Source organism: Cyrtonyx montezumae, unplaced genomic scaffold, assembly GCF_038088225.1.
Source record: "Cyrtonyx montezumae isolate F1298 unplaced genomic scaffold, pur_monq_1.0 scaffold_3, whole genome shotgun sequence".
Taxonomy (NCBI): Eukaryota; Metazoa; Chordata; class Aves; order Galliformes; family Odontophoridae; genus Cyrtonyx; species Cyrtonyx montezumae.
This window is the reverse complement of record NW_027072034.1, coordinates 65945134-66089312: the sequence shown is the minus strand read 5'-3', so window position 1 is coordinate 66089312 and position 144179 is coordinate 65945134. Positions and strand designations below refer to the sequence as shown.

Genomic DNA, 144179 nt, shown 5'->3' with positions numbered 1-144179 from the left:
TTAAAAAATACCAATGAATCCTACCTGCAGAAAAAAAAGAAGAGGAAGAGGAAGAGGAAGAGGAAGAGGAAGAGGAAGAAGGGAAGGGAAGGGAAGGGAAGGGAAGGGAAGGGAAGGGAAGGGAAGGGAAGGGAAGGGAAGGGAAGGGAAGGGAAGGGAAGGGAAGGGAAGGGAAGGGAAGGGAAGGGAAGGGAAGGGAAGGGAAGGGAAGGGAAGGGAAGGGAAGGGAAGGGAAGGGAAGGGAAGGGAAGGGAAGGGAAGGGAAGGGAAGGGAAGGGAAGGGAAGGGAAGGGAAGGGAAGGGAAGGGAAGGGAAGGGAAGGGAAGGGAAGGGAAGGGAAGGGAAGGGAAGGGAAGGGAAGGGAAGGGAAGGGAAGGGAAGGGAAGGGAAGAAGGAAGGGAAGGGAAGGGAAGGGAAGGGAAGGGAAGGGAAGGGAAGGGAAGGGAAGGGAAGGGAAGGGAAGGGAAGGGAAGGGAAGGGAAGGGAAGGGAAGGGAAGGGAAGGGAAGGGAAGGGAAGGGAAGGGAAGGGAAGGGAAGGGAAGGGAAGGGAAGGGAAGGGAAGGGAAGGGAAGGGAAGGGAAGGGAAGGGAAGGGAAGGGAAGGGAAGGGAAGGGAAGGGAAGGGAAGGGAAGGGAAGGGAAGGGAAGGGAAGGGAAGGGAAGGGAAGGGAAGGGAAGGGAAGGGAAGGGAAGGGAAGGGAAGGGAAGGGAAGAAGGGAAGGGAAGGGAAGGGAAGAAGGGAAGGGAAGGGAAGGGAAGGGAAGGGAAGGGAAGGGAAGGGAAGGGAAGGGAAGGGAAGGGAAGGGAAGGGAAGGGAAGGGAAGGGAAGGGAAGGGAAGGGAAGGGAAGGGAAGGGAAGGGAAGGGAAGGGAAGGGAAGGGAAGGGAAGGGAAGGGAAGGGAAGGGAAGGGAAGGGAAGGGAAGGGAAGGGAAGGGGAAGGGAAAGGAAAAGAAAAGGGAAGGGAAAGGAAAAGAAAAGGGAAGGGAAGGGAAGGGAAGGGAAGGGAAGGGAAGGGAAGGGAAGGGAAGGGAAGGGAAGGGAAGGGAAGGGAAGGGAAGGGAAGGGAAGGGAAGGGAAGGGAAGGGAAGGGAAGGGAAGGGAAGGGAAGGGAAGGGAAGGGAAGGGAAGGGAAGGGAAGGGAAGGGAAGGGAAGGGAAGGGAAGGGAAGGGAAGGGAAGGGAAGGGAAGGGAAGGGAAGGGAAAAGAAAAGAAAAGAAAAGAAAAGAAAAGAAAAGAAAAGAAAAGAAAAGAAAAGAAAAGAAAAGAAAAGAAAAGAAAAGAAAAGAAAAGAAAAGAAAAGAAAAGAAAAGAAAAGAAAAGAAAAGAAAAGAAAAGAAAAGAAAAAGGAAAAAGAAAAAACGACAAAAAGGAAAACAGCCATTATGGCACAGCAGAGCAAGCCAGGAAGCCTGTGGACCATCCTGAACATCACCTCCTTGCAGACAGAGCCAGGCTCACTGTAGGCTGAGTGATGTCTGCAAGGAGATAATTTCTACCTCTCCATTTTTGCGTGCCAGGTATTCACCCTTCTCCACACCTCAGTAACTATGTTGCTTTCCATCCACCCTAGTTATCCCAAGACAGTTTGCCACAAATAAATTCAGAAATTGACTGTCAGGTTGCTCTTTATAACATAGTTTATTCCCATACATGAAAACTGAATTGACTTTCTCCAAATAGGAGCAAAGAGCTGCACTGCACTTGATGTTCCCTGCAGTGAAATCGAATATTAAACCCACAACAAAGGGAAGAATTGACTATTACATCTCCAAGCTCAGCTCAGTGTCTTCTGCTGGTCTGGAAAGGACTACTGGTCTAGGGAGCTGCTTTGGCAGGGGGTTGGACTAGAAGACCTCTAGAGGTCCCTTCCAACCCCTACAATTCTGTGATTCTGTGACCAGGATAATGGAAAGTTTTGGTCTGGGTTGAACAAGACCTCAGAGGAACACTTTTTGATGTCAGAAACTTGGCTTCTTTTCCCTCCCTTAGAGCAAGTCGACACATAATTACCTTTGCCAGGTACTTTCTGACCAGGAAAAAAAATAGTAAAGCCTATTTTAATCCTTTCCCTCGTTGACACCTCATTGTTTTATACTTGTAATGATAAATGTGATAATGAGTAATGACATCTATTCATGGAATGTGTGAAAGCAGGTCTGAAATGTCAGGATTTTGCATGAGGAAAATGTGTCTCCAACAAGGTCAACTGCACTGACTTACTTTAACCCATCCCTCATTAAAACACGTGCTGAATTTCTCATAAGTCTGGTCAGGGTACATTCTCTATCTCTGTCCCTCTTTGCCTGTATTTTTTTTTTCAGATGGTGCTCAAAGGCCAAATTATGAGAATTTTCACACTCATTGTTCCCCATTAAAATGCTAATTCTGTCTCTGATTCTTATTGTTTAATCCCTTGAGTGCTTTAGGGAATGGAAGACAGAGTATACATTCTCTGAAAGAGCACTCACCCTGTATGTTTCTCTGTCCTGTTGTCAACAGTGGGACAGAAGAAACAGAGTGGCTTGGCCAGCAGACAGGGCTCCTTAGCAAGGTGCAGAAAGCAAGCTATATGAAATCGTGCCTCTGATGTTACATGTGATGTGCTCATTCTGTTCTCTCCCACATGGACTTTTATAATGCCCTCATCACCATAGTGTCTGAGTGCTAATAGTGCATTAACCAAAACAGCTAACATCTGTCACTTGTTTCTCCTTTCATCCTGTCCCCAGGGAGAAGAGCCTGTGTAGACAGAAACCTTCGTAGTGGGGTACTTTATGAGAACAAGATAGGGAATGAAGATTGTTTTTTAAGTGTTTATTAGCGTACACGTTGTAAATTTATACCAAGGTGGGAAAAGGTCAAAGGAATGCACTTGGAGCAGAAGGTGATGAAGGGATATGGTGGTTCACAAACTCTGAGGAATGTTGCCCCATGGTATTGGTGTGCCTTTCAGGACTGCTCTGCTCTGCTCTGCTCACCGTTGTTCTAGAGACTGGAAGCTGTCAACCTCTAGTCCTGGTAAACTGTATTATTACGATCACAAGTGGAGGCTTGGGATGGCTATCAGTGAAAGGCTGAGATTCTGAATTTGACAATAAAATTCTAAGAGGTTGACATTTACAGCACCACATTGTCTGGTTAGTGGTGGGTGACATAGTTGATCTTTTCATTGATCTTTTTTTTAGTTTTCTAGACCTTAAGAGCCTAGACACAGATTTTCGCTTCCAAAGCAAACTGAAGATTTGAAAACTGATGGCTCTTCCTGCTTCTTTCCTTTATACTAGCTGAACTATTGGATTTTATTCCATTACAAAACTATTATGAAAACCTGGAAAGCGTCTCCTTAGAAAATTCTGCACTGCTGACTGTATGCTATCAAACTAGTTTTAAATAGTATTTTGATAGTACTGAATGGCTTGTTATGCCTTGATAATCTGCTTCATATTAATTCATTCTGGCTCTTGCTACCTTAATTTAACACTCAGGAGCTTTGGTTATTTCTACCAGCAGTCCAGCTAAAATTTCCACCTTTTTCTTTTCCTTAATTTTTCAGCATGGATTGAACAGACACTACCCATGATTGCCATGGCTAGGTATGAAGCTTCAGAACTAGACAAAGGACACCAAATGAAGAATTATTAATTACAGTTTGCCTTGAATCATGGGAAGAATTGATTCAGGCTTACTCGACTGTGGGCCTGTATCAGCAGTACACCATGATTCCTTCTCTCCTGGTACTAGCTGTGCTTGCCAACAAATGGAATTTTACAGCCCAGATTTCCTGCTCTTCTTTTCTTCCTTATGCAGCAGACAAATAAATAAACAGTGCGGCTCAAAGATCGTGAGATTTGTCCTGAGTGCAGCTACCTTGCATGGGAACACAGGCCACATCATAGTTTACGTCTTTGATGTCTGTCTTGAAATTAAACTGTGAATTTTAAGTTTAGGTAGCACAACTAACTATTCACATGAAAATATGTAGATAAAAGAGTCGTGTTTTCTCATCTGTCATTCTCAGCTTTTAGCCTCAGAATCTTGCGATTGGATTGTGTTTTCTGTGAAATTATGCACCCTTTTATTCTCTGACTTCACTTCTATGCAGGCATCCCTTTCTAAGATATAGGCTGTTGCATATTTAAGCTGTATGTGTCATCCAGTATTGAGTAACTAACATTGAGGTAAATAGTCTAGCTATCGACAATGGAAGATGTCCAGTTCCTAAGTCCATCAGGAAGGAAAGCAAGATGTTCAACTAGCATAGTAGTGTCTAGGTACCAGTTTGCTATGTCCAGGTACATTTCTGACTACCACAAGTCTGTTTACTCTTTATTTGTAAGTTTCCAAAGGAAAAAAAGTGAAAAAATTACGTTTAGCAATAAATATTTTATTATGCTATCAAAGGCATAAACACCTATAAAGTACACTAGTGTAAATAACACACCAAATGACAGAAAACAATGACATAAAACACACATAATGCTAAACCGTCAGTGTGTTTGGTTGGTGGTTTTATTTAGCTGTATTTTAATAATTATAATTCCTCTCTTATTCATTTTTTTATACCAAAACTGTTAGACCAGGAAAAACATCAAATCACCATACACAAGAATTTGTGTTTTCAACACATATGGTTAGTGAGAGAAGACCTGGCTTTTAATATACGTGTACCACGTACACTTGAATACATGTGGTAGCTGTTGTCCAAGTAAGTCTACTCTATTCAATAGGCACTACAGATCTATAGAGGTCATTTTTTATAAACTCACGGATTCACAGTGTATTGTCTTAATTATTTTCAATGATGGCTTCTCCTGAGTAATACACTTACAGTGTTACAGAGAACAGCCACGTGATTATAATGTTGTGAGGGGGCAATAACAATAAAATAAAAAGTAAATAAACCCAAGTCTACTTACACTTCTTTTATTGGTCTAATTCTCTCAGGCCACCTGTTTTGTAGCAGCTGTGAACTCTGTGAACTCCAGGAGATTACATGATTCTAACATTACAGATCAGAAGCCAGGATGTGACCTAACTTCAGTTTCAGAAACAAAACAAATGAAAACCGAAGTGGTGTTTGCATGACATTTTTAGTGGCCTGAAAATGTGTGATATCATGTTGCAGCTAGTCTGGTGCGAAGGCAAAGTGCCGCTGCAGGAAAGCCCTGCTGCCACCTTTCTATCCCAGCTGTGTGCCTCCAGCTCCCTTGCGGAGGACCCAGTGCTTTGACTCAAAATAGCCCATCTGACTGTTTTGCTGGTTTTGCTCTCTGTTGAGCCACCTGATTAGTCCAGCACACCTTTCAACTGGGCAATTAGTAGGTCTGCAAGAGAAAAGGCAAAGGGAAGACAAAGCAGGGTACAAGCAGGGAATTAGCTCTGTCATTTACATTTTCCCATTAAACTGGGGCATAAAAATGGACCCCAAGAAAAAGCAACACGTCATTTCCCTGATTTTTCAATAGCTTATACTAAGCATTAATGTTCCCGCATTCAGTGAAGTAAAAATAAAACTGTGCATCTCCGCCATGGGTGAGAATCATGCTTGATAATTTTTTTAGTGTAAATGACAAAATGAGGTGAAGATATTTTTGATATTTTGATGTGCATAAAATACTATGTGACAAAACAGTGAGATTTTCCATATGCTTTGGTTCAGACTTGTAGTTTAGCTAACCGATGTTGCTTTAAAAATGTGTTTTCATTCTGAGCTCTGAACTTTGAGATTTAACACAAGTCCCTCAGCACTGACCTCATTCGTGCATTTTTATAAACTCAGGGAGGTAGGACCGAAGGAGGTGGGTCTCACAGCTGAGATCTCGAAGTTCTCATAGCTGCAACTGAACATGTCATTTAAAAGAAGAGAGTGTCCTCTAGCGGAGAATTCTGAGACTTACTCATAATGCAACATTTAAAGGAATTTCCTGGCTTTTGTAACGCCAGAAAAACCCCAGCCAACACTAAAAGAAACCAAACCAGTCACCACTGAAAATCCTTGAAATTCATGTTCATTGTCAGTTGTAATACACAGGCTTGTTTGACTATTTTTACTCTTTTAACCCATACTTTTTTAGAGAAGGTGAGTAAGGTCATTTAGAACTGAAAAACGCACGCTATGCTAATCCTCTTTTTCCTCTTATTCTTCTGCTGTGGTCATCTGATCAAAAAAGAGAAGGAGTCATGTGTTTTGCATGACTGCCCTAACAACAGGAACAATCAAAGCGAGTATCTGCAAGTCATACAAACACCTGCAAATAACAAATGCGCTTCCTGGAACAAGAATAATTTCACAAATAATGTACCAGTAAGAGAAAGTTAAATTAGCAATGAATATCAGTCACAATGAAGCACTCAACCAGCTCTTGATGTGACACAACTTGAAGGGACACAATGTACTTTCAAAGGGCACTGATGTAATAGGATGAGACACAGTGACCTTTGTATGGTTGCCTTATTTGCTACACAGACAGCAATCAAGCAACTTTAAACAGCCCTGAGATTTTGTTCCTGACCTCTTCTGAACATTTTTCATTTAATAACGTGTCAGTGGCTTTTACATTCTCCTTTCCTGTTTGGGTTGCACGAAGAAGAGAGATCAAGATAGATAGCAAAACCCTGAACTGCTGGAGAAATTTTCTCCCTCTATGAACCTCCTGTGAGTTATAGGGTTCAGGAGGCAGAACACACACTCTTGTCAATAAAAAGAGTGAAACCAGTCCAGTTCATCCACACTCTCATTTTTCTCTGGCGTATTTAATCTCAGTCTGACATTCCTGTTAACATTCTTCTATCTTATACATGATAGGGGTTTCCCTGTGCCAGATACAGCCTTTATTGTGCCAGTTATGTCCAACTCTTGAAACTCTGTGCCAAGCCTTGCAATTTCTACTTGGGTTCATGGAGAACAGCTGCTGGACCATAAGATGTCAAAAGAATATCAGCTCTCATTTAAGAAAATAAAAACTTGCAGAAGGAAGCTTGAAAGTGATGAAGTCTCCAAATCTGAAATGTAAATACAAGACCACAAAAAAAATTTTTCCAAATATGTGTCATCTTTTTAAAGCCCAATGGCAGTCTTCTGAGGCATGAACTGTGATTTCCAAATGTCTGAAGCTGGCAGTTCTTTGCCAGTGAAAATTTCTCATGTGGAGAGTTTATTCTCCCTCGCACAGTTCTGGCCACTTCTGAGTTACAGGGCACCAAAGTGAATTTGGCAGACAGCAAGATCTGTCTGTGTGCGTCAATCACGCTTACTAAAATGTCTCTCCTTATTCATTACATTCAAATGCTCTGTGAGTAAACTAAGACTGAACTGCAGCGTGGAGGATGTTTTAGTGGCTGGAGGGTGCACTTTGGGTACGAAAGTGGAATAGGAAGATGAAATCTTCACCATACTCTCTTTTTCTTCACAAATGCTGAAGTACATAATCTTCAACAGCATCTGTAAGTGTTCACTTTCTAGCATTATACCTGTGTTATCTCCTTTTCATTTCCTTCCAAGGTAGCTACTTTTAATTGCTCATCTAGGCTGAAGCATCTGAAAACTTGAAAATACAGAGGCAAAATAAAACCAAAGTGCATTTTTTTTTCTACCAAAGATTACAATGATTAAATAATGCCTAAGATAAATCCATTGAGTTATAAATACATTCTTCACATGATTTTCATTTAACTACATTGCTAATATTTTGAATTCTTTTTTTTCACACATTCTAGCAGATGGCATCTCTGAGTGGATGTGCAAAAACATAGGACTCAGGCAGTAATAAAATAACATGTGTTTAACTTTGTTTGTGTCATGAAGATTCTCATTCAGGTTAAATTCATCCCATGAGAAAACAAGAGTCTACCTTAAATTACATGAGTATTCTCAAATTAATTTTATTTGGCAATAAAATACAGCGCTATCTCCATGAGACCTCATTGGGTTTTCAACTCATGAGTTTTCTGCCATTCAGTCATTTCTAAAAATACTATCTTTACTCAAGCAGGCCTCATCTCCCCTTTCAAAGTACAAATAACAAAAATTCTTCTTCGGCCTGTCATTTGTTTGATATGCTAAGCTGATGCCCATCTTAATACATCATTATGAATGGAAGGAATACCTAACTCACGGAGGCAGAGAGGGGAAAAAAACCACACAACTGAGAATCTTTGAATAAATTACAGAAAATGCATGTTGAATTTTTTGAAGCCTAGTGAAGAAAGAACGTGTTTTTTTTTCTAAGAGACTTTATGCTTTTAAAGCAGATTCTCTGAAGATCTGACCACTAAAAAGATCTTAAATTAGATTAGAGTCTAAAGTGAAGTCTGCATGTGGTGCTTTGGTACTGCTTATTATATTATGCCAGAGGTCTAGACAAGAAGGAGCCGGCTGTGATTCCAGCCTGCATTGTGAGAGAGAGTATTGGAAAGAGAGAACAGCATTATCCAGAGACAGCAAAGCTGATTCTTTGTCTCTTTTTCAGTACTTTAGGAAGGTTTTCCCCAGGATGACCCATATCCTAGCTTTGACTGCTGATGGCTTAGAAGCACAGGGACAGTGAGCTCAGAAATGTTACTCTGCACTCTCACCATTCATCCCCTAGAATGACAGTTTTTCTGCATACACTCCAAGAAGCCCAGAAAGGGAAAACCAATTTTCAGCAGCTTGGAGAACTGGTTCTAGAACATTCCTCTTTTCTCTCCTGCTGCAGCTCATCTCCTCCTCAGAAATAGACAGGTTTATGTTAACATTTCCTTATTTCAGGAGTCCCAGTACAAATGAGCAAGCACTGAATTCAGAGAAGAGTGGCCCACGGTAGAGACATCAGGCCATGTAGTTTGAATTTCAGAGCAATTTGGATCGGGTCTTTCAAGAGACACTGCATGTTACAAGTCAGCCATGGGGTATGTAGGACTAGAACATCCTTCAGCTTGTAGTCATGCTCTAGAAAGTCTTCTCAGTTTACGTGCAATGAATCCTGGCTTTTCTGCCGAGCATAGTTTTGTCTGCTACACAGATGTTAATTTCATTCTCCCACAGATTGAGGTTGTTATGGTGGTGCTGAATAATTTTTAACACACCAATTGATAGCTCAGCTGGAAAACTGAACTATTTCCAAGCTTAGATTTGGGATGCGTGAGAAAAAAACAGTTTAGAAATTGATGTTGTTAAATCTTTGCAACGCTTTGATGTAAACATATATTTAAGATGGTTTCATAATGGCTTTGCCTCAAGAGGTAAGGAATCAGCTTAAGCTAATTGTACCCAATGTAACTTTACACAAAACACCAACTGATGGTATGATGAAACTAATAGTTCTAAAGGCACTTGTGATTAGGACTGAGAAAGGAAGGATTCACTCTTTTTCTTTGGAGCTTCACTAGTTACGAAAATTTGATAGGGCAAATGCTCAATCACAAAGATCTATTTTTCAACATAATTACCATCATTAACTATTCATTTTTGCCAGCAATGAACAGGAGTCTGCATGCTGCACTCTGAAAAATCTGCACCAGCAGAGGTGACCCACTGTCAATGTCACCACTGCTGAAACACACCACCCTCTGCCTCACTGTGCTCAAAGCTACTGTTTGGTCTCCATAAACATTCAGCAAGTGTCGATGAATATCAACAAGTACAATTTTTTCTGCACAGAGGAATTCAGTGACTCACCTTCACTTCATACACACTTCCATGCCAGACATTATTTTGTCAGACTGCCCCTCTGCTGCCATCTGTCACACAACAACAAAATGTAATAGAGTATTATCAGGCAAGCTCAGCTTCTACTGACATGCCATCAACATCTTCCTCTGCTTTTACAAGCTTGCATAATAAATTAGGAGGCATTACTTTCAGAGCAGCTCTTGTATCATAGTTGCAAACATTCCACCCAATTATGTTCTTCTCTAAATACTAGGCCCTCAGCTTATTAGTTCTGAAAATACCAGAAAGCCTGAAGAGGTTCTTAAAAATGGTGCAGGTACTCAGTGTTTAAGATATCACGGTAGTGCCTTTCTAAGAGTGAAATAATCTGCATGAAGTTAACCTGTTCAGAACAGCCTAACATAGATCTTTTTCTATAGTCTCTCTTATTTTGAGTATTTGGTCTAGTATCCAAGATTTAATAAAACATGATTTACACAAATAGATTTACAAACTAACAAAAAATATATGAAGAACATAAAACATCACACATTATTTCAATTGCAAAGGCTATGTAGTATTCCATATCACAACCTCTACAAAAATTATACAGTGCTTAAGGTTAATTAGTAGTACTGAATTCCAAAGTAACATGCATCACCTTTTTTGTTGTTGTTCATGTTGTCCCTTTTACAACGCTAAATGCTGCCTTTCCTTGATGCTTGCAGTCTGTAATTGTATCTATACATAAGTTATTTTCTGTAAGTTATGTATGATGTGTTGAGGATTTTCTAGTTTTTTGTTTTGTTTTTTTTCTCATGCTGCTGCTGCTGTTTCGTTTTTAAATCTCTCCTCACAAGGCAGTTGTAGTTCAGTTGCTCAGAGTAAATGTAAATAAAATGAATGGGTTGAATATGTGCTTTCATATTTTGCATGAAAGGCAGGACTAGATATCCCCATCCACTAATTTATGCACTCTCTAAAGCGAAGCTGGATTATTCCAAATGATCATAGATTGAACTGGGAGAAATATGGAGGATTCTTTTATGATGGGTCTTATGCTCTTAACTTCCAACCTTGTAAGGCAGTATGATTCATAATAAGCACAAAGATGAAGTGCCTAAAATTAGAGAAAAACATGCATCAGGTGAACCTGAGAGACTATCAGATCCTAACATACACCAACCATTTTCAATAGATAAACAAAATACAAGAATTGTGAATGGGATTCTGAACATACATCATCAATAGTTTGATTATTTGATTATTTTGTAAAGAAAACAGATTCAGAATGCTCAAAGATGATTTGCAAGCAAATGAAGAAAACCCAAGGTTCAATATCTGTCAACAAGTAATGAAATGTGTCCTGTCCTATTTGTTCATCTGTCCTCCCAATGACCTCAGTTGATGAAAGTCAAAATTCTGTATTAGTTAAGATGAATGTGGTCATCCTCTTTCCCATCTAGATAGTCTTATTTAGCTATAGTGACATGGAAAGCTTCCAGATGCATGATCTGGGCAAAATATAAATGCTCTAAAGAAATGATCTAAAGAAATGCTCTAAATGAATAAATAAATAAATAAAGTTGTAAGTTAAATAAGAAATCTAGGCTTGTAAAGTGTCACTGCAAAATGTCATCGGTCTTAAAGCTAATGATATAGGAACTACAGAGGGAAGGGGTTTACAAAGCAAATAATCTCAGATGATCCCTTATGTAGTCACAGCACAGGGGTGCTTTTTCTCAGTTCAAAGATGGCTCAGTATTTTTATACTAATAACTCATGTTCTTTTCCAGCTTGCTGAGTGTTCTTGCTGCTGGACACTGGAGGAATCTCAGTGTAGGCACAGTTTTTGACAGCTGTGATAAGGTAACTGCAAATGATTTAATGCCCACACTGTAAGAGAAGTTAATTTATCATATTTAATTTATTGTATGAGAATGAATTCAGAAAATAACTTAATAACTTATCTTCTTGCAAGAAACTTAGTTTAGTTTTTCCACGCAGGCAACAATCTTTATTAATCTCTGTCATTTGACTGCCACACATTCCAATTTTTAGATAATTTTTCTCCAGTACTTGAAGAGTATATCAGCTAAAAAATACAATGTGAAATATAAGCGTAAAGTATGCATACATTATGCGGTAACATCAAGGCAGAATTAGACTGTACTTTGAAACAAGATATAGTATCTGACCCTCCTGTGAATCAGATTTGATTAAATTCCCTACAGAGACAAAGGTTCAAAAGACCCTAGTTTATTAAAACATGGCAAAAAATGTGGGAAATAAATGAGGACGTAAAGCTTTTGCCCTGTGAATGGATCTATTTCTGAAATATATGCATTTTCTCTGTACATCGCTTTATCCATAAAAATACTTCTTTCTTAAATAACTCAGTGTTTGCCCTGATCATGCAATGTGTGTGAAGTACTTCACCCTCCCCTACGTATAGCTCCGTGTACTCTTTGAAACAGGAATAGAAATTCCAATAAATATGTTGCAAACTGGAAATTCTGAGGTCTTCCATTTAATTAAAATCTACTGTTTTCAAGTCTGACCAATCTTCTCTTAAACGTTTCACAGATTAAGTTTGGAAAAAGATCTGAACAAATGGTAGCTCAGATAAAGAATGGGAGACAATTATCAGATTTCAGCCTACTCCTTTTTTTTTTTGAGCATTCAGTAGTGCTCATAGCAAATAAAAAGCAGCTGGCTCCAGCATAAATGAAAACTATGGAGGACAACATACTGCTCAGAGGCAGTACTGACAATGCTCATGCTACAAGAGCTGGATGCATAAGCTGAGGAAAATGACAAGAGATTCAGGTTTTCAGCTATCATAACGGGAACTGCAGCCAATTGTAGGCCATGTTCTTGCTCATTACCTGATTTTCCCATACTGTAGGCTCAAATTGTCATTGATAATGACTTCTGGGAAAAAAAGTCATCTCAACACAATTGTTTTGATAAAAAAAAAGTAGCACTGCAAGGTATGAGTGTGTGTGCAGTTCTTATGACTGCTTTTTGGATGTGCTCATATATCAGAATTGAGGGTAAATTGATTGAAGGGAAAATATATATATGTATGTATTTCCTTCCCAGGAAAGTATGAGTGCAACTTCAAACAAAAGATAAAAACAGCAGATGTGCCTCCCACAGAAAAGAACATGACTGAGTACCACGTCCACTGTGAATGCTGTCAGGCCCCTGCCAGCACCAGCCACTCCTCTCCACCCTGGGCTACAATCCTCAGCCCAGATCCTGACCCAGCCCCTCTGGTTCTCCTGTAGAGTTTCCTTGATGGGCCACATGTTTGTGTTGTCCTCTTGTCTCCAGTCCTTCTCCTGTCCCATTTTCTGCTGCCTCTGGAGGAAGCTATCTCTGGTTCATCCCCTTGCTTGTGCTGGGGGCTGCTAATGGACCCTGTTGCCAGCCCCTGGCCCTGCTTGCATGCTGTGTGGCTGCACCCTGGCTGGTGAAGGCATCTCCCATGCTGCAGTAGTCACCCTTGGCTCATCCTCCCATGGAGAGCAGCCCCATTGTTGCTATTCCTTCACAAACAAAGTGAGTTTATGGAAATGGCAGCAAGATAAATTTCAGTGAGCCATTAAGAAAGCTTCCCAAGTGTAACCTATTCTTAAGGACCCTTCCAGCCTTAATTTCACAAACCTGGAAGTTGCCTGCGATAGACAATAGATGAAGTTAAATTCAGTGATGTTAAAACTACAGTCTTCTGTGGCTAGAGGGTGCGTTTGCAAAGTTCTTCACAATTACAGCTGACTCTTCCTCTTCAAAAAGTGTTGAACTGCTGCTCTGTGACAGACCTGTAATGTGATTCTCTAATAAAATTGCAGTTAGGAGTCAACTTTAGCATTGTCCTTCTAAACCAGCAGTTTCCATTCAGCTTTTTTTTTTTTTTTTTTTTTTTTTTTTTGTACAGAAGAACAAATGGACCTGCAGACAATCTGCTTTTTATCATAAGTGCTTCTTAAATTTTTTCTCTCTCCCACTAAGGTATATTCTGACTGCCTTCAGAAATAGTAGATGATATACGCCCATATGGGATTCTTAAAATATCTGTACCATTCCAGAGTAACAGATTTTGCCATTTTCTTAAACACCACTGCAAGTTTTCCTGTACAATTTATTTTGTACAAGGCACGAATAAATTCTCCTGATACTGAGATGCCCAGCTGGAGTGTCTCAGGCCGCAGCTTGTGTGACACCGCATCGTGGCATCAACATGACGGCTGCCTCCGGACAAACGCGACAAATTAAAATAATCACGAGCACAAACTGGAAAATAAATGAGGTAGCTTTGTATTTGCAATGGAAATCAACTAGGGTACACATGGAGCTTTTGCTTTGATGTTCTAACATATTTGTATATTAGCTGTTTTGATGGTTGCCTGAGATGTGCCTCCAGATCCTTCCAGTCAAGTATTACAGAGCTGAATGCAAAGTGTAACAGCTTCATCTTTCTTTATCCTGCCTCACTTGACTGCTAGTTTTTCATCATCTGTTATCAAATGGAAAGTTACCCCAGAAATATCATGTTTCAGTTAAAGAAGTCGTGTATAGGCAATGTGGTGCTGTAGGAGATAAGGACTACGGGGATAGTCAGAGGATCTACGGTGGTTACAGCCAAGTTAAACTGATACTTTATTGACACCTCATCCCCAACACTCACATATGACTTCCTGTTCTCATCTTTATCTGCTGACACTGATAGAGACTCCTGTCATTGGGTTTGGACTGTTGTTATTTTCATTTTGAATAGGTTTGGCTCTACATCAGTTCTGAGAAATGACACACCAGAAAAAAAAAAAAAAAAAAAAAAACTGTAAAGAAGAGTCTGTTTCAAGCTGACTTGTCTGTAGGTTAGGGATCAATGAGGAAAAAAAAAAAGAATATTACCAAAAGAAGAAATATCTACTGGAGTTGTGATATGGGTGGAGGAAGAGGACAAACTGGCACAGGCTGCCCAGAGAAGCTGTGGTGCTCCATCCCCGAAGGCACTTAAGGCCAGGTTGCATGGGGTCCTGGGCAGCCTGAGCTGGTGAGGGGCAGCTCTGCCCATGGCAGGGGCTGGGACTCAATTATTTTTATGGTCCTTTCCAACCCAACTAGTTCTACAGTTCTATGATTTTATGACATCTTGCCTTGGATCTGCCACAGGCATCATAACTCACGTCACCACTCCAAATGATAGAAAACATTAACTAAAATACAGACACGTGAAGGAGATTATATTTACTGCACACTGATTAAGTCTCATTCTTGAATGTCTAGAAAAGGTACTTAAATCAGCTTTAGGTCATCAGAAAAAAATGTGAGACATATTTTCTGATATTTTTTTTCCAACTATGAAGTTGAATCTGGTAATTGTTAAATGAAGATTTTCATGACATTGCTTAAGATAATGCTTATTATCGAGAGTTTGAAAGAGCCTAATTTAGCCTCTCTGCTGTGTAGTGATCTGCTTTTATACTTGTCAAGAAAATTATCATTTAAAAAAAAAAAAGAGTTTGAAGAGCTAACCCATCTCTATCAATTAGAGAGCTATGCCTTGTGTTGCGTGCCTTATTTGATCTGTTATTCAGCATTCATAAATAATTGAATCTGTTGATGATGTTTCTTTAAGAACGATAAAGTAGTAGTTTCTTTTCCAGAGGAGTAATAAAGATGTTCCAATTCCTGAAGACGAATGAATTCTAGTGTGGATTTTTCATTACAGTTACTTTTTTTGGTTTGGTTTGGTTCGGGTTTTTTTGGGGGGAGTCTGTCTTCCTTTCTGTGTTTCTGGTTATCATTGAACTCAGGCCAGACCATTCCTGTTTATAAGCAAGAGAATGCTTGGATTCTCTGCCATGTTTTCATTTAGTATTTTGGCAGCTGTAGAAACATAAAGTGCTGGAAGAGCTTCTTGATAAATTTTTGCCATTAAACTGAAGTGATGAAAGAGATGATCTTCCTATTTTCCTGTCAAAGCAGTAAATGTACCCCTTTATTGTATGACTCTGGGCTCCGCAAAAGTCACAGTGATTCTATTAAAAGCTCCTCAAAGAGGATGCATTCTTACCATCAGTCTGCTATGTACAAATGTGCATGCACAGATACAGAGACTCACTTCTCATTTCAGCAGGTGAACATGCTTCAATTCCCCACTAGCTCTGCTGTTTTTTGTTGGATTTTGTTTGTTTGTATTTTTTGGATTTTGTATTTCAAGGCAACTAAGACAGGGCAGATGTAGGTTAGAAACTAAGACAGAAGAGATTTAGATTAGATATTAGGAAGAAGTTTTTCACTTAGAGGGTGGTGATACATTGGAACAGGCTGCCCAGAGAGATTGTAGATGACCCATTCCTGGAGGCATTCAAGGCAAGGCTGGATGTGGCTCTGGGCAGCCTGGTCTAGTGGTTGGCAGCCCTACTCACAGCAGGGGGGTTGAAACTTGATGATCTTTGAGGTTCTTTTCAACCCAGGCCATTCTATGACCCTCTGATTCTATTTATATTTCTTATTTGGCCTCTGAAAAACAGTCTTACTAAATGGTGCTGCTTCTTTCCTTTGTTATGATGGCACTGTATTAGATTTATTTCTTGCGAGGGACTGGATGTCTGAAAATCTGTGTTACTCCCAATACAATTCCAGACACCATGCTCTAAGGAAGGGGCATGAGTTATGAATTAGTACACTGAGCAAGCTAGCTCACTGTGATCTTAGATGTCACAAGAAAAAGAATTGCCATTTGTCTCATTGTAGATGGACACAGCTCATAAGGCACAAAGTTCTGAAGAAAACAGATATGTCTTTACACAGTGTCCACACATCTGAGTGCACACCTTGGAAAGATTTGGACACCCTGTGGCATCCAGTGCAGCCTCTGCTCTCACTCCGGTTTCCCAGCTACTGACCATATGTAGATGTCATGGCGAAGCTAAAGATACTCTATATGTCTACATTTGTGGTGTTTCTAGTATCTCTTACAGCAATGCATAAAGAAAGGTGAGATGTTCGTGCAGCAGTATCAGTCCTCTCTTAGATTAATGTAATTAATCTACTGTAATTTCCAGTAATGGGAAAGGAAAGCTATTATCCCAAAATAGCTAACGAGGACAAGGGGGCTAATCTCAGTAACAAAACAGTAATCACCATAACTCCTGATCATAACTTGAGGAAACAAGGAATTTGAGGATATTTTTCTTGGTGGTTGCAATGATAAGAAAGCAAGAATGAAATCTTCATAAAAATTCATTCTGCAGGATGTTCACCACATGCTTGCAGTAAGGTTTAACGTTGTTAGAACCAGCGCAACCGCTGGTGTACGCTGTCATCTCGGAGGAGAAAAGGGTTAAGGAGCTATTGCAGAAAGGCAGGCACACCAGCAACACGGTAAGGTAGGGACAGAAATCTGAATTCAGATGGAGGGCAGCACGAGCAACGTCCTCGTAAAGAAGAACGCGGGCTTTCTGCGGGTAAGGGTTGAGAAGAACGCTGCCCAGCAGGTGGCGACGCCGGGCCGCGGCCGACGGCGGTTGTATGGCGGCCTCAAGGCCGCGGGCGGGCGGGGGGAACCAAGTGAGGGCAAAACTCAGCCCGAGGCATGGAGTTTGTAATGTCACGGGAAAGTTGAGTAAAGGCTCAGCAAGTGCAGTGGGACGTAGAGAGGAGCAAAGGCGGCTGCGTGAACAGATGACGTGAGGCACAGCTGCTCGCTTCCTTTTCAGGAGAAGCTGTGATGTTTCCTCAGTGATTTGCCTCTAGTCAGATAAACACAGCTGGTGGTAAGGGGCATAGCTACACATCTGCCAGAAAGAGGTAAAGACGCCAGATTTAGCTCATCCGCTTTACAGCAGATAGGTTAAGGTTAGGAGTATTTTCACTCCCTGTGGGTAGAGAACCAGCCTTCTTGACCTGCTAGGAAAAGAACTGGAGTGAGGATCTGACTCTAAAGAGACAACAAAAAGAGATGGGCTTTCTGGCATCTGGGTAGTCAGCGATCATAGCAGAGTGCTGTTCTGGCCAGATTGTAATCTATTTAATCTTTTGGCTAAGTTTTAGAGATAAAAACGAGTAAAATTTAGGTGAAGACTGTTGTTTCAAGTTAAGCATTAGTCAGATGGTGTTTAACCTGCAATTGAACACCTATTTTAAACAAACCTGAGGACTGAATGCATTTTGTGAGGCAGAGCTAATACCATGTGGACTTACATTGTGGTGCCATTAAGAATACCTTGTGAGAGGTAAATTGATAGGGATAGATTCATAGAAACACTAGGTTGGAAAGGACCTGCAACATCATCTAGCCCAACCAGAGTTTGTGTAAGTTCTTCACTGTGGTTTATTTAGCTAGAATATCTTCTTCAAACAAACCTCTGGTTTCAGTTTTTCAAAAAGATACTGAGTATACTACTAAACTTTGAGAAACTGAAAATGTATCATTCAAATGAGGTCTTTATTCTATCAGGACTAGCCTGATCCAGCCTTTTTGGAGCGTTTGCTCTTTTGTACATGGGTGGAAAATATCCATACTTATTTGACCTTGTTCAGGTTTTCTCATTATGGCTACAACTATACAACATAAACAGTCAGCCTGCCAAAATTCATGAAGAAAATCCAAAAGCTTCCACAAAGACAGGCGGTGCTCCTCCAGCTTGAGCTTATGCACCTGTTGGCTTTAGCCTAGCTCTTCTCAGTATAATTGGAGGTCTTAAAGGATTGGAAATACTATTAATGTCATTAATCTCTTATTGTTAGGAAGGCAAGCGCTCTACAGATGAAGACAAGTCACGATGCTCATCTCAAGGATATTATTTCTCAATCTGAGAGAGCTTCAAAGCACAATGAAGATAAATTATGGACCATATAACAAGAACAGGTGAGATGTAGTAATGATATAATCACTGTGAATGTTTCACTGATTTATGCTTTCTAAGGTGTATGTTTAAGAGATAGAGGGAGATACTACAGAACTTAGAAGGGAGAAGGTATGAAGACAAATGAAAAGAGCAGTTGGAAGTGAGTCCTGAATCAGTGAAGTGCCACCATTCTGCTTGTCTAGCACAGGATGTTTCATTTTAGCATCTAATGGAACTCCGGTGTCAGAATAGATTTTCAAACTACGAGTTAAACAACTAAACCAAAGCAATCACATTTTCTATTGTTAGAGCATGCATGCTGATTTTTAGTGACAATTAAATTACCATACGATTTTGATGGCTTACAAACAATTCAGGCCACTTATTGTTGACCGCAGATGTGAATTCAGAAGATAATTTTAAAGTCAGTTTTGCTATGATGAGGGAAGTCTTGTCAGATGCTAGATAGAGCCTGACTAATTAATAAAGTGCTTTTATGCTCTGCTAGAAGATCAGAGATTATTCTTGATTTGCATCTTAATAAGAAGTCGTTGACAGACTAAAGAGTTTCTTTGATTATTAAAATATGACATGAATATTGAAACCTTTTCCAGGTAAAGACATGCTATATGAAAATGGCATAGAATATAAGAAATCATTTTGCTTTTCCTTTTTCAGTGTTTCTATTTCATACCTTCTCAGCAAATCAATCAGCATGTCTCCAATGTTCTTATGAAACGCAGTTGTAGGGAGCTGAGAAATATGATGAGGACGTGCATTTGCTTCTTAAAGTGGAGATGTCTGAGACACTAGTGAAGTTTTAAATTGTGGTATGTTCAAGCTCTCCTTTTTGTGTTTTCCTATATATTATGTGTTCTTACTGTCGGCTGCGGAAGAGAACGAAGGCAAAAAGGTACAGCACAGGCAAAGCAGAAAATAACAAATGGAACAAAGCTCAAATGTACGGAAAGAACAGTAGCAGTGAGACTTTGTTTTCTATCTGGAGTATGTCATAAACTGAAATTAGTAGTAACTATAAACTGGCTGATATTTCCTTCACTAGGTTGGAAAGCAGTGAGTGGTAGTACTATAAAACCATTAGTAAGTTGTGATCCAGAGTAGGACATAAAAAATGTAATCTGTCACTAAGGTCCTATGCATGTTTTATGTACCACAGTAACGTTAGTAAGAGGCTAGTCATGCCATACTCTCACATGATGTAATTAATACACAGTGAATGACTCTGAAATTTAACACCGGTCTGAGTATAGTAATTGTGGAATTGCCCCAAATCTCAAAGAATATGCAAGTGATTTGTGTTAATAGCCTGATTATGTAGCAGAAAGAGTTTCAGTACAGGTTTTGAGGCATCTAATTTGATTCCTCAAGAGGCAACTAATTTGACAGCAAGCACCTTGTAGTGGAAGCTGAGTTTGTGGAAGAGCTGTACAACCAGCCAGGTTTTATTTTGGGGAGCATTTGAGACCTGTTGGATGCTTCAAGTGTTTACGTCTCATCTGCAGTACTTCAAGAGACATTTCCAGACGTTCTGATTCACTGGCATCTGAACTGTGTGCAGTTCTGGGTTCTACGATGTATGAGAGATTTTAAACTACTGAAGAGCATCCCAAGAAGGGCAACAAAGGCGGTGAAGGATCTAGAGGGCAACGCATATGAAGAGCAGCTGATGCCTCTGGTTTGTTCAGCCCAGAGGAGAGGGGGCTGACCTCAAATGTCCTGTGATAACGTAGCATTATTATCAGGTTCAGAGCATAATATGTGATACTACTGAGTGCCACTGGCTGACTCTGTTCGTGAGAAAGCTGAAGGAAGTAATTTGCCTGTCCAGCCCCATTCTTCCCTGTTTCATTTACAAATATTTTCTCTACAGTGTTGTTTTGTAACCTTGAAATTTGCAGTAATCTTTCAGAAAGCCTTAACACATACTGCATGTTTCATATGGAATTTGTCTATCTTCTAGTTACAATAGTTGCTTGTTCTGTTGCCAGGAAAATAGCATCATCAGCTACTTGGACTATACAAAATATTACAGAATGAAATCAGCAACAGAAGTACACTGTTATTTTTTTTCTCCTCATATCCTGCCTTGTGACAGGAATCCTTCACTCTTCTAAGTTCATTGGTTAACAATAGACAAAGTTGCTTTCAACAATTATCTTATTATAGCCTCAGTGTAGCATAGTGCAGTGATCATAATAGCATTAAAGAACTGGATGGACATTATTTATTTGACTTGCGACATACACTAAATAGAAATGATACCCTTTTCTTGCTTCTATATACAATGCAGTTTCTTCAATTCCAGTGATAATCTAATAGCATAAATAATTTTTCAGTGTTTTATTTATATCAGCAGAGAAAAACGTTCACTGCAAGAGATAGGAAGTCAAGGCAGAGATTTCAGAAGTGACTACAGATTTTATTTTACTGGGGATTGTGGGTTGCTTGTATCTTTCAGTGCTATTAACAGAAGTTTTTGACATTCAGTCTTTAGGGAAATTATATAAGGATATTTGGCTGAATCTCAAACACTGATTCATCAAAAACACCTTTTAAAACATGAAAAAAAGTTGTTCATATTGTCCAAGGGAAATGCCTTGAGGCATTAGGATAAGGACTTTACAATCCTCAGCTACAGGGGACTAATTTTGGTCGACAAGATCATTATTTTAATTTCTGAGAAATCCCTTTGTAGTCAACAGGAGGATCTCCTAGGGGTTTCTTGACCAGAGTTAGACTTCTGATCAGGATCTAATTCTCTTCTGCCCTTCAGAGGAGGGTAGTGAGATGAGAAAACCATCTTAGACCCTCTTGGCAATATAGGAGGGACTTGCATTGGTGGTCTCAGTGTTCCTGTGCTGGCTGCCAGGTCTGGGGTTCTCCTTACAGGGTGAGGAGGGCATGAGCACAGAGCAGGGTATCCATTTCTAGCCAATGTGTCTTTGCTTTGTCTCCTTTAGCACTGCTTCAAAACAGCTAGTGAGCTAGAATCACCTACCACATCAAGTACCTGATTTTCAGGCCACTGAGATAGTCACCTCTTTCTTAGGGGTGTTGATCTGTCTTTTACTTTGCAGGTTCTCTGTCAGACCTTCAGTTTGTTTTTCTAGTATGTTGTTATACATGATGTTTCTGACATTTGTGGTTAAGATCTTCCTGCTTGTGCCAGGCAAATTTTATGATGCTAAATTCTGACTAATTCTTTGTTCCGTTTGTGGTTTCAGCTGTGGAAGATAATATCTATATTCAGAAAGCACTGACTGTGCCTTTATGCTTGAAGAGCTGTCTCAGGATCAGGTCCAGGTTCCCCAGTCCCTCTAAACCCTCATCGCTGTCTCACAGGCTGACCACATGGAGCTCACTTGGCCATGCTTGTTGTTTCTAAGACACTGGTTGTGCTCTGGCGTTTGAAGTTGTGGGTGCACCTTCACCCATACCTGGGATCTTTTTTTCCAAGTTCACAGTTTTGGGTGAAAAACTTCACCAAAACTGAAGTTTGTAGAAGTAACCAATAGCCTCCAAAGGTAATCTGAGTATTGACTGTGATTTGCCTTAGGTAATCCTTCAGGTGGGCACTGACCTCCTGTATCTTTCTGCCAAGAGTCTCTGTTAAGGAGTCCTGTAACTTGCTGTCCTTTATCACTCTGTACTGCTGTGTCATCTGATTTATTTAATATTGTAATTTTATCAAACAACATTACAGATATCTGGATATTGAAATTTGTTGCCAGTATTCATCTTTCCCATCTTTCCCATGCTTATGTGTTTATGTTATTTCTCAGTTAACCTGGCAGCCTGGCATCTAGGTAGACGAGAATCTGCTTTTACTTAGCAGGCATTTTGTACATTTGAGGCTATTCTAAATGACTTGTTTAATGGATTTATCACAACTTAACTGATATCCTCATCCTCCTGTGCAAATGCAGTTCTGCATAGCGAAGAGATGGCCATATGTATCCAGGAGAAACAGAATTATATAAGCAGAAAATTAAGTCTGTCAAAATACTATGTAAATGATATATATACCCCACCCCCCCCTTTTTTTTTCCCCCTAACTAAGCTTGGTAAGTAGAGAGATGAGAAATTTCCAGCGTTTTCTGAAAGTCTGGTCCCTGGACCAAGGCAAAAAATTATTACCTCAAGGTAAAATACAAGTTTCAAGTCAAATGACCAGTCCTTTAAAAGAATAGTAAATATATATACATGGGTGATCACGTTAGAACTGCTTGTTTTGACAGATCTTGTGAAGTGAATTTATCAAATGAGAAATATGCTACATCAGGATTTTTGCAATGACCCCCCCACCCCAATCCTCTCAGAGTCTAATGTGCTCCAAAACGATTTGTAGTGAGAGTTTCACAAAACTCCTCTTGTAAAGAAGACTTCGAGGGAGGGGGAGAGGCTTGTTTGCTTAATTCCTTTCAGTGGTTCAGTACTCTGCAGAAGCTTTCTAAAATGCCATGGATTTTAACATTTACTCAAGCACAGCTGGGATGTCATTTTTTTCCTGGCATCTTTCATTCAGATATGAACAGATACTAGGGCAATATTAACAAGCATCCTTTTAAAGAAATAACTACTGAAGAAATAAAGTATTGAAGTAAGGCCTTCTCGAATGACTGCCAATGTTTTTATTCTACTCAAGCTGTGCCAGGGGAGATTCAGACTGGATGTTAAGAAGTACTACTTTTCCAAAAGAGTATCAGGTGCTGGAATGGGCCGCCCAGGAAGGTGGTGGAGTCACCAGTCCTGGAGGTGTTCAAGGAATGTTGAGATGTTGTGTTGAGGGACATGGTTTAGTGAGACCTACTGGTGATAGGTGGATGGTTGGACTGGGTGATCCTGTAGGTCTTTTCCAACCTTGGTGATTCTATGGTTTTAATCTGGTTATGCATGAGGCTAATTAGGAGCTCTAAATGTACTAAGATGTATGCCAAGTGCAGTAGATCTTTAGTATAACTTGTTCAGATATTCTTTTTATTAAAGCAGCATTGTTTCTGTCCAAATTGAAATGCTTTGAAAAATATGCAGAATTGATCTCTTCAAAGAAAAATTAATAAACCATTAAAAAAGAAATAACATACACACAAAAGCCAGCAATGACTGCACAACAAATTTTATTACATGCAACTAGGAAGGAATGTTTGGGAAATTTAAAAATTAATAAAATGTGACTTGCTATACTTAACACAAAGAAATTTGAATTCTGTATGAAATTTGCTACAAGCTCAGCAAAACAGAATTTAAGCTGAAATTGGAAAAAAACTGACAACTTGAAATGTCCTTTGAAATAGGGAATCCAATTCCAGGACAGGTCTGCTTAATGAGGATTTCCTACAACTAAATTAGTTTGATTATTTTAAAGAGAGACAGAAAAGTTCAGCTCACAAATGCAAATTAGAATCAGACAGACAGTCCCAAGCCACCTGCTTACTCTGCTGGCTTTGGTTGAACCAGGTATGGAAATTCTGTTCCACATGTTCTTCAGAAAAATGCTATAATACTCAAGCTGGTTGTATTCGTCTATAAAAGTAGGTGGAAGGTAGCTCCTCAAGCTGTTTTATTAATAACTTTAGATTAATTATTCTTTTGCAAAGCACAGAACTCTCCATTACCTGAAGTATAGGTTGCTCTTCTTTTGCTGACTCCTGAGAACTTTTTAGTTCCAGTTGACCTCTGTATGTTTTAAATGTGGTATTACAAAGAAATTGTGTCACACAAACTGTTAGGATGTCTCATACACCACCACAACATGTTGTGCCATAGGTCTCACTGGGAGCTGGACAGTGATAGAAAGCTGAGAAATTATGTTATGAGAAAGAGCACCTTTGTAAATGGAAGAAGTGTTGGTGGAGGCAGAAGTCATTAATTTGGAGGAAGCCAAGCCCATTCATTAGCTCTTTTTATTATGTGGGAAACTACCACATACAATAGAGAAAACTAGTTATGCACTGCAAGTACTTGCTGTGCAATGAGCATTGATTGCACTGTTCTTTCAATATAACAACTATCTAGTGGCTGGTTTTCTTTTTTCTTCTCCAGGGTTTTTGATCTATTTCCTGTAGAAGCAGATTCCTTGTGCCACATTCATGCGTTTCCCATCACTTTGTAGGTTGAAGAAGAAATCTAGTTTGCCAAATTAATTAGCTAGAATTCTCCTACGTAGGCGACTTCGTAGGAGTGTGTAGACCTTAGAGGACTGTTTGTCACCAAATGAACATGTCTGTGCTAGTTCAGAATCCCCTTCAAGCTATGTCTGAAATATTTTTCTGTTCAAATGAGTTACTCCTTCTTGTGGGTGTAATGAAGAATCTTGTCCTACATCTTCATTTGTATATACCAGGTTCATGACAGTGCAACTTAGTCATACGAAAGAATGCAGATATCACCTCCCTTCTATACCATGTAAACCTGCTGTGAGCAATGGAGCTGTGCAGCTAACAGACTAGAAGAACCAGGCCTGTGAGGTCTACCAAAACAACCAGATTGCAAAGTCTGCATAGTCGAGTTAAAAATCTAATCTGTCTGTTTGTATGGATACTTAATCATAGACGTACAAGTTTACAATCAAGTTAGCCTTAATTACACCTCTCAGCTCTTCCATCTAAATGAACAATACTTTGATGAATTTTGCTTTTTTTTTTATAATTACCCTTCCATTATATAGCAACTGAATATTCCTATTCTACCTATTGGCTTTTGTGCATAGGAGAGGTACGCTGAAAACGAAATGTATCCAATATTAATTAAAATATATATCTAAGAAGAACAGCAGGACAATTCTTCTTTACAGCTTTATGATAAGGTTTGTCTGTGCGTGAAAAAATCTCAGCCAGTCAACGTTTTTACTTCAATTTCAGATTTACACCTCCTGCATTTTACAAGTTGGTATGAGCAAAAAAAAAAACAAGCTTTGGTGAAACTGAGTTTTTAAAATACTCAGAAAATGGGAAGAAATGATGCAAGGGGCAAAAGAAAATGAAAGATAAAAACAGGGACAAAGTGTTTGGCATCTAATAGAAAGGGGGGAGTAATACCTACAAAATACAAACCTGGACACCAAAGTATTTTGGTGAATCCTGAAAATGGTGTGCAGTATATTGCATTAGAATTTTCTGTTATCTCTCTCACCATTAATCGCCCACATATATATCACATACAATTTGTGCTCTTTGTGCTTTCCTTCCTTCATAACGAATGTCTTACCTGAATGAACAGAATGCTCACCGTGCTTCCCCTGCTGCCCACCAGGCTGAGGTATCTGTGCTTCATCTTCACACAGCGTTGCCAGCAGTCCAGCTGCACTAATGTGAGTGACTCTGAAAGTGTGCACACTAGCTAGAGTGCTTATTGTCACTGTGCTGTGCTGAGACCGTGATGCTGCCTGCAGTTCCAGTGCTTCTCTGTGTTACGTAAACTTGCACACTGTCTTTAATCATCTCAGCTGGTGGCTCTGATGCATAACCACAAAACTCAGAGGTCTTTTGCTTTCAGCTGTCTGCAGTATCTGTGGAAAGGCTTCAGCAGAGTTCTACCTTGGGTTCAGCAGTTCACCAAACCTGAGATGTTGGAGACTTGGTGCATTGAGTTCAAAGAATCAGAATTCTCCTGAATTCTTTCGGTTGGAGGTGGAGCTGTCATAGGTTTACTTCATCTGTAGCACAAGTACGCTGTTATACATAACACTTGTGTATTCTTTGACCAAAGCAGTTTACCATCCAGGAGCACGGACAGAGACAGTCTGGCAAACTGAGCAGAAATTGTTTGAGACACAGCCCCTCCAGCTGTCTCTTCTGTCCCTTTTGTATTGGCTTCCCCTCCCACAGCTGGTTTGGCAGGATGTAACACCTGCAAATGTCTCAGCACAAAGTCTGCTGTCTTTGCACAAGCAGTCTTTCATCAGCACTTTATAGAAAACTGCTGGACTTTGCATCTGAGGTGTGCATACACAGCCCCAGCCTACTGCTTTTCTGTGGGGGTGCTTTCCCCTGGCAAACAAGTGCTAGCAAATTGTGGAGGGCTTAGGAGTTGAGAAAAGGAATAGTACCTTAAATCATCACTCATTTCTGTCATGGGTATATTCCTGTGGTCTCAATCTCCAAAGATCTTTACATTTTCTTCTCATAGTGTTGGAGAAATTGATATTTAGCCCCATTTACACAGCTATAACAGAAGGCTATCACAAACACTCTCACATGAAAAACTGTGTGGTATGTAGGCACCAAAGAATGCAAATAAATATTTGGCAAAGCTGTCTGTAATTATGCAAAGTAAGTTTTATGCAAGGAGTGGCACCACTTAAGATGGCAACATAACATATGCACACATTCAGAAAACACCGTTTTTTTTTTCAAACAGGCTATTGCCACCATCCTGGAGCACTGGAAAGTTGTCTCCAATTACAAGTTAATCCATCTTACAGTATGTCTTTAATGTTGGGAGTGGGCCATTTTTCTGTAGTAACCATATTCTTTTTATTTGTTGTAACAGTCAAGTGGAATTACAGGAGAAGGTAGAATTTCTGCCTGTATGAACACTGTATGCAGCAACATGAGAGCAGTTCTGCTAAAGCTTTCCTCATGAAAAGATAAGAGATCTGAAGTTAGGAGGCTCAGATGTTACCTCAGCTGGTTTATAGCTCAAGTTTGTTAATTTCTCATTTTAAACTCAGACCCAGGTGGTAAGTTTTGCACTAGCAACAGTTCTGGTATTTATGGTCCTCCCCCAGTTCACCAAATTTCTGTTTCCTACAGCTCTATAGGTTGCAAATACAAAGCCTCCTTAATGATTGGTGTGGAGAACCCAATTCTAACTGCCTGCATTTTGTAAGTTTCCAGAAAGCTCACGAGACCATTATCTGTTGTGATGAGGCTGCTGAAGTAATGGCTGTGTCAGAATCAGAAAGTGTTGCAACTTCCTAAGAAGTAATAATAGATGAGTTGATAAAATCTACTTCCCTAGTTTGTCTTTTCCTGCTTTGTCATAGGGATGTCTGTCTGGTAGGGCTAGAAAAGGGAAGACACATTTTGAAAGATTTGCAAATGTAAACAGCTGGAGTACTAATTTTCTTCAGTCAGATTATTACCCTGCAGTCTGCGCTGCGCAGTGGAGCAGGCTCAATCACAAGCTGTGGGTCCAGGCTTCATTAGAGAGGAGTGGTGAGCTGGAAAGGTAGGATTCTTGGTTGTTCCCACTAATTCTGGTTAACTGTGAAAGTCTTAGGGATGTGCCTATCAGCAGAGCCATATCATACATTAGCTCAGATGTAGGTCACCCCAAAAAGAATGGGTGGCTTTAAGTAAAAAAATCAAATGGATGAAAAAAAGCAGCACCAATTCTGATAACACAGATGCCTTCGTCCATTACCTTACCAGATGACTCCTCAAATCCATGACTGCTTACATCAAAATTGACCTTACAGTTTATACAACTTGGTCATTGCGTATCTGAAGTTTTCCTTCTACCATATTCCCCTAATGAAGACCCAACCATCTGTCATTGCTTGAATCAGTAGGTACTGCATTTGAATCTTAGAAGTTTATGCTGAGATGTTTCATTTGTGTATTACAATCCACGTCTTTTCTGTGGAGACCCGAATACCCTAGAATAGGAAAAAAAAAGGTCTACATTCTCTTTTACCACGTAAAACAAGCAAAATAAGAAAAACAAATCTCCATACTATGTAAGATATGCTTACCTGAACTTGTCACCTTATTGCATATGTTTGTGTTGCTCTGTCACTGTGTGCATAGAATTCATGTTTCTAGTACATCACCACTTCTCCAGCACCACATGGAAGTGTCCATTTGGGAAGGCTCACAGAGCGGGGGAAGCTGTGATGTCATGGCTAAGGCCACCCAACCTAGGGCACACAAAGTGCTATCCTCTACAGCAGAGATTTTTCCCACAGTCCCTCCTTGACATTGTGTAAGTCCTCCTACAGTTTACATATTGCCACCCTTTGTGCTATTTAGCCATGATTTCTCAGCCTTGGCTAATACAAATAAACAGAACCCTCAGAACTGATAGCTCTACTTCTGTTTTCTAGATTCACTACTAAGATAAATGTATGAGACTTCATCTGCCTGTAATGCTGACCTGCTGCAGTTAGAAAGCATTGTTGTAATTATTTTTCCCTGCCTCCATGCTTAGATAATCAACGCTATTCATGTGATGGATGACTTCACTGTCTTCATTTTGTCTATTTTCACATTAGATACATAGTTTTTTGCCTTTGGAGGTTTTATTTTTGTTTTGCTCTGTTGATTCTCTGGAATACAATATTGAGCATACACATGTATAGCACGCTTGAGCAGTGCTACACATTGTCCTGGGTGCTATAATACTTCCCCCTTGCCCTTTCTCTACAAACTTTGGGATTCATGCCACCAAGGCTGGTCCCCAGAATGGTTATCCTTGGAAATGTGTAACAAACATGTAAATGTATAACAAGTTGAATAAAGTTTTAGCAGGTTTTGTATTAAATATTCTTCCAAATGCTGCGCAAAGGATCATCAATGAAAGCCCCCACTGAGAAGCCAGTGTCACTGGAGATCATGTGTCACGCAGTATGACTAACACAATTTATGACCCCATCTCATCTCATCAGGCTCCAGTTTTTCAAATGTGTCACCCTTTCAGTCTTATGTTTCACCCCAGCTGTTCGTGTTTTAACATTTAAAGCCTTAGTGTGTGCTGTCTGATGCGGTAGTATCAGTGAAGGTCACTAAGCTGAGTGTACTATTAGATGGCTTTCCTTTCTGCTACCAGACGTGATGAGGAAGAGTCATAGTCAACTGCTCACAAGATAAGCTTTAAGTGTTCACGTGTTAAATGATTGATTTCAGTTGGTCTGTTCACTTAAGTGAGACTAGAAATCTCATTAGAGTATATAAAGTGACAGATCTTGTGGTGCCAGCTTACTCTTAGCGACCAATATTGCCTTTCATGTGAATACAAAGAGAAAATCATTGCATATTTGTTTAAAGGCTGTCATCTGTCATACAGCTATGTCCAGAGTGCCCAATGGCATCAGCAGCAGTTCTGCCTCTAAAGAAGCTTTTTAAGAGTAGCTTTATATTGGCTAAAAACCTTTTCTTTCCTTTTGGTAGTAACCTTCCCAATATAGACTATTAAAATCCTAACTATAGAATCAGCAAAATGGACACTGTGCCCAGGTAAAACAAATCAGATCACAGAATCACAGACTTGTAGATGTTGGAAGGGACCTCTGGAGATCATCTTTGTCCAACCCACTTTTAAAGCACTTCCCTACAGTAAGGTGTACAGGAAAGTGTCCAGGCGGGTTTTAAATATCTCCGGAGAAGGAGACTCCACAGCCCCTCTGGGCAGCCTGTGCCAGTGCTCTGTCACCTTCTCTGTAATGAGATTTTTCCTTATATTCAGATGGAACTTTCAGTGTTCCAGTTTGTGCCCATTGTCTCTTGTTCTGTTGCCTAGCCCTATCCACTTGACATGCCCACCCGCACTTTGGGTATTTATAAACGTTGATAAGGCACAAAAATGGCAGAGAAAATGGTCTGTAACCGTCAGCACTGCTCTGTAAAAGTTAACTGAACCAAGCTTCTTGATTGAAACCATGAGAAGAAATAACCCAAATATTTTGTCAGTTTCTCAGATGCTCACTGCCTTACAGAACTGCTTGTTGGGGCAGTCAGAAAATACATTTGGATACCATGTGTCATTGAAATAACATAAAGAATATATTATTTCCTGCCAAAACAAAAGAAAACAAAAACAATTTGAAAAAAAATAATGACTGAATCTAGACTGGACAGTGAGAAGTTCTGTGTGATGCAGGCTGAGAACTATTAATTTTAAAACACCTTTTAACCTGAGGGCATGGGAATCTTATGCAACAAAAATTCTTTAAGATCCTAGAATGTTATACATCCTAAAAGCCTGTTTAAATCTTTATTTATTTATTTATTTATTTATTTCCACATAGAAAAATAACTGAGGTCATTTATGAGAACTGTCCCAATTGTTGTTGGTGTCCTTAGTGGCTGAACCTTCTGCTCCATCACCATGTTCTCTATCAAGTTATCTGTCTACAGTTTGGTTGACTGAAAATGTGTATCTAAAAGCTAAGTATTCAAGCATCCCACCTAAATTTTAACAATAAGGTCTCCTAAGTGCTGGTGAAGGTCTGTTCCTGTGATGTGCTTCCATCCTGCCAGGGCAGGCTGCAGCTTTTCTAAGTGGGAAGACGTTCCCCAGTTCAGCTTTCCTGAGGATGCTGATAGGTGTACTTTGAGCCTGCTGGCAGGAACGAATGAATGAATCAACATGATAACCAGCAGCCTTGGGTGCTTATGAAAGATGTGCTACCTTCAGTGTCTACGAGCTAGCTGAAGATTTTTGGTTATCCTAAGAACATAGGCTTTCATCTCTGCACACCAATAAAATCATACACTTCTGTGCTCTGGATCCTTTCATCTGTCTACCCTTAAGTAGCAGCGTATGGGTGATAAGACAAACCAGCACCAAAAAAGTGAATTCTGGTTCCATTCTGGTTTTAGCTGCCAGTTACAGGATCCTAATGGAGAGCAACTGTGTTTGTCCACATAGGCCATCAAACATAAGGTCATTGGCCAATGAACCAATTATCTTTCATTATTTAATTAAGGAACAGTGCATGTATGTACATGACTGTGTGCATGAGAAACTCGTCCAGGAGGTACAAGAGAGTGCCATTATGTTCAGTGAGTATTTGCTTGAATAGAAAGCAAAGAAATAACTGAGAATATAAGAATGTGACATTTTATTCTATTGAAAATTCTGCTATAAAAAAAATACAAGGTACAAATAAATAATAATAAACAGTAATTTTCTGCATAACTGATTTAATTATTTTACAATCCACTATAACTTGTTTAGACTTGGAATGTTTGAATGTTACACACTCATGACGCTAAAAATTACAAATCTTTGAGCAGATATGCTTTCAAACTAAACACTGGAAAGAATCATCAGCTGAAGTTTCAGAAAGATATTTTTTTACAAGCGTCTTATTTTAGTATTATTTGTATTATTTATTCATTATTTATTGTTACTGAATTTCTGATTCAATTGAGATAATAATATGCTGTGAAGTGCCTTCCATTAAATAAGTTACCTTTTCAGTGAAAGAAGCATTTCAGGGAGAGGTTCTGAAACTTCATATTGCTTGATAAATAACGGGTAATGCCTGGTGGAAGGACTAGCTTTCATTGTTGAGCTCTAAATTACCTTTAGCCACATTGGAAAAAAACTTACTGCCTCTCAGGAAGGCTGCATGAAATATATGATCAATGCCCAAGAGTGGTCAAGAAAATAAATGTGAAGATGGCTAAGGTTAAATGTAAGGCACCTGAAGCAGCTTTTCGGGCTCTCTGGGAATCCAGAGGTAGATTCTGTGGAATTCAGCTGTAGTTGTTTTTTTTTTGTTTGCTTGTTTTCAATACAGAATTTGCCTTTTAGGAGGTATATGATTAAACAGCTGCTGTCAAGAAGCAACTGGAAGGTGAGGGACCTTCAGATTTAAAATACATACATTGTGGAATATGTGGCTTTGATCTGTACAGTAACAAAGCCTACATTCATATCATTTTTATTTTAATTTTTGTTTTCAAAGGGCTTTCGTGTGGTGATTGCTCTCTTCCCTGAGTCACAGCTCTCGTTATCTTTTGGTTTAACTCCTGCAGGGAGTAACCAACAAGCCATGTTGCAGGCACAGAAGCAACATGTGAACACTCACCAGTGATAGAGAGTAATTGTTACAGATTGGTTTAAAAGGTGTCGCGCTTAAAAAGCTCCTGGAGCACTACTGTTTTTGTTTCGTGTGACAGAACTATTTACTGCAAAGATAGATCTAAGTAAAAAGTGTTCCAAAATGAGCTTTATAAATGCAGACCTATAGAAGCTTTTCTCCAGGGTTAATGCTGTGTGTTCATAGCATTTACTGTTTCATAGCAGTGCTTTCTCAAGGCCAGTATAACAGGTCACACAGGTGGGCGGTGTGCAGACAGGCTCAGTCACTGCCTGGTTTAAGAAATGGGTGAAGCAAAGCTCAGTGTGTGCTATTGCTGAGCCTGTGTCACCCTCTCTTTTGGGCTGGCACAGCCTTTCAGCTGCCAGCCAGCGAACCATTTTGGGGAAGTGATCTAGCAGAAAAACAACCAGTGTGGGGTGGTGGAGCTGCAGCTGTCCTTCAGGTGGACCTGCTCTCTAGGGAGCTGGTGGCCAGGGTGAGCACACAGGACAGCCTCCTTGAGGGCAGCAAGCAGCTGGAGGTGAGGGCTGCACCCAGACACTGCAGTGCAGTTCCCAAATGCTTCCCTACTCTGTGTTGCCTTTAAAATGTGAGAAGAAACTAAGTGGAGATAGGATGAACTTCCAGGACAGTAATATTTAGCTACAGCCCGTACTACTTATTAAAGGTACAGTAAAGTACATTGCCCAACTTGTAGCCAACACTACATGGAACTAGAAAGGGATTAATAGAAAGGAAATAACTTTCAGCTCCTGAGACTCATAAGCAAACATAATCACACAGCCTTCATTTTCCTGTGGACCAAAAGCTCCCTTTATGATCACTTCTCTTTTCTATGAACTGTCATCAGTATGACTAGCAGCAAAACGCTCCCAGCTCTGGACTCGTGATAGCAAAATGATCGCTGCAGCCTAGCAGGGGGAGCACGGGACGTTAAGGCTGTGGGCTCCTTGTTAAGTTGGCATGCCTCAGAAACAGTACTTCCTGGGTACGGTTCTGCAGGAAGTTACATGAAATTACATAATTTAAAAAAGCAACCACCTGTATGGCTGTTTTCATGAAGTACCTGCAGGAATGCCAGCTTGTGGACCTGGAGTTACTGTGCTGAATTCTCTGTTGCACACGCAAAATGAATCTGGGTTCCAGTCAGTGGGATTTGGAAGCAGGAAAGGAATTAAGGGTCCCTAGAAATCAAGCAGGCTTGATTGTTTAATTTCTTCTGAAGCAATAGTTCTTTACACATACTAAGGAATACTATCACTGAGTCAAGAGCCCTTTTTAAACACAGCCCTGACAAAATCATCAACGTTTTCTGACAAAATATGAACTCTAGTGCTAAATGTACCTCACATAGAACTTATGCCACAAATGCAACACGAAACTCAGTTCCACTAGTATTCCTGGACTAAGGCCCAGGTTCTGTTTCAGTTGTAAATCCCTGTCTCAGGAGTGAATTCATCAGACTTATTTATTTTTTTTCTTAAAGGAAGTGGGGCAGCAGTGAGCAACCCAAAAAGTGATTTTTTTTGTTTTGTATGTGTGTTTTTCTTTTTGGGGAGGGGGGAAGAGGGGCAAGGTGAAGAAGAGAGAGAAGTGAAAGAATTTACTTTATCATCCTACTCTGATTTGAGTTAAATCGAGTAAAAAATAGAAATTAAACTTTTCAACACCTTTTTGGATCCATTCTGCCTACCAGGGAAACAGACTTGAACAAATAATTGCAAAACAAATCCTATTATTCTTTTTAGTGCTACACTGAAGCAAACACTTTCAAAGAGTGTAAGCAATTAATACTTTTAATGGAGGTTATCTGATTGTGAGTAGTGCAGCAAACATAAAAGTAGTGTACAAGCAGTGTAGAAGCTGAAAAAAAAAGAAAGAAAAGAAAGAAAAGAAAGAAAAGAAAGAAAAGAAAGAAAAGAAAGAAAAGAAAGAAAAGAAAGAAAAGAAAGAAAAAAAAGAAAGGAAAAGAAAGGAAAAGAAAGAAAAGAAAGAAAAGAAAGAAAAGAAAGAAAAGAAAGGAAAAGAAAGGAAAAGAAAGGAAAAGAAAGGAAAAGAAAGAAAAGAAAGAAAAGAAAGAAAAGAAAGAAAAGAAAGAAAAGAAAGAAAGAAAAGAAAGAAAAGAAAGAAAAGAAAGAAAAGAAAGAAAAGAAAGAAAAGAAAGAAAAGAAAGAAAAGAAAGAAAAGAAAGAAAAGAAAGAAAAGAAAAGAAAATCTATATTCTGAAAGGAGAGAGGAACTGGTCCAGCACTCTAGCCCAGTGGGGCAAAAGGAAACTTCTCTTAAAACAGGTCAAAGTCCTGATGTTGGCAGTCTTTCACAAAGACATTGGCCTAAAAAGAGATCATTTCTGCTCAGAAAAGTAATTTGCAAGCCGTTTTTAATCTCATTATATATCTTCATTGTTTCTTGCCTTTTGTGCAATAAACTCTTTCAGAACATCAATTTTATAAACTGCTTTGTGTTTTGCAACATAAAAAACCAGAAATTAAAACAGATACAACCCACGAGCACCAAACCTTAGGAGAGGAACTATTGATCAGATTGATCAGATCGCAACACCTCCTGCTCAGAAACCGCAGCGAATTAAAGCAATATTTAGAGCTTGTCGTGAGCTGTGCAAAATCTGGCGCTTTTCTTAAAGCCCAAGAGCTTGCAGAGATGTCATTACCTGATAAGCTCACCTTTCATGGGGGACGGAATTGAATTACCGGGTCATAAAGGGCGCTGGGAGCAGGTGGGTGCCGCTGCCGCCAGGCCCCGTACGGAGCTCGCTCTCCCGCCGCCGGGCTGAGGGCGGGGCTGGCGGCGAGGCCGCGCTGGGAGTGACGGAGGGTCCGGAGCGGAGGCTCTGCCCCATGGCGGCCGCCCGGCTCGGCGGCCCGCCCGCTTGGCGGTGACTCGGGCTCCCCCTCCCGCCCCTCCTCCTCCGCTGCCGCCTCCTCCTCCTCCTCCCGCTCCGCTCGCCCTTCCCGGGCCCGGCCCAGCCGCCGCCGCCCGCCCGCCGATCCCGGGGCGCAGCCGGGAGCCGCGCGGGGGCCATGACGGTGGAGCAGAACGTGCTGCAGCCCGGCGGTGCCGCCAAGGTGAGAGCACGGCCCCGCCGCTTCGGGCCCGGCCGCGAGCGCTCAAAGCGCCCCTGCCCCCGGCCGAGCGCGGGCCTGAGCGGGGCCGCCCCGCTCCTTCCAGGGCTACGGCCGCCGCCGCCGCCTTCCCCGCCCAGGCCTGGCGCCGGCTGCGGGCAGAGCCCCGGACCGTCCGGGCGCTGCCCCGGGGTGGGCGTGCGGCCCTGTTGCGCTCGTGGCTCCGGGCGGAGAGGGGAAAGGCGCGGTGCCGAGGTTGCGGGAGGGCCTGCCCGCGGCTCCGTGAGCGTGGAGGGATGCTCCCACCGAGGCCGAGCCGTGTGTGCGAAAGGTGACAGCTATTTCGGGGCTGTGACACATAACGCGGCCGTGACGCTCTCTTGCTGAAGTGGAAGAGCAGTGTGTTTAGGGGCTGTGTTAACGCACGTTATGAAATAGAGCTGAGCGAATTAGCAGCGTTGCACATCCCTTAATGTGGACCGGGAGATGCTGAAAAATCTATTCGGAAATGGACACCCCCTGTAGCTCTTTGCTTGTACCAAATGGGACTGCCGAGGGGAAGAGGAACCTGCAATCTAACTACGGGGCTCTTTATTCCCCCCTGAAGGTAACTGTTGCTGGGTTGTGTACCTGCCCTGCTTACAGGACAGACCCGCCTCCTCCCCCTTGTTCTATTTCTTTTTCTCTGGCATGTGATGCTTTTATGAGATCGTGGAGGTAGATTTGCATTGGCATAGTCAGAGTGGAAGCTTAATGGCAACGGTCATGCTTCATAAGCAGTGATGAAGGTGTAAGTGGTCCAGGTGGTGCAACTTGCACTCACAAAGCACTCCTGGAGGGTGAGGCAGGTATCTCTGAGCTGCTCTCAGCTGGGAGCATGTATTTTGGCAGCCTTGGTAGACAGGAGAGGTCTGAATGGACATTTTTGTCCCTTCCTTTGTTGATATGGATTTCAGTTGAGGATTGCTAGCAGACTGCGTGCCAGGCTTCTGCTGGTTGGGCTCGTGCTGTGCCTTCTCTGTTTAAACACTTCTTCGTTGCTGCTATTTATCTGACAGCTTTCCTGAGAAGGAGGTCTTCTGCAGAATGCACTGTTGATGCTTTACTTAAATATCCCTTAATTATCGTATTGGGCATTCTGTTATGTAATCCTTGCTGGGCCCTTCTAGGGCTGGATGGCCTATCAGCAGTGCTACAGAAGAAGCGTTATGGGTAAACTATTGCTTCCAGGTCAGGAGTTCAGGAGGATTACAGTTTGAGGAATTTCTTTACTGTGAGGATGACAGAGCACTGGAACAGGCTGTCCAGAGAGGTGCTGGAGTTACCCTCTCTGTAGATGTTCAGAACCTGCCTGGATGTTCCCCTATGCAACCTACTACAGGGAACTACTTTAGCAGTGGGTTGGACAAATGTGGTCTCCAGAGGTCCTTTCTGATCCGCCTTTACAGTTATGTGTCTTAGGCTTAAAAAGCAGTTGGGGATTGAATCGTATAGGTCATTGGGTGCCCTGTGCTGGAGCAGGGAATTTTAAGTCGGCAAGAGTTCTAAAGCTGACACTTCTCTATGAGTGCAAATCAGTAAAGAAACTGTATAAAATTACAAACTTGTTTTCACAGCTCAGGTTTATGTTTTCTATTTTTTGTTGAACCATATGATTATTGTACTATCTGAGATTCTTTATTACCTACTTTATCCTTAGTTGCATTCTGGGGGAGGAGGAAACAAACTTGACAGTATTTCTCAAAAAATGGGGTTTGGCTCTGAAGTTTATAATTACTTTGTGAAGCAAACAAATAGCTAACTGAGTGACAACCTTTACAAGTGTTGTGAAGTTTATTCTCTTTTAAAAAGAAAACTTACGGAAGCACAGTGGCCTGAAGCATGGTTGGAGGGGTTACCATTCCACTAGATCATAGTCTTCCCTCAGAAGAAGAAAAACCCATGCTCTGCAAATGAAGAGTTTGTTCTGCAGACCTCAAAGTTTGTTGTGATTGTTCTCTGTTTGTGTGAGGAGACCACATCTAAACAGAAGTATATTGGATTTCCAAGAGATGGCTGAGTCACCAGCATACCTTATTCACAACTCTGGTTCCCAACATTGTTCATCTGATGTTTTCTTACTGTCATACAAAAAGTATGTGTCATTGGGAGATGCACATTTTTGTTAATAAACACCCCAAGTACAAACAGCCCACTTCTCACTGAAGCTGTCGTTAGTTTATTGTACAGTTGAAGTATTTGGTTCAGTTCAGAAGAAATTGTTTCATGTTAGGCGATCATCTTGACTCCACATTGGAAGTAGTAATTTATCTCCTGGTGCGTGTAATCAGTTGTTACCCTTGTCTCTCTCAGCTCCTGTGTGAGCCTGCGGTGTGGCAGGGTGTTTGTAGGCTGTCTTTTCTCACAATGTGAGATCCAGAAATCTTGAACATGGCTACAAAGTGCCTCTTGTGCTGTGTAGGCCCTTCTCTGGTCTGTGTCCCTGGAGCAGTGGGTACAAGAACAGGGGTGGGGCTAAAGGTAATTTTCTAGTGATTGGGGGAAAAAAATGGTGTGGAGAAGTCAGACATGCTTCAGCAGTGTGTCAGCCTAACCATAATTACTGTGATGGTCATCTTGTGACAACAGATTGGAGAAACTGGATTTCAGAGTGCGATAGCTGGCATCTGAGCTATGTGTGTCATCGAGTTCTACTGCTTTTGGAGAAGGGCTGAGTGCATACATGGATTTAAAGCGTACTTCGTCAATCCTTTCATTTCATGGGAGATGAAAGAATATTTGTTTTCACTTCACTGCTATTTCAGACCTGTGATTCAGCACTATATTGGCAGTCTAACTTCATTCCACTACTCTTAGAGGTATCAGCTTTTTTTAATTTTGTTAATTTTAGGGAAGCACGTATCTTTGAGGATATTTACCATTAGAAATAATGTGTGGTCTAATGCTATTCACTTTTTCTCTTTTGCTCTTTTTTAGGGTATTGAGAAAATTCTGCTAGCTAGTGCACGTATTTCTGATGTCCTTATGGGAAGAGTGTAGTGCTATGCTAATAGCAGCTTTTCTTTGCTGAAAGCAGTAGTTGCTAACTTCTTAATGCTGTGCAGTTGTCCATACAGAAGGTGATGCGGTCGTATGTCTCCAGCAACAGAGATAGTGATGTTTACTCAGTTCTTGAGTGGCAGGAGGTGATCTCAGAGGACTTCCCCTTGGCATTTGGTACATGCAGAAAGTATTTGAAAGTTGTGCTGTTTTTCACCTTGATAGACGGTGACCTTCCCAGCAGCCATACAGCCTTCACAAACTCAGTGTTAGGTTCAGCTGAGCTCAGGGCTGCCTGACCTGCGTTTGCCTCACAGACATGCTCCTCTTGCACAGGCTCTCTCTGTTTGGGCTATGTGGCAGGCCAGCTAATCATGATGGGGTTGGGTATGGGGATTTAGACCTGCTTTGGCTGACTGAAAGTTTTATGACCTCTCTTGGTCGGAGAAAGGAGAATAACCAGACTGATGTTCTGTCCATGTTGTCACCAGCTACTGAGTATTTATTCAGGTTTGTGTTTTCTGAAAGCTAGAGTTAGTTGCAAATGCCAGTGACACAGAGTAATTTTGGGAAGTCTTCACAGGCTGGCATGTTGAATTCTTCCTATGTTATGAATGTTCTGGTGGCTTTTGCTGGCGTTTTGTGGGCTGTTAGAGTTACCAATGTTCTGGTAGCTATGAAGTTTTTTTATTCCATTTTTTTGTTGTTGCTGTTGTATCAATATAATATGCTATGAATCTGCACCTTTTTGAAACCTTTACTGGTAGCTTAAAACCTACTGCATTCTAGAAAATCTGTCACAAATATTCAATAATAATTTTGATGGTAATAGCAGGAGTTTACAACTATAATCCTATTGTTATCATCTGGCTGAAATAGCATCATTAAGAGCTGTTGATCCCTACTTTGTAAAGAAAGTACTACTTCAGAATATTAAAAGGTAATGCTTATACTTTTTTTCTTTCCATTAACCCTTTGCAGTAGTTTAAAATGTCTTTACTACTTCCCAAAACAATCTTTAGGATAACCCTGTATCCTCAGCTACTCAGAACCACGGCTTCAAAAGGTGACACAACCCATCTACTTCTATGAAGAGGTCAAAAAGCAAATTACTCATATCTTAAAACAGTGAAATGTTTCACATTTTTGGAAATGCTTTGTAGAGATAAGTGGGAGGATAATAGAACTGTTGCTTTTTTTGATCTCTTACGTCTGAAAAGATTTGTTAAGGGAAGAAGTGGCGTCTCTCTAGTCCTGTGAAATTGTCAGCGTTCATGGGCTTCTCCAGCTGAAGATACAATGTAATGAGTGGGTTTGTCAGACTTGAGTTCTGATCACAAGCAAGGAAGGGAATATCATTTTTTAAAACTTCTGTTCTTGTCTAAATCTTTTCTTATTCCTGGCTGGGTTGTACCTAAGGTTTACTACTTCATTTATTTGGTTAATGCATGGGAATCTCACCTCAAAACTTCAGCTATTTACAGGGTCATGGAACCATAGAATGGCCTGGGTTGGAAAGGACTTCAGAGATCACCTAGTTTCAACCCTTGTGCCATGGGCAGGGTTACCAACCACTAACCTGGGCTGCCCAGAGCCACATCCAGCCTTGCCTTGAATGCCTCCAGGGGCGTCAGTGGTGGGATTTTCCATAGGTTCATAGGTTCATAAGGATGGAAAGGACCTACAAGATCATCTAGTCCAACCATCCTCCTCTCACTATCCCTACCCAACTACTAAATCAAATCCCTTAGCACCTCATGTAAACGCTTCTTGAACAGCGCTAGGGATGGTGCCTCAACCACCTCCCTAGGCAGGCCATTCCAGTGCCTGACCACTCTTTCAGAGAAAAAATGTTTCCTCAGGTCTAATCTAAATCTTCCCCGGCGCAACTTGTGGCCATTCCCTCTCGTCCTGTCATTATTTATCAGGGAGAAGAGGCCCACCCCCTCCTCACCACAGCCCCCCTTCAGGAAGTGGTAGTTCCAGGTATCCTCTGGGTGTTTATGGGTTCCTCTGTTTTGCCGTTCTTTGCTTTCTGTGGTGAGGAGCTGATCTGCAGCTCCTAGAGTCTGGCAGAAGCCAAGAGCCCCACATGACATTCCTGGTGTTCCTTTGCAGCAAAAGTAAACCAGAACCTTAAGAGCAATGTCTTCACTCGCATGTTTTTGCATAGGAGGATGTTCCTTTAAAAGGTCAACTGTTTTTAAAGTATGATTTTTCTTGTTGACATCTTGTGGTTCACTTACTGTGGCTCAGAGATCCCACCACTCTGAACTTTGAGGCCTTGTGCCTTGTCTTTCTTGCTGGGACGTGGGCAGAGGCAGAGAGAAGTCTGTCCTCTCACACAGAGTTGGAAAGGCCTTTGAGAGAGCAGCTTTGTTTCTCTGAGAAACGAAAGCATCCTGAAGTGCTTTCACTTTCTTGTTCTGCTCAGTGTAATCGAGCACTGTGACAGAGGTTACATCAAGTCAGAACCAAGTCTGTTTTTTTTTTTCATTCCTTTCACTTTTTTTTTTTAATGGATGTGCTATGCTTCCCCACCAGAAGCCAGTGTCTGAGCTGTCGATATGATATTCTGTAGTCAGCAGTCAGACACCAGTAGTTTGTAACGTTCAGCATCCCCCCACGGGGCTGCTCTCTGTCCCTGGGGTGAGCTGAGCAGTGGCAATAACAGTGCTGCAGTAACAGGCCAGAGCACTGGGAGAGGCTGCTGTGACAATGAAATGGATTTGTGACTATTTATGCATTTGGGAGATACTTCCTTTTTCTTCCTGCTCGGAAATAAAGGCTGCTTCCATTAGGCAGTGATTACACTTTGTTAGCTATACAGCCAAGTGTGGAAAGTATTTTACTAGAGTGTGTGTTAATTTCATTGAGTGTGATTAAATTAATGCTACTTGCGCACAACTTCTGTTTGAGAACTGTGCACAGCTTGTAGATAGGGTGGTAGCTGAGGCTGTCCTTACGACACATGCAAACTTCTGGTCAATAAGCAAGTGTAATTGATAGTGGAAAGCTAGTAACCTGAATCACAGAGCTTAGTTGTATGTAAGCGAAGAGTGAAGTTGGAACTTGTCTGATATGCTCCATCTTTTCTATTAAAAAATAAAACTCTTATTTAAAAATACAAAAGATACAATGACAAAATTTGAAACTGAGGCTGAAGGACTGTAGCTTGTTGCTGAGTGGAATAGAGGGGGCGTGCCTTGCAGAATGTGGCTCTGTGGTAAGCAAAAGGCAAGATTTTTACTACCATCCACTTGGCAAATGGTATTTTGTAATGTTTCTTTGTGTGTGAACAGTTGTAACTCTTAAATTGGCAACAAGCGGTATGTGGTGGACTGGAGCTAGAGTTTTGGAAGGGGAGCCTGTGGAAGATGGCAATGTTTAGTCTGAAGAAACAGGCCCGGGGAGATCTTTTTGATCTTTACAGTTACCTAAAGGGAGGTTGTGGCAAGGTGGGAGTTGCCCTTTCTCTCATGTATCTAGTGATAGGATGTGAGGGAATGGCCTCCAGGGGTGGTTCAGGTTGGATGTTAGGAAAAATTTATTCTCCGAAAGAGTACTCAGGAACTGGAATGGGCTGCCCAGGGAGGTGTTCATTAGGTGTTGTACTGAGGGACATGGTTTAATGGGCTAATATTGGTGGTAGATGGATGGTTGGACTGGATGATCTTGGAGGTCTGCCTTGTGACGACAGTTGTGAGGCTGTAGCTTCTGAAGGATGACTGTGGTAATTTTCTTGGTGAATGTGACGATGTCTGTGGTTTTAGACTTCAAAATCTAACACATTAAAAGTCAATAGCAAAATTTGTGTGAAGTGCTATGAAGGTAGAATTTGATCCTAAGGCAGTGTAAAAGACAAACTGACACTAAATGTCATTGCAGTAATTTCAGTTGTCTATAGCAATCCTACGGAGTTCTTGTCTGTGCAACTGTGGATTTGATTTCAGTATACTTAGGAACATCAATAATTTCAAGCATGGTAACATTTTAATCAATGTTAGATTTGGAGTCTTGCAGTTTAAGGCTTTTTTATTAGTAGTAGTATTTTTTTCCCTAGTCATTTTTCATAGTTGTTACTCTCTTGAGATTAATAAAAGAATAGTACAATAAAAGAAAAATAATATATAAATATGGACTACATAGTAGTCCATCCATGTTCTGGACAGCCATGCACCGCGGTCACACCCCACAAAATGAAGAGGGTTTCAGTCAGCTCATCTGCACAGGTTAGCTAATTGTGGTGATTATATTGAAAAATATTTTTTTGTGGGTGTGAACTTGCTCTGTCAAATAGTATTATTGTGCTCTTTGTATCCCATGTTGTAGTTCCCGTGAAAGGAAATAAGAAGCATTACCTTCAGAGTGACCTACATGACTAGTAGAGATTCAGGAGCATGCTGAAAGCTATCAGCATGAGCATTTTCTTGAAACCAGGTGCTGTCTTATGATGGGACTGTTGTGAGTGATTGCAATGCTGAGTTTTTTCAGTTTTAGCAGAGCCATAACAAGTAAAGGTGTTGGAGAAATGGAATCCAGTGAGTACATGATGTGGAATAATGTGAAGGCTGAAATGCAAGTAGGTTAACTCTGGAAACAACACCTGACATCAATTTGTGTATGTAAAATGTTTTTTCTTAATGCAGCAGAAATAGCCATATGCAGGTTTTTTTATTATGAAGTACACAGCTTTAACTTGATGCTTTTGTTTATTGTAGATTTATGAATAATTTTAATCGGTAGGTTCATGCTGAAAAAGGTGTACAGTGCACAACACTTATTTTCTTGATAAGAAACAGTTTAAAATAAGTTTTAACTAATTTGGTTTTCAAGTATATGTGGATTGTACTTATAATATATTTTTTATATATTTTGATGTATAATTTGATGTATTTAATAGAAGATTTTCGGAGTGCAGGGTTGTTTTAAAGGTTTGTTACATAGCTGCTGCATTGACCTGTGTATCTTGATTCTGTCTGTGTGGAATTTGTGGAAGTTAATGCATGCCATATAGTGGCATTATATGTCTCTGTGGCTCCTTTCTACCAGTTACGCTGTCATAATTACTCTCGTGTTGTACCCCATAATCCACGTGGTTCCCTTTGATTTCAACTGGATTTTAATCACCGTTAGGGGCTGAGACCTGAAAGTTCTGAACAGTGAATTGCACTGCTATGCTTAATGCCATTTATTCCTTTTGATGAATAGCGAGTGCTAGGCTTGAGGTTTGCACACGGTTTCTGTGGTAGATGTCCTTCTCACAGCTGTGTGACCTCAAGGAAGGTGAGCTAGCTGTCTCTAAGACTTTGTCTGAATTTCAATAAAACTGCTTTTAGGAGTTCTTTTTGAGAAGTTGTATTTAACTGCGATAAGCCAGCATGAACGTGTTACGTAGAAGCTGAACATGGTATTCATGTGCATTCAGGTGTGTGCTGTCTGTGTGCTTTAAAGTGGCATTCATCATTTTTTGCAGAAGAGGAGGATGTGGTGAGAACAAATTCCTTTTTCCTTTTGTGTTCAGTTTCATTTTATTATGTAAAAGCAGCTTCAAAATAAAAATGTCTTCTGGGAATGCAGCTCCTGGACATGAACATTTTTTATTAGGTAAACACTTTCCAAAGTGTATAGGAATGAACTGCCTGGCTGGCCAACTGAATACTGTGCATTTCCCCGCATTCTAGAAATTGCATGTTAGGCCTGAGAAACCATTTGTAAATGTGATAATGCTGATAGCTTTTGGACTGCTTGCAGTTATATTTCCCTTCTTGGTGTGCTTTCTCATTTGGACTGATGCTTTCGTATTTTTCAGCTTCTTTTCTTCAAATTCTTTTGTCTCTTAACATTATTTGTTTGGAAACTGAAGGATGTCTCCCATCAAACCTTTAACAGTTCACTGTAGTCTTCCATGTGTTCTGTGGGAGTCATACTGAAAAGACACAGAACATGTCTTGTGACAGCCTTGTTTGAACCATAATCACCTCTCACCTGAAGCCAACTGGGCTGCTGTGTTAGGTACCAGTCTGTTCTCCTGCTGGATAACCTCTAAGCTTTGTGATGTTAAAAGATGTACAGAGGTCCCCATTTGTCCCCAGGTCCAGATCCTGTTGCCTTGGCATGTTGCCTTGGAGCTTTTTCTAGAGGTGTTGTAAAGAAGAAGGCTGGTAACTGTACCACCTACTTTCTAGAGCTGGCTGAGAGTGTGTATGCACTGTACAAACACTGCTGTGTTACTTGCAGACCGGGGAAGGATTTTGCAGCTGCTTTCTGCTCCCAGCAAACATGCTGAGGGCTGTTATGTTTCTGAGTAGGAAATCATTGAAAATTTTGCTGTTGGAGTTCAATATTTCTGTTGCTCGATGGGAAATGTGTTGACATCATGCTGTTGGTAGGAAGGCAATGCATTTCTAATTTGCATAGAATCATGGAATGTTTTGGGTTGGAAGGCAGCTCAAAGCCCACCCAGCCCTAACCCCGTGCCATGGGCAGGGTTGCCCCCAGCAGCTCAGGCTGCCCAGTGCCCCATCCAACCTGGCCTTGAGCCTCTCTAGGGATGGAGCACCACAGCTTCTCTGGGCAGCCTGTTCCAGTGGCAGCTTAGGTGCTGCCATAGGTTGTGGGTGACTTGATGCTATCAGGAGTGTTGAATTTCCCTATCCTCACTGCCTCCCTCAAGTTAACAAGATACATTTTTTTTTTCAATATAACTCTGTAAATGGTTTGTAGGGGCAGGATATGCTATGAAATCAATTTACTGATTACTGCAAATGATGGCAACTCACCTTTCTGATGGGCTCTGTTTGATAACACAACCCTGGTGAGAAGTCATGACTGTGGTAAGAGACCAGCCTGGGCAGCCCTGTTCTGGGAGCATTTTGAGGCAGCTCCTGGCCTGCTCGGCCTCCTCTGTGTGCTGCCTGTGGGGCAGGACCAACTCCTACTGCCAGAGCTGCAGGAGGGTTGCAGCACTGGGGATGCAAGGATCTCTTCTTTAAGCAATCAGGTTAGCAACTTTATTTTTTTCCATGCAGTACAATTGAAAAAAATCCTTTAACAAAAGTCTTATTTTTTTTTTCTTCTCAAATCAGGTAGTGGAGTGAAATTGCTTCCCCCTGCTATTAGGTACTGTGGGCTATTTGTTATAAAGACCATTCTTAGAAAGCGCAATTTAACTTTTATTTAGGATTCTCATGCTGTTCTACTCAGAAAGACAGTTGAGTCTGTGAAATCTTTCCTGATCTCAGGGAGTTTATGTGCAGTGTGCTCTTTGATGTTGGTCATTAACAGCTGTGGTCAAAGTATCATTGTGGACTGGAGTACTGGACAGCATGCAGCTGCAGTATGTGCTGGAATGGGCTTAGTATCTGCCTGGTGTGCAGCGCACTGTATGGCTATATCGGGAGCATTAGATCACTGCTAGTGCTGTGCTGCTGTATTAATTTTACACTCATCTTTTGTTGGAGTAAGGTTTCTGAAGCAGGGCAAAGATTGTGAGATTTTTTTTTCCCTCAGTTTCTCTCACTCAGTTAAAAATGGGATTTAAAAAAAAAAGGCACAGAAACAATTCAGTTTCATAAGACTGCTGTCCAACAACAGCTTGATCCAACCTAAATAGTTGCAGCCCTGGACTTGTCTTCTTGCTTGCACCAGCTCTGGCTCTCACAGAGTTAGCAGGAAATGAATTAAAAACGAAGAACAGTTTTCTGCTGGTGTAGCAAGAGCCTGTGCCAGGCTGCTGGAGGTTCAGGCAATGGGCAACGCTGGCTGACAGGAAGGAGAGGATGGCACCTGGCCACGCATACATGGGCTGGAGCTGGCAGGAGCCACAGCCTGGAAAGCATAGCTGCCTCTTCGTAAACAGCTTGCTGTCTGACAGTACCTCTAGACCTTATTATTTGTAGGTATTGCAGACTGGGATCCTGCTGGTTTGAGCAAACTTGAGGCTTCCAAAGTTTGTCTGTTTATTCCTAGAGCAGTTGTTGTTATTACTGTAATGGCAGAGTAAGAAGGAAGGTCCCACAAAAATAACACCAGGTGAGTCCTCTTCCTTACTGTGCAGAGCAGGGTGTGAAATCGTGATGGTTGTCCGGGGAAAAAAAGTCATTTAAAAATCATTTAAACAAACCCCTGACCTGCCTCTGTGAGTTGATAGATAGATCTTAGCCTGTTTGTGACAGATGGATAACAAATGGGTGATGATAGGGCTATAAAGACTCTCAAACGTGAACTAAAATAACTCATGTTTTGCGTGAGATGTTAAGCTGTGGTTGAGATGCAAAGAAAAGCATTTCATAGCAGAAAACTAAAAATGTGCAGTGTTGCCTCAGAGCTCAGAATGACAAGTTTTCATGGTTGCTTTTTTTTTTTTTTTTTTTTTTTTTTTTTTTTTTTAGGCAATCAGAAGAATGTTTGTAATGATTGATGGAGTAAAATTATGATAGACTAGACAATAGTTTTTCCTGTGAGGAGGGAGCCTGTATCTCATTGTGGCTGCATGGATTGAAGCTATAAAAGTTAACATTTAGCTGTGATAGTATATATAAATGAATGGAAAGGGGAAAAAGATAGATAAAAACCACTTTTACAACAGTAAATGACCAGGAGCAATTGTAATAATAAAAATAGGAATTTATAATGATACATAGCTGAGGAGTTGGCTGTGTATCTGTCATCTTCTAGCCTCTTTTTACTTTGCACGTATATAATATGAGCAGTCATTGAGCCCATTGGTTTTTATTTGCTGTGGCATGTATATACTGTTGGCAGCTCCCTTGATGCTTGGGTCCAAGCACGTGGATGTGCCATAAGGACATAAACTGATACTCGAACATTCTATCAGGATGGACATTGGCACTGTTTTCTGCAGTCCAGTTCCCTCTGAATTTCACTGAGTTTGCTGATAACGTGTTTGTGCTTTGGAAGACACTACCAATAGCTGTAACAACCCAGCAGATTTGGAGAAGAATAGAGAGATTTTTGCTAATTGTCATCACAGTTGTTGGAGTTCGTAAGAATCAAAAGCAATCTTCCTAAGAAGCAAACTTTTGTGTGGCCATTTGGTTGACTAGAACTTGAAACTGAACTAATTAAATGAATCCACAGATCTCAGTGGTGTTGGACTGATTCATTTTTAGAGTTGATAGTATAAACACTGAAGGGCAAGCAGTAAAGCCCTAGCTTGACGCTGCTTTGCTGGGAAATCCTTTCTGTTATGCTGAGGTGAATGTGAGAAATAAATCATGCTTGTACAGTCACAGGACTGGTTGGGTTGGAAAAGAATCCAAGTAATAAAACTGGAGGGCAATAGAGTCAGAATATAGAGCTGAGTTTCAGTGCTTCTGTGGCCTGTTAGGAAGTGACAAAAAATCCTCTGAACATCCTCTGAACAGGCAATGTGTTTCTGTTGCTTTGTGTGTGTTGTGTTACAGTATGTATATACTCAGTAGTGCTTCTTCTGCATTATTCCTCCAGTTCTTAGGCACCTAAACATTTTCCTGAGAAGACCGTATAAGGAGGAGATACTTCCCCCTTCTTTTACTCTTCTCTCAGCAGCTGTGTAAGAAATGAAATTTTGGGGCTTCCTTCCTTTCCTGTTCTGTCTGTGTGAATGTGGAGGGGAAGATGTGAAACCACTTGGCTTGCTTATGGCTGGAATGCCCCAAGAAGTCACCAGCTGTGAGCTGTCAGGGTTCTGCCTGTTGCAAGGATGGTTGCCATCTAGGTGATAATTTGGGCCACGTTTGACTTTTCTGTTTTGTAAATGCTTGTAACTATCTGGGCTGAGTTTGCCCTACATTTAAGGTCAGTAAATAGGTAGAAACCAAACTCCTCAAGTGTCTCTTTAAAATCTTACTTAAAAGATTGAAATAAATAAGTGTGAATGTTATATTTAGAAGAGAGTAAATGGAATCATAGAATCCTTAGAGTTGGAAAGGACCTCTGATGGCCATCTATTCCAGCTCCCCTGCAATGAACAGAGGCAATGAGGCTCAGCATAGTGAATATTTGTGAACACGTGCTCCCTGTTGTGTAGAGTCCTTTAAGGCAAATCCTGGCAGTTATTGCAAAGTCACTCAGCATTTACAATTAATGTAGTGCAGTTTTGTGATTGTTTGTGGAAATTTATAGAAATGTAGTGAGTATTCTTGTGTAGTCTCATGATGAATCTAGGCTACTTAACAGTATGACTAAGTAGGATCCTGCCTTTAACTTTTTAGGGAGGACTGTATGTACAGAAGTACTCAAGCATTTTCCCTCATTAAACTTCTGTTTGATCCAGGCTGTGGTTGGTTGAAAGTTAATGGTGTGTCCTTCTGCTTCCTTGAAGTACATTTGCTTTCAGCCCAGACCCAGGTAGCTCCATGCTTGCCTTGCATCAACTGCTGCTGTAATTGGCAGCCTTGGCAGAGTAGTCGCAGGCTGAAAACTTCCAGCCTCTGTGCACATCCTTTTCTCTCTGCAGGTGATTTATTTTCTTCCAAGCCAAAGCTAGGGTGCATTTTGCATGTGTATAAAAATAAAATGATATTTTTACCTATTTCTGTGGCAGATATGATGTTGTGTCAGAGAGGTTTCTCTTTTCATGACTGAACAAAAAGAAACCCAGTTAGTAGATACCAGGCATGGGAACGCTATTACACTGTGCTTTAGGAAGGTGCTGTAAGAATAAGCAGGTTGATGCCAGTGCAGAGATTTAACTTGGTCTTTGCATTAGCCAAATACTGTGTTCTTAAGTGTGTGTGTGTGTGTATGTACATATATACATAGACACCTCAGAATTCATGTATTTATGTACATTTGTTCTGTGTATGTAGAGAGAGGGTGATGTAAGAGCAGGGATGTGCAACAATGCCTTTCAGAGTTGGCTGTGTGTTGTCCCAGTGTTGAAATGGGATATCTTCATGGACTGGACTACTTTTTATTTGCCTATGTGGAACTTGGCCAGTAGCTTATTTAGAGGATGATTAATGTGCAGTGTCTGCCAGGATAGGGAAGGAAAGGGTGCACATAGTTCATTTTCTTTATGTACTGTTCGTCAAATGACCTGTGCAGTGAGGCAGCAGGCCCTGTTTGGTATTTAGTAATGGTTGGACCATCTCATTTATTTCAAAACGTATCACTTCTCAGTGGGAAACTGGCATGGCATGCTTTGTTGTCAAAGTTTTAAAGTGCTTGTGTTGCAAATACAAATATTTCAGTATTGCTGTGAATCAAGGCAAAGCTTATATGTGCTTCTTTAGAAGTTGCAGAGATGAGAAAATAAACAGCTCAAAAAAAGGCTATTTTTAAAATTCATTTGCAGTGTATTTCAGAATTAGCTGTTTTTTGATATTTACCTTATCCAAATAAGCATTGAGGAATTGTTAGAGTTTACAGTTTATTTGTTGTGGAACTAATTTCAATGTAGTATCTTCCTAAGCAGATAATAGCGTAGATCCTTTTCTGCTTCACCAGCATTGGCACAGCTACTGAACGTGCTATTGTGTGGGGTTATAAACCAGATAATCTTAATTGGGCGTTTCCTGAGAAGAAGAGGGATGGCTGAAAAAGGGAAGAATTGGAAATAAGGGCATGCATTCCTTATGTACAAATTTGGCATTTGTCCAGGAAAATGGAAGAATTTCCTGTTAGTTTAAATCTTCCAAGAGCTGAGAGCCCTGAGATACATACCACGTACCTCAGAGAGGCAGAGGAAGGGAGAAGGCTGGGAAAAGTTCATACATGAAAACCCTGGGGAGCTGACTGCTGCACGATGTGATAGGGCAGAGGGCTGTAGGGCTGTGAGCAGCTGGGGATTGGGGCATCAGCGGGCCTTTGTTGGCCATCATTTCCTTCACCTCACCCAGGATTTGGATTATCTTGTAGCATGGTATTAACCAGTGGAATGTGGTGGCATAGAGCAAGCCCTGGAGCCATCTTAGAGCTTAGTCAAATGCTACTTGGAGTGTGTGTATTATACATGTATGCATGTACAGTGTAGTTCCTTCTAACCCTTATGATTCTATGGACCTCAAGAGATCATGGAGTCCAACCCCCCTGCCAAAGCAGCTCCCTACACCAGGTCACACAGGTAGGTGTCCAGGCGGGTCTTGAATATCTCCAGAGAAGATTCCACACCCCCCTGTGCAGCTGTGCCACTGCTCCGTCACCCTCACCGTAAAGAAGTGCTTGCGCACATTCGTGCGGAACCTCCTGTGCTGCAGTTTCTGTCCATTCCCCCTTGTCCTGTCTCCACACAAGTACCACATGCAGTGGTACTTGTGCACTGTGGGTATATGTAGAGTTTTTACTAACTGAACTGCAGGATCTGAGCTATAGATCAACTGTGGAAGCTGTCATGTAAATTCAGAGCTCCGAGAGCAAAGGATAGCAATAGGAGTTGAAAGTAGGCAACTAGGAGCTGAAAGGATTGAAGTGGATCTCAGTACCAGTAGCTGTGTCTGGCTCTGTTGAGTCTGATGCAGAAACTACTACAGATGCACTACATTAGAGTGTAGCATTGAATCTTTGAGTAGGAATACAATTACAGTTCTTAAACTTCTTATATAAGAAGTTTCTATATTTTCTTTTATAAAAAGAAAATGCAAACTTTTCCTCTGATGGATGAGGAAAGGGTGTGATTGTTATTCCTAGATATTAATAGTCTGCACTGTCATTTGTAATGAAAAGGAGCAGAATGACCTGTACTAATACTGTTCCATGGGTGGCCCAGGGCAGTTTAGCTCCCTGTAAGGCATCCAGGATAACTATTAATTTTCCTCTTAATTTCCATCATTTTGAGTTCACATATCTACCAGCCAGAAATTCTGGAGCAGAGTGCCTAATCTTTTGGCCTTTACATATATCTGTATAAATTTAGATATCTAAGTAATACCTTGATGATGAAGGAGCACCTCTGGGCCTGGTTCTGATTTTTGAATTGTTGATGTTCTTGGGCAGAGGGTCTCAAACTGCAACTTTGCCTCATAATTCTGGAATCTGGATCTAAACTGCAGATGTCGTCGAGGTTTAAATGGCACAGCTGTGCTCATAAATTAGCAGCCAATATTTTGAGCTGCTAAGAGATTGTTTGTTGGTAAACTGTCTCTTCTGCAGATTCCCAGTCCCTGTGAACACTTGAGTTATTCTTCAGTCTTCTTTCTCAGCTTTTCCAAGTGTTGTATATATTGTGGAAGATGAAGGAATTTGTTGCAACTGTGTTGTATTTTGTATTGAAACTATTAACCATCTTGTTGGTAACCAATAAAAAGCAGTTCAATTCCCTTGAATTGCTCCTGTCAGTTTTAATACTTTTCCCAAATATTATTACTTTTTTAATTTTTTCCTTTTTTTTTTTTTTTTTGCTTTTTACCAGACTTTATAAGGCAAACAAGTCTTGCCTTTGTACAGTGCTGTGAAATGTGTGGAGTAAACAAATGAGGGGGTGGGGGACGGGCAGCGAGTGGGAGTTTGCCTCGTCGCTTTGCTTCCCTTGTGCCAATAGAAGGGCTTTTAAAAAGAGAAGAAGAAAAGCAAATTGGATTGTTAGCAGCGTCCCTTAGGATCATAAATGAAGGGAGGATTGTGTATGTAATTCATAAACATCCTGAACTATACGCCTTCTATTTCAACTTATTAGGGCATGAAGTGGTGCCTGCTAGGTTAATTTCACACTGGGGAGTTCAGCATTCATGAAGCACTTAATTTCCTCCTTTATACAAAGCCGTGATAAGGAGAGAATAAGGCTATTTGAATATTTGATTCCAAATAATTCAGAGTAAAGAAAAGTGTCTTAGAAGTGGTTGCAAGACAATTATAGTTTTTTTTTTTTTAATTGAATCTGGAGAGTAACATGAGACCATTTGTTACCAAGAGGAAGTATGCCTTTTGTCAAGCAAACCAAACCCTGTATTTTACAAAATCTTCTTTTTCATGGATGAAGTGATTGTTTTGAATTCAGCATGTGGTGGGCAAACAACAAAAAAGAGAACAACACTTGCAAATACCACCAAGCTCTTCTCTCTTCCTCATCTTCCAAAGGAAGAATGGAATCATTTAGTTTGGAACAATGGTCCATCTTCTGTGTTCATGGTTTTAATTGTTAAGATGGTTTTAATATTTAAGAGAAGTGCAAGGACTATCCCAGCCTAGTGCCTATTTTTGCTTCCATGATGTGATATCTAAGCATGAGTGGAGAGTGTCAGCTGTTGGCTGTAAACAGGACTGGGAACAAATTTTTTTTATTTATATTTATATCAAAATTCATTTGAAGTGAATGTCTGAGTTACAACCTCTTTTCTGTCTGTTTTAACTACAAGAGTTGTATGAGATTCTAGCGTGGATGCTGACTTGATTTTCAGTTTTTGAGAGCTGGGTTCAGTTAGTCTGGGAAGGTGGTTAAGACTGATTCCTAACGTTTTCCTTTAGTCTTTTTCTTAAGGATAAATAGTTCTTATGGCATTTTTTTCTAAAACATTTAGGTGTTCAGCAGAGATGACATTGAGTTTTGAGGTGTGAATGGCTGGAAATTGCATGTGTTGAGGAAATACAGAGTTGAGAGTAATCAGGAATTGAAGAAATTAGTTCTGATGGGAGTGCAATAAACTATTTCCCCTATTGTCCTTGAAGACCAAGGTAAAATTTTATTTGTTCAGGGGCACTAACAGGAACTTTGTGCAGGCTCCTTTCACCCATGTTGTATGAACTTGCTCATCTTTTTTTTTTTTTTTTTTTTTTTTTTTTGTAAAAACAACAAAAAAGACCATTTAATGTGAGAATTAATTACCCAAGTTACACAAAGTGAAACAAAGTAAAGGTTCTCTCCCTCTGTGGCACGTAAAGCTTACGCTGAGATGTTCTTTATGCCTTTAGAAAAGCATGCCCATCAGTAGCAATGGTTTGGCTGTTATTTGACTCTTACCTTATTTTTTATCTTTTATGTTTTTAGCATCAGCAGACATTTTTAAATCAGCTGAGAGAGATCACTGGTATCAATGACATCCAGGTACTACAACAGGCACTGAAGGTAAGATGGTTGTTATGAAGTTTCCTACATGTAGCTGAATGTGTATGTCTTGTCATTAGCTGATGCTGAAAGCCAAAAAATGCTGTGCTTTCTTAATTTCGTCTTCCCTTCCTTCCATCCTCAGCTTGAATTATTTTTAGATGTATTTTAGGGGAAAAATAAAACAAAAAAACCTACTGTTTATTCACTTCAGAAGCAAGCCTGATCTGTTCTTACTGAGATTAAAAAAAATGGTCTGTTGATTAAACATGAAAAGACAGGAATGGCATGACTTGCCTGGGAGGTAACAGTTGGCTAAAGTGTTTTGAGTACTTTGATGCTAGTACAGCTGCTTGACACCTGATGAGTTAAAATTTTGTTTTCTTATCAAGGTGTAGATAAATTTTTTTAGCGCGGGCAGATCCTGCTTGGTGTGCAGAACAAAGAACTCCTGCTGAACTTGTCACCTTTTGCTAATTTGATATTGTTTCCGGGCTTCTGCAACCATTACACATTCCTTCACACACAAGATGATACAAGAGTAGCAGGTTTCTCTCTGTTCTCTTTCCCCGAGTAGATACAAAGAAACATCAACTGTCTATTTTAAGACGTTTTTAGTCATTCATAAATGGTTAATGAACATTTAGTCTATGTAAAACATGGATATAGCTGTTGCTTCTGATTCAGCATAAGTAATGTACTCAACTGCCTTTCAAAAGTTAGTGTTTCTGGACTTAAAAGTGAAATAATGTTTTTGGAAAAATATGGTTAACTGCTGTTAAGTCTGTGTTAGTGGTTGTTCTGCAAATTGATGGGTTGACCTGTGCTACAGTATCCTTATTTTTCTAGAATGCTTTATATTTAGAAATAATGAAATGCTTAGAACATGCAAGCTTGGAAACTTTGTTTTTTAACTAATATTTCACCTAAAAATATGATATCATTGATCTTTAAAAAAACAAAGTGGAGAAAATCTCACTTTTTTTTAATTTATTTTTTAATATATGTGGTCAAAGGACAGCAATGGTAATTTGGAGTTGGCTGTGGCTTTTCTCACTGCAAAGAATGCCAAGGTACCCCAGCAAGAGGAGGCAACTTACTATCAGACAGCACTTCCTGGAAATGACAGATACATCAGTGTGGGCAGCCAGGCAGACACCAGTAAGTATTTTTTCTTTTCATAAGTTTAGATTAAAGGCAAGGAAATTAAAAACTTGCCTGTAAGTTGACTGATAAGTCTTACTTAATAACTCTGACACTACTTATTCTTTCATTCCTTATTTTAACATCTTGATTATTTTTTTCCCCTTATTGTGGAAACTTATTTGTGGGATATGCAATACATAATTAAAGGCAAAAACCAGGTAGTCGGACAGCTAATGTATATATAAATAGGTTTAGAAGAGTCTGAATGTGCTTCTTAACATGCTTGAGTAACTTTGCCCTGGCAGGGATGACTTTGTCAGAGAGACTGGTGTGATTTTAGATTTGCATTTTGTATTTTGAGTAGGCATTCAGTATGTGAAATTAATATTAAAAATGTTTCTTTTTAAACAATTTAATGTCATTGATATGTGAAGTCTTACAAAACTAAATTTCTCTGAGCTTTGTAGATTCAATTACTTTGCCATGGTAGGTGCGTAGATAATTGTATGGAGAAAAATTAAGAAAGAAACAGTAAAGTAACTGTGCTTTTAATACAGTGGTGTTGAGAAAACTACTGATCGGGAAAGCTTTTTGTTGTTGTGGTCCTACATAGTAAATTTGTTCCACAAGTAAGACTAGAAAATAACAAAAGTAAACATGAAGTTTTGCAGAAGAATTATAAAAGTTAAGTTTCTTGGTGCTATATTTCTTTTCCTCGTTTCTAAATATTGCCGTGCAATATTTTTAGTTAAAATATGTATTAATCATTTTACTATGTGGGTAGTGTTATCTATGTAACTTTTATGAAATTAGTAGAATATTTAGCTTCTGACACAATAGGACTTTTTTCCTTTATTTCACAGTTATTGTGTTTGCTATGGTGGCACTTTTCTTTAATTTATTTGGAATTCATTGCTCACTGTACAGTTATCTTTTTGTCCCTGATACCTTGGAAGAAACACCTTTGTAAAAATGTTATTTTTTTTTAAATTGAGGTTGAGTTTATTCTCAACATCTCAGATGTGAAAACTTTCATTTGTAGATATTACTAGTGTCCCTGTATAAATGGCATTTAGGAATTTATATTATCCCCTCACTTTTAAAAAGAAAACACACTTTAAATTCCACATCTCCTTAATCTGTAGTGTCAAAAAACCAGTCAGAAAAGCAGAGACTATTTTTTCTGGACTTACCACTGTTGTGGTCTCCAGTAATGAATATGTACTGTGGCAGTGGAATAGCAAACTGGAATCTCTTGCAAGTCTGCATTTGATTTATTATTAATCACATTAATCAAAATATTTAGCTTTGACATCGGTTAATGTGTTATTCAACCTTATTAAAGGTATCAAGTGACAAGGTATACAAGACAAGGAATAGTCAAGCTTGCAGAGTCAATATTAACCATGATTGACAGTCAAACTGAAAAGAGTGAGTCTTTAGCTACAGATTCCAAGCTGGATTTCAGGATATTCTGTTTTCTAGAGGGCTGAGGGCAGACCTGAATTCTTTACTATTAAATAGCACTGCAGGCCAATAGTCAAGACATCTTGGCCAACTCTTCTTCACGTTGAAGCGGCCTTGAGGCAAGAATTAAACCAGTCTGGTTGTATAGCCCCTCTTCGTATGTAGAATGGAATTCTAGTAAAAGCTTCTTGTAGAAACTTGCAGTTTTCTCATTATATTTTGCTTGCATGCAATTATTTTGATTACAAATTTCAAAAATGCAACATGTTTAAGATGAACAAGTTTAAGGGCCCTACACTGGTAGGTAGTGCCAAATTAGGGAGTATGGTGAAAGACTGGATTCAAGAGAGTAGAAGCTGGTTATGGATGGGGAAAAAACTCAGTAACTATGGCTTCAGCCATCAACACTCCCTTCCAAAAAGAACATTATTACCACATCTCAGTAACTACGTGGACTTGCTGACAGTATCTTAAAGACAGCCTTTTAAATTTGACTCCTTTTTACTATCACACACAAGTGTAATTGCATGAAGATAATTATAACTCTTATCATTCCTTACTGCTTAACTATGTGTATGTATTTGGCACTTAGGAAGTTATGAGTCACCTAGGTTTGCAGTCCCACCGAGTTAGATCATTCAAACTGAGGGTGAAACAGTAACAGATAAATATCAGGGCTGTTTTTTCTACCACAAAAAACCCTCCAGTCACTTATGGAAATTTTTGAATATATGCATTGCATGAAAAGCATATCTGGAGTATTCAGTGGGCTTTACTGATGTTTCTTTGCAATAGTTACTTAGTTAAGGGGTAAAATAAGAGTGCATATAACAGGAAATCATATGTTAACAATCAGCCTGGATTGTGCTGCATTGGCTCTTCCAAAAACTGATGGTGGTCACTCAGCTGAGCACTTAAGTGGCATTCAATATGGTAGGAGGTATAAAGAAAGCCGTTTTTTGTTATTAGCTTATGTAGCATTTCAGCTGTTGTGAAAAGTGTGGAAAACGGTTTGCATAAATATTTAGTCTCTTTAAAATCTTAGAGTGACTTGCGCAGTCATTGTTATTCATGATACTTGCCTTTCTGCCTGCTCAAAACAGTATGTGCAAGTGCCCGCAAGTGCAGCTTGTTCATGTCAAATGATGCATGCTTCATCTGAACCCTTGCAAAGGTGGTACTACTCTGCAATCTGTTAGAGAGCAGAAAGTGCTTAAATGTTAGCACTGCAACATACGTGCGAGTGATTTTGAATCTATGATTACTTTAGTATTCTGCTTAATTATGTAAATCCTAGGCACTGTATTTAAAACAAAAGAAGTAGTGAAGTAGTACTTCCAATATTTTTACTTCATTGATATCTCTAAACATTTTTATTTGCATTAATTCAGTGAATTTTCATCTGTGGCTGTGTATCAGAACTATTGCATTGCCAAGCATATATCCGTTTTCCTTCTTATTATTTGAGAAATTTGCAGAACCCAGGGTTAAAGGAAGCAGCAGAGGTAAAAAGAAGGCATAAGTGTTGTCTTTAAATGAAGCAACTGTCCAGACAAATTCTTTTCTACTCTCTTCAAAACTCAGGAAATCTTTGTTGAAATAAATGAATTGCCCATTCTACAGCCAAGACAAAAACTTGAAGCCCTTTTGTAAGGGCATGGTACAGTTGTAAAATGTCACACACACCAATTCTAGAGAGGTGTAGAATTCATTGCCTCTAGGGACCTGGTTTTAATATCTTTGCGTTCCTTCATGGTGGTTTCAAAAAGTCATTAAATCACCTGATGTTTATATAATCTGTTGCTCAGTAGCTCTTGTGTTCTAGAGACGGAAAAGTTCAGAGCAATACGTTTTGTTGTTTCACAGACCTTTTTGACTCCTGATATCTTAAATTCCTCCTTTCATCAGGTTTAGCTCTTTTGCTCATTGTGATATCCCCTGTGGAGATCAGAGTACAGTTTATCCCTTTTATCTTATCTTCAGCCATGCAACATTTCAGCTGACATATCTTGGTGTCCTCTATGAGTTTTCCTAATTTAAGACTAAGAGCTCAAATTTTCCAAACCATTGCCCACATTCTATACCAAGTGCTGTTTTTTTCCCTCTCTTCTAGATCCTCTCTAATTGTTCTTAAACTGCAGCACTCAAAGTAAGGACCAAGACTGCAGCTAAATTCTTATAAAACATGGAGTAATCTCTCTAAATGTCTGTATAGTATTCTGTTACATCTCAGCGCAACACTCTGTATTTTCAGTACTGTGATGATGTGAATTGTGAAATGAAGATGAATCAGCTGTAGCTGATTGTATGCTTCTTGGCATGAGTCCTAGTCAGTCCCCATTCTGTAGCTCTGCATTTTACTGTTTCTTTAAGCACTATTTAATACTACTTTATTCTGTCACCATTGCCAATGTGGATATCCCTGTGTCTTCATGACACTTTCATCTATTTCAGGTATTGTCATCTCCCGTTCAGGTACCCTGTAGCGTCTCCAGCTTGGTGTGGCAGGGTACCCTGCTTTAAAATGTCAGGAGTCTGGTACCTTGAGGCTCTCTTTTCATCTTACTGATTCACTTGTTCCATTGCTCTATGACTGTGTTTCTCTGTCATGGTTCCCATTTTTGGCTGTGCTGTCATCCGAAGATAGTCAGGATGGAAGGAGTGGCTGAGATGGAGAAATTGATATGAGATGGTGGTGGTTCATGTTTGCTAGCTAGTTTGTAGATAAACAGCTCTGACAAAAAAACGCCTAGGTCGGCTAAGCACGTGCCAGGGTGCTGTGTATTCTTTCCCCATCCAGTTTTAACAGAAATTGGCGTTTACAAACAATTAACTTCTTTTAATTTTCTCTTTGGAACCTACGTCCATCGTGATGTTTTTAATACTGAATAACACATTATAGAATATATCTTGCTTAGCTCTGTAAATGAAAATAATCTCAATTTCTTACTCTCTTCTTATTATGTTAGTGAGTTGAAATCACAGTCTCACAGATTTTTGTACATGGCACCTGCCTGTTGAACCCATCAGGCATGCCCTTTCATTTTCCTTTCCTGTGATTGCAGTTGCATCACTGTAGTTGTTTATCACTTGTCCTCGTGTTTAATTGCTACTCCAAACCTGTCCCTCATGCTGAGTTTCCCAGCCTACTTAAATTCAAAGATTTTACTCTCAACCTCCTCCTGGTATAAGTAACAAGCCGACAGATAAGACAGTAATTATTTTAATGACCTAGACAATTAGCAGGTAAGAAGCATTTATTTAAATTATGATTGAAACTTCCTAAGTAAGTGGAATGATGAAGTTTTAACAAAAAGATAGATATCTGGGTGTATATATGTGTGCATTTTCTACGTATACTAGTATTTTTGTCACAAATCTCAACATACAGTTAAAATTGCTTTATATAATTACAAGCTGGCTTTATGGACCAGAAGTATATGTTATTATGTAATAACTTGATGGAACAAAAATACTTCACTTAGTAGAATGGCTTATTAATTCTACATGCTAATTTTGTTTGAATAAACACCATAAGTACGCTAAGCTGAACTGTTTTGATGAGCAGCTTTTCTTTTCGTAAAGATTTTTTTTTCAGAAGCAAACTCTTTGCTTTGTAGTCATGGCTTAATTAAGAACACGTTTGCATTTTCAAAGGTGGTGATTTACAATAAGAAGTACCTTTAATGAATATAAGCTGCTGAAAACTGAGGTGCTGTTTGGCCTAGTGGAGAGGGGTGAACAAAATCAAGTTAAAAACCAAGTGACTGAATTTGGAGAAATGATGGTTTTTTTTATACCTTTATAAATTCCATCACACAAAAGGATTTTATAGGTTAACTGCAGAAAATTGGGCATCTTTTCACTAAAAATCTTTGTAAGAGTGTTTAAATCATGAAGTTACTAAAACGAAGCAGCAGCAACAAGCCTGATGAATATCATGTATTGTAAGTAGATACATATGGTCTATGACTTGCTGACAAGGATGCAAACTGTGCTGTTATGTAAATTGTTTTTGTCTTTTTTCTAATTAATTATTTTTCTTGAAAGAGGAGTTTAGTCTCAGATTGTTCCCCTTCTATTATGGCTTCTTTGAGCTCTCTTATTTACTCTTAGGATTCAAGTCATGCTTGAGCTGCTGTAGGTCAATGAGTTACTGTGCTAGCTGAGATTTTGGAAAAGATCTTGGACATTCTGAGAACAGCAAATGAGCTAAAATACATTAGCCTAATACTCCAGAAGATTTTATTTTACATTTGTTACAAGCTAAGGGCTTACATGCAGTAGGTTACCATGGTTCATCCAACATTGAGAAGTTTGTTTTTCTGACATAAGTTAACAGTAGCAAAATTCTGTGTGACGTACATTGATCACATGTAGTAGTCGTCGTATCTGGCAGCAGATTTTCACCATGCTGTCTTTTTTTTTTAATGCAGATCATGAACATTACATACACAGGACTAACACTTCTAGAGGGAATCCTCCTCCAATCTCTGCACGCTAAAGAAAACTGTTCTGTTGATTGACTTTCTGAAAGAAAGTAGAAGTCAGGGATTTGGGGCCTTAGTATTTAAAAGATATAATCACTGTAATATGTGTTTTAAAAACCTTTTTTGCATTCATAAGATTGTGGTATAAATTAATGAAGGGTGAGGAGCTGGGGAGTTGCAAAGAAATTGAAAAAAATTAATGGAAGCCTGAGTTGGATTTGACCTTGGTAGATTTTCCCATGTTGGTTTCTGTAACAGTGGGAGCTCTTGCTCACTTGCAAAACATTCAGCTGTTAACAGTTTTCTTCTGGGAAATACTGTCCATCTTTCTTCTTGATTGTTGTATAAAAGTTGCATCTCTCTTACTTTAGAAGAGACTAGCTTAATGGGTTCCTCTTCTCTCTGAGCAAATGATTAGAGTAATCCCCTGCTTCACCACCAGCCTGTGTGACTAATAGGTTGTTTCACGTTCAGTTGTGACCACTACTTAACTCTCAGAAAAAAACAGATAATATCCAGTGGAAATGAGGTGTTTGTGGGAAACAACCTGTGAATGAATAGAAGCTAGAGCATAAGCAGTGCATTTTACAGTTTAATGGTAGCATGTGTAATCACAGGACACTATTGTTGTTCTTAACCTTTCTACCCTTGCTCCTGCTCTCAGGTTGTAGAACAAAGGTGTATCTGTACATGACCCAGGTTGAGGTACTGTTTTAGTCTGGATTACATTATTCTCACCGTGGCAGCTCATGTATCAAAACTCCTGTGAGTCTGACCTCTGCTGCTGATTCCTGTAGTACTTAGGAGGGAGAAATTCAGACATCTGAGTTAAGGTATCTTTTTAACATGCCAGAATGTCTGAGCTGAACCATAAGAATAAAATTATAAAGTGTGGTCTTAGTGTTTTTTGATACTTTCATATTATGACAGATTTCATGGTTTAATTTGCAGGTAAGTGGGCTTCCTTTGAAAGCTCACTAAGTGAAACTGATATTCAGTCATCATTGCTTGGGAGAAGAAAGGCCTAAGTTGAAAACTAATTTTTAAAGATGCTGGTGTTAACAGAAAAGTTCCTTTTACAACTTCTCTTTGGTTTCAGCTTTCTGTGAGGGCAAGTCATCATGTTTTCTATTAACACAGTTATAATTTTTGTGTCTTGAGCTCAGTGTGAGAAACTTCAGAGAAAGTTCAACCTGGGGAAACAGTGCAAGCTGTCTCTTTAGCAGGCTGATCCATCCAGGAAAAGAAAATTGGAATCTAAACGGGGAAGCTCTGTGGGAATTGATTCATTTCTCTTCATGTTTCTCTACTGACTCTGAATATGTTCCTCTTCCTCCTGTAGTCTTTGAACTTCTAGCATTCAAACTCAAAGCTAGAGAGCAATCTCCTTTGTAGCCTTTAGATAAACTTTGGCCTTTGAGTAGGAAAGAAACTGGCAGGGTGCCAACTCTCCGTGCACGTTGGTCTGCCATGGCACCTGAAAATAACTTTTGCACTTTTCCCTCTCTTTCTATCTGGCTGACTTGCAATTTTTGGCCCTTGAAATCATGATAACCAATGATGACCTTGGTTGTTTTTTTTCAAGGCCTCCTACAGCTGATATGCAATCCTCTTGTCCCTGACAATGTGTCTGTGTCCAGTTGGGGAATGCCTGGTTTGACGTTGTAATCTGCACAGTGACATTCCTTTTTATTCTGGAGGGGAAAACAAGCTTTTACCACCTCCAGGAAATGGGGTTGTGGAGAAGGTGTAAGGATCTGATTCTTTAGATAATCTGAGCTAGAGAGGAATTAGGGCTGTTTTCAGTTTATTACCTGGTTAGTAACCCATCCAGCATTCCAGGCTTGTCCAAGTGTAGATCCTTACTTTTGATCTCACTGTTTACTCTTTATTTTCCCTGTTGAGAAGGATACTTCTGGGAGAAAGAAATTAAATTTAAATACATTCAGAAAATGGATGCATGAACATAACGGACAGGAATTATGTTAAGAAAGGAACTCTCTCACATATAATGAAACTGTGTAAAAGTCTCCATGTATGGAAACGTAGTATTTGGGGCTTCTTCTTGTATTTTGGGGAAGCCAAGCAAATGTTCATCTTTGAGAGAGAAAAAATTCAGGTACTGTTTTTAAAGAGAAGGTTGTTTTCACCATGGGTACCCTGGAGGAAACTGATCGTGGTAGCTGAAGTAATACACTTAAGTGCATTTCTTTGAGAGGACTTTCAGAAACAACAGGTATGAAGTTTCACAGAGCGGCGGGAAAAATATAAAGTCATCAGGAGGAAGAACAACTGTTGACTGTCATATCCTAGGAAGAGCAAACTACTGTGGTTTTCTTTGGTTTTGAGGTGGTTAGCATGGTTACTTACTGGAAGAGGGCAGACCAAAGGAGGGGCGGACTCAAATGTAGCTCAGCAGTCCTTGGGGGTTCTATCTCCTCTACAGTAAGACTTGCCTTTCATTCTGTTTCGCATTTAATTTTGAGAAAGATAGTTTTGCTTTTCAGATGTGATTGATCTCACTGGAGATGATAAAGATGATCTTCAGAGGGCAATTGCCTTGAGTTTGGAGGAATCAAACAGGGCATTCAGGGAGACTGGAATAACAGATGAGGAACAAGCCATTAGCAGGTAAACAAACAACTTATGTAAAGCAGAAATTAAATTAAAGAGTTGGAGATTGGCCTGTATTGCTTTTTTATTACTTTTTAATTTAACAAAGAGTTAACTTGTTTGTTTTCACTTGTGCTACTTATATGCCTGGCTTCAGGATGTTGCTTTAATATATTGTGTGTTCTAAACTGGAACTAGTCTTATTATACGTGGGCTAGGAGTTAATAGTATGTTTCATGCTGATGTATTTGTTTAAATATCGAGGAAGTGAATGGAGATTGAGGGTATGTTGTCATATTTAAGTAGGACTTAAAAAGTTTCTCTTTAATAAAAATCAGGTAACAAGCAGTGAAAAACAAACAAAATAAAAATGATTTTAAAAAAGCCTCTAAGTACTCAGTTTTATACTGCTCATTTTATAGTAACGTTTCCTTACCTGTGGTAAGGCTGAGGCTAGGGGAGTGGGGGTTGTAATGTCATGGATTGAGTACACTAAGAACAGCTGCTATATTTTTAGCTGATAAAGTATGTTACTAACTTCTTTAACAAGTAGGATTTATTAGATTTGTGTAAAGTTAACTTCTTGTTTTAAAGTTTAATGAACTTAACTTTTGCAGTTTATAAATGATGAGAGTCTGCAAGTTAACCTTGATCAGATTTTACCATATCTTTGTATAGTGTGTATATATATTAAATGTAGATATAATTATGCAATTCTTGAGACTTGGAGTAAGCCTGAGTGTAGGGTTGTGTGTGAAGGGTTTTGCTTTTTTCATGTGTGGCCAGTATATAATCTGCAGATTGTTCTGCGGAGAAAAGGCAATGATTTGATCCTAGGGTTGGAAGGTTAAGTACTGCTGGCTTGTACAAAAAAACTCAAACAAATTACATGGGGCAAATTTACCTCAATAATTCTTTTCCTCAGTACACTACATGAGGCTTACCCATTTAAGTCTGGGTATATGGTTAGAGTTATTCAGTCATTTTCATTTGCCTTTGAAAAAATAATGCTCTAATTTTGAGAATAAGCATTCCTACAAAGTGTGCCCTGGTATTTGTGACAGAAGCCATCTAGTTATTTGAGTTTAGTGTTAGATATTTTTGGAAAGAAAAGAGGGATGAGAAAGATTTATATTCTCATTTGTAATTGGAATAAGATTGTAAAGGGTAGTTTTTTTTTTTCATAAGGCCTCAGGATATGCATGTGTTCAAGATAATGGAAAAAGTTCTCTCTAGTTTTGATCCATAAGTGCAGTTCTTACATGTTCCTCTTTGAAGAACAGAGTTGTCATAGTTAGAGAGTTGTGATTTAGGCAGTCACTCAGAGATACGTACCTATTTCAGTACTTGGAAGTCTGTTTGTCTTTTTTACCCCTGCTCTAGCTTTTGACTGCTGCATTTGCTTCTTGTGAATTTAGAAGATCTAAGTTTTTTTTTCCTGTAGTCATTGTTTTTCATTTCTCAGACTCAAAAGCCATTTTTAGTCTTACCTGCTTATCCCATGACTATCCCAACTTGAATTATAGTGCATTTTTTCTGATTGTGGAAGACAGCAAACTAGTATGACTTCTTTCCACACATAACGTGCAAAAGCATATAGACACTTTTCAGTTTTATAGAGAGAAAATTGTTAGTCTTTTATTTTGATAAAACTGTTAGAAAGAGAGATTTGGTGGCAGGATTGCACACAACAGTGTGTGCTGATTTAAGTGCTTGTTACTACAGAGGGGGTTATGGAATACCACCTGTAACATATCTTCTGTGCTTGCTGTAGTATTCTTTGGAGCATTTGTTGCACCAGTCCAGCTCCAAAGCCATACAAGAATATTCAGGAACAGATCCAAAGTATGTCATGGCATGAGAAAAGGGATGGGACTTCCATTCTAAACGGAGGCAGAGAGGAGTGAGAATGTGAGATTTTTGGCAACATTGAGGTACTAAATCAATTCAGTTACATGCCAGGGTATGCCCTGAGTTGATGATGAATTATTTCCAAATTGTACAAACACAAGAAACAAATAAATTTTTGCTCTAAACAATTCAATCAGTTTCATTAAGGGCAGGAGTTCAGGCTGTTCAAAAGAAAAAAAAAAAAAGACTTTGAAGTTAACACCCCACAGAAGAATGTTGGCATTCCAATAGAAAACACAGCATCTTTGCAGGACTTATAAAAATGAGAAGTAGAACAGCATGGTTATAAACAGATCAAACTGCAGCCATTTTTTTTTTCATTTACTTAAATATGAAACAAAAATCAAGTAGGATCTCATTAATATTTTTAATAATACAGGGTTTGTGCATATTTAAATAATTTAGATGTAGAGGAATTTCTTTCAGAGGTATTCACTCTGGTTCAGAATCTGACTTACACTGATTTTGTTAAAGTTTCCGAGGGAGCCATAATGGAATTTCTTGAACTGTGTAATTAATGTTGTAATGCATGTAGAATTTGTCTTCCTGAATGTAATTGCCTTGTGTTGCTTAATGAGTACATATCTGATTACTGTGTAGGTGTTAAGGAGTGCAGCTGAAATGTCCGAGTGTCCAAAAGCTGAACATCTTGTACATGACGTGTTAAGAGCTATTTATTCTTCTCCCTGTAGATCTCCATGGGAACTTTGAATTTTCAGTGTATTTACACATATGAAAAAGCTTTTCCTGTTTATATAACTTTTCATGGATTGAAGGAGTGTGAGGCTGGCCAGATAGGGCTTTACTGGGAAAGCCATTAAGGTGATTGAAAGGCGAAATTAGCTGACATATGCATTGTGCCTAGAGTAGTGGCCTTGTTAAAATGAAAGCCTGTACTATGAGGGCATAAGAATGTGTACAGTCCCTGTGCCTTTTATTCATATATATTTTTTTACATGGTCATGAAAACTGTGCATTGTCTGTATAGATTAAAGGTGAAACTGGTGAGGAATGTAGGTTTTGGGTTATTTTTGGCTGTCCAGCTATAAGAAAGTCACAGTCGTTTTGCTGAGTAGCCTGCTAGTGGACTTCTCTTCCTTCAGGATGCTTAGGGAGTTTCCTTAAAATAGTTTGGCTGAACTTTTATCCTCTGGACACATTTTGCCCTAGGTTTTTTGCGTTATCTAGCTAGCCTCATTCAAACAACCCTAGAAAGCAGCTTAGCTCTGCCTAGCTTGTTATTGAGAGAAATAAAGCACTGCTTTCAAGTCTCATGCAAAGCCTGGTGTTAACTAACCTTCATTTGAAAGTTACCCTCTGAACAAGATTCCAGAACTTGGAGGTGGGGAAGCCTTTGGCCCCATGAGGTTAGAGAAACATGCTATTTGTTGCACATAGTTGATGGCTGCGCTGCTGGTGACAGCTGCTGTGATCTGTGGTGGTTGTAAAGAGGGTATTTCAGCTGTTTAATCAGAATTGCTAAATCCTCATGTTTCCTTTCTGCAAAGGTATTCATCTTGTTGAAGAGCAAAGCATGAACAAGATATTTTGTCAAGATAGTATCTCAAATCAGGGCTTCATTGTTTTGGTTTTAGTGAATGTTATAGTAAAACAGAAGAGGCATACTTGCTATACTGAAAAGTGCATTTATTTATGTTGCTTTTGAGCTGATCAGCAGGTTCCATTTGAATATGCTCACTTCTGTTTTAGTTTGTATTATAGCTATCATTGTGGACCAAAACAAATTTGGTATTGTAGAATGCACAGCAATTGTATATTCTCTTTGAAGACAAATAATGTTTTAGGTAAAAATGAAATGAAATAGGAAGTAATAAGAATCAACTACATTTTTTAAGATGTGAAATCAGATTTGAGGTGGATCTAGAAATGAGGAAATCATAGAATGATAGAATTGCTCAGGCAAGTCCAACCACAACCTAACCATACTACCTAAACTCTGATAGCTCACTGCCAAATCATGTCACCACATCCAAACAGATTTTAAATACATTCAGGGATGGTGACTGTATGGCAACTGCTGAATCATGGCCTGAATGAACCACTGATGAGCATCTGGAGAAAAGACCTGGTCAGCTCTGGGAGCACAGGTGAAGCCTGGCTCCATCCCTATTAGTCCTCATTTAAGAGCTGACTGCCACTGAGGAAGGTTCTCTTGTTGGAGATCCCTCCTTTATGGAGTTTTTCCTGCAAGGCTAGGTCCTCGGAGCTGGCTGAGCATTCCGTTTTCTTCTTTCTTTGTAACACCTTCTCATTGCATTGGTCCTGTTGCTATTACAGTGACTCAGCCTCCTCTGCAGGGGAGCCTGTTCTAGTGCTTAGCAACCTTTTCTGTAAAGTTCTTCCTTACATCCAACTTAAAACTCCCCTTGTGCAACTTGAGGCCGTTTCCCTTTGTCCTGTCACCAGTGAGAAGAGACCATTCCCTCAATTGCTATAAATAATAGCAATAAAAAAATGTGAAAACATACAAGAAAGAAGTTTCTGCTAGGGTTATTTATCCATGTAATTGCCTATTTTTATGCTCTGTAAACAGTTTTGAGAATATGTATGGTCAGAACTAGTATATCCTGTAAGATATCCTTTGCTAGTTTGACAAGAACATTACTCTAAACAAAAAAAGTTACAGTTGGGAAACTGATGGCTATATAGTGTGAACTTTTTTTCTACTGTGTTTTTTATTGTTTATTACTTTTGATATCTATTTTTAATAAGATATGCAAATTTTTGTCCTTCAGGAACTTCATTTGAGAACTAGCCTAAGCCTGCCTTCTTTGATGTTTAGTGAGCCCAGAATCAAAGAGGGCAATCCTTCAAGCTGCACTGACTACTTAGATGTTTGTCACATAGCTCCTGAAATGCTGTGCTTGTCAGACTTAGTAGTTCATAGCAGCTTAGTCTTTTGTATAATATTTGGGCTAGATGGTTGGGGATAGTAGCAGTGTCAGTGTTTCCCACCAGGGAACTTTACTTACGATTTTGAAACGTTGTTTTATGACCTGAGTGTGTCTATTTCTGGCTTTCAATTTAGAATGTATAGGTACTCCAAATTACATTTAAGGTGTGCTTTGTAACCAGATTAAGGATATGTGCTGATATGTTATATTAAGTGAAGCCTGAGTTTGGGAGCATAACGCCTACCTGATCTTGTCACGTGAAATAAATTCATTCTGCAAATGTGGCTTATAAAGTAATTACTATGGAAGGCAATTAGTACTATGACATAAAATGCAAAAATGGAAATAAAGCTTGTTTGTTTTTGAAATTTACCTAGGAAATTTACCTTTTGTTTCCTGTCAGTAAAATAGATAGTGATGACTTTGCGTTCTACATGCAAACAAAAGCATTTATAGATGAAAGTGCTACATTAACAGTACTGCCTAAAATTCTTTTTGACCATCATATTTGAATCTGATTCTCAAATAATTAATGTCTTACAGATATGACTGTTGTATTCATAGTTCTCATAGTAAGGTCACTCACTCACTGATATTACAGTAATTCTGTTACCTTTTGGGAAAATAATATATCTAACTGTGAAGCAGTGTCATAAGATTGTGTGTAAATCCACTTTAAAGCCAACTTCAGTACAGTTTTTTATCAAATGATATGGTTAGGATGTCTGATGCAGTAACTGAGAGTGTTTTACTGCGTTGTTTCTTGTTTTGCGTTGGCTCACTTTTGTCTTTTCCCTTCCTTCTGTTCCCAAAGAGTCCTAGAAGCCAGTATTGCAGAAAATAAAGCAAGTTTAAAGAGGACACATCCAGAGGTATGGAGTGACTCTCCAAACCCTTATGATCGGAAGCGACAAGACAACTGTCCGGTGGGATTGAAAAACGTAGGAAATACGTGCTGGTTTAGTGCTGTCATTCAGGTAAGCACCATCTTTGGTCAGCACCTCATTGTATTTAACATGATGTGAGTTACCTTAAGGGGATAACTGAAGATATCTATTTTCCTAGGAAACTTAAGGCATTGAATAAGGTGTATTTGAGTGTTACTTTATTTACTGTCATTTTAACATGCTCAAATATATGTCTGAAGTTCACAAAGTACTACAGCAAGTAGTTTTACTACCAAGTAAAGCTTCAAAATTATGAGTTTTTAATGGTTTTTTGTATTAAAAAGTTGTTGAAGACAAGGAGTTGAGTCTTTGAAGATCTTGAGTGCCTGCAGCTCATGCTAACATCAGTGACAACAGTGAATGCCAAAAAGCATACAAATTGGATTAGGGATGAGGGACAGGCTTTTTATATTAAAAGCAGCATATGCAAATGACTGGAAGGTGGTGGCTGACTAGCTAAGGGAAATGAGATCCCCTCAGTCATTGAATGCTTACTAGCATAGCTATGTCAAGATACAGTGGAGTAGGGCAAAAGAAGAAATAACTGGTAGAGAATTAAACTTGAGAAACACGAAAGGGAAGATGTGATGTGGATGCCTCTGTATCTGTTTTGAGATTTGTTACTTAATACAGTCACTATATGTGCTCTTTAGCCTGGTTGGGTTTTTTTGGGATATGTATAGCTGATTGCTGATTTGGAATAAGTGTTTAGCTTGACTACTTACATGGAGGCTTCTTGTATCACTTTGTTAGAAAACACTTCATTTTTTAAAAAGATAGAATTAATAGGTGTGTACAGATTCTGTAATTTGTTTTATGGAATATAATGTTCTAATATCATATGGTGGGTTTTAAAATCCATATATATATTTTTGTAGATTCCTTCAAAATCATCCAAAACCACAAATATCTGTGGCTGAATGTGGAATACAATATTGTTTTGGTTTTCTATTTATTTACAAGAAACAAATTCAGCATATTTTTTCATTATCTGTGATTTTCAGGGAAGCAAATGAAATGTTTAATACTTGTTTTAAACAGATTGCTTCAGCAGGTTAGTACTTCCAGTGAGTTGTTTCCGTAACAATGGGTGTTGTACCTCTGGCCAAGTTTATTTAGATCTATGATCTGCCTAGCAGTTTACACAAATGCATGCTCACAGAGAAAAACAAACAGAAAAAGTTACAGTTCTGTTTTAAAAAATCACATCAAAACCTTCAGTTACTGTAATCTTGGAACCTTGTTTCTTGATCCTCTGCAGTTTTAGTTGATAATCCCCCTGGATTTCTCTGTTGTGCACTTGTCTCCCTTGAGAATTCCAGTCTTCTTCTGTTCACAGTGTTCTTTGTGTAGGAATTCTGTAGTTTTGCTCCCTACTACTTGAAGAACTGCCTCTTTTGTTTTTGAACCTGGCTCTCACTAGCTTTTTCTGGTGACCTTCACTTTGGGTGGTAGACAAGACAAAAGTTGACTGCTGTTACATTTCTGTATACTTCTGTGATGTTTCTCTTTGAACAGGTTGTCTTTTTTTTTTTTTTCAAGATGACTGCTGAGTAATTGTCTATATAAAACCTGTTATAACCTCTGACCAGCCTTGTCTTTCTCCAGGTCTTCTCTAGCTCTAGCAGCTGTTTTGTTGAGAGACCAAAAAAGTTATCCAGCAGCTTTGGAGGGAGTATGAATTCAATGAGTGGTGCAGTGAGGACAGATACAGGTTGTCCAGGATGGACAAGGCAAGACATTGCCTTTCTTGGGGAAAAGCAGTTCAAATGTACAGTGTTTATATTTGACGAGATAAAACTTGTTGAGTTGGTTGGTCAAGATCAAAGGAGAGGCTAATAACAGACTAAACAGGGTGACATCTTTCCAAACCACCTGATCTGATTGAGAATATGGACAAAGCCTCGCTTACAGGCAGTGAAGATCTGGAAATAAAGGAGGCCTACTGAGGACTTTGGAAACATCCAAGCATGAGGAGGTGGTGTTAGCAAGGTGATAACTCGCTTAGAATTAATGCTAACAAAGGATATCTAAGATAAAAAGAGCTGTTGACTTAGTGATAGAGGCTCATATGAGGTTGAGAGATTCAGAGTTTGCTCTGCCTCACTTCACTAACAAGAACTCTCAGCTCCCTGTGGCTAGATGTGAGTGATAACTATGAACAGTGGATGAGAACTGAGTCAGATACTACATGATGCTAGCTAGGCCCATGTAAGTTCATGGGACCCACTGGGCTCTATTCAGTGGAGCTAAGAGAAGAGGGCAAGGACTTAGCAAAGCTGCTGTCATTGAGAGTCTGAGAAATTTCCAGGCTAAACTGTCAACCTTGGGAGTAATGAGATGGTCAGCCTTTGCTAACCAGTGAAAAGTTGGAGCAAGGCTTTTCACAGCAGTGCATATTGAGAGGACCTCATTAAGTTCAAGAAAGTCAAACGCAAATTCCTGAACCAAAAAAAACCTCATTGCTATAGTTTCAGTGATGACTGAGAAAGGCCTTCTAGAGAAAGAGTTGGGGGTTACTCACGGACCAAATATTTGACATAAGCCTGCAGCCAGAAAGCCAATTGCATTCTGGATTGCATCAGAAGAATCGTGGCCATCAGGTCAAAGGAGGTGATTCTTCCCATCTTTTGAGATAGGCTGACAGTGTTGGAGTTGTTTAGCCTCAAGATGAAAAGGCTCCAGGGAGACCTTATAGTGATTTGCCAGTATGTAAAACGGTCCTACAAGAACAGTGAAGAAGGACTCTTTACCTAGTTGTAGGACAAGGGATAGTGGTTTTAAACTTACAGAATAGATTTAGAATATAAAAATTCTTTACTGTTAGGGGGGTTGAGACGCTGAAACAGATAATGGAATTATATCTTGGAGCCCATCATTTTCTGTAACTTTTAGGATTGCTTTCCACCGTATACCTCACCATACATTTATATGTGTTGAATTTTGCTATCTTATTATGTAGTTACTCAGTCCCATATGATCCTCCTGTCTGTTAATAGAATCATCTAGGTTCAAATAGACTTTTAAGATCATTAGGTCCAGCTGTTAACCTCATGCTGCCACTAAACCTTGTCTCTGAGCATCACGTTTATGCATCTTTTAAATACCTCTGAGGATGGTGACTCAGCTATGTAGGTTGCTCTGAAAGCAGTGCCTCCTATTTATTTCCATGGAAACTACAGCGGATACAAAGACAGCAACAGTGCTATTTGACAGAATAAATTCTCATCCACAAAACACTATTTTTTTTACATAATTAAACATGCATTTTTAACATGTGTTTTTGTCAGTGATGAGCAAGAGCTATGCTTGTAGAAGTCTGCATGGCTGTCTGTAATGTGGCTTTTCTTTCAAGATATTGTTACCCTACTGAAAAGCATTACCCACTACCTCACTATGCTTACATCCACTGTTTGGTCTTCAAAAATTTTCAGCAAGCATTTATGAATGTCTATTACTGCAGTTCTTTCTGCATGGAGGAATCCACCTTTGTTTCAGCAGCCTATTCCAATGCTTCACAACCCTTTCATTGAAGGTTTTTTTTTTTCCTAATATCCAACCTAAAGCTCCCCTGGTGCAATTTGAGATCATTTCATCTTATCCTATTGCTTGTTTCTTTTGAGAAGAGACCAGCCATGCAACTTCTTTTGAGATAGTTGTAGAGAGCAATAATGTGTCCCCTAAGCCTCTTTTTTCTCTATGCTTAACAACCCTAGTTCTCTCACCTGCTCCTCATAAGACTTTTTCTCAAGACTCTTCGCCAATTTCATTGCTCTGGCACCTCAGTGTCTCTCTTATAGCGAGGGACCCAAAACTGAAGATACTTGAGATGAAGCCTCATCAGAGCTAAGTGTGGGGGGGACTGTCACTTCCTTAGTCCTGCTGGCCTCCTTATTTCTGATGCTATTTCTATATTCTCCCTACCAGCTCCCTCACCATCTAAGGGAGTTTTTTCCTGTTCTCAGACCTCTAAGTGCGTAATAAATTATCACATTTGAATTTTCTGTTTTCCTGGGATCTTTTGGATCTTTACTTCTCTCTCCTCCTTTCCCTATTCCCTTTCATTCACAGCTCTTTTTTTCAATAGCAGAAACGTCTTATTGCTACTATAGAGGAACATTTTATTTCAATAAAGGTCTTTGCAGTGCTAATATGATTTAGCATTTTACCTTCTCTATTGTGTAATCAGATATCACATTCCATAATGGTTCAGAATCTCAGGACTACTGATTATGTGTTTATTTGTATTTTCATTAAAATATTTTCTTAATAGGAGACTGCAGATTTTTGAATAAACATTTCAAAGGGAATTTGAATTTGAATTTGCCAGCCATAGAAATAAGGACAGGGGGCTAAGGGATGTAAAAGCTCTAGACCTATGATTTCATGTTATTTATACCTGACATGGAACATTATACTTCGAAAATTGGTTATAAAGAGGACTAGCTAGTTCTGACAATCATTGTCCGTATTATATGAAAATCTGTGGCATTGAGAATTATAGTGGTTTGGCCCTATTTAGGTCCATGTAATTTATTCACTCGAATGTAATTCAAGTTAACAATTGACAGATTTATAACTTCAATTGGTTGAAAATTTAGGTTATTAATATTGTCTGTCAGCAAGAAAGATTTGTTTTAAACAACCACCCCAGGAAATTTAATGCACGTTAATTTAGAGCATTTGCTAATACCATATTTATTTATCCACAGGGACAGATTGACTCCTTGGGTTGTATTGACTGTGCAGCCTTATTTTTGAGCTTTCTTCAGGAGTCTTTTGAAACTTGACACATCACATAGGTCAACAATATCTAAATGTTAACTACTGTCAATCACAATGATATATTGCATAATACAATCTAAAACTAAATTGCAAAGAAAAAAGATCCCACTATTTCAGACTGGCTTGTGTAAAAAGGAGTATGCATTTGACATGTTGGCAGATTCCTTATGCCGTGTATGTTGTTTTTATAGACACCAATGAGATAACTTAGTCAAATGCAATTATCAGTGGCTTATTTGCATTAATAGCATGAAATACCTTAAAATACATTTGCAGTGAGTGACAGCAAACGCTAACAAGTTTTAAACATTTCTAGAAGTACTGACTTTTATTTATGCATTAGAGAAATATGTATACATGGAAGTCATTCTCTTTGGTAGGGAAGAGGGAAGTCTCTCATCAGATTGCTCTAAAAACAAAACTGTTTTCAACAGCTACATTCAGTATCACTGGAATCAACATTAATATTTTTCTTGAGTGTAAAAGTCTGTCCTGCTGTCAGAAGCTTAATAATAACTTGAGATTAGAGAATAATGTTCAGGAAAACATGTCAAAACAAAACTGTTTATTTGGTTTCATTCTGAAACTATATGTTTCAGTTTGAACAGCATGTTCAATTCTTACCTGCCAGTAAACTAATCAAGTCCCTTAAACAATTTCCTCTATCCTTTCTGGCTTTCAATAAACTTGTCTTTTTTGAAGAATTCACCCATACATACTTGATACTGTTTAGGCAGCTTAATATTTATTGAGCCTGTGCAATTGTCTCTTTTTTTGTCACGTTGAGCATGAATTAAGTGCTCGCAGGGCTTGAGATTCATAGTATACATGCTCTGCAACTGTTGTCTATAGACTGTCTTCTTATGCACATTGTTGCCAAGATTATTTTAAGAGTAGCTGTAAAGAGTAACTTTATATTTCTGAGTTTGAAGCGCGATTTCGGTCATGTCCCGGAAACCTTTACCCTTTGAAAAAGGCATCATAGGAGATATATCAAGTAGCTGACCATTGAATGAATGCTATGCTGTCAGTGCCCTAATACAAAGTTCTGATGGAAGGAAGAAAGGGTGTGTATGAGATCATTTGAAAGTTGTGCTGTAGATGCAGTTCTATTTCTGCCACCCCTTGTCCCATATTTAAAGTACGAGGTGCATTGTTTACTTGGGGCTTTGAACTTCCTGAGTGCTTATTTGGATCGTAGCTGCCCACGTTAGCAAATGAGTTATCTCAGCAGGACCAATGGGATTTAGTGTGTCCATGTGCTTTTCTATGGATGTTTGATTTCAGAGTCTAGTTAGTCTTTCAAAAATACAGTATTAAAATATTTTTTCCTCCTTTAAACTGTATAGGTTGCAGAACAGAGATTAAGCTACAGTCTTTAAAAGCATAATTTTCCTTGGCTGTCCTTTAACTATTTTGACTTCATAACGGTACTTCAGGTGTTCCACTCTTGTTTTCAGTGTAGGAGAAACCACTCTTCATTCCTGATGTCAGTGTATTTGGGGCTAGGCTCTCATTTGATCCTAAGTATTTAGCTCTGGGAAGAAGGAAATCTTCTCAGTCTTGATTGTGAATCAATGTTTTCTTCATGGTTGGTGGCTCAGCTACCATTCTTGCTATGTTTGAAGAGTTCACAGTGAGAGTCTTAAGAAAAACAAAACAATTTAAAGTTTATTGGTCATGTTGAATTAAGGGCATTGTGATGGATGATACCAAAAAGCACATTATTATCTGAAAGAGTTGCACATATGTTCATTGTACATAACTCTTGCTTCCCTAGGCATTTAAAGGAAGAATTGATGTTGAGCAGCTTTCAGCCTGCAGTCTCTGAGTTCCAGTTGTTCCTGGAATATTTTCTTTGTTCTGTTTTGTCTGTGGAAGAGCCTGAGGTGGAATTGGATGGAGAATGTGGTTTAAACTTCTGTAGAGTTTCACAGGCAGAGGAATGGAGATGTTGGTTGTCTAGGTTCTCTCCTTCCTTCCACTATTACTTCTGTTACACTGCTGAGTAAAAATATACCTGATTCTTCCAAGTTCAAACATCCCGTGATCCTTTCATACAAGAGATTCCTTTTCTTGCTTTTTGTTTTTCAATGTGGCCCCAATTTTCACCTGTTACTGCTCTGGTTTTTCAGACTTCCATTATATTTAGTATACAATCTGAAATTTATTTTATGAAGTATTGAAAAGCCTTAATGATGATGGCTTTAATTTTGACTCCTAACAGGATTTATTGAAAATAAAGCATGCAGAATAGAAGTGCTGAGTCATGAACCTTTGTGCTGTTTCTAGGTTCAGAAGGATGTAAAGCTGTGAAATTGCTTAGGTGTATTGTGTACTTGTGCATTTAAGCAGGAACTTCAGAACTGTAACCATATTAGGAAAACTTGGCTGTTCCTTTGTGTCCTAACAGGATTTTTTTTTCTTGAACGTGTAACAGAGGAGTGGTTGAATGGCATTTCTTATTATGTGCCAAGACACAAGTATGAGATGAGTTATTCTGGAAGCATCTCAGATCATTCTTATCAGTCTTCTGAATTACAGTCATGTTCTGAATTTGTTGCTTCAAATGAGTAAACATTTTCTAACTGCAGGCTGGTAATGCTATGATGAGTTGTTGATTTAAAGTGTTGACTTAACCCAAGTGTGCATAAGCTCTTAGGTTAGGTTGACTTTCTAGATCAAACAGTACAAAAACTGTTTTCCATCTTCCACGTTAGAGCAAAGCCTTCTAGAAAAACAAAGCATGACAGCTTAAAACTGGTTTTCAGCAGTTCGAAATGTTGAATTGTTGACCATTTATGAATAAATATGTTTTCTGAGCTACTTTCCAAAGCTTTTAAGATCTATGATTGAGTATCTCTGTGACTGAAAATTCTGAGCTTTTTCCTGAATCCACTGTGCAAGTAGAGTTGTTCTGCACAAATTCAGCCATGAGATTTGCCTTTTCTTACTTAAATGGATTTTTCTGAAGAACATGTGGATTTCCAGGAAAGCTTTCGATTGTGCCAAATTATCAGTGCAGAGGGGAAAGAAGCAACATCAAGATTATGCTCTGGGGGATTTCCTCATTTTGTAAGGTCTTTTTCTGTAAAAGGTGGAAGACAGTACATAGGGCTGCAAATTGCCTAGGAGGCAAATATACTTAAAATTCTCTTTTATTTTTAACACTGATTTTCTACATTGCAAGTAAAACGTAATTTCATTTGCAAATGCAAATAAATATAGCAGTTGATTTCATTTTAGTTTAAGCATTATTCTTAGCATATAGTTATTGTTGTATTATGTTTGCTGAATGTTTTACTGATATGTGATGTATGCATCAGTTTTAACATAGGTCAGATGACCACATTTAATACTTGCCATTAGTCACTATTCCAATAAACAGGATTTATTACTTACCATGAACAAGGCATGAACAAATGGAGTAGCAAGCAGCCCCAGTGTAAGTTACAGGGATGTGCTGGGTGGGAAGGAGCGCAGAACATAAAGCAGAACAGTCAGTGCAGTGGCAACAAACAATCCTGTTCATATACTTCATTTATCAAAAGATTAGGTTTAAGAATATGAACGACAAAGTTAAGTATATTGTTGTATAGAAAAGGTGAAGAAGACCTTAAAGATAAGAGAGAAGCAGTGCTGCTGAACTAGTGGTGTAGAGTTCAAAAGTCTTGAGGTTTGGAGAGAAGTGAATTTATAGCTAGTGAAGTTGCTTGTGTTTTTGCAGTATGACACTGATGTTCAGTCTTCAGTCTGCAGAAGCGATAAATCACTAATAAGCTTAAGTGCAATAGCATTTTATTTCTGAACCCTTCTGAACCTGAGCTAATGTGTGCAGGGGTTAGCATGTATTCCATGTTGTTCTGCATTTTCTTTGACATAGGTTATCAGCATGAGTGAGAAAGTTAACCGTAATCATATCCAGTTGACCCCACTAATAACTAGCTCTATGTACAGTAAAGCACCAAAAATTATTTACAAAGTGAAGCAAGGATGCAAGCCTAATTTGTCATATTGTCTGAGGCAACCTATTCAGAATAATGCATTTAGCGACATAGGCAGAACTCTTTTCTACTGTTTACTTTTAGAACAATGATACTGTATTCATTCTTGATGATTGCTCTATGCTTGCTATACAGAGGGAAGGTACACACGGTCTCTGCTTTGTGGCTTTAAAATCTGAATAAATATAAAATCAGAAATGCACAAAAGGCCCAAGATAACTAAATGTTATCTTAATGAATATTTTAGTGTGTTAATGAGTATGTAAATTTTTAGCTAAAATATGATTCTGCATAAGTTAAGTGCTATTGCCTGATCTGAACTGCCACAAGTCCATGGGGCCAGATGGGATCCACCCAAGGGTGCTGGCAGAGGTGATTGCCGAGCCACTTTCTGCCATCTATCAGCATTCCTGGTTATCTGGAGAGGTCCCACAAGATTGGAGGCTTGCCGATGTGACTCCCATCTACAAGAAAGGCCGTAAGGAAGACCCGGGGAACTACAGGCCTGTCAGCCTGACCTCGGTACCAGGGAAAGTTATGGAACAGATGATCTTGAGGGAAATCACACGACACGTGCATGGCAACAAGAGGATCAGACCCAGCCAGCACGGGTTCACAAAGGGCAGGTCGTGCTTGTCCAACCTCATCTCCTTCTATGACTGGGTGACCAGACAGGTAGATGAGGGAAAGGCTGTTGATGTAGTCTACGTGGACTTCAGCAAGGCCTTCGACACGGTCTCCCACAGTATTCTCCTGAGGAAACTGGCAGCCCGTGGTGTGGACAGGTTCACTCTTCTCTGGGTGGAGAACTGGCTGGAGGGCCATGCCCAGAGGGTGGTGGTTAATGGAGTTAAGTCCAGCTGGCATCCTGTTACGAGTGGTGTCCCCCAAGGGTCAGTTTTGGGGCCCATCTTGTTTAATATCTTTATTGATGACCTAGACGAGGGAATTGAGTGTACCTTCAGTAAGTTTGCAGATGACACCAAGTTGGGAGGATGTGTCAAACTGCCTGAGGGAAGGGAGGCCCTTCAGAGGGATTTGGATAGGCTGAACAGCTGGGCTGAGCTCAATGGGATGAGGTTCAATAAGACCAAGTGCCGGGTCCTGCACTTTGGCCACAATAACCCCATGCAATGCTATAGGCTTGGGGCAGAATGGCTTGAAGAATGTAGAGAGGAAAAGGACCTGGGGGTGTTGGTTGATGCTCGGCTCAACATGAGCCGGCAGTGTGCCCAGGTGGCCAAGAAGGCCAACAGCATCCTGGCCTGTATTAGAAATAGTGTAGCCAGCAGGAGCAGGGAGGTGATCATCCCCCTGTACTCAGCTCTGGTGCGGCCGCACCTCGAGTACTGTGTTCAGTTTTGGGCCCCTCACTACAAGAAGGACATTGAGGCCCTGGAGCGTGTTCAGAGAAGGGCAACAAAACTGGTGAGGGGTCTGGAGCACAAGTCTTATGAGGAGCGGCTGAGGGAGCTGGGATTGTTTAGCCTGTTGAAGAGGAGGCTCAGAGGAGACCTTATTGCACTCTACCACTTCCTGAAGGGGGGTTGTGGTGAGGAGGGGCTGGGCCTCTTCTCCCTGATAAATAATGACAGGACGAGAGGGAATGGCCACAAGTTGCACCAGGGAAGATTTAGATTAGACCTGAGGAAACATTTTTTCTCTGAAAGAGTGGTCAGGCACTGGAATGGCCTGCCTAGGGAGGTGGTTGAGGCACCATCCCTAGCGCTGTTCAAGAAGCGTTTAGATGAGGTGCTAAGGGATTTGATTTAGTAGTTGGTTAGGGATAGTGAGAGGAGGATGGTTGGACTAGATGATCTTGTAGGTCCTTTCCAACCTTATGAACCTATGAAGCGGTTCATTATAGAATTCAGTATGAATGCATGCTTCTTTCCCTGTGCCAAAGACTTACTTTTTAAGCTGAATAAGACAACTTCTGATTTTTGATTTATAGCCAAAGTCCTTAATTTTCTTTGCCAAAATTCAAGTTTGTATTTTTCTCCTCTTAAATCTTAAGCCTTAATGCTAATTTGGACAAATTGCTTGCTAGTATTTGCTGCAGAAACACTGGTATTGCTGCTCTCACATACACTAATGGTGATATTCTTGTCCATTTTTAATCCAGTTCTCTTTAGTAAAAGGGAGCCTACAAAATAGTATGCCACAAGAATGGAAATTGCACAGATCTTTTTGATGCTGTTGTAAGAGAAACCTTAATGATGACCATATTTTACAAAAGTCAGTGCTGTCCCAGCTCTGTGCCTGTACGTACGTCCTATTTTGTTGGCTAAGCCTTTTTAGTAACCAAGGTATTTTCCTTTCTGTTGCTTAATGCATTAGGAAAAGTTTTGGTTATCTGCAGCTACTGTGACATTGGTCAGGTGTATTCATTCTATGTAAGTGTCATCAGTAATTTTCTGTGAAACAAAGATGTTTTTGGCATCCTGCAGATTGGTTTAGAATTAGTAGTCTGAATCTCTTCAATATGAGCTTCAGAGAATAATTTGAAGGTTCTTCCTTCTGACATTAATCTTTGTAATGAATAAAAAGATGACTGTTGTACTAGAAAGTTGGACGTTTCCATGTAAACTTTAGAAGGGTAATCAGTATTAAAAATTCATCAGCTCTTGCTCAAAAATTTTAGCTTTCTTGTCCTCTATGGTGGAAGCAAATATGAAATTCCTGATCAAGGAAAGCTATGTGTTAATTGCCCCAGAAATAGCTGGTTTTAGTGCCCCGTGCTTACAGATCTTATAAGAATCCATTAGAGAGTGTCTGTCCTAACCTGCATGCAACAACTTCAGTTTTCTTTTATCTACATGTAGAATTACTGTTTTCCTACTCCCCAAGTATGTTTGATGGCAGTACCTTTACTATTTTGGGTCTCTGTTGGCAGCTGTTAATGATCTGTATTGCATACTAAGCTGTTACGGATTTAATATGCTAATTTATATTCTTGCAATATTAATAAAACATCACAGTACTTGAATGTTAAGAATTAATCCATTATTATGCCAACCTGAATTCTATCAAGGTCCTTGTTTTGATAATCCTAGACTCTTAGAAAGGAAAAGGAGATAGGCAGGATTTTTTAAGTGCAACCAAGGCTGCTTATATTCTGAAACAGGTTGGACTCCATGTAACTAGGTTGTATATTATTCAGAAATGTGAATATTTTTGACATCTTATATTCTTGAAGCTTCAACTACCAAATTCACGTTGACGTGACAGAAAATATGTAGGTTGCTCTGAAAGCAATGCCTCCTATTTATTTTCATGGGAACTACAACATGAGATTCAAAGAGCACAGTAACACTATTTGATAGCACAAAATCTGTGCTACAAAACACTTCTTCAACATAGTCACCACCATTAGGAGGTCATTTGTGTGGATGAGCTGATATAGTTGCTCTTCGTTTTGTGCTGTGGCAGCTGTACGTGGCTGCCTGGATCTTGGCTTCTGTTTCATGTCACTGTTGCCACTGCTGAAACACGCCAACCACTGCCTCTCTGTGCTCATATCTGCTGTTTGGTCTCCATCAATATTCACCAAGTGTCAATGAGTATCAATAGGTGCATTTTTTCTGCATGGAGGGATTTACTGACACCTTTGCTTCATGCGTGTTTCCATGTTAGGTGCCATTCTGTCAAACTGCCCTTCTGCCGTTGTCTGTTGCATACAACAAAGTGTATCTGAATATTGATGGGAAGGTTCAACCTCTGTTGCCATGCAACCAACATCTGTCTCTGATGTTATGGACCAACGTAATAAAATAAGAGATGTTACTTTCAGAGCAGCCCTAGTACGTCTGCGTCACTACCTATACCAAGGCAGACACATTCGTTCTGCTACCATTCAGTACTGGTATTTGAAATCCTTGAACTAACCAAATAAATGATTTATTTTATTTTATTTTTTTGCTTGTTCTTGATTTTCATGGTAATTTTAACTGGTACTACTGTCTCCCACATCCATGTGCTTAGCTGTGGGAGAACGACTCTGAATAGTGAGTGAGGACTGAGTCAGAGGCCCAGAGAAATTCTGAACTTCGAAGGCTGTCAGAATCTGCCTGGACAAAATGCTGAGCAGTCTGCTCTGATCTCCCAGCTAGTCTGTGTTGTGATGTAACCCAGCAGCAGCTCAGCACCAACATGTGACCGTTCCCTCCTCCAGGATGGCATGGGGGAGAGAACTGGAAATGGAATGGTACTTATGAGATAAAAACTATTTGCTAAGACAGAGGAGGAAAGTGGAAACAAAATGCAATGATAAAAATATATGTGGGTCAGTGGCATTACCACCTGCTGAACGACACCTAATGCCAGCAGCACGAGGTCTCACCCTGCTGACCGATGCCCTCAGCCCCCTATCAGTGCTGCCTGTGGCCAGCTTCCCTCAGTGTTATGGCCTTCTGTGTGGCGCCACGTGGTATGGAATGGCCCCTGTCCTCATTCAGGCACTGTCTTAGCCCTACCCTGTGCCATTATGGCGGTGGCCTTTTCCTGCCGAGTGGCCTGGTCCAGCCCCACCTGTGCATCCATCATTCAGCAACAACCAAACCGTGTATGATGTCCAGGATGAAACCAGGACGTCTTGCTTAGAGCACAAGATTGTGCAGGATGATTTCCATGGGTGTATTTCAATCCTAACAATCCTGGAACAGCCTGCCCAGAAAAGCTATGAATTCCCCATCCCTGGAGATGTGCAAGGCCAGATAGAATGGGATCCTGGGCAGGCTAATCTGGTGAGTGGCAACCCTGCCCACAACAGCAAGATGGGGCTGAGTGGACTTTAAGGTTCCCTCCAACCAAAGCTGTTCTATGATTCTGTAATGCTGCTACAAGGAAGTTTTAGGTGAGCTCGTTTATGTCCCCTGAGGTTCTTCTCTGAAGTACTTACTGCACAAACACCAGTTGGTCTTGGGCATGCTAAGAAGAAGTAAAGAGAAATTTCCTGAAGTTGATAAAGCTTGGCATAAAAGCTATGACATGAGTCTGTCCTATTAGCATTGCGGACAGTTAATTACTGCGTGAGTGTTTTGCTGCTTCTCAGAACAAACATGCCCAGTGTAAGATGTAAGACTGGCTTCAATTTTTTTTAGAAAAGTTTAGTAACTCAGTACCTTTAAGAACTCCCCAGAGTAATTTTGTATGGAAAAAAGCTAAATGAAAAGATGCATCAAGCCTAAATGGTCCTCAACTGTTTGCTGAAAAAGGTTAGTTCGGTTTACTAGAGCTGCATGCTAAGAGTTCTGGGTTAAAGATATGTATGCCAAAAGCACATGGATCAAATGTCAGGCAAAAAAAGATAAACTTTTCTGTATGTACTTGGCACTTTGATAGCACTTGGGTTAGTCATGGAGAGAAATCAAGACACTATATTTCAGCAGCTGTTTTGTCTTGTACGTAAGACATTGCTATGTTTTGCTTGATGAAGAGCCCGTCAGTGGAATGCTGTTACACCATAAGACATAACTTCAATTAGTATGAACCTCTAGAATGCCACTTGAATTCAATGTTAACATTTCCTGTGCTTTGAGTAAGTAAACATAGGACTTGGTGTTTTGATCTTCCTTCTCTGTAAGGAAGGATAAAAGGGGAACCTGTATTCTGAACATTGAAATGGGAAGGAAAAAAGAAAAAGTTGCCTACTTGATTGTGTTGGCTTAGCAAGATCAGGATGGTCTTTCCTTCTGACTTTGGAGGTGCTCTATACTCTGATGTATGGGAAAATATAAAATTCAGAAAAAGCTTTTTTATGAGAAGAGTTGGGAATGCCGCAACTTCTCATAAATTCATTTTATTCCAAAATGTTTTAAATTCTTAGAATAGACCCAGTGGATCTTCATAAAGCCAGTCTCACTTTCTTCATTGTGGAATTGAAATCTGTGAAATCCACTGTGGCCTGTAACTTATGTCTTTACCTGTGTAGGACAAGTTGCACAATCAAAGTCAACTGCCAGGGTTGGAAAGTTCTGCCTTCCCAAAATAGAAAGCTAATAAGTGAAGAGGGCAAAAAAACCCAACAAAACAAACACAGAAAACAAACAAAAAAAACCCCCAACAATGTTATAGATTGTGTAAACAAAAATGATAACTAAAGTTGGATGAATAAGAGAGTCTTTCCGACATTAAGATAAATTAGATCCTTTTTGTAACCCTTTCTTCATCAAAATGCTGGTCTGTTGTAATGAAGTGATATTATTAAGCCTAAATCATTTTTAAGCAACTCACTTGAACTGAAGAAGTTTGTTCAGAAAAGCAAGAATGTAGTTACAAAGTGATGAGTATGTTAATTCTTTGCTACAGCTTTGAACATTTATTCTTGTGATCAAAAGTCTTGTTCTTGTACTCTCCTGGTTCCAGGCTCTGTACAGCAGTATTGTGTTCTTTGTAGGTGTGCCCATAGGAAACTTTTCTTGTCCTGTTGTTCATAAAATAACAGCAGTTCCTTGCCAGGTTGTCTAGCCTGGTTTCCTTACTCTAATGTGCAGTGTTCACATCCTTCAATAATGGAAAGAATTGACAGAATGCAAAAATTACTAATAATTGCAAGTGGATTTAGTTGTGTATACAAAGATAGCGCTACTCTTCATTGAGGAGGTAAATTATGCAGGAGCTACAAGACAAATTTAATGTGGCCCAAAAAGCTTTCATTTTGATTTGAAAATTAATAGCTGACTAATAAAATAATAAATAATTAATAATAAAATTATTGCTCTAGAAAAGTAATTTCTTCTACCTATCATATATTGTTCTTATTCCAGTTATATAATTGTTGAAAACAACTTTTTTTTTTTTGTAAAAAATAATTGTGTAGTATTGAAAATACGTTTCACAAAGTTAAGCTTTTTTAGAGTTTTCAGGAGTGCTTAAACACTTTTCTTCTTTTCCTCTTCAGTCACTATTTAACCTACTGGAGTTTCGAAGACTAGTTTTGAATTTCAATCCTCCTGCAAATGCTCAAGACTTGCCCCGAAACCAAAAGGTAAATTAGAAGCTGATTTCTCATAGTGGTTGATGAGGACATTTCTCTATTGTAATTGAACTTTTTTATTGCTCTGTAGCTTAAATTAGTACATTTTATAGATGTCAATTAACATTGCTTTGAGCTTTCTATTATGGGTCTTTCCTAAAACATGTTGGCTACGCAATATAGTAGTATTTTCTTAACATCCTGGCCTGTATGCTAAACAAATTCTACTGCTACTGAAACTAAATTTGTCAAATGGTCTTCTCTGATACAGCTGTGGTAACACTTATGCCAGTGCACATTTTTTATGTGAAAGTACTTTGTATGAACAAACGTGTTCTATTCTGATCCTCTTATGCTGCAGATACAGACATACTTTTGGATTACTCTGCATGATTTTGATCAGTGTAGTTTTACCAGTAATATTGGTACTGTTGGCCTGACTTTTTTTTTTTTTGTGAGGGATGTGTGCTAATTATTTGTAACTCAAGATCTGGCCTTTTCTAGTCTTCTAGTAAGGTGATTGCAAACATAAATTCTCCAATGTTCATTATGGTATTCATATAGCACTGGGGAGTAGAGAAGTTGGCTTAAGAGTTCTTGTAACCTTAGACTAATGTGGAGGAATGGGCATGAACTGAGGGACAAAATAGACCAAGTTATTTTCCTTTAGAGGATATCCTCTGAGGAAAGATGGATGGGAGCACAGTGAATTCTTTGTTAAATATTCTTTTGTAAGGAAGAAATAGGAAGAGGAAGTTGCTCTCTGTTATGTAAAAACATTTAGTATCCTAATTTTCAGCAATTCAGAGCAGTAAGTTTTTTGCATATCGAGTAATAAACTATTGTCTTTTGCCCATTTCTTTCAGATTTTATAAAGCGAGTGTGTTGACAGCTTTTAAAGTTGTTTGGCATTGGAGGATTGACTGGAATGTTCATTAGTAAAAAAAAAAAAAAAAAAAAGCCGCAATTTGAAAAGCAAAGAAAACAAATAGAGATAGTGTCCATTTTCTAAACCTTTAGGTATGCACCATAAAAGGGAAGCTGCATGTTCAGTCAGAACTGTATAATCTTCTCTTTCCACCTCCGCCCCCCTTTGCTTAAAGAGCAAGCTGTCACTTGTTTTCTTTAGGAAAAAAATCTTTGCATTAAATAATGAGATTTTGTGAAAACACAGCATTGATAGAATTAGGAAAACATCACAGGTAGATGAAGGATTGGTATATTCTAGTAAGAAGTATGGGATAAAATCATTCTTTGCTTCACCAAGGCAAGATCATGTGTAAGAGATGGTATGAATTTGATTATGACAAGCTGTTGTCTTTGAAAAATATCTTACTCAAGCATTGTCACTAGCATCTGTATGCATTTAGCAATTCCAAAGTGCCATTTCTTAGAAATTCTTGTAATGACAAACAATATTAAGGCTGCATGAAATTGAGACAACAAATCATAGGATTCATGTAGGAAGCTTGCTTGCTTGCAAGCCTACAACTGAGAATGTCTGGGAGCAGTTCATATCCTCTCCTGTGTTTAGACTTAACTTTGATTCCAGAGTGGAATTGCAATTAATTCATATACTTGTGTCTCTTATCTGAAGCTGAAAAAGGATTGTATTAACATTAAGATATTTTTGGGGGAGAAATAAAAGGAATAAAAAAGCCCTGAGATTTCTGTCTGCTTACTTGTTTTAACAGATATCTTGACTTACAGTGATAATTTTTTTTTTTTTGTGGGTAGTGGTGTTTTGTTCTCATTTTGTGCGTGCATGTGTGGTGTGTTCTTGTTTGTTCTTTTTCCCCGCCTAGTATTAAATACTGGGTGTAACTTGAACTAGTTATAATAAGCTCAGATTTTCAAGACCTTGCTTTGGATCTTGTTTTGATTCTTATTGATGGAAAGTTGAGTTTCATGCTAGGATTGTGATGTTGTCATGGTATAGAATTAAAGCCTGTAATTGCTCTTCAGTGCACAGTGAAGTGTTTCTGTCATTTATTAACAATATATTGAATTCAAACACTATTAATAATTTGGTGTGCAAAATTTTCTATCCAGAAATCATTGGTAAAAATTGTGGCTTAACAAATAAAACTAAAGCCACCACCACAAAAGCAACAAAATCCACATACATTTATTTCATCTGATTGAACTTTGCTTTTCTTGACTTTTAAACTTCAACATACACTTAAATTCTCCAATCAACTTTCCTTCCTTTGTTAAATTCATTCTTCTTCATTAGTATATCACTCAGCTTCTTCCTGTGGAACAAAATATGATTCTCTGTAGCTACTGCATCCTATATTCTCTCCCAGTACTCTTTATCTGTTCATGTGACAGCATGATGTTTTTTTTGCTGTTAAGAGGGAGGCTGTGTAAATATTTAGTGTCGAGTAGGTCTTCAAGAAATGATCAGTTACTACAGGAGAAGAGTTAATATGCTATGAAGGTTAGGACATCATTCCCTGTTTCACCATTATTTGGTATGCCAGTGTGCTGGCATGGTGATTGATAGTAATGAATGCTTGCTGTGTATTAAACATGTAGATTGTTTTAGAAGCATTTCTTAATCATGAATTGACCTAAATCAATGCATGAAGAAGTTGCTTATGTAGGCAAGATAGGTGAGGTGATAAGGTAGGCAACATCTTAGGTAATAACTTTCCGTTTAATTTTTATTTTGAAATTGAATTCAGCTTCTTTCTTGTTGCATGCAGAGTGTGCTTCAAAATCGAGTCCTTATTCTGTGTTGTATTTACTCATCAGTTCAAATATGCAACTCCTTGTCTTATGACCTGGCTAAATCTACTAGAAGATATTAGGCTTTGTTTAGTGAGAATCACTTCGTTGTGCATGTTCTGGTCAAGGATCGTGACAAATGCATTAAAAGAGCACTTTCAAAAAAATAAAAAACACCTACTTTTAGAAAACCTTTTTTAGACTTTAGTTATATTTATTGATTTTCTGAAATCGATACCCTTTTGTTCAGCTGAAAGCTACAATTATGCCTGAAACTCGGCCAAATCTGTGTGATGCAGTTGTGCTCCTTGTCAATGTACTTGCAATTTAATTTTAACAGAGATATCTAGAGTTCTGTGGCCAATTGTCTATACACATGAACACATGCACATGAACAGATAATAGGTAGTACAGAAGAATTTTGATTAAATGTAGGTAAAACTTGAAATTCTGATCATCTTTAGTAGATCACTCTGTGAAAATTGTAAAAAGTGAACCATTTCCTGTTTTGTAGTTGCAAATTGTTTTAATAATGTGAATGAAAGACTAAATTTTATTCTCAAATTATGAAAATTTATTGTGGAATTAGGGTGGTATTTGATAAAGCCTTTGACCTTTCCTGTGAGCATTGGTTGTAATTAGTGTTTTGCAGAGTGGACTAAAAAGGAAAAGGAAATTTGTTGAGATTTTACATGACTAGAAGTAGTTCTTAGGTATTATGCAGAATGTGTTCTAATTCCTCACTGCCATAGTATTTAAAGCTGAAATAAAGCCTTTATGTGCTAGAAGCTTTATGCATACTGGATTGACACGGGGATGACTAACCAAGTCTGTTCTTTGATAAGCATGTTTGTCATCAAGTAATTCCAGTTTGATGGGCATCTGACAACTGTGCTCTTTGTATGATACTTAGTTCTAAGTACAAGTGGATATTATGTGGGTTTTAGTTTCATGAGTGTGTCTACTACCTGCTGAGAACTAAGAGTGATAGCCAGTCTCACCATAAAGCCAGTGGATTATTCTATGTTGTGATGGATTGTGTTTCAGTTTACTTATTCTTCATTATACTGGCCTAATAGAAATAAGCATAGAGAATTTGGGCTTGTTGCCCTGAATGTGTAAGATTTAGAAGTAAGTAGGTTTTGGGATTAACAGATCTGTCAACTTGTTTACTCAGCCTTATTTTAAGCTAAATAGTCACATCTAGATGTGATTTCAAGAAGCTTTCCATTTCTGAAGTGTAGCTTTCTTTCCAGAAAACTACATTATTTTGTAAATAGGACATTATTTTGTAATAAGAACAAGAGGTCTTGGGCACAAACTGGAACAGGATGTTCCTGCAACACCAGGAAGCGTGTCTTTACTATGTAGGTGTCAGAGCTCTGGCAAGGTTTCCCAAAGAGTTATGGAGTTTTTTCCTTGTTGATTTTCATAAGCTGCCTGGGCACCATGCTCAGGATGACCCTGCTTGAGTTAGGGCTCGGAGCAGATGGACACAGAGATCCCTGCCAACCTCAACTATGCTGTTTTTCTGTGGTAAATCCGACGAGTAAAAGGCAGCACAACCTTGGTAGTGATGCAAGTAAGCTTATTTATTAGTATGACAATTGGCAAAAGGTATGCTTAATTCATTCACTAACACTTTTGTAAACTGTATTTTTGTTACGGCTTTATTAAATATTTTTAATTCTTCAAATACAGGAACATAGGAATTTGCCTTTCATGCGTGAATTGAGGTACCTGTTTGCACTTCTGGTTGGTTCAAAAAGAAAATATGTTGACCCATCTAGAGCAGTTGAAATTCTTAAAGATGCTTTTAAATCAAATGATTCTCAACAGGTAATTTATATGTATTTTTATTCAAAATTATGTATGCTCTTACCTGGTCATATAGCAATAGCATTTTGCTTTTTTGAGAAACGCTTTGTTTCTTCAAAAGCTTTGTTCTTCCTGCATGAGGTTATATGGTTAAGGTATTTAATTACAACAACATGCTGAATTTAGTGCCTGGTGAAAGTAATATTAGTCACCATTTGTTGGATACCAAAGGGTTTGAACAATAGGATTCATAAGATGCCTTTGAATTGCTATGGTATGAAAGCCGAGTCCAAGTAATAAGTATCACAAGACTCTGTAGAGGCTGAGGAACATGAGAACATTAATGTACTTTAAGTGCTGCACATAAAAAAAAAATAAAAAATAAACACAAAAACAAATCATGGCATAGTCTTAGGTGTTGTGTGACTTTGGAATTCTTGTAGAGGAGAATACTGCTATGCTGTAAGGTGACGCTTCATTGTATTTTGTAATATGTATGTGAATGTTTACTGATGGTTAAATATTTTCCAACAGCAAGATGTTAGTGAATTTACACACAAATTATTAGATTGGTTAGAAGATGCCTTCCAAATTAAAGCTGAAGAAGAGAGGTAAGATTTTTTTTCTAGCTCTGTGTATTGAACATTTAATTGAGGAAAAGATAAACCAAACGAAAATCTACTTTTAACTGTATGGCTGGAAAAGATCCAACCCTGTAGCTTGTATTAGTTAAAATATAATTTTCCTTGTGTGCTGATACCTTCAATTTTCTATGAGATTTCTTTTTGACCTTCCTCTTCCATGTTAAAAATCTTACTGAATGTAGTCCAGAATGTATAAACAGTAGAGGTATGTATTGCCAGTAATGTTAACCTTTTTTTCATTTGAATGCAGTTTACTTTTCAATACCATAGTTTAAATTCTTCATAATATTGCTCCTGTTTTTTTTCTCAAAGATGAATGCTCATAGTTTGTGTGTGTATGCTTTCTGAGCATATATTTGTTTCTATAGTGCCTGAAAAGTATTTTTTTTTACAAGGGCTATGTACAATTTAACCACTTCCAAATTTAATTTGATTTTAATTTTATTTACATAAGTTTTCCTGGAATTAAGTGCTTCTGAAACTTAATTTTCAGGCTGTACTTACTGTTGCAAACATGTGAATCATTGTTATTACCATTAGAGGAAAGTACAAAACACTGAACTGTAACTAAGTAGAATACATAGCTTTTCTATAACAAATTTAAAGTATCTTAGACATTTTTATAAGAATTCATGGCTTTTTGTGATCTTGCACTAACACACTTTCTGTTTTCAGGGACGGAGAGAAACCAAAGAACCCAATGGTGGAGTTATTTTATGGGCGATTTCTAGCAGTTGGTGTACTTGAAGGTATGTACCTGAGTTTATTTGACTAAAGATATCTTTTCAGGGTTAGTCTAAATGCACGGATGAGTGATGCAGTTGTAACATTTTAGCAGTCTGCAAAGATGTACTTGGAGAACACACTTGCGATCTGAATCAGAAGGTTTGCCTTGAGAAGATGAGACTGATGATGGATGTGGTGAACTTTAGCCATCATGAATGACTGTTTCATTACCTTTCAAAAGTTGATTGTGTCTTGAAGTATAGTTGAAGTTAAGGTGAGATGCAGACCGGAAATGATTGCAAGAACTGATGATCATTTTTCTAATGGTATACAGAGGACAAGTGACTGCATTTTATTGAGCATTTAAATATTCATTTGAATGAAGCACCTATAATCTTTAAAGTGGCTTCCAGATTGTTCCTTGGCCTGGAACACTTTAATGCTTTCTTGTCAGACTGAAAAACTGTTCTCTGAATTCCTTGCTACTGGTATTATCACTCCTTCGCATTTGGGTTCTTTCATCTTTCACAATCACACCTCAACAGAGGAGATATTAACAAACAAAACAAAAACAAAGAACACCAAGGAAACTGATGCAAGAAGACTTGTTACTGACTTTAGGATGAAATAAATTGAAATTATAAATTAAAGTCACTTGTCAGTTATATTTCTCTTCATGCTTGAGCTTGTATCTTTATACACTGTTACCAAATTATGATCTTTTCAGAACAGAAAAAAATAAATGCTCTCTTTTTGTGGTTTGTTTTTGCAAGAAATACTTGTATGAAGAGCTGCTTCTTGCCAGCATTTCCACTGACTTTGCTGATGCTGTGCAGGGCTCTATTACTCAGCTGCTATTTGCAAGAGGGCTTTAACTTGGCGCTACAGTTTTACACACACAGAACATTGAGTTATGCTTTTTCCTGTTACATATAGAAACAAAATGAATTATCTAAATACGAAAGCATTAGCTTCATTTCACGCATCTGAGTGAATTACTCAATGAGAACATACGTAGGAGTTCCGTAGATTAGCCCAGGTGACCTAGAGTTGATCATTTGGTGGTGGTGATCGTTTTTGTTTTGCTTCGTGTTTTCTTAGGTGTTTTGGTGTGCGTTTTTGTTAGTTGTAGTTGTTACTGATTTAAAGGTAAATGTTAATTCCTAAAACCTTAACTGTTTAATTTCTTCTATTAAGGGAAAAAATTTGAAAACACAGAAATGTTTGGCCAGTATCCACTGCAGGTCAATGGCTTTAAAGATCTGCATGAGTGCCTAGAAGCTGCAATGATTGAAGGAGAAATTGAATCTCTCCATTCAGAAAACTCTGCAAAGTCTGGTCAGGAGGTGAGTTGAATCCGCTGGGGCACTTCTCTCAGAATGTTGTTGTAGTACCTGATGCTTTTCCCTGGGATTTTTGTTGTTGTCACAAAACAAAAATGAACAACTATTAATTCTTCTGCACGTCCTGATGTTTGACATAATTGGATTGTTAATTCTGGGGGCTTGTACTTTCTTCTGAGTATTGAGTTGTTTTGTGTGTTTTTTTTTTCTTATATGATAGCACTGTGTAAAGTGATTGGCACAGGCTGGTTCCCACCTGTTACTGATATTTAATCTCCAAAGATGTCATGTTTATAACGCCCTGTGGTAGTTGATCACTGCTTTTACTGACTTACTGCCTGTGCCATGCTATAAACAACATGTACCTGCTGCCTGTTCGACTGTTGCTTCAAAGAGTTATTACTATTCCTCTGTGCTCTTTCTTGTAATTCCTTGGCACTCTATACTTCTTCCCCTTTCCCATTTTATTGGCTTTTTACAGAATCTTTCTCTGCCTATTGCAGTGGACAGTTATCCTCTCCTTTGTTCACTGCAGTAGACGGACAGCACTTGTTCCTAAGAGCTGCTGTTCCTCCCAATATGTCCTTCCAACTGTCCCAGTGCTGTTCCTCCCAAATGTCAGCGTGTGCTGTAAAGCATGGGTGGAAGGAAAAAGAAGGAACCCCTCTAGGAACTGGGATAGGAAGTTTGTCATGTTGAATCAAGGTGATGAATGAAATTTCTTGTGCAGAAGTAACAAGATAGGGAAAAGAGGTAGCTGGACTGATGATAATTGTAGGACAAAGAGATGTATTCTGATTTGTCCCTTCTTTTTGTTGTCAAGCTTTTGTATGTCCACCATCTTTCTCTGTCAAGACTCCTTTAAGTAACCTGTGGGTTATTTATGTGGAAATAAAGTAATTCCTATTTCCTACAAAGGCTGAATGACTTGTACTTCACACAGTCATGCATGTTTCATCACAATTACCTTCCTTATGAGAAAAGGCTGAGAGACCTGAGTCTGTTCAGCCTTGAAAAAAGACGACTCAGAGAGAATCTGATCCATGTCTATAAATACCTAAGGAACGGGAGGCAAAGGGACGAGGCTGAACTCTTCTCTGAAGTGTGTGGTGATAGGACAAGGGGAAGTGGCCACAAACTGATGCATAGGACGTTCTGCACAAATGAGGGTGATGGAGCACTGGCACAGGCTGCACAGAGGTGGTGGAGTTTCCTTCTCTGGAGATGTTCAAGACCCACCTGGACACCTACTTGTGCAACCTGGGCTAGGGAGCTGCTTTGACAGGGGGGCTGGACTCAGTTATCTCTAGAGGTTTCTTCCAACCCCTACAATTCTGTGATTCTGTGGCAATTACTTAAAAGATGTAAAATCTTGAAAGGTTTCTTCTGCTTAAATAAAAAAAGGCAGATATAGTTTCTTTCTTTATGTGACTTTTGCAATAATGAAATACTACAGCCTTTAACAATCTCAGTATGTGCAGAGCATTTAATTACAAACCTCAGTGATGCACTTAGATATCATCCTCCAATGTGAAGTTTTACTTAAAATTTCTGTTAGGAACAGATGTTTTGTTGCACCTCTTTTGCAGTCACTTTTTCTGGCTAGCTAATGTTTATCAAATTCTGATCAACCAAATTAGATGTTAACAAATGTGTATATTTTCAGTCATATTTTCAAATGTATTTATGTGTCTGTGTTCTTCTCTAACAGGATGCTTCAAATTCTTTTTTTTTTTAATTCCAGCACTTGTACAAATGACTTCTTAAAATGAGTGTTTTCTGAAATATAACAAGAGGAAAAAGGAATTATATTAATATCTTAGCACAATTCAAAGTAAAATTTCTTTAAGTGAGGTAAAATCTTGTATGTAGGTACAATAAGAACAATATTGTCCATCTTATAGACTGTAGGCTGTCTTGAACTTAAAATCTGTGTGCATTCATGCATAAAATGTCAGTTCAGTTGTTAATGCTTGACTAGAAATGTCAGACTTGGTTTGGTTTTGGCTTCTTTTTTTTTTTTTTCCAACCTTTAATGGTTAAAAAATGTTTCTTTAGAGGATAGAAGAATAATCACATACCATTCTAGAGTGTTAATATTTGACCTCTGTGAAGCTGTGTTTTAATTAGTTTAGGTTAGCATGTGAAAATTGAGTGAAATAAACATTGACAATAGTGACAAAATGAGAAAGGTGACATTAAGTCATACTCTAGAAAATACTGTTATTGCTATAGGGTCTCCTAAACAGGTTATATTTCCCTGGACTTAAGCGATGTAGTGAGTACAGCTGTTAGTTTGCTTAAACATTAATGCCTTAAAATTAGAAAACTTGGAATTACCAAAAGGAGCAGAATTTATTGTAGCTGTAACAAATTGCATCTCTTCTGAGTAAGACTTCAAGTGGCATTCCTAAGAGCTGGTAATGATATTGATGTAGTTGTCATGTGTTAAGATTTCTTCATCCTTTTTCCCACTACATTCCCTTTTAATGGGATATTCATCTAGTTCACTATTTTTATAAAAGTAGCATGTAAAAGGCTCAGCCATGCAGTAGAGGTTATGTGGGTTAATGTTCAAATATGGAAAAGAGAGCATTGCCTGTCTCAAGGAACTTAATACAAATTCAGGAGAAGATGGTGGTCAATGCATGTACATGGGATTCTAAGTTTGGAGAAAACTAGATCAAATTTATCACAGCATTGTTGATGTTGATGAGCTTCAGCACATTTGCAGTTTAATCATTAAATGGTTTGGGGACCTTTCAGTATAAGGGCTTTAGGAAAGGATTGTGATTTGGTTTTGCTAATTTCAGCATTGAAATTTACTTGTGTTTGAAGGAGTTGGAAGACATAAGTTAGAAACTGTCTCCTTTAAAACTAAGGAATAGGTAGTGAAGGCTGACATAACCAAGAAAAGGCAAGACAGTTCATTTTGCATGCAGAGAAAGTGCCTCTGAAGGAAATGAACTAGGAAAATTCAGCAACTTCCTTCATAGCTGTGCGTGTGACTGCTAAAGCTGGACAAAGAGGAAACATTGCACTGACGTGTTATGGTGAGAACCTAGACTAGAAATTTTTCCATGAACAAGGAAAGAAAAGCCTGTTGTGGAGGTGTTACATGAAATGAATATTTGAGACGTTTCACTGGATAGAGAGCTTGAAATGAGCCACGAGTCAAATGCATTGGGCACTTTACATCAGAATTGTGTGACAGTCATGCCCACAGCAATCAAAAGCCTGTCTTAATGGTTAGACATACAGAACATGTGACACATCCATGAGTGGATAGACCAGGCTTTTTATTTTGGAGAATGGAGGGGAAAAAAAGGAACTCTAATGCTGGAGATGGAGCTGAGTTTGTCTTGTTGTGTTCATTAAGAAACAAAATATAAAAAGAGGCTAAGGATAGACCCCTGTTGAATACTCAGAGGAAGCTGGGATGAGGTGATAGTAACATGGGTTGCTTAATTGACAGGTTAGCAGCGATTAGAGAAGTGAAAAGAACTTTTAAAATATATTACTTGTACAAGTGAGATTTCAAGAAAAAGCATCAGTTTACAGCACTGATTATCTAATGTGGCATGGAGTACTTACTGATCTTGCTTTTGAGGAGGTCATTAGAAACTGAGTGTTATCAGTTGAATGAAAGGGTCTGAAACTCAAATCCGAATGAACTTGAGGGAGAAACACTTCATAAAGTATAAACAAGTCTTTCAATGGCCTTTGAGAGTTAAAGGAGAATAGGACACTTGGAAAGGCAGGGACATTCAAGTGGGGATTGCTTTTAGTGAGATGAATGTGAAAAAGTAAGCAGCCTTCCAGTGTGCTGTGGTTTAATGCAGTAAGCAGTAGGTGAGTTGAAATGCTCTGACGTATGGTCTCTGTTTTCAGCAGGGTTGAAAAGATGGGAACTTTGGAAAGCTTATGCTGATGCACTCTCTAAAATCTCTTCTACAGCTGTGTCAATATGCAACTACCATTATTACTGAAGTTCTGTTACTGAAAGCATTCATTGCGGGATTTTATCTTTGTTTTGTTCAGCACTGGTTCACTGAGCTTCCTCCTGTCTTAACTTTCGAGCTGTCAAGATTTGAGTTTAATCAGGCTTTGGGGAGACCAGAGAAGATACACAACAAATTAGAATTTCCTCCAATTTTGTATCTGGACAGGTACAGTATACTAGCCTTAGTATGAATATAAATTTAATTTCATGAGTTGGTAAAGTTGCTAGTGTAAGTTTCTGTACTAGCTGAAAATGTCATAAATTCATAGGTTTTAGTGACTGTTCCAGAACATACACATACATGACAATTTAAGGCATAATACTACATCATACCAAAACCTTCTTGTGCTTCAGTCTTTAACTTATTGCTAGACAGTTGTATATACAGGCAAAATACTCCAAAAAATGTCACTGTCTTGCAGTGTTTATTGGTCAGTTCAGGAAAGAGAGTGAGAAGTCAGCTATTTCATGGTGTTCCAGATAGACTGCACAGTATGAAGATACTCAGAATATAAGGATCTGCAGTATCAGTGCATGGTGTCTGTATGTAGAGGTGAACTATCGTCATGGCTTTCAGTTAGCTACTAAATGTTATTTGTGAGCCTGAACATTGAAACAGGAATATTGCTACATGGCTGCTAGTAAAACCACTTAATTTAGAACTTTTCTAATATGTTTCTAATATATCTATAAGACACGTTCATGATATGAACAGAGCTTTTGACACTAGTGATAAAATCTCTACTGGAAGGTATGGCAGGGAGGCTTAATTGGCTTACTGTTTACTTCTCAGCTCTGTTTTACTAGTTAACACATTGTAGGTAAAACAAATTCTGGAGAGCAAGAGTAATTTTTTAGCACCAAGTAGAGTAGCTGGCTGCAGGTTTGTGTTTCAGTGCTGGAATTATATGAGCTGATATATGTTTGTAACCTTCATGTTTTACAGATATATGCACAAAAACAGAGAATTAACAAGAATTAAACGGGATGAAATCAAGAGACTCAAAGAGTATCTCACGGTTTTACAACAGAGATTAGAACGGTACTATAGATAACTGTTTACAGTGTAAATGTAAATAATGTTATAGGCTATGTAGAACAGAATAACTCCTTTCAGCTCTACACTTTTGAGTGTAGTTATTTGCTCTAATTTTCACTGCTTTATCTCTTTTCTTTTAGTGTTTCATTTGGAAACTATTTAATTGTGGTAGTTATGATGTGTGAAACTTGCTAGAAAAGGTGTGCTTTATTTACTTGCAGTCAACCAGATAAAAAATCTTTTTTTTTTTTTGGTGTTTATTCTTTTGTATGTATGTGTGTTATGGTTTTGGTTGTGGCTTTTTTTTCTTTCTTCCTTTCTTTTTTTTTTTTTTTTTGTATATGTGAGTGATGGCATTAATACATTTTATGGTTAACAGATATTTAAGCTATGGTTCTGGTCCTAAACGATTCCCCTTGGTAGATGTCCTGCAGTACGCCTTGGAGTTTGCATCCAGCAAGCCAGTGTGCACATCTCCAGTGGATGACCTGGGTGCTAGTGCCCCCTCCAGTGGGACGCTGCCTGCCCAGACCTCACCCAGGTAAGGGCACCCTCCTTCCAGTGTGAGATACAAGTAGCTGAGAGAGAGGGGAAGAAATCTGTTTCAACTGGGTGTCTCCTGAGAGTTATAGTGTAAAGTTTTCTCCCTAGATGTATTTTTCAGCATGATAGAATTAAAAAGAAATAAAACCAAATTTTAATAATCCGGAGCTGTCTAATGTGCTTATGAGTACTTCCTTAGTGGAGAACTGTCACTTTTAATCAAAACACAAGAACTGTAGTGCTTGATGGTCCTAAATATCATTACTTGTATAGTTTTTTATCAGCAGGTCATTGTCTTTTGCTTTACTGAAATAGGATGCCTATAGTTCCTAATCATCACAATATCTGATGAGGTTACTGTTTCCCACGTGGAATGTATTAAGATTCTGAATTTGAGCATCATGTATGTGCTGCAGATCTTCCAGGTTTCTGGTATAGACTTTCTTTTAGTTTTGCCTGAGACTTAAACTTTTCTGCTTGGCTCCTTACATTTCTGACTGAGATTTTCAGGTACCTAATGGTGTGAGTTTTTAAGTTCATTATAGCCAAAGTACTAGGGAGATAAATATCCAATAATGCTATTCTTCTCATTGTTGAAGCTAGAAGATTTAGTAATACTTAATAAAGTAGAGTAGAGTAGTGTCAGTTAGGATAGGTGGACACTAACAATTTCTAACAGAGCTCTTTATTTTGCAGTCTGGAAGTAAGATTCTAGGTTCTGGTTCAGTCAAGGTATTTATCTTAGTACTACAGAGAAGTGAAGAAAATTCATCAAAAAAGATTTTAAAATATTTTTAAATCTTACTGATATCAGTCAGTGGTAGTTACTTTTGTATTATAAAAGAAGAAAAACTTTTGAAAGATTGCATGGCATACCATGTCTAGAGTGCTGTTTTTTTGGTTTTTTTTTTTTGACAGCCTGTAGAAACATGAACACGTCAGGTAGAGTGACATTGTAAGCTCTTAATGTTCTGTCATCTTTCTCAGCTACTAAAGACTCCAGATTCCTCAGGCTGTATCGTGATGCCATACCCAAAGTAAACAAGTAGTGGATTGCTAGGATGATCTTCAGATTCATGTTATGCCTAGGATTAATGGGAACAGAAAAAGCATTAACAGATTTTTAATGTTTTTCTTATTTCATTGAATTTTCCTAAGTTGGCTACTTCAAGTTACAAGACTTGTTTGAAACAAGTTCAGATGATTTGATACTAAATTCCTAGTGTACCATAAATATTAGAGGCTCTTTCATTGCTGCTCTTCAGTTAACATATGCACTAGGTAGGTGATCAGGAAAAGAAAGCCTGCTAGGTTTAAGACATAAAGTTGTTAAACACAAAGCTGCATGTATTGGATTTTATGGTCCATAGGCCAAAAAACATGTTGCTGTAACTTGTCTGTCTGCAGTTTAGCAGTAAATATTTCAAACTACACAATCACTACACTGATTACTTTTGTGACATTATTTGAAAGTGTTGAATAGTATTTCAAGTAAAGCAAATTGTGGCTTGGCTGATCCAATTCCTTTAACTTTGATAATAGCAACCACAGTTGTCACTGTGCTAACGTTGCACCAAAGTTTCCAGGCATTATTAAGTAATTTTTGTATTGATATTTTAGGTGTCTTTTTTGGATTGCTCTGTTGGTAGTTACCCTTAAAATGTTTCTATTCAAGTAAAAAAACCAAAACTTCTTTTTATTGTGCAGCTTTTAGTTTGTGTACTTGTTGATTTAATTTTGGTATTTTATGTTGTGAATGAATGCAGCACAATAGAGCAGCAGGGGCCTTCTTCTTCAGATGTTCCAAGCACATCTCCTGTACAAAGATCTGTAATACATAAACCATTCACGCAATCACGGATTCCTCCTGATCTGCCAATGCATCCAGCACCAAGGCACATCACTGAAGAAGAGCTTTCTGTCCTGGAAGGCTGTCTGCATCGCTGGAGGACAGAAGTAGAAAACGACACTAGAGGTATTGGCACAGTCTGGAGTCTGGAGTTGCAGTTAGAAAAGATATGTGGAATTTGGAAGGGGGAGAAATAGTCTTAATGTCTGTGTGTGTTGAGTTGTTTGTTTCATACATCTGAAAGTACCCCTAGGACATAGGGAGGGAAATTAGTTACACATCTTAGTAGACTGATGTTGTATAAACTGAAGGTGCTGGGCATTGAGTGTTCTTTGTGTTTGGTAACGGAGATAGCAAAATGAAGTGGGATCTACACTGAAGGACTGTCTGCAAATACATTCTTGTTGTCGATGCGATAGTGGGCTGGGCCTGTCTTGTCTCTTAATGTAAGAGATGTTCAGGGCAGGGTGTCCCCTTGAGTGAGTTAAAATTCAGTTTATTTTTGAGCAGTCTTTCTGGAGTGGATAGACCTTACGGTGGGAGGTGGAATTAGTTTATCTCTAGGAAGTGAGCAACAGTGGGTCACAAATCATCATCTACTTTCTCATTTGAGATTTGCTGTTTGGCTTATAGGTAGATGCAGATGCAGTAAATGTGACACGTACCTTTGTTTGAGCCTTTAATGAGAAAAAAAGAAAAGAAGGTGTAGCCTGGCACAATTATGCAGCTTAATAGAAAATAATTTCTATTCTTATTTTTCTTTTAGATTTACAAGAAAGTATATCTAGAATACATCGGACAATTGAATTGATGTACTTTGACAAAACAATGATCCAAGTAAGTACATTTTCAGCATCAGATAATAAGATGCTTGAGAAGTGAGCAAGTATACAACTATTATATACAGTGGCTTGAGAAATTTCATGGAAAATCATAATGGGTTTTGCAAGCCTTCTAGTTATGCACAGTCAGATGAAAGACAACACTACAGTATTTTACACATGAGATGAGATACATATAACATGACATACATAAGTTTTAGCAACTTTGTGGTGAAAAACCAAAGCAGTTGCCATCAGGTCTTTTGACTCGAATACAGAACTTTAGTTTTCATACAACGGTAAAATTGTCTCACCCTAGTTTAACCCTGAATGCTAGGTAGTCTAATTTCTTTATAGTGGCAAAACTATTGTTTTCTTATACTTTATACTCAGTGTTTGTTGCCATTGCAAATTGCAACTTCTGTACTAAGATCTGGGAATTTGCAGCTCCTGGTTTTATTTAATAATGTAGTTATAATAATAATGTTAATGCCAAAGTGCCTCTTTTTGTTCTTTATCGTTTCGGTTTTTCTTTGTCTGTTTTGTTTATCTAAGGAGAATTTTAGGGAGATTCTTCTGCTCTGTAATCAAAATAGCAGTTTTAGAATGCTTTACAGTGGAACTGTGGCTCCTGCAGTATTTCATGTGTTCACATGTTCATGTTCGCACTCTAGACGGGTTTTAAGGGTAAACCTTACTTCCTCAGTTACTTTCTGTTAGTAGCAAGGGCTACTTTCCTTCCAAGTTAGATCTGTCCAGCTTAGTTTTCCGTGAGGTACATTTTCATTTTGTACACAGCTTGTTTATGGCAGCTGAACTCTGTTGCTAAGAGTTTCAAGCACTCTGCTAGATGGCTTTCTTTAACCTTGTTACTGACAGGCTTTCTATTTTTTATTAATACTTGTGACAGGAAGGCTACAGTCTAAGTAATTTAACACTAAAATGAAGTAATTTGTTCTTTCACACCCAAATAACTACCCTTGTTGGCTCATGTTTTTATAGGAGGAAACACATTTGGATGTGTTCCTCGTAGAACTAGGATATGTCGGCAATCATCACGCTGGAAAAATTAGATTAGTAAAACACTTTTTCCTAGTACATATAGAATGGTGTAGATTTTATTTTATTTTATTTTGAAAGAAAATTCCAGAGATAGAGGAAGATGTAATTCTGCAGAGGGTGTTTCTGTGCCACACCTGAAAGTTGTGATGTATGTTGCTAAGTGCTTGTTAGGGGTCTTTTTTTTTTTTACAAGGGACTCAGGACATCTGTGGTTTCCTTAGAATAAATGGAGAACACAAAGAGAAAATAAGGAGCTTCTTAAGTAGTTCATACAAACACTATTATTTATTCTGCAAATAGAAATACTTTCCTTAAAAAGTCTGATTTTGTGTTTCCAGACCTTATTGACTCACAAAATAAAAGCTCTTACTTCCTATAATTGTATCATTTAGAGGGAAAGATCAATACCACAAAGCTTCTAGAGAATGGAAGAAATTACCCATGCACATGAAAAAGGCTGAGCTGCAGCATAGTAACCTACACTTCCAGTCTATGATTTCAGACAGGTTCAATAGCTTAATATTATCTTCATGGCATAAATTCCTGAATTTGCTTCATCCTCCTGAATTAACTTCATCAACGGCTTATTTCATTCCCATTTTATTTTCTTCCTTCCTTGAATGTGCTCTTAGGGGAAAATTAAGTGCTGGAGAAGCAACATCTAGCCTGAGTTTGAACAAAAGAAAGCTTCATAGCATGTTTTTTCTCTTACGGTTCAAAGAACTCTGTTGTATATAAAGAGCAGAGTTGACATCAATGGTTGTTACCCTGATATAGCAGATGACTTCAGCAATAACGTGTATGATAGATTACTGTGCATGTCTTAAAGAAGGAACATTGCCCTCTGTTTTCTAACTTGGCAACATAGAAACCAAAAGGGGAAAAATACACCCGAGGTAGCTTGCAATTGTGAAGAGGATTGCTATAGCGACTGTTCACCAGAGTTGCTTAGATTGGTAGTTTTATCCCCTATCACTGGTTTTGCCATTCAGACATGTAACATACAAGTTCACTGTCAACTGGATCAGGAAAAGTCATACAATCAGAGATGTCACCTGCCATTTGAAAATGTTGTTTTTATAAAAATTTATTGTTTCTAATCCTCCTACTCTTCTTAAAATAATACGCTGGCCAGCGGTGCATACTGTGTAGTATTCTTCATGTCAGTCTTATTGTTACCATTGCAAGGATGCCATTCTGATTTTCATAATTTTTTCCACCAGGCTGCTATTTTGGTTTGGGGTATGTTCGTTTTGTTTTGTTTTGTTGCTCTGATATATCTGTTCTGTAACTGCGTGTGAAGAGGGTATTGAAGTTCCATTTCTGTTTCGTAAGTAGTAAGTGTAAGCTACGAAGCTTAATGCAGGCTGTTTACTTGGTCTGTTGCCTTCAGCTTTTAATTGTCATTGGTGTATGGCGTATTGTAGATGTAGCAAGCTTACATGTCCCTCAGTCAAGGAATCTATGGGGGCACGTTCCTGGAAACTGAGCATGGAGGAGTGCCAGACAGCCAGCCCTACAGAGCTGGAAGAGAGCAAAAGGATTTAAATTCACCCGAGATTGAACTGTTCTGTTTTACAATGAGGAAATTGTATCACTGAAGTCTTAAGAGACTTTGTTTACCCTTTTTAATCAAGGTTTGCATATACTTGTATGCATATACAGTGACTTGCAGTCATTTAAAAAAAAACCTTTCATGCTGTTTTGATGAGATGTTAAACCCCCACCCCCCAGCATATTCAGATTTAAGGACTTGCTTTGAATTTCTTCTTGGGTTTGAGAGATTTACAGTGCGGTTTGGTCTCTGGGATTACAGTCTGTTTGACTTCAGCTGCAGTGCAGTCAGACAGCTTTACAGTTCAAGGGAGGTTTCAAAATCTTCAGCATTTCCATATAGTTTGAAAGAGAAAGATGAGGTTAAAAACAACTTCAGCGAGTTGAAGTTGTAGTTGGATGTGTATTTGTGGTTACTGATTACTTTGGTGCTTAAATGATATTTAAAACTAATATTTACTACAGCGTTTTAAGTAGACATTTTACCCACAGTAGGGACTGGTACTGCAGTAAAAGTTGTCAGATTTTTCATCCTAGCATAGCTGCTATCATTCAGGCATGTTGGGCATAGCAGGGAAGATTAGTTTTTTCTGTTATGTTGCATGCACTGTTTCAGGAGGTTAAAACAGGCCAATCACTAAGGTACTTTAAATTGTTTCTAAGTAAGGAAGCACTTACTCTTATCTCTTCTTCAAACTTCCAGTGACTTAAGTAGGAGCTAAGTATTCCATTTCTCTTGCTTGTGAATGAGCACATGTAAACTATGGTATTTTTTACATTGGTCCAAAAACTTATCTTCCTTCTCTGCGGGAGGTTAAAGAGAAAACTTCTTTATGTGTTCCAGCCTTCTCTTAGCAATGATTTTATGATACATTTGATATACAATTGTAGTTTTCACTTGAAGAATTTTACCCTTTGGAAATGGAAGTACTAAAATTCCCAGTTAGTCCTTTAAATAAAGTCACTGTATAGCACTCTGTAGCACATAGAGAGCACAAAGTTTATTAACTTGAATTCACACATACCTTACAATATTGAGTATCAAGTTACTGGGTCAGGACTGGAGCAAATGGTAGATGCTTAAGACTGACATATTGAGTTTTTTTTCTGGAGATACAAAAATTGTTAATTTCTTAACATTCTTACTGAAGAGGTCACCTTGCAGTAAAGAGTAGAGCAGGCATTTCGGCTGCAGGCTTACTAATGTATTTAAGATCTCTTCACTCATAATGGTTAACTTAAATAATTCAAAGTCATTTTTCTTAATGCTTTGCTGATTTAAGCTTTTTGGTTTCCGTCTGTCATATTTTGGTCCTCTTTACTTTCATTCCTCTTAAAGTAGCAATTATTATTGGTGGATAGTCAGAACAAAATGCTGACAAGTAGCGTTTGACAATTTTGGTTTGTTTTCTTAGGTTCCTTATAGATTGCATGCTGTGTTGGTTCATGAAGGTCAAGCTAATGCAGGACATTACTGGGCATATATTTATGATCACCATCAGAACAGGTGGATGAAGTACAATGACATTTCTGTGACAAAGTCAACTTGGGAAGAATTGGAACGGGACTCTTTTGGTGGTTACAGGAATGCCAGTGCATATTGTCTGATGTATATCAACGACAAGGAACAGTACTTGATAGAAGGTAATGTTTGTTTGGTTTTCATGATATACAATTCCTGAATGCATTTATAAGGAGAGCTTTTTCCTGGTGGATTTCCAGATTTTTGAAATGGCTATAAAAATTACTGAAAATTCAGTTTATATTCAAAACTGTCAGTGAAATTGCTTCTGAAGAGTAAATAATTTTTTTTCAACTTTCAGATTGAAGAGATAACTGTAGTGTTTTGGCATTATTAAGAAAGCAAAAATAACTTAAGATCGCTAATTTTTAAAGATTTTTTATTATCATATGCTCAGTGTTTTCAAGGTGTTATCTCCTGAATAGCTGAATAGAAATAAGGAAGTGCAGAAGTGACCCTTGACATTAAAATCTTCTTCATAAGCTTTGGAACTTAAATTAATTTTACTGGAGAGTGGGAATGTGACACTTTTATCAGGATATCGAAATATATCCCTATATAGACCTACCAACCATATGTTAAACTAAATAAGTGTATGGATTTGGATATATTTTTTTCAGGTCCTGTTGTTGTATGTGACTATAGGGCTCTTATGGAAATACTTCGAGGGAGTGAAAACCCTTAATACAAGCTTTATAGGCCCTGTTAACATTTGTTAGGAGGCTGACTGGAAATGACCAGATTCATAGAATTGTAGAATGAATCATAGAATGGCTTGCCATTGGAAGGGACCTCAAGGATCATCAAATTCCATCTCCCCTGCCACAGGCAGGGTTGCCAGCTGCTAGATCACATAGTAGATCAGATTGCTCAGTGCCCCATCCAACCTGGCCTTAAACACATCCAGGGATGGGGCATCATTAACCTCTCTGAGCAGCCTGTTACAGTACCTCCTCACTGTCAGTAACGGATGACTTAAAACTTTAATGTTGCTGTCTGTTCATGCACCAAAAAGGTAGAATATGCATTTGTTCAGTTTTTAAATGAAAACTGATAGTAATCTTTGTTTCTATACTGCCAGATGAATAGTAGACTTGCAGCCATCAGGTTTATAAGCTCTGTAGTAATATGGAGGCCTGTTTGCTAGGGGAACAGTTAGATTAATTCATCCTTCAGTATCTGATAGACGGTCACAGAATCAGGGGATTGGAGGGGACCTCTGCAGGTTCAGAAGACTTATTGTTCAAAATAGTAATGATCTAACGATGCCCAAGAATTTGTGAAAAGATTGCAGTAGGAATACGTTCTATTGCAGAAGTGTGTCCAATAGATGTTAAGAAAAGTTAAAGGTAAGACAGTTTGGGAGATTTGATGTAGTAATGGCTTTAAGTAATTCACTTGGGAAAACTTGACATATTTTTCTCCCTGTTGTTTTGTCTGAAATATAAATTGTGTTTTACTGCAGAGGAGTTTAACAAAGAAACTGGGCAGATACTTGTAGGAATGGACACGTTGCCTTCTGATCTAAGGGATTATGTTAAGGAAGACAATAAACGTTTTGAAAAAGAACTTGAAGAATGGGACGCAGAACTTGCTCAGAAAGCACAGCAGGAAAAATTGCTGTCTCAAATTCCCAGAGCACCAGCACCCTCACCTGCTCCAGGTTAGCTGTTTCTACTTGTTCATAAAAGGAATAGAATGAAAAACCACTGGTTTCTATATAAATTGTTTAGATGCTTACAATGGGAATATATACTAATTTGTGTAATCTTGAATTTTAATTATTTACCTGACCAAGGTAACTGCATTTGAATTTTAATCTGATTTTCTTTTTTTCATTTTGTTTCTTTATTTTATTTTGCCTTTTCCCTCTTAGTTTTGTACTTAATTTTTATTTTCTGATTATTTTGCAATGTAAAAATACACCTGAAGTCATGTGTCTGCAGATCATTTAGCATACTACTAAAGTCTACGTAGATCCTCATTTCTTTTTTCAGTTGTCCTTAATGTGATTGAACACCCCTTATTTAAACCTTAATGGATCTCTAGTCAGTACAGGTGTATTTGGTCCATAATTTAAAATTATGCATCAATCTATATGAAAGCTTTCAAAATGTCGTTGGACAAAAAGTTGGATTTGTGAATGTTGTGACCCACCCTGTATCTTCTGTGTGGGTTACCTTGTCTTGATGATCCAAATAAATTTGATGGATTTAGAATTCATGCTGCTGCTAACATATGGAATTATCTTATTTCTGTCACTAAGTTCAAGCAGGAGAACCAGAATATTTAGAGCAGCCATCAAGAACTGATCTTTCAAAGCACTTAAAAGAAGATTCTGTACAAGCAATCAATAAAGCTTTAGCTGAACAAGAAGATAGAGGTCCAGAAGCTATAATGGATACGGTGAGCATATTTTCAAGCTTGAAATAACTCTTTCTTTTATTTTGCAAGTGCAAAGGATAATAGCTGCTCAAAGGTGAGGGGGAAGAGCAGAGAAACAAAAATGAGCAAAGATGTATTTATTCTTCAGAGCATCTTGAACACTGCAAGTTCATCCAGAAGGCATGTACTATGTTAGGGAAGACAGTAGAAATAAAATATTATAAGTAGATGTACTCTCTGTGATTAAAGTACTTGCTGAGAGTACAGTATATTGCTCAGATGGTGATCATATTGTGCCCACCATCAAACAACCTTTCAATATATTAGGTGGTTCAATGTATTTTGAGGAGTTAACACTGACACTGCCTGTAAAAGACTTGAGAAATGCCACTTTAAACATTGATTTTTACCAGAGTAATTTGAGAATGTGAGTTATCTTGAAAGAGATACGAAACTTGAAATAGCTTTCAAAAAGTTATTTTTCTGAATACTATGTCTATAGAAGAAAGCTCAACAATGGTCAAGAAAATCTGTAATATGATAAGGCTCTTAGTTCAACAGTATTCTGCAGGCTTAGTGTAAATTCACAAGTTTATGGGAATTGATTTTGTGATTAATCAGATGCATATGTTAAAATGGTAATAAGAATTACTTTTGAGTGATACTGTTTTCAGTTCATGCCTGAATAAATACTGAGAACTGGAAATTGACTGCTTCACAAACTGTTAGAGAAAGAAATGTTTAAGTGCTTTCTTTCAGCAAGCGTATTTTGCTTCTCTATTTTTGCCAGGAAAAAAAAAAGAATAATCTTTTAAAGTAATATATTTGTCTGACTTGGAACCATATCCCACAGAACAAAACATGCTAAACACACAGTGTAGCTTCTTTTAGACACAACTAGTAACAGTGATATGTAGTGATATAAACAAGTTAGATGTGCTCAAGATTTCAAATATATTTCCTAAATTCTAGAATAAATTCTTTTTCAACAAAAGCAGTTTGGGTCCAGATAAGTTTGTGGCCAATGGGAGAATCTTTTTAAAGCTGTTAAAAATCATGTGACAACTTGTTAACTTTTCTGTCTGAAGTGTATTCCATTCCTCTCTCCTGTGCTGTGAGGGGAGCAAAGGAACATGTTTTCTCTGCTAAAGCAGAATCAAAAACAGCAGGGAAATGAATCATATATTAAGAAATACTCTACCACTAATAATTTAGGCTACTGCATATGTGGCTTTGTTGAGTTCTTACAGCAGAGACCAGCTAAGGGGGAGCCCGCTTAATATGAGTTACTTATACCTCTCATAATACCTCTGTCCTAATATGAGTTATCTCTGAGGGGGTAGCCATGCTGTTATCCAGGTCATGATTAAATGTCTTGCCTGATGCCTTCCTCTTGTTAGGGTCTCTAGGTGTCATTACGGTGGGGTATGGAAGAATTTTAGATACACGATTCAATGGACCAAGCTTTTCTGTTTAGGCTAGACATTGTGCACAGTCATCAGACTTAGAGCTGTGCAAGACAGAGTCTGGGAAACCACTGAGTGAGGCAGATGTAGGCCTACTTATTCCTGTTATTGATTTCTACTGCCTTGATCAAAGGGAATGGCTCCTTAAAAGCAAAAAGAAAAAACAAACAAACCAGCACACCTACAAACCAAAACCAAGAATGAAGAAACAAACCCAAATCCCACAAATTATCTTATTTACGCAGTCCTAATGCTGTTAAAATATAAAACTGCTTGCTAGCTAATCTGAGGCTACTCTGTTAACGTATAAGGGCTACCTTCTGTTTACCTGAATTTAACTTAGATTGAACTGTGCTTCCTTTAGAGTGTACTGTCACACTCTTTAATTATTCTACTTTCATCTTCATTCTGACGTGCAGTCACATATCCCTTTCTTCCACCTTTTGTTTGTCCATTTTAGAAAAAGTAAAACCAGCATATAACAAACAGAATTATTGGTTGCTCACCACATGATTGTCTGTGTCCATTTTCCGCCCTTTGTTCTTTTTTATTTATTTGATTCTCTGCAGTCTTTGTATTTCTACAATGCTGGGTATAAATGGATACTGTGTGTGTTTCTGGAATTTTTTGTTAGAAAATAAAGCCATTGTAATTGCTATAGAACAGCAGCACAGAATTCTTTCTGCACTCTGTCATTGCTTAGATTAGAGTTAAGGTTGGAGTGCTGCAAGTGCTGTAAACTGGTAATCATAAAATGATAGAATGCAGTAGCTGGGATCATCTCAGTTGTTTAAAAGTTTGCTTTAACATAAGAATTTTGGTGACTAACACGATTTTCCTTTGGTTCTCTGTGCAATTATTTCTCTAAAAATATACCTGTCGAGTATAATGCACCTTTAAATATTTTCTAATACCTTAATTGCTAGAGGCTTTTTGTATTTTTGTTTTTAAAGTGCATCACAAAATGTTAGCCTTTGACTTTCTGCCATTTCGTAGTGTGAATTCTTCAGATCCCTCAGTTATATTTAACTTTATGACTGTATGACAGTCACAAACATTTAACTTTATTAACTGTATGACAGTATGAAAAGAAATGGTGGTTCATAGACCCATCCTTAAAAAAAAACGCTTTGAATCTGTTGCTACATAGCTGTGGTAGTGGCGTACCAGCCTATGAAGATGTAATTAATGAATAAAGGAAAAAAGGAATTTTTTTAATAATTCTAACTTAATTGTAAAATGTGCTACTTAAAGTAAACTGTAAGTAATTAAGAGAATAGAAGTGACATTTATCATTTTTGTCAGAAATGAACTTCAGAAGTGTGCTTCATTTTATTTGATCAGCCTGTTAGCTTGGGTCTCTCTGTGATTTTTCTCTGTGTGATTCCCCTTCCTGACACACATACTGATCATGATTTTCTTCTGCAGAGCTCTGATAAAGCCTCATCTCAACCAGCTCCTAACCAGCGAGTTGTAGAGGTGGCGATTCCTGATGTAGGGACTTTTGTGATTGAGTCAGAGGAGGGGGGTTATGACGATGAGGTACATTTGATTGCAATTGTGTGCACCGTTCCTACTTGGTGCTTTCTTGTGCTGCCTGATGAGAATTTTTGGCATGTTTGCACATCATGACACCTAACAAATCTGTGCATAACTATACGCTTAACGATTTGTAACTGTAGTGACGTCTTAATTTGTAATGAAGTATGAAAGGAAAGCACTAGCTACTCGAATTGGGCACGCTTTGCATGGTACTGTGTACACTAGAGGTATATATGTCTTTTTAGCTGTGGAAGTTGAATGTTTGTGCTAGGCCAGATAGTCTTTGGAATGCTAGTGGTAGAGTGTGGACTACTACATTATTTAAAAATTATCAGGATAGAGAGTGGTGTTCTTAATGTTTGTGCTTTCTTGTCAGTCTAATAATGGTAATGTTCTAGTACAATCTCTTATGTGCTGATGTTAAGCTTTTTAAACTTTGAGGATTTGATTATCCATGGAAATAACCTGAAACTGATGTGGCTGCTGGAAGTGACTTTTTTCCAAGGCTTAAAAAAGTATATTGTTGTTGGCTTTTTTCCAGTTCAGACACAGAGTAGTAAGCATCCCTGATACTATTGGAGAAACGGATGATAGAGTTGCATTATTGCAGGAGACAGTATTTTCTGCTGACCTATTTTAACAACAGAAAGCGCTGCCACGGGGTCACTGTTCTGCCTTAACACTGCTTATTCCATGCTTGTTTTGGTTTGGGGTTAGAGTTGATGCAGCCCATATCCTCAGCTATGTGGGCATATGTTACTGGTAGGCTATGAGGATCTTTCGTAATTATGAGCAATTGCAACTAAGAGTGGGGGATGGGGGGATAAAATTATTTAAATGACATAATCACACTGTTACTCTTTTCACAAATGTGCAGTCTCCACCTTTAAAGATGAGCCTTTTTTGAAATTTTGAGGCATTCTTGTCCACATGCCATTGTTTTTCTAGTGCGTGCTAACTTCTTCATAATTTTACTGTTTCTTTGTAAGTGTATTTGCTTTTTTAATGGTGTTCTTATGTGTGGGGAAACTATTCTGGAGGGTTTAGGGTTTAGCTCTTCATCTTCTCATCTTAAAGGCCAGTTTTTATTGCTGTGCCAGTTGTGTTAGCTAGACTGTGGGCAGGGAAGGAGGGAGAGTTTTTCCTTGCTCACAGATATTGAAGGGAAAAGGTCTTACTGAATATCCTATAGGTATCATATTGTTTGTGTATAAGTGATGTGAGTAGCTGTGAGGTGTGTGTTATGTTTGGTTTTGTGTTTGTTAAATGTTTTTATTTTTGTCTGGAAATGCTTCAGAGACCAATTGTGATTGTAGCAATGAGTCCATTTACTTTGATGTTGAAATACACAAAGTGTAATTCATTATGTTTGTGTCTACTATATATAAAGTGTGATTGGATGATTATTTGAAACAGTTTATTTTATCCTTTGGTGGCCATGTGGCAGCACTAATTCAGTATGAAGTTCCTGTTGGATACTAATGCTGAACCAATGCATGCTCCTTTCATTGGAGGTTTTGACCATGTACTTTTTAAATTGTATTTGACACACTTGTTCAGTTTTTGTTAAGCTTCCTTTAAGTCATATGTTTTGCAGTAAAAATATATACACATGCCGTGACTGATTTGCAGAACATGCACAACAGATCTTGTATTGAAACGTGCCATTTCAGTGTATGCATGCATTAAGTTGCTTTTTTATCTTGCATGAGACTAAAAGCATATTGAATTTAAAACTTAAAATATTAATCATTCCAAACTTTTACCTTAAATCCCTTATGGCAGGTCATGCTGACCCCGAACATGCAAGGTATTATCATGGCTATAGGTAAAGCCAGGAGTGTTTATGACAGGTGTGGGCCAGAAGCAGGGTTCTTTAAGGTACAACTAACATTTTCAACTATTTCTGACTTTTTTTGTTAGATATGCCTTCTCCCTCTACCCTTTGATGCATACTAAGACTGTTCCAGCATATATAAGTATTCTTCTGTGGCATCAGTCTTCCATCTAAATATTACTAAATTAGAAACTTTGCTAAGGAGAAATATCTGTAGCTATTTCCATCTTGATTTAGCAGTGTGCTGCCTTGAATTCAATAGCTTATATACCTTTGTGTATTTTACCTCTTAATAATAACTGAAAGATGAGACCTGCATGGATAATCAGTAAGAATATGTATTATTTTTCGCCTGTTCATGACAAGAAGTATATCTTCACTAGACTGTTTGAGACGTTGGTGTTTTCACCAAGGCACATCAGTTTTTAGTCAACTGTTTATTTCAAAGAAACATTATTGTTTTGTCCTCCTTAAAAGATTTTTAGTCAAGCAAAATGATTTTCTTTTGTTTAATGGCATTGATGTCAATACAGTTTATTTCTGCAGTGTTTTATTACTGGGAATTGGATGTTACGCTCTTTGTGGTCATTAGTCTACACACTAATTAGATTAGAAGATGCATTAGTTTTCTTAAATATACAAACTTCTGGACATTTTAGCATGTAATCTTTTGAATTTTCAGAGTATAAGTGAGGGAATTACTTTGACATGTTGTAGAATCCTCTCAAATGTGATGTTTAATTTTTATCTGTTTAAGGAGAAAAAAAAAAGTTTCTTGCCTGTCCTTGAGTAAAATACCATTTTCTATTTAGTTTTTATGGTGCAGCTATACTGAAAGAAAACATTTGAAACCCCCTCCCAAAAAATGGTCAAAACAAAATAAACCTTACTTCTATAATCCTTTGTTATGGGGAAAAAAAATAGATCTCATGTTTATTTGTTTTTAATTCTTTTTTGTTGTTTTTTTCTTTTTAATGGATATTTTGTGAAAAGTGTTATGACCATATTGCATTTTTCTCTTTTAAACATGCCTACCATCAGGCATTGAAGAGACAACTGCCATAACCTTTCTTTAATGAAGTGGGTTTTGTTTGGGATTCAGTGCTGCGTTTTCAAATTTTCCACTTAATGACAAGCTGTTTTAATTAAAAACAAAACAAAAAAAACATACTCATCAAATCAGACTTTTTTTCAGATAGGTTAATTACACTGATGTATTTACTTATTTTTAATATGAAGTGTGATGATGAAAGCTTTTTGATGAAAAACTCAGTTGAAACGTGGAGGTTGGGGGGCAGTTGTCTTTGAGAAACTATTTTTAAAACTGAATTGTTGGAGAGTAGAAAAGTCTCCTTGCTCATTTCCTGCTGAATCTGTTCAAAGCAGCTTGGCACTGCCGAAACATGCTTCAATTTTTGAGTAATATATAAGTCTGGATGTTTGTAGATGAAGCCATTCTACTTGGTACCAGGTTTAATATTTTGAAGTGTATGAGGAGAAATCCCCTTCTGTTCCTTACAGTTAATATCAGAAAGGTTCTGTAATATTTTTTTTACTGCTATACTCTGCTTTTCTTCATGTGTTTGTCTTTTATAACAAGTGTTTACAAAAGCCTGAGGTTTATTTCTATGATGTCCTGATTTATGCATAATGCAGGTGACACCCATTTGATGAAAGTCATTGTTACTGCCAAAGTTTGATTCTTACTTTACATCTTAGACTTGAGACTTAACCTAGTGCAAAGCAAGTAGGATGTTTATTGATCAGTCATACTCCTCTAAACTTTATGCACAGTTCCTTGCAGTATGCTTGCTTTAAGGTTTTTGTAGAACACTGAGCAGCTTAATGCTTATGATACTTTTTTCCTGTATTTTGTTAAAAGGAATAATTCAGTTGATTTTTTTTTAGTATATAACATTTATGAATCTGTGGCATTCTATTTGATTTTTTTTCTAAATATGTATTTGAAAATCTAGATTTTCTTGCATTTTTCCTGTTTGAGTAATTCTCTGAAGAATTAAATACAAAATAGCAATAGCTTTTTATTTTGTGCCAGCCCTAGAAAAAAAGCCATTAATAACTTAGTTATGTGTTGGTTTTCTAATGGTAGAATGTGTTATGATGTAAGATAATACAAATACTATGCATGACTTTTGATAATTATCATTGGTTCTCAAAAATTCATTTTTAATAATAATACGTAACATTAATATTTAAAAATATGAATGCAGAATGTTCTCTTATGTTTTAAAGCTCTCCACATGCTCTCTGTTTAATATATGAGTAGTATCCTACTCCTGCGTTCAGTCTCGTTCTTGGTAGAGTTTCGTAGCCCAAATTTCCAATACTTAAATGTTAAGAAATGTTCTACTGCCAGGTAGAGGCATAAATGGATTTGGAATATTGAATGGGCATTTTCTGCCTGGTTTGTAGCTTTATTTTGTCTGTATATGGTATTGAAACTACTAACGTGTGAAACTGTTGTGTTAAGTCATTTGTTTCAAATAGATAGTAATATAGCCAGTAATTTGATCGCTTCTGTATTTTGAGAAATTATGGAATACATTAAGATTTGTCACCATTTTTCTAATTATTTTTCTTGCTGCTCTCGTTTGTGCTGTATAGTTTCAATGGATCATTTCTAACAAACACAACAGACGAGTTTTATTAAAATCTAATGTGCTGGCAAAGTGAACTCTTCCTATGAGCTCTAAAGTTGACCTTTAGTGAGGAGTGTGTCTTTTCCCTGTGGGAGGCTAGCGCTAACCATATTGAAGTATTTTCTTTAGGGGTCATGCAACTTGATTTTTGTTATACAATGATTTCCATTCTGACATGTTTTTTTCAAAATCACACGTGCTCATCAAAATTTACATATAATTTATTTTATTTGTGTATTTGCATTTCAACTGTGTATCACTGCTTTAGGGCAGTACGTACTTACAGAAGCCTCTTTAGGGACTGAATAAAACTTTTCTCAGAGTGATATAGTGCAGGACTGGGATTGCTTTTGAAGTACAGGTTCACTTGGGGTTTTGGCAGCCCTAGTTGGGGTTTACCATTTTTAGGTCTTTTATTACTGTAGTTCAGACTCACTAGAAGGCTTGGGTATGGAATTGTTAAAAATTCTTTTGTAGTCAGTGGGCTATGAGCATGAGTTATTCCTAGTGTCTGAAAAGTCTGAGTTAAAAGTCAGAAAGAGTAATGTATGTTTTAAAAATTATTTAGGCAATTAAATTGGAATACACGCGGCTGCTAAAATTAGCCCAGGAAGATCCACCACCTGAGTGTGATTACCGTTTGCGTCATGCAATAGTTTACTTCATCCAAAACCAGGCACCGAAGAAGATAATTGAGAGAACATTACTGGAACAGTTTGGAGATCACAATCTTAGCTTTGATGAAAGGTAATAAGATCAACATGTCTCTCTGTGTTTGTGAGCATTCTGTGATGTGTAAAGACACACTTTTATATGTACTTTTATATTCAGATATGCACATAGTGAAGAGAAGAACAGTTTGCACATTTGGCTTTATCTTCTATTTAATAGTTTGAAAGTATAAAATGCATAGAAGAATAATTTTATAAAAATCTAATCTTTATAAAAATCTGTATAAATAAACAGAAAGTTAGGTTTTTATTGGTAGGAAGTAAGGAGAAATCCTCAGTGTTGCTCCTAATTGTATACAGTTCTCTGCACCTATTTTTTGGAACACTGTAAGGTCACAAAATCTGTCTTCACTGGCCAGCAATAGAAAATAAATCCTGGCATCTCTTAAAATGGGACGCCAGACTAGATGAATAACTCATTTGAATGCAAGACTGTCCCCTGTACTTGAAATTCCATATACTTATTAAAACAAAATAAAGAATGAAAGGTAGAGTGTTAATTTGACTTCTGCTTATTGACATCTGTAAGATCTTTGGATCTAATCCTCTAATATTATTCTCACAAAGTAAGTGTTGGGGAGCTTCAAACCATCTGAGCTTCAAATTTGAAAAAAAAAAATGAGTAACACAAGCTCTAAAGTAAGACAGGAAAGAATTCTTAAATGGCATGAGTGTCCATCACATATACTTGAAAAGTATGCCTTCTGCTGATTATCCAATGTATACTGGAAAGCAGATTTTTTTCACAGCATTTCCATGGTTGTTTGTATAAAGCTGTACTCTAATACTGTTTGAATTTGCTGTCTTTATATGGATAATACTCGCTGAAAATTTCTCTCATGATTTCTTGTGGCTTTTTATAAGGTGCCGTAACATAATGAAGGTTGCTCAAGCTAAGCTTGAAATGATAAAGCCAGATGAAGTAAACATGGAGGAATACGAGGTCAGTATTTCTTATGCTGTAGATTAAACTAACTTCAAATAATTGTCAATAAGCTTTATTTATCTTAGCAGATTTCTTTTTGCCTTTTGAGAAGATGAAACTAGTTCATGAAACTATTTATTTACAAGAAAGCTGCTCTGGCCAGTTGATCTAAAGCCATTTTTTTTTCCACATCTGTAATTCCAAGGTCAGATTTGACTTGAGCCATAGATAAATGTTAGGTTTGATTCTGTCCTTACTCCTTAATGTGCTTTGATGTCACTAACAGTATTTCATAATTTAACACCATGGCTTTCTTTAGTCAGAAACTACTGTGAGTTGAAGGAATGAAAAGTATCTATAGGCCAACCTTAAACATCTAGAGAAATGGGTCACAGGGTTCAGGGTCATATTTGTGTCTTTCCTCCAGCTTTCTTTGCAACCATTCCATTCTCTTATTAGCACTAGATTCTGTCATTTGCCAAGACCATACATTACCAGTTTATGCATTTAACTTTTCCTCCTGTGCTATTAAAAAAAAAAAAAACTTTGAAAAAAGAGAGTAAATTGCAGATGTTACACAATTTTGATCTACATTTACCAAAATACTTCATCTCATATTTAAAGCTAAATCTGTAGCTGTCATTACAACATGAGTTCCAATTCTGTGTGATACTGTTCATTAAGGCCTCTGAAAAGGCCTTATTTATGTCTGGAGCAGATTCCAGTTCACCACTTAAACCTCACTGTTACACATGTAGGTCCAAAAGAGCTTGTTCAGGAGGGCTATGTGAGTAATCTTGCCCTCAAAAACAACAGCAAAAAATGTCTACATGTCATTTCTGTTTACCAGGTTTAGAACCTACAGCAGATGCTACTAAATTAAAATGCCCCCTCAGTGATTAGGGGTAAAGAATTCTCATAATGAGTGTTGTGGTTTTTAGGCCGTGCAAGGCTCAATATCGTAGTGTTTTCTGAAAGTCATTGCACTAGTAGAATCAGCAATCCTGGGCTTAGCTTTGAGTGAGGGAGTGGGAGGAATCTTCTTCCCTTACAGATATATGCCACCTTCCTGAGGCAGACAGTCATTACTCTGAAGACTGTATCACTGTTTGTTCAGTGTAGTGGATTGACATTTCATGGAACCCTTCTCATGCTTTTAGTGTTGAATGGCTAAGTATTATGTTATGTTGTCCCGTATTTAACTATTAATGAGTGATTAAAAGCTGGTTAGCCAACTGCAAAAAAGAAAATCTTTTCTCATAGGACAATCACCAGTAAAGTGTATTAGTTGTCACTTTCTATAAGTGGTGATGCAGCGATGTTGACAAATATTTTGCTCCAACATAAACATCACCACAGTCTGAAGTACTCAACAAAGCTATACAAGGCATTTTGAGTTTTTGTCACTTCTTACTGAATGTGTTCAGGCATTTTCTATGTCTTTCTTAAATGAAACTTAATATTGAGTGTATAAAAAAGCTTTCTTTCGCTTTTTTGTGTAATGAAAAGGGGAAAAACAGACTGTTAGCCTCTCATTTTTTGAGGGGGGAAAATAGTGATTCTCATAATTCTGACTGTGGTTCTCCAAAACAACCTTCATGTTCAAAACAACCTTCATGTTCCTTTCAATTCAAATGATAATGCATTGCTGATGGTTTTTTTTTTAATTTATTTTATTTTTTAATAAAAATCCTGCCTGAAACTCATCTAGAAATATTGTAGTAATTAAATAATTTTGTTTTATTGAGGGAGGGGGAATTCGGACTGACTTTTCCCACATACAAACTTAATAAGAGTCCTTATCACTTACTGTGAGTATTCAGCACTAAATGTGTAAAATATTTGTATTTCATGTTTGTGGATGAAATTCTATATACCCTTTCTTATATGCAGAGATGGCATCAAGACTATAGAAATTTCAGGGAAACAACCATGTTTCTCATGGTAGGATTGGAGTTTTTCCAAAAAAAGAGGTAAGTGGTAGTATAGAACTAAAATGTAATAGTGCGATTTGAAGGCAAAATCTAACACTGATGAAGTAAAAAGTTATTAAAATTAAGAACTGTTTAATGTGTTCTTCATTGTATTTAAAAATGTATTCAGTTCATTAATGTCTTCAGTCTCACATCTAGATCAGTTTCCTACAACTTCCCACTTTTTATCTCCATTTCTTCTTCCCTTATCAAGCCATGAACTCTTTTCAGTGCCCCACAAGCACTTTTCTCTCCTAGTCTAAATGGTCTGTGTGCTCCTCAGACATAAGAATCTTCTCTTGTACTGTATGTGCACGTATTATATGGTGCTGAGAGTGTCTGAGAAGTAAGCCCATGTGAGCCTAATGAGGCTCCACAAGTCCAAGTGTAAGGTGCTGTACCTCAGTACATGATGCAATCCCAGATATGTGTACAGATTGCATGGCTGTTCTCCGTGTATTTCAGAGAAGACATGGGGGGTTTCTGGCAGATGAAAAGCTTTACCTAAGTGTGTGTTTGCAGCTCAAGAGGCCAGCTGTATCTTGGACTGTAGCAAAGGAGGGGTGGCCAGCAGGAAAGGGTGGTGATTGTCCCATGTATTCTGCACTCGTAAGGCCTTATTTGGAGTACTGTATCCAGGCCAAGTGCCCCCAGCACAAGAAAGACATGGAAGCTGTTGGAGTGGGTCCAGAGGAAGGCTATGAAGATGAGAAAAGGGCTGGAGCACCTCTGTGAAGAAAGGCTGAGAAAGCTGGGCTTGTTTGGCCTGGAGAACAGAAGGCTCTGTGGTGACCTTTTTGCAGCATTTCAGTAATTAAATTAGACTTTTGAGTAGGAGGGAGGCCAACTTTTTGTGTGAGAGGATAGTGATAGGAAAAGGAGGAATGGTTTTAAACTTGTAGAGGGGAGATTGGGCAGAAGGGCAACAAAACTGGTGAGGGGTCTGGAGCACAAGTCTTATGAGGAGCGGCTGAGGGAGCTGGGATTGTTTAGTCTGGAGAAGAGGAGGCTCAGAGGAGACCTTATTGCACTCTACCACTTCCTGAAGGGGGGTTGTGGTGAGGAGGGGGTGGGCCTCTTCTCCCTGATAAATAATGACAGGACGAGAGGGAATGGCCACAAGTTGCGCCGGGGAAGATTTAGATTAGACCTGAGGAAACATTTTTTCTCTGAAAGAGTGGTCAGGCACTGGAATGGCCTGCCTAGGGAGGTGGTTGAGGCACCATCCCTAGCGCTGTTGAAGAAGTGTTTAGATGAGGTGCTAAGGGATTTGATTTAGTAGTTCAGTGGGTAGGGATGGTGATAGGAGGATTGTTGGACTAGATGATCTTGTAGGTCCTTTCCAACCTAATGTATCTATGAAACTATGAGATTTGGATTAGGCGTTTGGAGGAACTTTTACTCAGAGGGTGGTGAGGCACTGGAACAGGCTGCCTGGAAAGGATTTGGGTGCCTCGTCCCTGGAGGTGCTCAAGGCCATCTTGGATGGGGCCCTGGGCAGCCTGAACCGGTGGGTGACAGCTCTCCCCTTGTTATAGGGGCTGGAACTAGATGATCTTTAAAGTCCCTTTCCACCCAAGGCATTCTGTGGTATCTATATGCCAAACATAGTTTCTTGTCTGTATGTTGTGTAGCAAATTACTTCATAATTCTATTGCTTGTCTTGTATTTTTCCAAAGGAAAAAGGCTCTAACAAAACAAAATGATAACAATGTACTTATTTCTGTAACAAGCTATATGTTTATGTAGTGGTTAACACAATACAACTGTAATTTTAGTTTGCTACTAATATAAATTGGCACATCCTACTTGTTAGTATTAAACAGCTTATATACAAAAGTTAGTCAGAAGGTTGCCTGGCTTAATTGGAAAAACAGAAGAAACAAACAAACAACAAAAAAAAAAAAACAGTTTGGTATTGCTGGATCCCTTACAGGGGGGAAAAAACATCAGTGTGGTATGTAGAAATCCTGTTTCTCCTGGATATCATGCACGCTCCAAGCATGAAGTACTTCAGGTTCATTAACGCTGGGACACCAGGATGACAGCTTTGGCTGCAAAATTGCAGTGTTTTCACTGTTTCACTTCTTACTGTTATATATTCTGCTTGGGACAGCAGGAGAGAAACTAACAGAAAGCAGTAACATGTGATATTATCTATATAGTTAATAATATATCTATATGTGACTCATCTAACATCCAGGAAGTGTAGTGTTCATTCTCTGTCAGTAAATGCAATTTCAGAAATAGCTTAAGTGTTATTTAATACAGTGGGTAAGGATTTGAGTATTCATTGACTTATTTTAAAGGAGTCAATTGAAATTACACTCCTGTGTTTAAGCTAAAGATTCTCAAATGCCTGAGGTAATTATTGAAGTTTACAACTTGTTATACTCTTAGAAGGCAGTGCTACTGTCCATATTCTGCAAATGAGACTAAACTGATCAGCTCTTCTGATTTTCCTTCAGTATTCCCTTAACTGTGAAATCATAAAATTTAGCTTTAAATATTTATGAAAATGTGGACTTTCATAATTGAAACATGACCTTCAGTAATGGTATTTGCGTGGTGGTTGTTTTCTTTTTTCCCAGAAACCTGTCTCCCTAAATTGACAAACTTTTCTTATTTGAAAAGTTACTAAGTCACTAATTAATGCCTTGTAGAGCTCAGTCTCTAGATGGAGCAAAAAGCTGTCAGTCTCAGTCTTTCTTACTTTTAGAGGTATTGGTACTGGAGTGTTGGGCAAGGAAGATTGCACTTTGAAGGCAAAAGAAAACAAGAGTTTCTCAGTATTTCTGAAAATTACCTGAAATGTGTTTTTTGCTGAAAAGTGGACATGACAAGTCATGCCTACCTTCAGAGTTCACTCATGATCCTTTATGGTGTTTGACAAGGCCTTTTCAATGCAGGTAAAGAATTAAAGGTTCTTTGAGGCATACCTTCTCTGACTGTACTTTTGAGTAAGGAAACTGCTGTGGGTGAGGCCAGCTAAAGAACCTTGGAAGGCTTTTGCTTCTAGCTTGTTCTCATTGTAGTGACTGAAAAGTAAACAAACTCTAGACCACAGCAGTTGGATTCCATTTTTTATGATTCTTCAGCTTGACAGATCTTTTTTTTAATGTAAGCTTTGTTAAAATTTTATTTATCCATACCTGTGCTTTCCAAAGTCTGTACCCAATGAGCTCCATGATTCTGTGAATGATTTTAAGTTCAGACAACAAACTGGAACTTAAATGCACTCTATGTGTGTAAAGCTAGCATCTCTTGGCTTAATTTAACTATAGTCTCAAGACTCAGAAATTTGAGGTTGGCTTTACAATAATACTGACGTAAAATGGCTTACCTTCCTGTGAAGTAGCACCATTTCTGGTTCAGGTACAGATTACACAGTTTAAAGACAGAGCAGAAAAAGAGGATCTGGGAATAAGGTTGCTGCCAGGTACAAGTTTTTAATTTGGATCAACTCAGTGGTTGACACTGTTAATTCAACTTGCAGTTTCACAAGTAATTGAACCAAGAATGGAAATGAATAGAAGGTCCTTCTCCTCTGGCTTTGTATCCATTGATCCCAGTTTCTTGCAGTCATGTATTCCACTGTCTTCCTACACTAACACTTCTGCTGTCTAGTCAATTGTATTGGTTTGTGGCTTGGAGAGATTTCCTGAGCAGAAATAGACTTGAGAAGAGGACTTCTCTGTAGGACTTCTTGCTTTAATGAAAACAGTTCTGTATTTTGAGGACAAAAAGGCAGAGTAGTGATTGTAAATATGTCATATATTGCTCAGGTAGGAAATATTTAGGATTACAAGAAAAAAATGTGATATTTGAAAGCAAAGCTTTAAGCAACTATTGCTATTTAAAGTAACCTTTTCCCTTCTTTTTATGTTGTCTTGTTGGGAGGCCTTTCTGTAAGTCTTGAGGTTGCCTGCTTTGGAAAATTCTGACATATATGTTTCCCATATTATCCTGTGCTCTGTGTGCTCATGCATAATTTTTAGCCACTTTTAGTAGTTTGATATTTTGGTAGTTTAAGCCCTAACCTCGACCATGTCTTCTCACTAGGAGTGTATAATATACTGTTCTAATACTCCACTAGCAAATATCTCTCCCTAGATTTTTTCTAATTGTTAAAATAAAAATGAGACATCTAACTGCTTGCTTATAGGGTAGTTGCCTGAACTGCTGTCACTGGCTGTCTGTCATAATTGGATTTCTGCAAGTTAGAGAATTAACAATTTAAGGTGTTTGCTGGATGTGGTATGCAGTAGTGTGAGGGGAGGAGGTGATCAAAATGGAGTGTGATGACATCTCTGTTGATTATGAACAGTTAGGTTTTTAGGTTCTCTTTTACGGTTCTTTTACTCATCTTCCACCAGTTAGGCATGTATTTATTATCAATGTTTATATTAAAGACAGAAGTGCCAAAAGAGTGCTGATACTTCTGATTTTGAAATGCTCTTGTGGCATCTTCCATCACTTCAGACTTCACTAGTCCAGAAAAAAAAAAACTTAGTGAGGCTGAAAGTTCACAGTTTATTTTTTAGATTAATTTTTATTGCTCAGGCATAGAATGCTATTGAGGTAATGGCAATGGAAGATCAATTCTAATGTGGTGTAAATGCATGCAGGAAAAAAATTAAGTGCTCATGTATATTCAAGGTTAATCCAAAGCCATTTTTGAAATGGGTGAAACAATATAGATTGATTTCAATGAGCTTTGGATCACACTTAATTTGCAAGTTATCTATCCTGATAATGAAGTAAACTGTTATAATGTATACAAAAGAAGAAAATATCTGGTAGAAAACGCAAATTAAGAAGGGATGGATGGGGAGGGTTTGGTTTACAGTCAAACAAGTAAGTGAAGTTACTTATCCTTTGAAGAACACAGTAGTTAACTTCAAACAGGTGTTATCTGGATCTGCATCTAACTACTTTGTTTCTTTACTTTGCTTTAGCTATATGGAAGCCTTGCTCTACCTTATCTATGCTTACCAGAATAACAAAGAACTCTTGTCCAAAGGCCCATACAGAGGGCATGATGAAGAGCTGATATCTCACTACAGACGAGAATGTTTGCTAGTAAGTGAAGGGTGAAATATACTGCGAAAGTTGAACTTTCCTCGTAGCTTTAATAAAACAATCTGACAGTGTTGCCATATTTTCAAAAAAAAAAAAACAAAAAAAAACCACAAACAACTTTCATTAAAAGTTACAAAGATTTTAGTAAGAAAAAGGTGAGAGGAAGAAATGTATGTAGTGAGAATAAAAAATACGTTTGTTTTAAGTAATCAGTTTCTTTATCATTGTAAGTAGTGTGCTAACTGCCATTGTGTCTGGGCAAGGTAGAAGCAGCAGTAGACTATTGGTGGGTGAACTTGCAATGTCACTGCAGTTGGACAGGGACACAAATGTTTAGAAAAAGGTATCAGCATAAGGTGAGGTTTCTTTCCTTATTCACCTTATTTCACCTGTGTTTTAGCAATAGTAAGAAAAGACAAGAGCAGGTGGTAAGACCTCAGTTTTGAAAAGGAGCAGCTGCAAAGGTTAAGTTGGCAGGTGTCAACTCTAGTGGTCTGAGGAATAGTACAAGATCAAATGGTTTAATAGAGTGTACGTATCATTGATGTGAATGTTAAAGCTCAATTGTTACTGCAAATTTGCCATAAGGCAAACAAAAAGTGAATGGTGAAATGTGAAATGCTGTGTACTTAAAGAGTTTCTTTTTTGTGGTGGTATGTGAAGAAACTAAATGAACATGCTGCAGCACTGTTTGAATCAGGAGATGATCAGGAAGTAAATAATGGCCTGATCATTATGAACGAGCTTATTGTCCCGTGTTTGCCATTACTACTGGTGGATGAAATGGAAGAAAAAGATATTGTTGCTGTGGAAGATATGAGAAATCGTTGGTGTTCCTATCTTGGACAAGAAATGGAACGTAAGTGTTTATTAAAGTATAAGCTCTCACACACTCCTGATTTCTATTATTTTTTAAAATGTTCTGGTTTGTGTCTTGAACGGATCCTGTATCTTTTGTGCTTTGGTAACGAATTACCGTGACATTTGCATAATACTTTACACATTTAAATAGACAGCAGTTTTTTCCATGTATAATAACGAAGTTCTGCAATATTTTCCATATGTAACAATGTCCTTAAAGGAAACATTTCTTTATTTTCCAAAAGGAAAAGGATTCATGTTGATAGATTCTTTGAAAGGACATTTATGCTAACATCTTCCTAGGAACCAATATGTCCTTCAGTGTTCAATGAAAAATGTGCATTATTCCAAGTGAAACTTTTCATGCTCCCATCCCAGTAAAAAATAAATCAAAGAAAAAGAGTCGCTTTGGGGCAGAAAGAGGAAAATTGCACCTGCAGACATAAAAGCTTACGGTTGTTTTTTTTTTCTTTCATTTGCAGCTAACTTGCAAGAAAAGCTGACAGATTTCCTGCCAAAACTACTAGATTGTTCTACAGAGATTAAAGGTTTCAATGACCCGCCAAAGTTACCCTCTTACTCCACACATGAACTGTGTGAAAGATACGCCCGAATCATGTTGTCACTCAGTCGAACTCCAGCCGATGGAAGATAAATTCTGCAACCTTCCTGAGCACATTGTATAAACTTTTTTAGTTCTTAAACCTTGCCTTCCTGTCACAGGGTTTGCTTGTTGCTGCTATAGTTTTTAACTTTTTTATTTTAATAACTGCAAAAGAGAAATGACTGTACAAACTTTTAGCCAGACTGCAAACAGTTAAAGCTGAGAATCGCATGGCGCTCAGTCGTTTCAACCAGAATTGATGCAACTTGCAAGTCTGATAATTATGGCAAAACTGCTTTTTTGCCACTTCTCTGTTACAGTATTACTTTGCTTTTATCTTAAGATCCTTTACTTTATCAACAGCTGTCTGGATCATTTTGTGACTGCAACTACTTTAAGTGTCCAGTGCTGTGTAAATACATGGTACTTGGTAGCTTGTAAATGAAATGAAAGAATAAAGTTTTATTTATGGCTACTTCTGTGTTTGCAAGCAAATACCTTGTATATTAGTGTAAAATACGGGTATTTTTAGGAGAGATACAGTATATTGATGGGAAGCTCAATTTTATAGACAAGATTCTTCAGGATTTATGGACAGTTAGATGAAGATAGTCAGAGATTACTGTATGTGAATATACAGAAAAACTGTCACAGTATTAAACACTGTTGGTTATTTTTTTTTTGTATATACTTTTCTGATCTTTATGATACTGCACCTGAACATTTCTGTGTGTGTGTGTGTGGTTATGCCACATTTATTCTGATGACAAGGACTGGTTTCTGAAGCACAACAATAATAGTACTTTCCTTCTATTCTTAGAAAGAAATATTGAAAAAAAATGCAAAATTATTTTCATTAGAAATATATTACAATCTTTGAGTAATATTTTTAGGAGTTGATTTGAGTAGAGGAAATAAAGATTTTGAAAAAGTGGACTTTGTCAATCTTAAGGATTAACTAGCGTTTTGAGATTTTTTTTTTAACTGGCATTTTAGGTGTGTAAGCGACCAGAAGTAAAACCTGAACTAATTCCTTATTTGAAATGTGTTGCTATTGATGCAACAAAATATCTCAGAAATCCTTATGTGCGTCCTAATTAAATTTCTGTTGGAAGTGAAAGAAAAGATCCACAGGGTTTGATTTGTAGAACTGAAATGCCGTCTAGTTCAAATGAAGAATTTTATTTATTTTGTGGAGAAAGAAATTTATTGTGTCCTTAATCCTGTTACCTGACACTATGTTAGTTCTTACTCTTTATAGGGAACACTTTGTGTTAGAACAGTAAAATATCTGAAAGTTTGCTTGTTGGCTTTCTTGGAGCAGCACTGAACTCACTGCAAGCTTTCTAGTGGAGAATATTCTAATTTCTACTAACAAAATAACAGAGGGAAGAGGGAAGGAGAAAGGATCAATTGAGATCAGACCTCCTAGAAGTGTAGTGGGAATAAATACAGGCAGCTCACGTTCAAGAAAAGGCTAAGTTCAGTCTTGAATATTACTCACTTGTTTGTGATATATAGTAAAATAGAATGTGCGCTTACTTTAAAGGTTTTCTTTTTCCAGGTGTATTTCCCTCTTCTTTTTTCAGTATTGAAGTGCTTCATAATTGTCAATCTACCCATTTGTTGTATTAAATTGAACTATTAGTATCACAGTACTACTCAGAAGCCTTTTCTTTCTTAGGCCTGAAACTACCTGTGTATGAAATTTCACATGTCAAAGGAAGAATAAATGCATCTTATGAAAATGTTGAAGATGCGTTTTAAAGGATTTCACACTTTGTATTAGTTGCACTTTCATTTGAATCTGAGTAATATGCCTTAGCACTGTGTATTTAAAAAATACACAGTGAAATTTAAAATTTGTCCTTTGCCTTTTTAAAATAATAGTAAAAGCAACTAAAAGTGAAAGAGGACTTTTATTTCTTTATTGCTAACAGGTTTTGAATTTGAACGTTTGTGAAAGCTCTTAAGGAAAGCTCCTCTGTAACCCTGAAGGAGACAGTTAATCACAGTGTCTATGTAATCTTCTGTGACAAAAGTAGGAGAAAAGGCATTCTTTGTAAGGTAAAAACAGGAAGCAAATATTTTACTTGTGAAGAATATCTAAGATATTTAAGTTACAAGGACATAAAGAAGGACAATATTTTTATTGTTTTGTTAGTTTTACATTTTTTTTTAGTTTAATCTTAGAGTATGACTTGAATTTTGAGTAGAACTGAAAAGATCTGTCTAGTGGGGCAGAAGTAAATAAATATGTATAACTTCTGTATGTTTTACTATTTTAATATCTTTGGAGTATTGTGTTTGAATCTAAACCATCAGTGAAGTCATTAAGGTACTATTTTGTCTTTAAAAGCTTACTTGTTTCACTGTAATAACGGAGCCTGTATTTGCCATGGCTAGCACAAAATCTGTGCAAGCAGCTGTAGGGTAGTAATGCGCACAATTAATTTGATTCCCTAATACAGAGGTTGTTGTTTGGTTGTTTGTTTTTGTTTTGATTTCAAAATGGAGAAAGTCAGTTTTGTATTTGTCCTTTTCAGTTCATAGGGGAATTTGCACATTGCTCATGTACTGAATCACCTACACCAGCTATTAAATGCAAGGGTATTTTTTCCCTATTTTGCTTCATACAGTGGAGGACCCCCAAAGGCATGACACTACAGTCTTTCAGTTATGTGCTTTATTCTTTTTTTTTTTCTCCTTCATGTGACTTCTTCTGAGGTGGCTTATCGTATTGCTTCACTTTCACTGATATTTTGGTACTGTTAGAAATCCTGTTATTTCTAGTTAAAGCTCTTATTGCACGTGTGTTGGCTTCAGCCTAGCAGGCCATGAGCAGCAGGAGGATTGGTCTGAACAAGAGAAGGGGATTGGTGGAGTGAATTTGCAATTGTTAAAAATGATCATCTTGAAATCACACTGGATACAAGGTTGTAAACTGAAAATTCATTACTGAGTCATCATGGCTTTCTTGACAGCCTGTACTTTAACTGCAGTTAAATGACTGATGCATTCATCAGATTTGCTCTAGAAAGCATGAAGAGTATGTGTATAGTCAGAAACATATGTTTCACATTCAAGCATTAAAAACCAAACAAAACTAAAACCACCATGTCTTTATTATACCTAAATACCTTGTAGATTATTCTTAGTGATAAGCTGGAGTAACCTCCAGCATGCGTGTGAAAACTGCTGCTCCAGAAAAGTAGCTGAGATAAATAGCAGCACACCAGAAACAAGCTGAGAGTGTCCAGTGGAAGTGTGAAGAAAGATGATGGTGGTGGCTCACATTCTTCATTTTGTTTCTTTTTCTAAAAATACAGTGAGTCCAAGTGTCTGTGGGAGGCATTATATAACTACAGGTTAGGAATGTTGGTGAAATACTCCCAACACAAAGTTTACAGTGAATCAACTAATGTATGCATCATTTTTCAAATTATGTACCTCTTTTTATTTTTTAATGTCCTCTTTTTGTCTAGTATGACCTGAGATAAGTGAGTTTCAGTCATGGCATTGCTTCAGAGTAGAGATTATTATAGATATGTAAATGCTTTTATTTGAAGAGATGTTGTAGCAAAATTCCTTCAGACAAAACAAAATTGTTTTTCATGTGATCGATGCCCAGTTTTCCTTAATGTATTATGTCCCTGAAGATCTTTTGAAGTCCAAGGTTGAATGGATAAGCTTTTAACTGAAAACACTGATCTATAAAGGATCATCTCAACTGCTAGGCAAACCAGTAATGTTAGTATTCATCTAATTGAATTTCCATCAGGAGAACCTCACTGCATGGCTCCGTTCTACTTCAGTTTTGACTCTTACAAGAGCCAAGCCAAAAGCACTTCTGCAAACACCTTTATTTTTTTCTGTCTCCAATCATACACATATGCTCCAACTCAACTGTCGTGCTTTTGAAATCTTGGACTTGATTAGAAACATCTCTCCATTGTGGATTTCAGGTTTTCACTGTAAGTAACAGTAAGAGATGCCCTTTTCCTCAGAAGCAGCTTCTTGCGGCAGCACTTTGAGAGTACAGTTTGACTTGCTTTCTGGTGTTTAGGATCAACTCAAATCCCCCTCTCACTGTCTGGGAATTCTGTAATGAGACAGGCTTATTATCAGGATAATGTTCACAGCTTGCTTGGAATCATCGTGACTATTATGGATGAAGGTCATCCTTCATCTCTCCCTTCATGTTCTAATTGAAGTACCTCTCAAATAAAGGTTTAGCCTCCCCTCATACATTTATTTATTTCTCCTGCCCTGTCAGTCCATTTTAACTTCTAGTTTGCCTTCACTACCAGGTAGAACTTGTGGAATGGTGTTCTGCTTCCATCTCTGTGCCAGTGTAACTTTCCTCCTACAGGTAGAGGAGTACTTTCCTTGGAACCGTTCTGGTGTGTTTGCAGGTGCAGAATCTGAGGCTGAAATACCACAGTCCAGACACATGGTGTCTGGCAGCTCAGTGTTTTAGAAGTGCAAAGAGTACCCTGCTCACTGTATCTAGAGTTACAAAGGTGGCAGAGGCTGTGCCTGTTGAATAATTTGATCGCTTTGCTTTGACTAGAATGTTTCAATCTCAGTCAAACTTGAGCATCTTTTTGCCAAAGTTCTGTCTTGCTCTACTGGCTTTTGCCAGTATATTCTCTACCCTACGTGTATTCAGTATTCATATATTTCCTATCCCTTAGGGACATTTTCATTGTCTGTGTTAAATTTTTTTCTGAACCCATTTATATTTCATGCATGTCAATAGGGAGGGAAACAATTTTGTCAATTTCCTTCAAGGAACAAAGGTTGCATTTTGTCTGTGAGCACTTAATTGGTGACAGGGAAACTTCTAATTCATCTGTGGACTAAGGGCCTGAAAAATGTGTGTGTTTTCGGTCTTGCCTTTTTCTTTCTTTTTCTATAGTTAAAGAATTCTAAGGTGGAGGGAATTACTACATAATCATAAAAACTGTTATATGGGTTAAATATATATATGGCTAAAAAAATTCTAAGTTTTAAGCAATATAATTCAGAGTTGAAAATGCAATTTGAAAAAAAAATCACATTTTCTCACTAAAGAGGTTGGAGAGAAAAGATTGAGAGAAACTTAGATCCATGTAACTGGATATCTTGCATGTTTTAATAGCCTAATGTTTAGAAGTGTTGCATCTCATGAAGCAGATGGTTTACCAAAAAAAAAAAAAGAGGGGGGGGGAGAAAGAAAAAGAAAGAAAATATACCTTTCCCCCAAATAATATAACGAAGCCCCTATTCATAGAGGGGGAGAATGCTGTTTTGAGTAAGGCAAGTTGAGTTTGGATGGTCAAAAGTCTTATTTCCTCCTCTCTGTGCTCACAGTTTATCTTTAATAAGTAAGTTTTGCTTTGGTATGTGTACAGCTCCCTGGAATTTCTGAAAGGGAATTTATTATCTTCAGAACCTCTGAATGTGAGGTTAAGGTCTGCCATTATATAAGCATAGATGCACGTTCACTTTCAGCCAATGGTAGTTTGGTAGTTGTTGGTATTTCAGCGGATGATGCAGACAATTTTCCGCTTCACTGACCATCTGTTGGATGAAGTCCTTAGTATGCTTCACATACAAGAGATGGTGCTATGTAAAGAACTCTTCATCCCTACAGTCTACTTATTTACTTTTGTCTGGTGTGGTCCACTCATTCAAATACTTTGCACTGAGCAAGTAAAATAGTACTAATTGTTATTTTGCCATCGTCATCTGTGCTTTTAAGTTTCTTCAAAGACTTTAGAGCTTTATGCTGTGTAAAATTGTTAAAGTGAAATGGAAAGTGATGGACCTAGTTCTATGCTAGGTGACAGAGAACCACAGTGTTTCCTGATTAGGAACAAAGTAAAACAAAATAATTGCTCCTTTAACACGGTGCCTAACAAGCTCTGGAAAGCTTAGTACTTTTCCTAATAAAATTGAAATCACTAGGTAAAAACTGACTAATCTTAAAACTGGCTGCAGTCCTTCAGGAAGGACAGGTCGCACAGATAACATATTTATTCTTCTGACATTGGGTAGGCATACATCTAGAAATACTGACTCAAAAATATTTATGATGTACTTTTATCTGCTCTATGGTGATTTAAGTATTTTGCTTTATATATGTTTGTTTTGAAGAGGCTTTTTTTTTTTTAAATGCATGATCTTGGCTATAGCAAAAATGTATAATGAGTTCAGATGGTGATTATCTATTGGAAGTACAGTAAGTTGTAATAATTTGCATTTATCTCCATCCTACTAGCTGGATAATTACTTCCCCTCTATCCAACCAAAATACTTTTGGAACAAAGGAGTGAGCAGACTATAACATTTATTATTAGTATTCTTAGTATCATCTCTCTTTTTGAGGGGAGAAAACTTGGTGGAGTGTTACAAGGGAAAATTCTGTCCAGGGCAGCAACCAAGGAATGGTAAGTTCTAGCTAAAAGAAGCTTGTAATATAGCCAGTTTTAAGCTAATCTGTTTTGTTTGATTTCCGCTATTAAGTGTGAACATATTGGTTTTAAAATGGTGTGCTAATTGTTATGAATTCTGTTAACAAGCCTTCTGCAGCAGGGTGCTGCAAAGAATGCCTAAAAGGAAGCGTTGGACTGTGGGCTCCCAACTACTGTAGTCTAAAACATCCTTCCAGAGTGAAAGAATTGTGGATTTTAATCTCAGCAGAGTTCAGTAAAGAAATGAGAGGTGTTAACACCTGCAAAAGCACTCAGATGTGTGAACAGAGAGATCTGTATTCCATCAGTGTTTCTGCAAGGTGAGAGGAGTAAAGGCTGCTACGTTCCTTCTTGAGGAAGGCATCTCAGCAAAGTAGTCAGACTGGGTTTGGCCATGAGGGGAGTATGGCTCCCTTCTGTAGAAGAGGGAAAGAAAGTGGACATGTTTTGGATGGGAGCCTGAGAGTCAGGCACGCCATTTCAGGAGGTGGGAATGATAACAGTAGATGGGAGGAGCCTCCTTTTTTCCAAGGAGAAACTGACATATACGTCATCCATCCTCTCTTTTCTCCTGCATCACCAGCGGGGTGGTCCTGACAGATAAATGATGTTCTTTCTTCCTGAAGCAGAGGATGCTATGTTGAACTTGTGCTTGCTGAGTAATCTCAGCTATGCTGTAGTTCTGAATGACTCATGGCAGTGTGTGTCTTTCCTTCAAATTTTGACTTGACTCCGTCCCCTCCCTTTACTGGCAGTGCTTCCCTGCAAAATAGTTCCCAGTGACAAGAAACCTGCGCCAGGATTCCACAAAAACTCTGGAATAAACCATCAGCTTTTGGTCCTACAGCCTTCTCAGGCAGAGCCATGGGACTGTAATGGGACATAGCTTTGGGTGTTCTGTGCTCCCTGCACAACATCTGGCAGCTGGACCCGCAGCAGGCTCCCTTTGACACCAGCAGACGTGCTGCCCTGCAGTACTTCTGTGGTTCTACAGAGCAGGTAGCAAATGGCCCAACAGCACTGACAGAAGAGTTGTGTAGGAGATCACCACGTTGCATATACAAAGCTATTTCTGTGTGCTAAGTCCCCGTGTTACAAATTTCAGCATTGAGGTGGGTTTCTTACACCAGAGGAACACTTGTGTTACACATAAGACAGACTGCAGATGAAGGCAGATGTGTGAAACACTTGAGTTTTGATACTGTATGTGTCAACAGCCTGGCGATGAGGGGTGCTGTTCACTTTAAGTTCCCCATTTGCTCAGTTTCGACCTAACTCTTACACGCTGTATTGCAGTATTCAGAAAGCTTCTCTTTCTTACGTTGCCTGTTTCCCTGCACTAGAAATCTGTGGCTTCGTGGCAGCGCTCAGTGATGCTCTGCATGTAGTGTTTTTTAATGGCGCTTTCCTGCTGAGCTTTTCAGTTGACCTATATAGCAAATCACTCGAGATGAATGCACTAATTTGGACAGCTTGCCCTAAGTGGATGAAATGTATGTATTATTTACAGTGCTTTTGTACTGCAGGCTTTAGAGTGCTGGTGTGTTTTCTCTGGGTTGGTCGGTTGTAATGCCTGTCACGGTCATGCTGTTGTGTGTTCTAGGTGGCCCAATATATATATATGTCTATCAGCAACCGTGTCAGGAACTATAGTGATGCATTTTCCCAGGGAACGCAGCCCGTTGTGTCCTCGAAGAGCTGCTCACAGTGAGAAAAGCAAGGAAAATCTTCAAGGACGGAGACAGCTGCTTCTTCGGTTCTCAACCCCAAGCAGAAAAAGACCGAAATTATCCACGCCCGGCTTCGGGGCCGCCGCTCGCCCTTAGCTCCGTCGCCACGCTGCTGCCGCGGCCAGCCGGAGCCGGCCGCCCCACACAGCGGCCGCCGCCCGCCGGGAGCCGCGCCCCCACGAGCTCCTGCGGAGCGCGGGCGCCCCCTGCTGGCCGCCTCGGCCGCTGCCGCTGGACGGCCGTCCCGCTTCATTTAGACTTGCTCTGAAGAAGGGCTCCTCGCAGTGCCTACCTGAAAACAGAGGTGCTTGGCGGTCTTCAGCACCCTGTGCGGTGTCTAATAAGAAATGCAGATGAGATTAATCTTTCTTATGTTTACGTAGCTTGAGATTAAGCAGGCGGACCAAAGATTACTTTAGCTAATTAGGCTCTCTAATTGGATTTGAAAAGATATTAACCTTTTGAATAGGCTCTCCAGAGTGGCATGTCAGCATGCACTGAGCTAATTTCCAGCCAGCTGTGGATCCACTCGCTGGGCGGATGAGTGGACGGCAGATAAGGGCCTCCTGTTGGTGGTGGGATGGTAGGAGCAGGAATAAAGTGCAGGTGGGGCCTGCCGAAGAGCAAGGCAGAGCTCTGGGTGCTGGCACACAACAAGTTCAGGCTCAGCACATCTTGCTGGGCTGGTTAGGTGCCTGAAGTGCCTGAAGAGCCTCTTGCCTGTTGTATCACTGACTGCTACTGAAACTAGCTAGGGTTTTACCAGCAGCCTGAATAGAGAGAGAAAACTGAAGTTTTTCTGCCCCTTGACTGTCTTGCCATTGTGTTTTCCTTTCCTTTGGCACGTGATGTGATGTTTCTTCTTCCCACAGCCTGAAAGTTCCTACTACATAAAGATCGAAGAGCTGAATGTACAGGAAAGCTAAAAGCTGTGGGAGAGGACAAAACTACAAAGCAGCATCCTATTATTTGCTGTATGTACTGGGAAGTACAATTAGTCTTTGATTTTAGACCAGGACTGCTGGCAGCTTTTTCATTCTTGATGAATTTAATTCATACTCAGTTGTGTCACTTGGTCCCAATGTGCAGGGCTTAAAATAGCATTACACAGACAGCTGTGAAAACATGAGAGAGAACCTGGGGTGCGTAGGTGTACTCATGATCACCACTGTAATGTTGGATGGAACTCAAGTCTGCTGTACCATCTGTACCAAGACTTTCCTGTGAGCATTTCTCGCTGCCGTACGTGCTTTAGGACTTCTGAAAGCACAGTCTGCCCATAGAGGTGATGGAATCACCATCCCTGGAGGCATTCAAGAACCATGTGGATGTGGCACTGAGGGATGTGGGCACTGGACATGGTGGGATGGGTTGGTGATTGCATTACATGGTCCCAGTGGTCTTTTCCAACCTTAATGATTCCGTGATTCTACCAATTCACTGTTTTGTGTGGTGAAAGCAACCAGTGCTGGGCACCATTCCTACTTTGAGACTCCTCCATTTGTGACTGGGGCATTGAATCTTACTTCTAGAACTGTGAACTTCCAGAAAAGATTGAAGGAAGCTTAAGAGATGCTAAAAACAAGTCTCGGCTATGTTCTGTCAAGCAGCTTTTGTCTGTTTTACAGATTAGGCAAAATAGCTGCTGCCCATAGTCCAGGATTTGGCACAAAATGTGTGTGTATGCGTGTGTGTGTATTCTGATTCTTCCTTCACAAAGGTGAAAGTAAAACATCATGCACGTTCAGCAAAAGGCAAAAGCCTGCAGACTTGAATTTTAAGAATTTTGATTGACCGTATGTTGTCATAGAAGCAGATCTGACTGCAAGGACTCACCGATTCCATCTTGAAAGTTCAAAATCACCATTTTTATCTGAAGATATTCAGAGCTTTGCCAATATGCAACCTTAAAATGATTCAAAAATTTGTTATTACCTATTATTAAAATTCACTTTAAAAAGTAATGTAGCGTATAAAAAGTATAGAAGAAACTGAGAGCTCTCTGTAGTGTTGGTGAAGTGTGTTTTGGAGGACCATGTGGAACAGAATCACATTGAGTGCCTTCAGTATCTGTGTATTCACACTCCAACTCTAATCACTTTTCTTCTCTTGGATAACGTTATCACTTTATAGGTAATATAAAAGAAAATGTTATTTAAAATGCAGTTTTGAGCAGAATAACACTCACTCTACCATACTGTAATGTCAAAGTCAATTAAAATTCAGTGTTATTATGCTAGTACTAAAATGATTCCCTATGGAGCACATGCTGCAATTACTCAGCTATTAGCTATTTCTGTGCTAAATGGAATTTCAGCCAAGCTTTTTTTTTTTTTTTTTTTTTTTTCCTTAGGTAAATACTGAAGATAAAAATGAGATCTGAAGTGTTGGTTTCAGCCCCTAGTTTGCACCTCTTTTTCTTGTTAGAGCCTTTGTACTGTGGGATTCCAGCAACCAGAATCATTTTGTGCATGGCTTTTTGCATGGCTACCATAGATCACTGTTTGCATAAACAACAGCAGCAACTTGGATACCAGCACAAAACAGCCTTGTTGAGATGACCGTTCAAGTGTCAACTGCTTCTGGGATCCGGCCCTCAGTCCTTATTTAGTTGTACTTCTCTCCTCCTGAAGGGAGAGGGGGACGCTCGCAGGGAGTTGTTCCCATGCAACCAGTGCTTCCATGCCAAAAACTTCCATGCGATGCCGTGAAATCACTACACAGCACCCCAGACTGGGAGCCATGCTGTGGTACTGACATGATGGCAGTGAGTCTTGGTGGTCTTAGCATTGCTAGTTTCTGGTGCTGAGTGCTTCTGGTGCCCTTATAATAGTAAAAATAAAAATGACAACAATTTGAATGATCTCTCTGTCAGTATCTTCCTTTAGAAAATAGTGCTAATTATAATTCTGCCATTTATACCTTCAAATTCAAAATTTAATGCCCTTTTTGATTTTAAAGTGGAGAAAATTAGCAATGTCTCAGGAGTTTCAGTTTTGGAAATACTATCACCCTCTGTAATTGATCACGGAAGGCAGAGAGCTATGTGAGATGTACATTTAAAACACGGTTTTCTTTTCTCTCCAATATTTCAGCCTTGACTGCATTTTCAGAAATCTTATTCAGAAATTTGAGTCATTCAAGTACAAGTTAAAATATGGCTGTAAAAAGAGTACTAGAAACATATGACAGCACTAAGAGGCTCTGAAAGTGCTGCTTTTTCCTTAACAAGTATTCTGATGCTGGTTGTGTGTTGTGTTGTTTATTTTAAGAAAATAACACTAGGAAATGTGGCTGTTTCCAGAAAAGAATGTGGTACCGATGCCTTTAAATCTTACTGATGCTGAAGCATGTTGGGTGCCACATTCATGGATGGAGATTTATTTTTTAAACCAAAATTGTTTCTTGTGAAGCTCTACATGGTTGGAGTGCTTTTGTAAATGTGACTCTGGTATCTGTTCTGTTCTATTTATATGCTGTGAAAGAAATGGGGAAGGACTATGTAAGGATGAGCAACAGTTAACATACCTGAAACTTTTAAACTTTCTTTTTAATTTGGGGTTAATTTGAGCTTTCAAAAGGGACTACTACATGAAATGTTACAGTATCACTGACACTGGAGGGCAACCCTTGATTTCTTTAAACCATCTTTGGAAGTCCAGAAGCTTTTCTAAGAGGTAAAGGAATGATTAAGCAATCGAGTGTATGGGAGTTGTCTACTCTTCCATCAGAAGTGAGAATATGAACAATGAGAACTTTCACAAAGGTGTTCCTCTTACGTAGCTCTGCAGGTTTTGATGGTACCCAAATACCACGTCTGGTTTTCAGTAGTCACATTGAGTTTACCCATCTTTCTGGCAATATAGAAGAGAAGAGCTTCAGCTGTGCTGTTTGAAATACTGACTTTTTTTTTTTAAGTTGTAACTCAGGCATCTAAAAGTTGGATTTTATATGCTTTATTAAATATCGACTTTTCAGAACCACAGGGAACCTTTAATGATATTGTGGAATTTTTATCATATAGGCTTGGAAAACATTATACTTGTAACACATGTAATGCTATGTTTTGTTAATTGTTCAGAAATTTAATTATCATATTCCTTCAAAAATAAAGTAATATTTTTTGTAAATTTTTTTTTAATTTTTTTTTTTCAGAACTTGTGGGAACATTGTAGCAAGAATGGAGCTGTTCCAGTGGAAGATAATTTGCTCTTCAGATGAAAATATCTTCTAGGTCATCTCATTTGAAATGAATGTTTGTTAACAGCATACGCGAACATCTTTTGTTCTTGTGGGATCAGGTAAAATTAAGATACCTTCTTCTTTCAATAGGAGTTTGCTCCTAACTACAGATTTTTTGTGCTTTGGGAAACCACTGCCTCAGAAGAATAGTTACATATACTTGCATGTTTCCTGGCAAGCTAAAGTGCTCTGGAATGTTTGTAATGGATTGCTGAACTGGCTAATGGTAAGAAAGTAGAACCATCTACTTTTACCTACTCTAAAAAATCCTTTAGCAATGTTTTTATTAAATTCTCTTAAGAATTAAGTATCATGTAGCCACATATTATTTGTTACAGAACACCAGTTTTCAAAGTAGTCATTGCATTTTCACCAGCAATGAACTGTTGCTGTTGCTTCTGCTGAAGAACACCACCCACCATCTCACTGCGCTCACATCCACTAGTTGGTCTCCATAGAAGTGCAGCAAGCATTGATGAACGTCAGTGGGTGCCATTTTATTTATTTGCACATGGAGGAATTAATTGACATGCTTTTGCTTCACCCTCACTTCCATGTCAGGTGCCATTCTGTCTATCTGCCCCTCTTTTTCCATCTATCATGTGACAACAAGATGTAATGGGATATTGGTGAGAGGGTTCAACCTCTACTTCCATACCCCCAACAAACACCTCTAACATTGTGGGCAGACATAATAAAATAGGAGGCATTGCTTTCAGAGCAGCCTTCAGAGTTCAGCAGGCCTCAAGGCTGTGGGGTGTTGGAAGATGGGCACATAGTGGAAGAATTATCAAGTCCTTACCATGGGATTTCACATACAGTAGTTTATCGATTAATATCAAGAGCAGATTACTGGGGTGGAAGCTCTTTTGGTCTCAGCTAGTCAGAGGTCTCAGCTGTGCCATATGCTTTGGTGGTAGATCCTTCACGACACCACAGGGCCCATTTAGAAGTGTTGAGGTGGTGAGGTACGAGGCACTTCCTGTGGTTATTTCATGCCCATTTCTGCAAGGGCAGATGCAGCTGTGTTCAGTCTTTCATGCTATTTGGAAAGCATTCCCTGTGGGTTGCTTGGGTAAGAGAAGAAAAGAAAGTCAAAATGAGAAATTTCTTTGGCCATCTTTGCGGTGCCTCTCAGTAGAATGCGATTGCTGTCTTTCTCCTGTCTAAACCAAGGCTGAAATTTAATTTGAATGTCCTCTAGCCATGCAATTCCCCTGGGAATGAATCCTATAAAACAGGCTGTATCAGGCCTGTACGAATTGTAGACCTGTGTTTAGTTTGAATGAGCTTTAACTTCATTATGTTAGTACAAAATAATTAGTAGAAAACTGAAATGCAATTTTGTCTGAATGATGGCAGTTCGGAGGCTTTACCTCACCTATAGCCTTACAAGGCTTTTAGTGTCCTGACAAGCAATCTGTCAGAGCAGGAATGTTGAGTGCATTCATTTTTTACTTCAGTTCTTTTCTTACAGGAGCTCAAGTGACTCCACTGAAACCCTGGCATTTATCACAGACAAAATTAGGTCAGAAGAGAGCACAGAGGTACTGAGCTGAAAAGAGATAAATTCATCCTTAGAAGGAAAAGAATGGCTCGAGCTGCAAACTTGGGTTTAATTTGTCTCCTCCACATAAGGTAAGAGTTTTCCTAAGTGATTTTCCAGCCAAGTTAGCAGTATCTTCAATATTAACTTGCACTGTTGAACTATAGAAGGACTATTAAATGTTCTTTGTTGGGCTATGTAACTATAAAGAGCAGAATAAGTCCTTTTTCCAAGATGTAAACAATAGCAGTCTAGGGAGGAATCTGCTCCAGTTTAATCCTGTGGTTGGTGTCCGGTCACGCAAGCTGCTCAGCATGTTTAGGTAGCAGTGAGAGTGGCAAGACTCATCCGTTGTCATTATTTTTCAGGACCCCAGTACATGCATTCTGATTACTACCAACATAGTAACTAAGCTGGTGTATAGATAACTACTGCTATTTTCTAATGTTATAAACTATACCTTTCTAACTGATGGTGAAGGAAATCTTCACCATCTTTGCTGTGGAATATATTCCATAGTTGCACATTCTGCTATAGTTTAGGTAAGGTTCTGAATGTCTGGCTGGGCCTAATTGAATGTGAACACACATAAGTGATATGCTCTTTGGAAACATTCTCCTGGATAATTTGCCTCTGGTTTTACCTAAATGTCTTTCAGAGCTGACTGTTCTGTTCGCATTTTGCTCTTCCTCTCACATCAATCTGAGATGACTCAGAACCTGCTCCTTTCCTTTTAAAATCTTTTGTAAGCAGTTAAATCTCCTGTTGAATTTTAACCCTAACAGTAAGCTGACTAATGACCCCAGATTTCTCTGCATCCATTGTTTTTGATGAAAAAAAATTATATATATTGTAAACTTTCTTACAGGCAACTTAGAGCTTTTTGCAAGATAATTGTCTGCTTTGCACACAGTAGCAGTACATATAGCATCTAATATCCCGATGAATCAAAGTCTATTTCAGTAGACAGGATGAGGGGAAGAGTACTGGAAGGGGCAGGCAGGATAGTGGAGATGGTGTCTGATGATTTTTCTAGTGGTAATGTGTTATATCACCTCGTGTGTGCTGGCCCTTTTACTTACCTTTATGATGTGACTGAATTCCTTGAGATTACTCACATGTACAATCTTAACCACACACGTGTTTGCAGGCTCACTGCCTTCATCTGCGAGTCGTCTGAGCTATACACATTCACTCTGAGTGAAAATGACAGGGTCCCTGAGTACACACTCCTGAAAGGGAAAAATAAGACAGAACAAGGAGCTTTCTTATCCGGAAAACCTACAGGAGGAAGAACTTGATGGGGTGCTGGTCACCAGGCTGGGACTGACAGCGAGCAGCCGAGGTGACCAGTCTCCTTTAAAATATGAAGATGAAGCAAGTCAGTCAAACACATGTGCTTCCAGATGTTCTGTGGCTTGTGTCAAATCAAGGTGATGAATGATGAATGTAAGCCACATCATCCCTTCCCCTCCCCCCTCCCCAGAAAAAGTAGTCAAATATTTCAATTGTATGTGTTTTGCATAAAAAAACCCAAACAAACAGAAATCTAGGTTAATAATGATTTTCCTCGGGTATCTGTTGAAGAGCATCTCTTCTGTCTAGGTCATTTCTAGTACTTGCTTAGTTTTTTATATTTCTAGCATAAGTTATTTTTGTAAACATATTTGGTGAATTACCAAATGTGTTAAAACAGTGGCTGTATTTGTATCTGTATCTCGAGGTGTCGGACCTTTTTAGATCATTTATTTTCAGAATGATAATTCTAATCTAGCACTTCCCATAGTAAAATCAGATTCCTGAAAAGAAAGAACAGACTTTTTATAAAGTTGATCAACCAGAGTTATTCTGTTACATCCTGTTGTTATTGCTAGAACATTTAATTAACCAGCATCTAAAGAATTACCGCATCTGCATGTGGGAAGAATAAGTCACTGAGGTAGAAAGAAGGAGACCTTCTTAATGTCCTTGTAAATAACAAGGAAAATCTGAAGATTTGCCTGGGAGCTGATGTAAAAGAAAGATCTAATTTAATGTGTTGACCTGATTCTGTTCCTCTTGGTAACTTTGATATAAGGTTTTAAATCGGATGGAGCATATTTGAGAGCCTTAGAGAAGGCAGTATGGATAATGAAGTGCTTTAATGAAACGGAGAAAGATGCTGGGAATTCTAGGTTTTAGTTTTCATTTTTGTCTTTTGTTTCAAATACAGAAAATTACTGTAGAGTGTAAGTGTATATACAAACCAAAATATGTTTGTTTGCATGTGCTATCACTTAAATTTGAAATAAAAAGAAAACTGTATGTGCACGTGATACATATATGCCTATACACACATTGTAGTTTATTGAGATGAAAGATGATGATTGCTTTCTTATGAGTAAGAGAATACATTTTAATGCAAACTTTAAGAACACGATGATGTTTTTCAGCTATTAATATCCCAAGTGGCTACAGCTATTTTTTTATTCAGATTCAATGGAGAGAAAAATATGGATCCACCATTGCCACATTACAGAATATCAGCCACATTAGGTACCACAGCTTAAAAATAAGGCTGAGAAAATTATTCTATCTGTATAGCTAAGTAGTAGTACACTTGCAAATATATGATAATATGGATTACAGTAGCTTAGTCTAACTGCACTGATGTCATATGAGCGTGTTGATAGACCATTTCTCTTTGAAATGTTCCCAAAGCTGCAGTTGCTCAAGGGCTGTGAGGGGTAATTATATGAGACAAGGATTAGTCAAACATCTCTTTTGAAGTGCCAAATTGTATTTTTTGAATAATATTCTCCACATGGAAGATAAAGTTCAGTCTTCTGCAGGAGAGTTTGAGTGCCATCTGCACTTTGGAGAAAAATCACTGTCATTTAAGTATGAATGATAAGGTCTTCTGCTGTCCTAAAAGAAAGTTAGTGACTTCAGAGTTTGAATTTTGCCTTGCAACAATTGCCAGCTTTTGACATCTAGACTCTGAAGCAAGGTTGATCTTTGCTCTCAAAATTGCTAATTCTGTCTCAGAGGTTGAAGTTGTCAGTGGAAAAACAAACCTCCATTCAGCTGAGTTCTGGTTTTCATTTTGACAGACTGCTTCTGGATATGGATTGTCAGAGTGACTACACATTTTTCATTTGCCCTACATCTGCCTTGTATGAATGGAGCTGATTGGAAATCTTCTACTGGGAAGCTGAGGTTTGGGCTGAGATTGCCATTTCTCCTGCACAAATGAAGAATTTCCCCCAGCCACCAGCTATCTAGGCAAGGTCTCTTACTCTATACAAAGGGCAACAGCTCTGATGGAGCTGAAGATGCTTTATCTAAAATAATTGGTGAACAGGTAAAACTTTGTGGTCTTAGAGACCAAAGTTCAGCCTCCTTTTCTGAATCACTGAGGAGAATTAATTTGTGGAAAATACTTGTTCACAAAGGATTTTGTGCAATGCAAAATCTCATGTCAAGCAAATAATGTGCTTGAGTCTGCCTCGCTGATGGCTGAGAGGTGTGCTCTTGGAGCTAGGCTGAATTAAATCTGAGCCTGTAATTGAGTGAGAAATCCACTCTTTTATAGTGGATTTCTTTGGGCTGATACTAATTTCAGTGGTTTTAATTTTCTTTATTAGCGGGAACCAGTCTCCTATTTTAGATCAGTCTGTTTGGAGATATAGCATTTACCTTACTTTCTTGTCTTTCTTCATTATCTCCTTGTTTGTTCCCTCACTGTTCACACCAGGCATGGCATCAAACAACTGCTGCTCACTCCTTTCCTCCCTGTGTGTCCTGCTTGTGCTGCTGGCTATGAAGCATGGGGGAAACAAGCTAATCAGAGTCTGCCCACGCTGTGCCCAGTTGTGTGCTCAGGTGCTGGCATGCTTCAGAAGGGGAGCCAGTGTTTAGGACAAAACGAAATAAATTAATTGCACTTCAAGTTGCATTTTATTTATAGGCCAGTTACACTTTCTTGCTTGCGAAGGTAGGCTTCTTTGAAAAAAGTACCTTTTAAATGCTGTTGGATGTTGAGGTGCACAACTAGATGTGCCTCACTCTCAAACAAGCGTATCTTCCAAAGCACACTGAAAGAACTGATACAGTACATAGAATTCTCTGACAGGAGAATATGAGACTACTAACGGTATGTGTAATGTTTGTGACCCTGGCTCTGCATCCAGTTCCAGCTTTATTAGTGCAGCCATATCGGGGTTGTAAAATAACTCCTTGAAGCCTAGTGTTAACTCTCTGACAATTGCCACTAGAGGATGCTTAAGTAAGAGTGTTTAAGGTAGCAACATACAGTGCTACTTTCAAAGGATATTTTCCTACCCTCCAGCCACCTGTAGCTCAAGAAAGGTAGTGTCTTTTCAGTGAGAAAGCTCAATAGCTGCTTGTTTATTATTTGAAATAAGGGACTGAACTCTGTAAGCAAATGTTATATGAGCACATAAAGACTGTGTTCAGTCTGTACACATGAGTAAGGAAGTTGGGGAATTAATTTCCCCATTTATTTCCTTATGAATGTTATACTTAAAAGCATTTGTACTGTTTTTTAGTTGCTTTCTGAAAAACAAGGGTGAAGACCTATACCATAGTATATATACCATATCAACAACTCAACAAAAACCACAAAACCATGACATTAATGTAACTCTATAATGATAACGATCATGGCCAATTAGTTCTCTTCTGTATACCTTCATTGTAGAAGCTGATACAAATCTCTAGAAGATATTTCCAGATGGTGTGAATAACTGTTCTATGTGAAATTTCCTCATGTTCCATCCAAATTAATCTTGTGACAAATACTCGTGTGAAAAGAGGGAGGGGGTGACCAGATTCACGTATCTCCTTGTTTGGATTAAGGTGAAACAACACTCAAGGTCCAAATGCAATCATGAATTTTAAGGAGAATCTCTGTTCTATAATTAGAGGAAACAGACCTCGGGGTGTTGGTCAATGCTTAGCTGAACACGAGCCAGCAGTGTGCCCAGGTGGCCAAGAAGGCCAATGGCACCCTGGCTTGTATCAGAAATAGTGTTGCCAGCAGGAGCAGGGAAGTAATTTTCCCTCTGTACTCAGCTCTGGTGAGGCCATACCTCGAGTACTGTGTTCAATTGTGGACCCCTCACTGCCTCTGGAGTGTGTTCAAAGAAGGGCAACAAAGCTGGTGAGGGGACTGGAGCACAAGTCTTATGAGGAATGGCTGAGGGAGCTGGGATTGTTCAGTCTGGAGAAGAAGCTCACGGGAGACCTTATTGCTCCCTATGAGTACCTGAAGTTGTAGTGAGCTGGGGGTTGACCTCTTCTGTCTTGTAACTGGTGATAGGACTAGAAGGAATGGATTCAAGTTGCACCAGGAGAAATTCAGACTGGATGCTAGGAAATACTTCTTCTCTGAAGTAGTCAGAGTGCTGAAACAGGCTGCCCAGGGAGGTGGTGGAGTCACTGACCCTGGAGGTATTCAAGGAACGTTTAAATGTTGTTTTGAGGAATATGGTTTATTGAGAACTATTGGTGATGGCTGGATGGTTGGACTGGATGATCTTGCAAGTCTTTTCCAACCTTGGCGATTCTATGATTCTGTGATTATCTTAAAATTACTGGTACTCTCACAATTATATCTAACTGAGCCGTGCAGTTAAGTGATGTGACTTTATAAGAAATCAAAGACAGCTTTGCAATTACTTGACAACTTTATGAGGGGAAAAAATGTGTGAGAGAGAAAGAGCAGTCTGGGGAGGGACAGAGAAAGAGATGGTTGAAGAAAGAGGTTGCTGGCCCAGGGTCCAGCATTGGTCAGCTGAACCTTTGCTCACATTTGTTCTTCCATGTC

The 144179-nt window shown here is 38.5% G+C and overlaps 1 protein-coding gene across 3 annotated transcripts; it reads left to right on the top strand.

Moving 5' to 3' along the window:
- Positions 1-35262: 35262 nt before the first annotated feature.
- USP25 (ubiquitin specific peptidase 25) lies at positions 35263-124848 on the top strand. 3 transcript variants are annotated; one of them, XM_065741850.1, is made up of 26 exons: positions 35263-35377; positions 53340-53417; positions 54413-54557; positions 63007-63130; positions 68753-68915; positions 84576-84662; positions 89085-89222; positions 89736-89812; positions 90521-90594; positions 91769-91917; positions 95956-96083; positions 96864-96959; positions 97336-97497; positions 99266-99474; positions 100115-100185; positions 104201-104429; positions 105773-105970; positions 106574-106713; positions 109587-109700; positions 111486-111581; positions 114766-114944; positions 115793-115871; positions 117747-117826; positions 122785-122908; positions 123572-123767; positions 124252-124848. In XM_065741850.1, the coding sequence occupies exons 1-26, from the start codon at positions 35333-35335 to the stop codon at positions 124422-124424; spliced, it is 3354 nt and encodes a 1117-aa protein (XP_065597922.1). In that variant the 5' UTR covers positions 35263-35332; the 3' UTR covers positions 124425-124848. The 3 variants fall into 3 exon arrangements, with proteins under 3 accessions (XP_065597922.1, XP_065597923.1, XP_065597924.1); XM_065741852.1 differs by lacking the exon at positions 35263-35377 and adding an exon at positions 35702-35981; XM_065741851.1 differs by lacking the exons at positions 109587-109700; positions 111486-111581 and having other exon boundaries at positions 35264-35377.
- The last annotated feature ends 19331 nt before the right edge of the window (positions 124849-144179 follow it).

Excerpts from the sequence above, each read along its gene's own strand:
- USP25 (XM_065741852.1), top strand. The coding sequence starts at position 35,883 with ATGGACACCCCCTGTAGCTCTTTGCTTGTACCAAATGGGACTGCCGAG. Across the intron at positions 97,498-99,265 it reads CCTGCCCAGACCTCACCCAG|CACAATAGAGCAGCAGGGGC; the intron begins GTAAGGGCACCC and ends GAATGAATGCAG. Across the intron at positions 106,714-109,586 it reads CAGAAGCTATAATGGATACG|AGCTCTGATAAAGCCTCATC; the intron begins GTGAGCATATTT and ends TTTCTTCTGCAG.